Below are 144,179 nucleotides of genomic sequence, written 5' to 3' on the forward strand. Positions count from 1 at the left end.
TGCTATCATGAGTAGTTCAACCGAACGGATGCACGACTCAAAGGAAAGAATCAGGGAACGAAGGTGGTGGAATTCTTTTGTTATTACTTTCATTTCTTTGTTTGCCCAAGATCTAGCCTTTTTATATAAGAGGGTTCACACTTGGATGTAATAAATGATCGAGTTATGATCATTCAATGCTGGGTTTAATGTCTATCATTATTGCCAAGACGTTATAGAATTATCATTAATGAGTTTAATATTTACGTTACACTCTTGAGCAGGTAGCAAAAGGAGATTTAGATGATAAAATGTTGGTGCATTCACTTCGGCAAATTTTACCTCGGCCTGTCTGACATTCGACGTGGATAGATTGTGCATGCACACGAGTTAACTTGGATTAGTGCAAATCCGAGTCATAAATTTACACCCTTACGTATCCACACGTGAGAGAGACTCTCCTCATTCATATATTAACAACATCAATATATATGTCATAATCTAAACCATTAATAAAGTCAATAGACTCATAGTGTGAAACTAAAAATTCATGCACAAATTACTCTCCACCTCTTTATTCCATTCATATTTCCAATAATAGTTTTATGCTAGGTTTACTTGCTGGAAGTTTTTTCAGCAATGTTCATGGTTTTTTCTCTGTCGTCTTCGTTTTTTTGGCCTGCTGAACTTTAATTTGAACAAATTCCTCTAAATTGCAGGCACAAGCTTTATTTAAGATTGGCCGTGGCGAACCACCTACAATTCCGATCTCCTTGTCTACGAATGCCCGTGATTTCATTAGCCTGTGCGTGAAAGTGAATCCCGAGGATCGTCCCACTCCTTCTCAACCGTTGGACCACCCATTCATCATGAGTTCTAGAGTTTCTTCAGGATCTAACTCTTCTTCCTTCAATAATGAGCGATGAGGATTTGCATACGTGCCAGTATGAGACTTTTAAAGCATCTAGGTGAGGTTATATATCTTGGTTCATTCAAAAGTTTAGAAATCTTATCTGGTCATATTATCTGCATATTTCCTGTTTACATTTCGACTCCTTGCGTTGCTTTAGAAATATTATCTGGTCATGATTCCTCACTGCCAGAATCTTAAAACATTGCTCTAAGCTGGCGAGTCAACACACTCAGGTTGCGCAGTTGATCTCTCGTTTACTCAAAAGTTGATCATAAGCAACACATGGAAAAGGTCCATGGAATTTGGCTGCGCAGGAAGAGCAACTTGGATATGCATCCTGTCGTGAACGGTGAATGCATGAACTTTGTGTTAAGTATTATCAAGTTGTATTTGGATGAGACATGAGTGTTCTAATGTTGCCCTCTTCAAGTTTGTGTTTGGTGTAAACGTGGAGTTCAGACTTCAGTGTACATTTCTTTTTTAGATGAGACAAAATATATATATATATATATATATATATATATATAGTAAGAAACTTTGATGATTAGATAACTCACTTGGTATTATTATTCATAAATAAGTTTGACTATGAGAAAACAAGTGCTTTCTTTTATAAATACAGTATTTTCTAAAAGGCTTATTCAGTATTCAATATTTGAGATTGTTCTAAAGTATATCTAATTTTATGATTGTCCAAAAGCTATATATCTTTTTCATTTTACTCCTTGGATAAAATTGATTTTACTCCTAGGATAAAATTGATTTTTTTTTTCATCTCTTTCTTCTCTCATTTATATACAGCTCTCTTTCTTTCTCTCTCTTTTTTTTAATTTTAAATTATAATAATTATTTTTCTCCTGTGTATACATGTAACGATATTAATTTTTAAAAATCCTACACTAGCACCAACGTCTTAAACCTTACACTAGTACCATTATGATAGTGCTGTTTTTTTTAGAAATCAGCATCATGTTAGTGATGCTGGTATGTTAAATTATGTTTTTTAAAAAATAATAATAATAAATAAAAGTATATTTGGACTCTAGAGCACTGTAGAAATTTATATGAATTGGAATTGATTCAACTGGAGTTGTCTAGGTCCATCAATAAATTTTGACCAAAATTCATTGATAAATCTAGGAGATTAAGATTTTTGAAAAGTCGACATGTAATAAAAGATAGTATTGCAATGAAGGTATTTATGATATTTAGTTCTGACATTTCTACAAGAACTTATAGATATGTGTCAATTGTCTTAAAGTCATAAACTTTGAAAAAAATTTTATCATTGTTTTTAATTACTTCAAGTTGATATTTTTGGGCACATATAAATTTTGGGGCACTTTAAAAATCTATAGAAATTGGAATGAGTCCGATCTAAGTGGTTTAGGTCCATCAATAGATTTCGATTGAAACTCTTTGATCTCTCTAAAAAGATTTGAAATAATATTTTTTAGACTTGGAACTGGATTGTTATGGGTTCCATTCGGTAACAAATGTAGATCTCTAAATGAGCTTCGATTCAAACCAAAGAGCGTTTCGATTCAAACCAAAGAGTGTTTCATTCTAATACCTGAGTCGAAAGTCATGACCTTTGGAAGTAAGTATTTGACACATACATATATATAATTTATTGTAAAGATGTCAAAACCAGACATAGATGCTATAAATACCTTCACTACACTATACCCTTCCATTACATTTCAACTTTTCAAAAATTCAAATCTCCTAAATTCATCAATAGGTTTCGGTCAAAATCCATTGATAAAACTAGAAAACTTAAATTAGACTCATTCTAAGTCTCATGGGTTGATATGATGCATAGGGATTCAAAGGTGCCCTTGTTTCTCGACCTTCCTAGCAGTGCTTAAAATGATTTTAAAATTCCTTCATGATTTTGGATTTGTGTTTGACAAGTGTATGTAAGAGTTTAGATGATGAAGATGTGGCAACTACATCCACAAATGAGACAGGTGTTGGATCGAAAAAAATTTAGATATCTCCACAATGACATGATATTGTCCACTTTGGGCCTAAGCCCTCATGGCTTTGCTCTTGGACTCTCCCCAAAAGGCTTCATTCCAATGGAGATATTTTTTCTCTTATAAACACATGATCTTTCCCATGTGTTTTCAATATGGGACTATGTTTGCAACCTTGCAACTCCAACAATCCACCCCTCAAACAAAGGATCATAGGCTTCCCATGTCCGATCCTCGACCCACCAGGTCTTCCTGCCCCTCGGTCCACCCGACCTACTAGGACTTCATTGCCTAGTCGCAACTAGGACTTCCTACCTAGTGTCTGGTCCTCTTGATCCGAACATAGGAGCCCCAACTTTCTTTGTTCGAGGTCAATATTATACCCACATAGCTCAATCAGACCATATCTCTTGTGCACAGTCGACGGTTAAACCTTCTGGCAGTCCGGGCTCTGATACCACTTGTTGGATCGAAAAGAATTTTGATATCTCCACAATGACATGATATTGTCCACTTTGGGCCTAAGCCCTCATGGTTTTACTCTTAGGCTCTCCACAAAAGGCCTCATTCCAATGGAGATATCTTTTCTCTTATAAACTCATGATCTTTCCCATGTGTTTTCAATATGGGACTATATTTACAACCTTGTAACCCCAACAATCCCCCCCTCAACCTTTCCCATGTATTTGACAAGTGCATGTAAGAGTTTAGATGATGAAGATGTGGCAGCTACATCCACAAGTGAGACAGGGGCTTCTTGACCTTCAACAGGATGTTCAATATTTTCCTTTCCATTGCCCTGGGCCATCTCTATCTCATGCTCATCTTGGAAACTGATTTTTTTAATTCTTTTGGTCATGGGCACTCACTCAATTTCTTTTGTAGATGAGGGTGTGATTCTCTTTATAGCACTCCTCTTTGCCCTTGTTATTGGTTGATTAGCAGGTAATGCCTATATATCCTTGGCAAGCAATTGACTTTGAAGATCTTTGATTTTTCTCTCTTGTTCTGCTATAATTTTATCTTTTATAGCTATAATGTTGTCCTTTTCATTAATTGTTTTATCCCTACCAGCTATTGTAGTTTCTAAATCACCGGTCTCGTGGTAATTTTGATGTGATCAACCAAGTCAAGTTAGGTCATGTTATTGTTTAACCCCTATGTCTAAGTGTGCAGGAACTTAGGAGCACAGGAAGTTGAGCGAAAGACGTAGCTAGAGAGAAGGATGGCACGGGAGAGAGTTGATGGGCTCGGTGCGTCCGAGAAACGAGGTGCTGCGGAAGAGAACACTAGCAAATGAGAAAGAAGCGCACGACGTTTTTGAGGGACGAGAAACCGGAGTGGAAGCTTGCTTAAGGAGAAGGCCCAAAGATGGGTCCGGGTGATTCCAATTCCAGTTCGATGAAATCACCCAAGCGATCAAAGCAGTGGAAGAGCCAAAGAGGGAGTTGCTGGAGGCGCCCTCAATGTGGCTAGAGGCGCCTCTGTGCCTTTTTGTGGGAAAGCGCCTTCATCCCTTTAAAGGCGCCTTAGATTGGGCAAAAGATAAATGTTGACGAAGATAAAACCTTATCTTCGCTTGCCTCACTGGAGGTGCCTTCCACCTTATTGGAGGCGCCTTCCAATCTCGGATAAGATTTTTCAGGGACTATAAAAATAGCCCTGGACCTAGAAAATGCATAACAACTCTTATATTCATTTGCTAGTACATTTTTTAGCATTCAATGAGTGTAATAGGCTTCTCCACCTACACGAAGGAGATCTTTTTAGTGCTTTATTCTATCTTGGATTAACAATCACCTAGGTTGTAACCAAGTAACTCCTTAGTGCCCTTAATTTATCAGTTGTTTAATTTCCTTTTTATAAGTGTGCTACTAATCTGAGTTGAAACATCAAGAAGGGTTTTGTTTTATTTTTCAATAGGCAATTCACCCCTCTCTTGCTGGCCCAACTTGTTCCAACAAGTGGTATCAGAGTCCAACCGCTTTAGGAGGACTAACCGCTGATTGAAGCAAAGATAATGGCTGGACTCAGCATCTATCCACCAAAGTTCAAGGGGGAGTTCACAAGTTGGAAGAACAAGATGGAGGTATTCATTAAGATAGGTGTTCTTTTACTATTAATCATAAAATTTGATTTTGTTGCACCAGAGGACAAAGAAGAATACCAATGGACAAAAAAGGAGCAAACCGACTTCGTGGCAAACATTAAAGTAGAGTTCCATCTGTTGAGCGTCTTACCACCATAAGAAGTCAACCGGATCGAAGCCTACGAGTCAACCAAGGAGCTCTGGGAGAAATTCCTAGAACTACACGAAGGGACCTCGTAGGTAAAACTCGCGAGACAGGATCTGCTCAGGAACTAGATCAGTAATATCAAATTGGAAGAAGGGGAAACTGTTGCATATCTTCACTCAAGAATAAATGAACTTGTCACCGGACTCACGAATCTCGGAAAAAAGGTAACCAACTGAGATTCACTAAGGTACGCACTTAACACATTTGCTAGGACTACTAAATGTGCATCATTAGTAGATGCTTATTATATCTCTAAAGATCTAAAAGTAAGTACCCTAGAAGAATTATTTTCAACTTTTGAAGTTCATGAAACGAAATGTGCAAATCTGAAGAACGAGCCCAAGCACAATATCGCCTTAAAGGCAAAAATGGATGAACCGGACTCTGAATCTTCTCTCGATGATGATGAAACAACATTCATGGTAAGAAAATTTAAAAAGTTATTTAAAACTAATAAATTTAATCAAGTGCAAGGTAAAGAAAGAAAAAAAAAAGGTAAGATGCTAACACTACAATGAAGAAGGGTACGTGAAAGATAACTACCCAAAATTGAAAAGTAAGGACAAGGAAAAGAATAAGAAGCTAGCCCAGAATAAGTATAAAAAATCTAAAGGTGACATGGGATGAAAAGTCGTCCAAATCAGATATCAAAGCCCTCACCGGACTTGCGCTAGTGGCAAGTCACCAAGAAGATAAAGATGAAGCAAGCTCATCCGAAATGAGCATCAAAAGAATTGATGAAGCAGGAGCGACATCAGAAGAAAGCAGCACTTCAAGGGGAGCTTCAGATTACGGGATCGACAAGGTAAGTCAGGTATGGTCTCTACCTCCTGATAAATTATTTCAGTTTATAAAAATGTTATCAAAAAATTCCTGCTAATTAGAAAAAAAAAACATATGATGAATTAAAGGAATTTTAGCAACATCTTGTCGATTAGAAGACTTCAACAAGATAAAAATAGAAAATAAAAAATTAAAAGCAGAAATAGAAGAGTTAAAAAATCGTACATACTCACATATTCAACAAGTTAAAAGATATAATGGATTAAATTAGCACTTTAAATACCATAAGAGTCAAATTAGGAAAATATCATAGAAATATGTTCTTAAGAAATTTTTGATTAATCTTATAGGAAAGAATCTATTTTGGGTTCCAAAATCATATTTAGGTTAAATTTTTTTTCATGAACTATCTTTTTCTTAATTAAAATGTTTTGAAAGTTAGACCTAAGGCTTTTAGAAAGAAAAATAAATATTTAATTTCTTTAAAAGACTTTGTCTAGAAGTGGTTGTTGTTCTAATAACTAAGAAGGTCTGTTGGTGCAGCGGAGACCGGCAAGAGGGGGTGAATTGCTGAGAACAAAAAGTAACTATACCCTCCTCGTACTTTCAACTCAGTTAGTGCAATAGTTAACAAAATAATAAAACAGTAAAAGAAAGACACAGAAGAATTAACCTGGTTACAACCAAGAAGGTTGTTAATCCAGGGCAATAGAAGCGCACTAAAAGGAACTCTCCTTTGCTGAAGGCGGAGAAGCCTTTTACACTTTCAAAAGCTCAGAACTATTGCTAGGAAACACTACAGATTGAATGCTTGAGTTGTTCTTGAATTCCTAGCTCCAGGGGCCTTTATATAGGCTCTGGAAATCTTATCCCAAGAGTCCAAGGCGCCTCCAACAGGGTTTAAGGCGCCTCCAACTTAATCTGCGGATAAAACTTTATCCGCAGCGCAAACGGTCAAACTGGCCTACTCAAGGTGCCTTAAACAATCCATTCAAGGCACCTTCAATGTGTTTACGGCGCCTTCAATGTGTTTACGGCGCCTTCAATGTGTTTACGGCGCCTTCAATGTGTTTAAGGCGCCTTCAAGGTTCCTGCTACAGTAATTTCTGCTACAGTAACTTCCAGCCTCTTTTGACTCCTTTTCTTCTTCACTTTGTCTTCCGAAGCTCCGTTTGTTTGGGTGATTTCGGCCAACCGAAATAGGGCTCACCCGAACCCAATTTTCGGCCTTCTCCTCGAGCAGCCTTCCGTCCCGGCTTCACGTCCCTCGAACGCCGCGCACGCTCTTCACGCCCACCGGAGTACTCTTCCGCAGCTCTCTCGTCCTTCGGACGCACCGAGCCCGTCGGCTCCCTTTCCGTGCCGTCTTTCTCGCTAGCTGCGTCTTCCGCTCGACTTCCTGTGTTCCTAAGCTCCTGCACACTCAGACACAGGGATCAAATACAGCAGGACCTAACCAACTTGGTTTATCACATCAAAACTATCACGGGGTCCAACAATCTCCCCCTTTTTGATGTGCATCAACCCAAGTTCAAGTTAGGGTTAAAAATAGACATAAACAGTAATTTTAAAGAAAAATTACTAAACTAACAAGTTAAGAATAATTTTTGCAATTAGAAAAATTGCAACACAAAAAAAAAAATTTAAGTTTTTCTAACTCCCCCTAAACTTGTACTTTTCTCTCCCCCTTTGATCACAACAAAAATGGGGTCTTCAGAATATTCAAGTAAGATTGAAGTTTTTTTGAAAAATTTCTAAGTTAAAAATGAATTTTTGAAAAAAAATTGCTTTGTTAAAATAAATTTTCAAAAAAAAAATTCTAAGTATAAAAAATCCTAAGTAAATATTCAAATGTTCCCAAAAAAAAATTCTAAGTCAAGTGAATGAACTTTTAGAATTTTCCAGAAGAAAATTTCTAACCTAAAAAATTAAGTTAGAATTTTTAAAAAAAATCTAAGGAATTTTTTGTTTATTTTAACAAATATTTGATAAACTTTCAAAGCATTATTTAATTTTTGTTTAATGCTTTTTCAGAAAGTTAATTAAACATTTTCTTTCAATATTTTAGCTTCCAGGTCATTGCGAGGCACTAGGCCTTCTTGGTTATTGGAGCAACAACCACTTCCTTAGACAAAGCTTCCATAAAGAATTTCAATGTTTAATTTTCTCATTGTAAGCTTTTAATTTTTGAAAAATTAATTAAGCACAGATTTTGGAACCCAATAAAGGTTCCTTCCTACAGGATTATTCAAAAATCTAGGGGGTACATAGTTCCTTGGTATTTTTCTAAGTTGACCTTGATGCTTCCTTATATACCAATTTAATTTACCATAAATTCTAATTTTTGACTTTGGAAATTTCTTTAAGCATGCATCATTTTTCAATTTTTTAATTTCTAATTTTAGATTTTCATTTTCTGATTTTAGATGATCATACATTTCTAACGGGCATGCTCTTGCTAGGTTCAACTTTAGTTCAACATTCTCTTTTTCTAATTGATCTAACTCTTTAGAAAGAGACTTGATAAATTTGAAAGATTGAGTTGGGGTTAGATTGCGTACCTTACTTACCTGGTCTGGTGACGCTCCCCCTTCGCTGCTGCTTTCTTCTTCTGATGTTCCTCCCCCTTCATCGATGCTCATCTCTGAGCTTGAGTCTTCTTCCGGTTGATGGTTCGCCAATAGCGCTAACCCTGAGAATTCTTCGATGTCCGACTCAGAGGTTGACGAATCTGACCAAGTAGCCTTCAGATTCTTGTGCTTGGAGGGTTCTGGTTTCTTGTATTTTGGCTTTGCCCTTTCTTTCTCCTTTCTCTTTAGCTTTGGGCAGTCATCTTTGATGTGTCCCTCTTCGTTGCAGTTGTAGCAGCGAACCGTCCTCTTCTTTCGATGATGCCTCTGCGATTTAAATTTATTAGTACTAAAAAACTTATTGAAGCGTCTTACCAGTAGTGCCGCTTCGGATTCGTCGACTGAGGCTTCGGAGTCAGAACTGTTCATCTTTGCCTTTAAGGCAATGTTCTGACTTGTCTTCTCTGCTCCGTTGGGTTCTGAAACTCGAGATTCGTGAAGTTCAAAAGTTGAAAATAATTGTTCTAACGTACTTACCTCGAGGTCCTTAGAGATGTAGTACGCATCTACTAAGGAGGCCCACTCTGGAGTTCTCGGGAAGGCATTGAGCGCGTATCGGATAGAATCCCGGTTGGTTACCTCTTCTCCAAGGTTCATTAGTTGCGTTATCAGCTCCTTGATTCTCGCCTGGAGTTGCGCTACCTTCTCGCCTTGGTTCATCCGGAGGTTCGTTAACTGGTTCCGGAGGATGTCACGCTTCGCTAGCTTCGCTTCGGAAGTACCTTCGTGAAGCTCCAGGAAATTCTCCCAGAGATCTTTCGCTGATTCGTAGCTTCCGATCCGATTTACCTCCTGCGGCGACAGCACACTGAGCAGGTGGAACTCTGCATTTCCGTTGGCGACGAAATTGGCTTGCTCCTTCTTGCTCCATGTGTTTTCTTCTTTGTCTTTCGGTGCTGCAAAACCATATTTCATTGTAATAAGAATATCAAAATCCGTTTTAAAAAATACCTCCATTTTGCGCTTACAAGTGGCGAAGTCTCCGTCGAACTTCGGGGGATGGATGTTCGCTCCGGCCATCGTCTTGATCATAGTGCTTCAGTTGGCGGTTAGTCCTTCTGAGGGAATCAGGCTCTGATACCACTTGTTGGTGCAGCGGAGACCGGCAAGAGGGGGGTGAATTGCTGGGAACAAAAAGTAACTATACCCTCCTCGTACTTTCAACTCAGTTAGTGCAATAGTTAACAAAATAATAAAACAATAAAAGAAAGACACAGAAGAATTAACCTGGTTACAACCAAGGAGGTTGTTAATCCAGGGCAATAGAAGCGCACTAAAAGAAACTCTCCTTTGCTGAAGGCGGAGAAGCCTTTTACACTTTCAAAAGCTCAGAACTATTGCTAGGAAACACTACAGATTGAATGCTTGAGTTGTTCTTGAATTCCTAGCTCCAGGGGCCTTTATATAGGCCCTGAAAATCTTATCCCGAGAGTCTAAGGCACCTCCAACAGGGTTTAAGGCGCCTCTAACTCAATCTGCGGATAAAACTTTATCCGCAGCGCAAACGGTTAAACTGGCCTGCTCAAGGCGCCTTAAACAATCCATTCAAGGCGCCTTCAATGTGTTTAAGGTGCCTTCAAGGTTCCTGCTACAGTAATTTCTGCTACAGTAACTTCCAGCCTCTTTTGACTCCTTTTCTTCTTCACTTTGTCTTCCGAAGCTCCGTTTGTTTGGGTGATTTCGGCCAACCGAAATAGGGCTCACCCGAACCTAATTTCCGGCCTTCTCCTCGAGCAGCCTTCTGTCCCAGCTTCACGTCCCTCGAACGCCGCGCACGCTCTTCACGCCCACCGGAGTACTCTTCCGCAGCTCTCTCGTCCTTCGGACGCACCGAGCCCGTCGGCTCCCTTTCCGTGCCGTCCTTCTCGCTAGCTGCGTCTTCCGCTCGACTTCCTGTGTTCCTAAGCTCCTGCACACTCAGACACAGGAATCAAATACAGCAGGACCTAACCAACTTGGTTGATCACATCAAAACTATCACGGGGTCCAACAAGGTCTAGTGCATCACCACTGTCTGGAAGCTAATTACTGAAATAAATCTTTAATTGACTAACTGCTAAGCATTTAATTGTTATAAAAATACTTTCAAATAAATTGGTTCACATAAATAAATTCTATTAGAAATTAATTAGAAGTTAATGTTTTTTTAATGTGGAAAAGACTTTATTTCTACTTAAAATAATTTCAACTTAATATGACAATTTTTATCTGTCTTATATATATATTTCTTTAAAAAAATTAAAATAATTAAAATTATTTTTCAACTTGTTTTAATTCGTTTATAAATTAAGATTTTTCGAAGTTTAAACTTTTATAATTTTCTGGATAAAAGTATTTTTCCTTAAATTTTCAAAACATTCTAGACTACCCCATTTTAATGTAATCAAAGGGGGAGAATAGGGGGAGGGTAGTACAATTTTTCCTATATAATTTTTCCTGTTATTTGTTTTTGTTTATGGTTTATCCTAACTTAAAGGGCTACTCACATCAAAAAGAGAGAGATTGTAAGTACCCTGTGATAATTTTGATATGATCGACCAAGTCAAGTTAGGTCATATTATTGTTTAACCCCTGTATCTAAGTGTGTAGGAACTTAGGAACATAGGAAGTTAAGTAAAAGACGCATCTAGCGAGAAGGACGATACTGGAGAGAGTCGACAGGCTCGGTGAGTCTGAGAGATGAGGTGCTATGGAAGAGTACGTTGGCAGACGATAGGGAAGCGTGTGGCATTTCCCATGGATGAGAAGCCGGAGCTAGCGAGAAGGACGGTACGGGAGAGAGTCGACGGACTCGCTGAGTTCGAGGGACGAGGTGTTATGAAAGAGTATACTGGTAATTTTGATATGATCAAATAAGTCAAGTTAAATCATGTTATTGTTTAACCCCTGTTTCTAAGTGTGGAGGAACTTAGAAACACAGGAAGTTGAGCGAAAGACGCAACTAGCGAGAAGGACGGTACAGGAGAGAGTCGACGAGCTCGATGAGTCCAAGGGGCGAGGTGCTATGGAAGAGTACGCTGGCAGACGAGAGGGAAGCGTGTGGCATTTCCCAGGGATGAGAAGTCGGAATGGAAGCTTGCTCGAGGAGAAGGTCGGAAGATGGGTCCGGGTGAGCCCAATTCTGGTTGGACAAAATCACCTAGACAATCGGAGCAGCGGAAGAGCCCAAGAGGGAGCTACAAAGCTACTAGAGGCGTCTTCAATGTGGCTAGAGGTGCCTCCGCGCCTTTCTGTAAATCCCTTTGAAGGCGGCTTAGACTGGGCAAAAGCTAAACCTTGGCGAAGATAAAACCTTATTTTCATTTGCGTCGCTGGAGGCGCCTTCCACCTTGTTGGAGGCCACTTCCAGCCTTGGATAAAATTTTTCAATGGCTATAAAAAGATCCCTAGACCTAGGAAATACATAGCAACTCTTGTATTCATTTCCTAGAATATTTCTGAGCATTCAACGAGTGTAATAGGCTTCTCTGCCTACACGAAGGAGATCTTTTTAGTGCTTTATTCTATCTTGGATTAACAACCACATAGGTTGTAACCAAGTAACTCCTTAGTGCTCTTAATTTATCAATTGTTTAATTTCCTTTTTATAAATGTGCTACTAATCTAAGTTGAAAGATCGAGAAGAGTTTTGCTTTATTTTTCAACAAGAAATTCACCCCCCCCCCCTTTTGCCGACCTAGCCTGTTCCAACATATTTTAATCTCATCAATTAACTCGCTAATTCTGGTATCCATCTTTGCAATGAGTTAGATGTCAGCCTCAACCATAGACTCCAACTGAACAATTTCGCCCTCCCTTGCTTGGCAAATTGTACAAGACTCTTTCTCCTGAACACATTCTATAGTAAATTCCTGAGCTTCGGCTGCCTATTCAGGAATTTGCTCAGGAACTTGTACAGAAATTTCCTCATAAACTGATTGTATAATCCCTCCTCAATTTGTTGATCTATATTCTCTACAACATCTTCCAGAGAATCATTTGAGAGCAAGTGTGTCTCTAGATCTGATGGACTTAAATCAACAATTATTTTGGCAGTAGTAATTCTACAATCCTAAACTTTATAGTCTCCACAAGAGAGTCTGACCACTTCCATCTATATATTCTTAGATGGGCATATTGTTGGTTGCTACTCGGAAAGCCTAACGATTCCACTGTACAAAAATTTTGTACAAAGGTCTGAACCTTTTCCTAGCTACCATGTGTTCTTTTAAATTAAACTTGGATCGCCTGCGGAACTTTATATGTTTGATCCTAAGTTTAACTTATTTGTTCTTTTAGGTTTAGACTTGGATCTCCTGCGAAACTTAACACGTTTGATCCAAATCACCTAGGTTACGAAGACAATTAAATATCTATTTCTAAAATTGGCTTCCAGTACTGATGTGGTGAGGCACATGGCCTTCTTGGATATGGGAACAACCACCACCGACTAGACAAAGCCTTTTAAGGAAAGCTAATATTTAATTTCCTTAAATAACTCTAGGTTAACCAAAAAGAACAATCGAAGCACAAGTTCGAAAAGAAAACAAAAGAACACAACATCGAAAACTAATTCGAAACCTAGAATCACATGCCTCTTGTATTTGGTATTTTTACAAAGAAATAAAACTAGTATGATGCGGAAATTAAATACTAGTATACCTTTTCTTTTGCAAACAAAAACCTCTAGGTCTTCTACCGTATTCCTCTTCTAACCTCAGACGTTGTGTGGGCAACGACCTTCCGAGATGAGAACCACCAAGCACCTTCTTCTTCCTTGCAAGTTTCGGCCATCAAAACTTCTCCTAGGATGAAGAGGTTCGGCCACCACCACCATGCTCCAAGGGATGCTAGAAACAAAGCTTTCTTTCTCTCCTTCTTCTTCTTCTTCTCTAAACTTGATCCGGCCACCATATGAATCTCCACAAGAAGGATGAGGTTCGGCCATCAAAGAGAAGAGAGGAGGAGAGGATGGCCGGCCACACCAAGGAAGAAAAAGAGGGATAAAATAGAATAGAGTTCTTGTCATGAAGGCACCTCTACCCCCTCTTTTATAATCCTTGGTCTTGGCAAATAAGGAAATTTTAATAAAAACTTCCTTAATTCCTTTGCCATGAAAAATAAATTTAATTGATATAAAATCAATTTCTCTTTTATTAATCAACATGGTCGGCCACAATAATCTAAGCAAAGGAAATTTAATTCAATCAAGAATTAAAATCTTCCTAATTTGTTTCCAGAAATTTAAAAAAAAATAAAATTTCTCTAATAATTTTTATCCCTTCATGATTGGTTTATAAAAAGGAAATTTAATAAATTAAAATTTTTCTTTTAAACATGTGGATAAAAAGAAAGTTATCTCTAAAATTAAAATCTCTTTTAATCTACAAATAAAGAAAGATATAAAATCTTTTCTTAATCTCTTGTAGAAACTTATAAAAGAGAATATTTAATTTTAAACTCTCTTTTAAATCATGAACATGGTTAAAAAGGAAAGTTTTCTTAAAATTTAAAATCCACCTTTTAATCAACAAATAAGGAAAGATTTCAAATTTTAAGCTCTCTTTTAAACATGTAGATGATTTACAAATAAGGAAAGTTTTAACAAAAAATTAAAACCATCCTTTTAATCTACAAATAAGGAAAGAGATTAATCTCTTCTCTTAATCTTTTGTAGAAAGCTATAAAAGGAAATTTTTAATTTTTAAACTCTCTTTTAAAACCATGATATCCACATAAGAAATAATTTTAATAAAAATCCTTTTTAATATTCTAGTGGCCAACCACCTAAGCTTGGGACCCAAGCTTTGGCCGGCCACCAACTTGGCTCATCCATTTGGTCTTGGCCGGCCCTAGCTTGGGTTCCAAGCTATCTTGGCCGGCCCCATTGGATGGGTAAGAAGGTGGGTATGTAGTGGGTATAAATCTCTATATACAAGAGGCTACGATAAGGACCGAGAGGAGGAATTGGTTTTTGTCTCCCGATGGAATTAAGCATCCCGTGTTCGCCCCGAACACACAACTTAATTTCATCAATAATAATTCATTCCACTAAAGAACTATTATTGAACTACCGCACCAATTCCAAATTACATTTTGGGCTCCTTCTTATTATGAGTGTATTAGTCTCCCTGTGTTTAAGATAACAAATGTCCACTAATTAAGTAAGTTACTGACAACTCACTTAATTAATATCTTAGTCCAAAAGTAGTACCACTCAAATTCATCGTCATGTCGGACTAAGTCCACCTGCAGGGTTTAACATGACAATCCTTATGAGCTCCTCTTGGGGACATTCTCAACCTAGATTACTAGGACACAGTTTCCTTCTATAATCAACAACACACACTATAATTGATATCATTTCCCAACTTATCGGGCTTATTGATTTATCGAACTAAATCTCACCCATTGATAAATTAAAGAAATAAATATCAAATATATGTGCTTGTTATTATATTAGGATTAAGAGCACACACTTCCATAATAACTGAGGTCTTTGTTCCTTTATAAAGTCAGTATAAAAGAAACGACCTCAAATGGTCCTACTCAATACACTCTAAGTGTACTAGTGTAATTATATAGTTAAGATAAACTAATACCTAATTACACTACGACCTTCCAATGGTTTGTTCCTTTCCATCTTGGTCGTGAGCTACTATTTATAATTTATAAGGTACTGATAACATGATCCTCTGTGTGTGACACCACACACCATGTTATCTACAATATAAATTAATTGAACAACTACATTTATCATAAATGTAGACATTTGACCAATGTGATTCTTATTTCTAGATAAATGTTTATACCAAAAGCTAGGCTTTTAGTATACATCCTAACACATATTATCTGTAAGGATCCATTACTCTGACATGTTCACACATCCACACCTGTAATAGAATAAAAATGGTTAAATATGAAATATTATGTATAAAATATATGCATATACCATTAAATTTAAGATCTTACAGCAAGGAGATGTGCAAACCCTTTGAGTATGGGAGCATTATTTCCCTCAAGGTCCTCTGGTTTCAGCCTCTGTGAAAATATCATACCAATGGCCCCTAGTTATGGGCTCATATAGTCATTACAGCCTTATACCAATTATACCTACCTAAATTCTCAAAATCATCTACACAATCAATTAGTAATTGTATTGATAATCTAGATATACTATTAGTAGTAGTGAATAAAACACAAACAAAGAAATACAATATTAAAAATTGATAAAATCGAGTATCAGATTCAGTAGATGAAGGTTGTTTACTAACGTTAATCATCTTGTTCTCTAGTTCCTTCTGTGTACACTCGATATTACTGAAGTATTGAAGAAATAGTGGGGTGGCAGCTGCATGCTACTACAAATTTACTTCGTCACCTTGATTTGGGAGTCCTAGAATCAGTGAAACATCTTTCCTTGTGAAGCTAGTCTCCATATTATGAAAGATGGAACATTTGGCTTCAACGTCCCAATTGTCAAATATATTTTGTATAAGGTTTCGGATATTTGCAATTTCAGCCATGGCTACGGCTCAAGCAAATGGGCTTCCATTTATCAACTCAATCTGTCTGTTGTTTATGTGTAGTGATGATAAAAAAGCCTTGAAGTAAGGATAATTACTTTTCCAATGCACTTTCTTACGATATGCACGAGAAGTAGAGGTTCTCTGGCTCACCATTTAATTTTGTCAAACAAATACATCATATCTTAGTGATACTTATTATGCTTCATTACAATGTTGTTAGTTTTCAATCATAATATGATACATTACACTGTTATTTTTTTAACCAGAATATGATACACTACAATGCCTATAATTTCTCCTAGCTACTAAAATATGATTAGTAACTGCTACAACATGGCTACTTATCTTGCTGTAGCAGTTAGGGTCAAGTAGTTACTACAATAATAAGAAGCCAATAGGGACTGTAGGGTTTAACCACGTTGTATTAGTCATTAGAGTTTAACTAAGTTGTAGCATCTACTATCGAGTAGCTACTACAATGTTACCACCATTTTTTAAACCCTCTATTCCCTGAAAGTAAATATTTAATCCAAACAATTATAATCATTAAACATCATTGTCGCAGCTTGGAGAATAATCAAAACCCTAAACATTTAAACATGTATACAAGAGGAGAAGAATCAAAACACTAAAGCCTTACGAAATACTTACGATGGAGAAGAAGCTTTGAAGGAGAAACAAGTCATCGTAGTGAGGTTGATTGACAAAGAGACCGTGGGGCACCGATATACTTTCAATGAAAATATTTCAAAATATTTGTCACACGCCCAATTTTATGGTTAAAACTTTGGCAGATGAGGGCAAAACAGTAATTGCACAATATATTTTCGCTTTCTCCGGCGGTGTATGATAATATATATTAGGATTAGAGGAAATTACAACTTCAATGTAAAAGATTTACCATCAAATGGTTTGTAGGAAATAATATTTGGTAGTTTCTTGCAAATTAACAACCAAAAAAATGGTGACAAAAGGTTCTTTGGAGTGCCGAAGTAGCAGTTATAACATTGTAGTAGCTAAGCGTTGAAGTAGCTGCTACAATGATGTAGTAGCTAACCGTCTAATTTGCTACTATAGACTTGTAGCAGCTAGCTGTCAAAATAGTTGCTACAACGTTGTAGAAGCTGACATTTCAAGTAGCTACTACAATGTTATAGCAGCTAGCATTCGAAGTAGCTACTACACCATTGTAACAGTTACCTGTCAAAGTAGTTGCTACAATGTTGTAACTGCAAGCTATCGAAGTTTCTACTACACTATTGTAGCAATTAACATTCAAATTAGCTACTACAGCATTGTAGCAATTACCTATTAAAGTAGCTGCTATAATGTTGTAGCAGCTACTTCGACAGATAACTGCTACAACACTATAGTAGCTACTTCGAATGTTAGCTGCTACAACGTTATAGCAGCTACTTCGACAGATAACTGTTACAACGGTGTAGCAGCTACTTCGACAGATAATTGCTACAATTGTGCAACAGCTACTTCGTCGATGACTAGCTGCTACAACATTGTAGCAACTACTTCGATAGGTAACTAGTACAACGTTGTAGCAGCTACTTTAAAGGCTAGCTGCTAGTCATAGCTGCTACAACGTTATAGCAGCTAGCTATCAAAATAGCTGCTACACCGTTAAGTAGTTGTTACTGTTGGTGCAACCTTAGGTCAAGGTTGACCTGGGTGACCCGACTCGAGTTGACCTGACTCGAGGTATATTTTAATGTTTGACAAGAATAGAGAAGTTGTATTTTGATGTTTGACAAGAATAGGAACTTGGGGGATTGTGGGTGCAACCTTTGGTCAAGGTTGACCTGGTTGACCCGACTTGAGTTGACCTGATTGGGAAAAGTCCAAGCAGGGAGCTTGGTACGGGAAAAGTCCAAGCAGGGAGCTTGGCACGGGGAAAAGTCCAAGTATGGAGACTTGGCACGGAAAAGTCCAAGCAGGGAGCTTGGCACGGGAAAAGTCCAAGCAGGGAGCTTGGCACGGGGAAAAGTCCAAGCAGGGAGCTTGGCACGGGGAAAAGTCCAAGTATGGAAGCTTGGCATGGGAGGTCGGAGAGGGCTCGGTAGCTCGTTCTCCGGACTAGGTCAGAGAGGGCTCGGTAGCTCATTCTCTGGACTGGATAGAGTCGGAGAGGGCTCGGTAGCTCGTTCTCCGGACTAGGTCAGAGAGGGCTCGGTAGCTCGTTCTCTGGACCGGACGAAGTCGGAGAGGGCTCGGTAGCTCGTTCTCCGGACTAGGTCAGAGAGGGCTCGGTAGCTCGTTCTCTAGACCGGACGTGGAAGTCAGAGAGGGCTCGGTAGTGTTAGGACCAAAAGTAGCTAGAGGGGGGTGAATAGCTCGTCACGTGCTCGTTGCTCGACGTTGCTTGTTTCTTCAAGGATATGCGCAGCGGAAAATACAGAAACAAATCACACAACGCTAACACGGTTGGTTTACTTGGTATCCACCTCACAAGAGGTGACTAGTCCAAGGATCCACACCAACACACACACCCTCCACTAATGAAAACTCTCCTTTATGGTAACTACCAAGGGCGGAGAAGCCCTACAAGACTCAATACAAGAAGAAGAAAGGGTAGTAAAGAAATACAAGCTTACAAGCTTACAATGAGTGCACAAACCCTAACCCTAGTTTCTTCTTCTTTCTTTGATCCGCCTCTTGACTTGGAAGAGCCTCCAAAAACCTTCAAGAACTGGCGATCTCGAGCTTGAGAAGAGCTGTGGAGGAGCTGGTGAAGATCTGAAATGAATCGGTGAAGAGATGCCGAAGGAATCGTGCGCCTGCGGCCTTTATCAACGCCAACGGTCGGATCCCGATCGATTCGATTATTCCCAATAGATCGGGGAGGCTTTGGATCGATCCACGGATCGATCCAGAGCGCCTCTGTGCTCTGGAAAAAACGCCTGGATCGATCCACGGATCGATCCAGCGCTTATCGCGCGAAGCAGCAGCGTCCCAATCGATCCACTGATCGATTGGGACCTCTAGATCGATCCACTGATCGATCCAGAGGCTTTCTGTTCGCTGGGAAAAGTCTGGATCGATCCACTAATCGATCCAGAGCCTGGATCGATCCACTGATCGATCCAGCACTTGGTTTTTGCCCAAACCAAGTCCCAAACCTCCCAAACCAACATCCGGTCAACCTTAACCTGTTGGTACGTCATGCCTAGCATCTAGTCACTCCCTTGACCTGCTAGGACTCCCCACCAAGTGTCCGGTCAATCCCTTTGACCCACTTGGACTTTTATCTTCGTGCCAAGTATCCGGTCACTCCCTTGACCTACTTGGACTTCCACCAGATGTCTGGTCAATCCCTTTGACCCATCTGGATTTCCTCGTGCCAAGTATCCAGTCAATCCTTTGACCTACTTGGACTTCCCAACACCAGATGTCCGATCATCCTTGATCCATCTGGATTTTCCCTTGCCTGGCTTCACTCACCAGGACTTTCATCTGCCTAGCTTCACTCACTAAGACTTTCACCTGGCTTCACTCACCAGGGTTTTCCTTCTGCCTGGCTTCACTCACCAGGACTTTCACCTAGCTTCACTCACTAGGATTTTCCTTCTGCCTGGCTTCACTCACCAGGACTTTCATTCTGTCTGGCTTCACTCACCAGGACTTTCATTCTGCCTAACTTCCCAGTTAGGACTTCCCAGTCAAGTATCCGGTCAACCTTGACCTACTTGACTCTTCTTCAATCAATATCTTATTGTCAAACATCTAAACCCAAACCAAGACTCAGCTTGGTTAACCAGGTCAACCTTGACCTGAGGGATGTTGCACCAACAGGTAGCTCGTTTCTCCGGACTATGTCAGAGAGGGCTCGGTAGCTCGTTCTCTAGATCAGGAAGGCTTTAGGGTTTAAGGCTGGGAAATTGGATCAGTCTGCTGACCGATCCAGTGATACTATGGGTATCTGGATCGGTCTGCTGACCGATCCAGTGATACATTGATTCTCACTGTGGGTCATCTGATCGGTCTGGTGACCGATCAGTAACCAAATAGATTGGGAGAAGGAATAGGAGTGATCGGTCCACAGACCGATCAGGGCTCTGCAACCAACTCACAGAGAGTTGGGATCGGTCTGGGGACCGATCAGCCTAGGGCCTGATCGGTCCACAGACCGATCAGGCCTCTGCAACCAACTCTCTGTGAGAGTTGGGATCGGTCTGGGGACCGATCAGCCTAGGGCTTGATCGGTCCCCGGACCGATCAGATCCGTCCTGGATCGATCAGGGTGGAGCCTGATCGATCCAGGTCTAGTCGTTGAGTCACAACGGCTAGATTTCTATGTCTGTGTTTTCTTCTTCTTCGCAGGTTCATATAAATCAAGAGGTGGAGGGCCTCTACAGTGATAACAAGACTTCTTCTTGCTCCTGCGATCTGAGCTTTGCTGAGCTCTCCACTGCTGAAGCTTCGTGTGAGCTTCCCTCGGCTGGACTCCAACTGATCAGTTGCTGCTGTTGTTGGCATCCGTGAAGTGGTTGCTTCATCACCAGTCGACGAGAAGGCAAGCAAACTAGTGTTTTTACATTAATATTGTTCTTGGCTTCTTGCTTTATCTTTGTACTCCGATCTTGCTGTTGCAAGAGAGATTGTGGCGAGGTTTCTCCACCCAGAAGGAGTTTTTATTAGCCGGTTTTCCGGGGTCTCATCCACCGACGGATTGCTAGGATTCGTCCACCTTACGGACACGCCGAGGAGTAGGAGTATCATCTCCGAACCTCGTTATATCGTCGCGTTTGAGGTTTGATATTCTCCTGTTTCGTTTCTATCTTTTATTTCCGCTGCGCTAACTAAATTTGTAGGAAGAAACGTGAATTTAGGGTCGGCTATTCACACCCCCCCTCTCTAGCCGCGTCCGAAGGTCCTAACAAGTGGTATCAGAGTGAGATCGCTCTTCGTCGGATTAACACCCGGGGGAGCACGAGCTAGAGAATGGATCAACTTGGAGAAGACGTCACGATTCCACCCTTCTACGATCGCGACGACTTCGCGTTTTGGAAGGTAAGAATGAAGTATTTTCTTATGACTAACCTAGTAAATTGGAATTGTGTACAAGTAGGTTTTATTCCTCCGGTGGATAAAGAAGGAGAACCTCTCGAGAAGAAGAAGTGGACGAAGGAACAAATCCACCAATCCATAATCAACGACGAGGTAACGAAAATCTTTGAATTTTCATTACCTAATGATATCTTGTGTAAGATAGGTAGATACAACAATGCCAAGGAGTTGTGGAACAACTTGGCTAAGTTCCATGAGGAGAGCTCCAATTCAAGTCATGAAGAGGAGTCAAGTGAGCCAAGTAGCTCACATCATGGAGGTATGGAATTAGAAGTTGAGGGCTACTCAACATCTAAGGAAGAAGAGGAGGAGAGTTCTTCTTCAAGACTGGAGCAAGAAGAAGAAGCCTCTACCTCCGGAAGGGATGAAGGAGAGAGCTTATATCCATCCTCAACCCTAGGTAACTCAAGCAACTTAATTTCAAGTAAATTACATATAATGTGCTTTGAGTGTAGGGAATATGGGCATTACAAAAGTAAATGTCCAAAGAGGATTAGGAAGACTCCACCGGCATCAAAAGTCAAGGAAGTCGGAGTCCCGATACGCAAGGGCAAGGAGCACGTGGTGTGCTTCCAATGCAAGCAAAGGGGACATTATAGGAGTCAATGTCTAAGGGGGAGGCAACCTCACAAGGACAAGAGATCAAGCACATCTATGGGGGGAGCTAAGGCAAACCCTAAGGTATCCTTTAAGGCACATTCTTACAATTCTAATAAGACACATGCTAGTAGTTTTATTGCAATTGTCAATAATGATAAGCATGATAACCATAGAAACCGATACATGTGCTTAGGTGCCAAACATGTTAGCCTAGATAAGGACAATGCTAGAAATGCCAACCCTAGAGGTAACACCCACGAATTTCTTTATAAGTACATGAGTAATTATTTCCACTAGAACTTAGAAATAAAAGAAAAAAAAAGATATATAATAATATGATAAGAGGAGAAGGTTAAGGATTGAACCTTGAACCTCCCACAAACAATGGAGAAAGATTTATGGCATGATCACCACTAGGATAGAGAGTAACATATGGATAGGAAGAGATAAAAATGTTAGTTAAAGGAGAGAAAAAGAAAATAAAGCAAGAAGCAAGAGAAAACCAAATTTGCTTACCTCTCCTTCCTCTTGGTTAAGAGAAGGAACAAGAAGAAGGCAAGTTGCCTTCCTCACTTCTCCCTCTTCTCATTCTCGTGAGAACCAAGGGAAGAGACATGGGAGAGTTAAGGAAGGGAATAAATGAAGGCATAAATTTCCCTCATGGTGAATAAATAGAAAAATAAGAAAATAAATCTCTCATTTTCTTCTTCTTCCTCCTCCTTCCTCCTTTTCTCTTCTTCACCGAGACTAAGAGGTCTTCCCTCTCCTTGATCCGAGCACTAAGTCAAGCTTCTTCTCCAAGAAAACTAATTTTCAAGAAGGAATCTTCAAGTTCTAGCCCTTCCAAGCAAAGGAAACCAAAGGAGACACAAGAAGAAGAAGCTCCTTCATTTCTTAGCTCCTAGGATATTCTTCTCCTTAAGAAAAACCACAAGCGAAAGGATGTAAGTTCCCCTCACCTGTGGTACAATAGCTATATGATTGTCATGTAAATATATTGCTAGAAAAACCTATGTTTGTTTCATGAGGGTTTCGGCCAAAACAAAAACAAAACAAAAAAGAGAGAAAGGTTTTAAGAACTTGAAAACCAACTAGGTATGTTCATGAGGTTTCCTATGATATGTATCTGATGGTAAGGGGGTTAAACTAATATTTTCATGCTAGAATGTTTGGTTAGAACATAAGTTTATGGACTTAGACTTTCGGCCAAGAAAGAACAAAAGAACTAGAAGAACTCTAGACCTAAGCCAAAGCATGCTCTCTTGTCCTTATGATATGTACCTTATGGTAGATGGTGTTGTTAATGTGTTTTTCCCACTTGTATGTTAATTTAAACTTGATTCCATCTTCATGAACTTTCGGCCATGATAGAGTTGAGGGCCTAGAAGGGCTTTAAACCTAAAATTTAGCATGCTATGATTTTCATAAGACAAGATATATGAAGCTAATATGACATGTCATGATCTTAGGTTAAGTTGAACTATGTTTTTTTTTATGCATATGATGATTCGGCCATGTTGAGACTTGAACCCTAGGAAAGTTTAAATCAAGCCTAAGATACTTATGATCTTCTTGATGAAAAGATATGAAGTAAACTAATGTTCTTATGTTGCTTGAAACTTGAATTCTTGTTCTATAACTTTCGGCCACACTTGTTTCTTTGACCTAGGATGCTCAAATTCTAAACTAAGTGGTCCATGATATTCCTTGAAATGAATGCTAGGAAAATTCTTATGGTCTTCATGCTATTATGCCACTAGAAACCTAATTCCCATGCTTAACAAGATTCGGCCACATTAGGTTAAAAAGCTTAAGAAGCTTGAAACTTAGACTAAAAGTACTTATGGTGCTTCTCATGATATGTATTGGGATATTGGTATGAAGTTCAACATTTTTATGTTACTTGTAACCTAGAAACATGTTGCTAGGGTTTCGGCCATGTTGGGGTTAAAGGCTTAGAGAACTTAGAACCTAAATCAAACATGCTCAAGTTGTTTCTTATGAAATATGATGTGACAATTGTTATGGTTTTGTCATGCTTGTATGATGTTTATAACCCAAAATAAAGGCTTAATGGGTTTCGGCCATGTTATGAAAAGGAACCTAGAAAGTTTGGAACCTATACCTAACATGCTTAAGATGTTCCTTATGTTCTAAGAAATGATAAATGTTTAGGGTTCACATGTTCTTTTTGTTGCTTGATAACCCAAGCTATCTCTACATGTTTCGGCCACCCCTTGTTACTAGGGTTAGAGACCTAATTAGGTTCTCCCATGAACTTCACATGCAATGCTTTATGATATGTTAAGAGTATGACATGCTGTGATGTTTATTTATGTATGTTAAGTCCAATTTCATGATATGCTATGTACTTAAGTTCATGATATGCTGTGTACTAAATTTCATGATATGCTATGTGCTTACTTTCATGATATGTTGTGTGCTAAATTTCATGATATGCTATGTGCTTACTTTCATGATATGCTGTGTGCTAAATTCCATGATATGCTATGGGCTTATTTTCATGATATGTTGTGTGCTCAATTTCAGAATATGCTATGTGCTTAACTTCATGATATGCTGTGTGCTCAAATTCATGATATACTATGTGCCTAAACTCATGATATGCTATGTGCTCAAATTCATGATATGTTGTGTGCTTAAACTCATGATAGGTTGTATGCTTAATTATGCATGTGTTCATGATATGTTGTGTGCTCAAAATCATGATATGCTGTGTACTCAAATATACATGCTTCAAGCTATGCCTAAAAGAGTTGCTTCCCTATAAGTGGGATCAAGAGCACTCTTCATTACATGACTATGACATGAGTGATATGGACTATGTAGATATGACATGCTATTTTACTTTAAGGGCTTGTACCAAGGGTGGGCTCCATAAGCGCCCCGGGGTCGATGGACTAAGAAACGGGCCTCGTTAGGGATGGGCTCCTAAGTGCCCCTAGGTCGATGGACTAAGAAACGGGCCTAGTATATGTATGCCTTGTAGGGTTCAAGACTTGCTACCTTGGACCTACTAGGACGCGCGCATTTATGTACGTGGTACAAGCCGGGATCCCCTCTTATGATTGAGATTATGTTTAAGTATCTATGCTATACGTTTTAAAAAGACATGATGCATAACTTTCATGATGTATGTTTAAGAGTTCATCCTGCATATACCGTAGGAATATGCCATGATAATTATGATGATCATGTTATGATATGTCATGCTACCTTTGTGTTTATGCCATGATTATGCCATGATATCTATGATGATGCTTATGACATGTACGATGATCATGTATGTTATGCCATGATACTTTATGCTATGATGTATGCTTTGTGATTGTTGACATGCTATACGGTTTTTTTGTGAGTAGGAAAGGAACTTACTGAGCCATGAGTGCTCACAGCTTACATTTCTTGTACCACAGATAAGGGCAAGGGATGGATGAACTAGGAGAGCAGCAGGAGGGGCTAGCAGGATGTGTGTGGCAGTGACTGGCTAAAGAAGAAAAAAAGACCTACTTTTATTTAATAGGAATTATGCCTAGTTTATATTACTACGTTATAACTCCATGACATTTTATCATGTTTACTCTATATGTCTTGAAATAATGTTAAGTATGACATATGGACTCTATGTTTCAAAATAATTTACAAGTAAGACTTCCGCTGTAATAAGGTATTAAGTTGTTAAGCATGGTAAGTAACCCCTGTCGCCTTAGCAGGAGGGGCGGGGCGTTACAGTTAACTCATCTAAGGTTAAGGAAAACCTAGATGGGAATCCCAAAATAACTAGACATATGCCTAGGAATACCTCAAAGAAAAATGGAAAATTAAAGCTTGACGTATTAAAGAAGGAAAATCAAGTCTTGAGGTCAAGACTTGACACTTTAGAAAAGGCTCTTAAGAATTTGGAGAAGTCAACTCTAGGGTCTAAGGGTCAAAAATCAAAGCCCAAGGACATGAGAGGTTTGGGTCACAAACCTAAGTCTCAAGTGGTCAAGCCCGCTTATCATAATGTTCCATTCGATTATGGAACAAGACCTAGGGCTAAGAAGACCATCACCAAGGTCACAAGGGGAGTCACCCCTAGAGTTGATCTTGATGAATCCCAAATGACCAAGGCTTTAAAGCCTAGGAGGGTCATTAGGAGGGTTGCTAGGGAAGTCATCCCTAATGAATATTTAATGAACCCAATGAGCTCAAATAGGTATTGGGTTCCTAGGAGCGTGATTCCTTCACGCTAGATGGTTTAGGGTGTGCCAACCTTAATTGGATAGGTAGTTAACCTACTCATGACAAAAGGTGGCATTTTAGGAATTTTCAAGGTGTAATCAAGCCTTGAAAATGAAATTAAAAATTATTCCTAAGGTGATTAGGATGTGTCAACCACATTTGAGGAGTTTTCTAGGGTCAATCTAATTGGCACATAGTGATCTAAAAATCTTTAGTATATGATTTTAGGTCTATTACACTTAGGAATATAGAATTTATGGTAAAATTATCAAAAATGGCAACTAAGGCTAGAATTAGGTATTTTCTATACCTTTTTATGTTATTTGTCATACATTGTTTGTCATATGCAATGTCATGACATCATATTTAACTTATTATCATTTGAAATGTCATGATAATACTTAGGTTAGTTATATGTCATGCCTTATTTAAGTTTCATACTTTATGCCATGACATCATGACATTGGCACATATTTCCACTTATGATATTATTTTATGCCATGTCATCATCTCTTGCATCTATGATCAATTAAATTGATTTAAGGATAAAAACATAATTTGATATGGAGATCTAATTGTTGTTTAGAAAATGCATGAGAACTTAGCTTAAGATGACCTAAACCCATATCTCACATCAAAATTGACTTGGATGGGTTTTGATATACCTTAGATGTGTGTGAGATATTAGGATGATGAGTTAGGATCAAGGTGCATAGTTCTTGTACCTAGATGAGCCTAATTCGAAATTGAGGATCATAGGGAAAACTTGCGTACAAGTCATGTAGCCCTAAGGTTGTGGTCCTAAATTGAATGGTTTAAAATCATTTCAAAATTGATTTGAAAAACCTTGATGAAGCTTTTCTAGTGATAGCATTCATCATTGAGCAAGTTGATACAAAGATGGATTAACCTTGAGCTATTTCAAAGTCTTTCGAACTTTGTATCAAGATTTAAAAATGGGAGTTATTTTCATAGAAAATTATTTTTTCATGATAATATATGTTATGAGGAATGTATCCTCAAAATTTTACAATTTTTGGAATTTTCTATAATTTTTTAGGGGTTTCTGAATTTCGGGAGAAAAATCAGAAATTCTTATCAGGGAATTGTGGACCGATCAGAGAAGATCCTGATCGGTCCAGGGAAGTCTGGATCGGTCACTGGACCGATCCAGGGTAGAGTGGATCGGTCTGGTGACCGATCCAGTGGAGTCCTGATCGGTCTGGTGACCGATCAGAGCGTGCCAAAATGATGATTTTCGACTATTGTCTGAAATTTCAGCTATGGAAGTTGGTGCTTTAGATTTCTAAAGGGTTGAAACTCTCCAAGACATTGTTGGTGCAATAGTCAAGGAGGAGTTGACCTTTAGGGGGAGTTTTACCTAATGGTCAAGGGGGAGTTGACTTTTAGGAGGAATTTTTGCTCGTCAAGTTTTTTTATAAGTGATTATCACTAAGTTGATTGTTGATTTTAGTATCAAGGGGGAAATTAAGGGTTTCAATGAAAGGTATGGGACTTTCATTAGGAAGAAACTCTTGACCTTGACTCACTCTTTTTGATGTGTGTCAAAAAGGGGGAGAATGTTCAAAGAATGTTCAAGGAAGAACATTGGAGAACTATTGGAAAACCTAAGTTAGGTTATCGGGTTAACCTAACTTGATTATGGTTTTTGTCAAACATCAAAAAGGGGGAGATTGTTGGTGCAACCTTAGGTCAAGGTTGACCTGGGTGACCCGACTCGAGTTGACCTGACTCGAGGTATATTTTGATGTTTGACAATAATAGAGAAGTTGTATTTTGATGTTTGACAAGAATAGGAACTTGGGGGATTGTGGGTGCAACCTTTGGTCAAGGTTGACCTGGTTGACCCGACTTGAGTTGACCTAATTCGGGAAAAGTCCAAGCAGGGAGCTTGGCACGGAAAAAGTCCAAGCAGGGAGCTTGGCACGGGGAAAAGTCCAAGTATGGAGACTTGGCACGGGAAAAGTCCAAGCAGGGAGCTTGGCACGGGAAAAAGTCCAAGTATGGAGACTTGGCACGGAAAAGTCCAAGCAGGGAGCTTGGCACGAGGAAAAGTCCAAGCAGGGAGCTTGGAACGGGGAAAAGTCCAAGTATGGAAGCTTGGCATGGGAGGTCGGAGAGGGCTCGGTAGCTCGTTCTCCGGACTAGGTCAGAGAGGGCTCGGTAGCTCGTTCTCTGGACTGGATAGAGTCGGAGAGGTCTCGGTAGCTCGTTCTCTGGACCGGACGAAGTCGGAGAGGGCTCGGTAGCTCGTTCTCCGGACTAGGTCAGAGAGGGCTCGGTAGCTCGTTCTCTGGACCGGACGTGGAAGTCGGAGAGGGCTCGGTAGCTCGTTTCTCCGGACTAGGTCAGAGAGGGCTCGGTAGCTCGTTCTCTAGATCAGGAAGGCTTTAGGGTTTAAGGCTGGGAAATTGGATCGGTTTGCTGACCGATCCAGTGATACTATGGGTATCTGGATCGGTCTGCTGACCGATCCAGTGATACACTGATTCTCACTGTGGGTCATCTGATCGGTCTGGTGACCGATCAGTAACCAAATAGATTGGGAGAAGGAATAGGAGTGATCGGTCCACAGACCGATCAGGGCTCTGCAACTAACTCACAGAGAGTTGGGATCGGTCTGCGGATCGATCAGCCTAGCGCCTGATCGGTCCCCGGACCGATCAGATCCGTCCTGGATCGATCAGGGTGGAGCCTGATCGGTCCAGGTCTAGCCGTTGAGTCACAACGGCTAGATTTCTGTGTCTGTGTTTTCTTCTTCTTCGCAGGTTCATATAAATCAAGAGGTGGAGGGCCTCTACAATGATAACAAGAACAAGACTTCTTCTTGCTCCTGCGATCTGAGCTTTGCTGAGCTCTCCACTGCTGAAGCTTCGTGTGAGCTTCCCTCGGCTGGACTCCAACTGATCAGTTACTGTTGTTGTTGGCATCCGTGAAGTGGTTGCTTCATCACCAGTCGACGAGAAGGCAAGCAAACTAGTGTTTTTACATTCATATTGTTCTTGGCTTATTGCTTTATCTTTGTACTCCAATCTTGCTATTGCAAGAGAGATTGTCGCGAGGTTTCTCCACCCAGAAGGAGTTTTTATTAGCCGGTTTTCCGAGGTCTCATCCACCGACGGATTGATAGGATTCGTCCACCTTACGGACACGCCGAGGAGTAGGAGTATCATCTCCGAACCTCGTTATATCGTCGCGTTTGAGGTTTGATATTCTCCTGTTTCGTTTCTATCTTTTATTTCCGCTGCGCTAACTAAAATTGTAGGAAGAAACGTGAATTTGGGATCGGCTATTCACACACCCCCTCTCTAGCCGCGTCCGAAGGTCCTAACAGTTACAACGTTGTAGCAACTAACATTTCAAGTAGTTGCTACAACGTTGTAGCAGCTATATATACTTCCAATAAAGAGAACATATGTGGGAAGTGATTGCAGGCGTCGACCTTATACGTTGTAGCATAAATCCTTCTTATATATATTAGGATCACGGTCGGGAATTACAAATTAAAATGAAACTAATTACCATTAGTTATGAAATGGTGGAATTGATATTTGGCAGGTTCTTTGCAAATCATATAAGCAAAAGCTAGTAAGAAAACAACTAAGGTTTGTACATTGTAGGATATATCATTGTACAGAGCTAAAAATCGGACAGTGAAATGGAGAAAAGATTACAATCGAGAATGAAGATGGGTGGTAAGCAAACCAGCGTCGGCTATATATGTGTTCACAAGCAATTTCTTGAGCTTCCAGCCAGCTCGAGAACAAGCATGCGACTATAAGTTGTCCAAATAGCTTGCAGTGCTTTTGTTTGCCCGACAAGAGCGCACTGCGACGGAAGATGGTGGCGAAGGAAGAGGCGAGAGTGAGAGAAAGAGCGGCGAGAGAAATTTAGAATTTGAGAAATTTCTCTCATCGTCAATTAGAATTTCATTAATGCAGTAATTATCTAATAGCTACTATAATAACCCATAACAATATGTTAAAGTTTTTTTTAAAAAAAAACATCGTATATAATTATTTTAATAATTAGGGACACTTTTTAATTTTTATTATAAATAAATTAAATAATACAAAATTATTATTTTTATTACTATATCCTTTATTTATATATAATATTCTTGCAAACTAAACATGTTTATTTATTTATAATAAAATTGTGTAATAAATACATAGACATCCCATTTCATTAACTAAATTAATGAACATTTTTATTGCTTATTTATCACTTTAATTTTCAGAAAGTAGCCATTGTCATTGTTTTTAATTTCCGTTAACTCGGAAATTCCGTGTGAACATTTTGCAATCAAGTCCGTAGATTCCAACCTTGCGCCGATAGCAACCGCGTGACAGCAACGTTAACCGTCGTATCCGACCAGCTCCTTCCGGATCCAGCCACTAAGAGTTCGACCAATAGGCGTTTAACGCCTGCGATTCGACTCGGTCATCGGCCGTTGAGTATTTATACCGTCAAATTGGAAATAAAATCAAAGCACAAAACCGTCGGCAGGTCCCTTTGACTTCACGACCAATTCGTTCAGTTTGACAATGGGTTCAGTTTTGGATCTAAGGTCGTCGCTACAGATAGTTTTCTTCGGGAGTTTAATCATGGAGATCGGTATGAGCTGCCTTTCTTACCAGTTATTTTACCACTTTATAATTCTGTATTTCTCGGATCGTGTTTTCATTAGGGTCAGCGTTTTCATATGTTGGTTTTTAGGCGTTTATTGGTTGGATTTCTTCTCTGTTTCAGCGGTGGTTTACGGTGCAAGAAACTCGATTCTAATAGCACGTCGGAGTTTTTGGAGAGATTTCTTGTTGCCCTATAATGTCACATCAAAATCATATAATTTTTTTTTTTTTTACTATTTCTCTCTTATTAAAAAATTTTTCTTCAATTTCACTCTTTATTTATATTTTATATTTTATATGATTAATAAAATATAATTAAAATTTAAATTCGTATTGAATAACATTAATTAAAAAATTGAATTATCTAAATACTGTAGTATATCAAATAAAAGATATAAATTATAATATTAATAATATGTAAAGATCAATTAAAACATATCAGAGTATGTCCCTGTTTATTTATTTTAATTATTTTTTCATGTATAGTAATCTCACTAGCGTCTATCATAAAAATTTTATAATCCTACAGAATTTTAATTTTTGTAAAGTCATTTTTTCAATGTATATATTTTAATATCTTGTTAATCTATATCGATGCTTTCTTTTATTTTATTGTTCTCTTTAATTTTGAATGTACCCTTCTTCTTCGTCTCTATTCTATTTAATTAGACGAATGCAAACTTTACAATCGTTCACTTCAACACTCATATTCGGATTTGATATGAAAATATAGTTCCCTAATTTGGATATCTTTGCTTTCTTGCTAGAGTGATGATTAACCAATTGTAGAATATGTTTATCATACTTTTTGTTGAAATTGACCAAAAGACATACCAATTTTTTAATTGATCAAAAGGTGCACCCTACTTAAGTAATTATCAAAGGGCTCATAATTTGTATAGTCTTTCCGTTCTACACCCCCCTCAACCCGCCCTCAACCGCCCCCTCTTTCAACTATATGCAACCTCAACATCTCTCCCTCCCTCCCTCCCTCTCTCTCCGCTTAGGGAAAGAAAATCTTTCTCTTCCTCTCTCTCACTTATTGAACTCGAATTTATTTATTTAAAAACCTCTAAAGCACCATAAGAGAAATTGAAAATAATAATGGAGAACATATTTCGTTTCTTTACAATCTCATAAACTCATAGGACCTGAAATAGTTGTAATATAAATTATCTAGGTCAATCAATAGGTTTTGGTCAAAATTTATTGATCGACCTAGAGGATTTAGATTACAATTATTTTAAGTCCTGGATTTCTTACATTGCAAGGAGCTCAAATATACCCTCCATTACTGTTTTTGACTTCCCTTGTGGTGGTCTAGTGGTTTTAGAAAAAAAATTAATCTTCTTTTTTTCTTAGTCTTGATATGCTCTCATATCAGGACCACATTAGACTTGATATTCCCCATATCAGACCTAATGTATGAGAAAATAAGAAAAAAAAGATTTATTTTTTTTCAAAATCTCTAGACCATCATTAGTGAAGCCAAAAATAGTAATGAAGTGCATATTTGAACTTCTTGCAACTTCAAAAACTCACAAGACCTGAAACGAGTGTAATCTGAGTTCTCTATGTCGATCAGTGAGTTTAGGTCAAAATTCATTGATCAATATAGATTGTAAACATTTCAAGTTCTATGGATTTTTGAGATTATAAGGAGTCCAAATATATCTTTCATTATTATTTTTGGCTTCCTTAGTGGTGGTCTAGTAGTTTTAAAAAAAAATGAACCTTCTTGGTTCTTATATGAGAGGATATTAGGACCGTTGGTCTTGATATCCCCTATATCAAGCCTAACGAGAAAATAAGATAAAAAATTATTTTTTATCAAAACCTCTGAACCACTACTAGGGAAGCTGAAAATAATAATAGAGTGTATATTGGGACTCCTTATAACCTTAGAAACTCATAGTGTTAGAGCAGCGGGGCCGACAAAAAAAGGGTGAATTGCTTGTCAAATATAAAAAGAAACCTTTCCCGATCTCTCGACTCAGATTAATAGCAATCGGACAATTATAACAAGTTAATTGAACAACAACAAAATAAATTAACAACTTAAAAGAAAGAGATAAAAGAGTTACTTGGTTACAACCTAGGTAGTTGTTAATCCAAGACAAATAAAAGCACTAAAAAAGTATCCTTCGTTGAAAGCAAAGAAGCATCTTACACTCGTTGAATGCTCAGAAAGTTGCTAAGAAATTAATATAGAAGTTGATGATTATTTCCTAGGCCCAAAGGTCTTTTTATAACTTCTGGAAAACTCTATCTGTAGCTTGAAGGCGCCTCCAAAAAGGTCCAAGGCGCCTTCCATCGGATAAGTTTTATCCGCTATGGATAAAACTCTATCCGCGGCTAATGGCTATCAGGCGTCTTTATAGTATTCATCGAAGGTGCCTTCCAATCCATGGAAGTTGCCTTCCATAGGGCAACTCAGCTCAACGATGATCTCTTCGCAAGGTTCTTCGCGTAGGTGCTTCTCCGGCTAACCGGAGTTGAGTTCACCCAAACTTAACTCCAACCTTCTCCTCTAGCAGGCTTTCTTCCCGACTTCTCGTCCCTCGAATGTCGCGTATGTCATTCTCGTCCACCAGTGTACTCTTCCGCAGCATCTCGTCCCTCGAATGTACCGAGCTTATCGACTCCTTTCCTGTGTCATCCTACTCGATAGCTACATCCTCCGTTCGATTTCTTGTGTTCCTAAGCTTCTATACACTTAGACACAAGGATTAAATACAACAAGACTTAACTGAACTTGGTTAACCACATCAAAACAACCACAGGGTACTAACATATAAAACCTGAAATGGATGCAATCTGAGCTCTCTAGGTCGATCAATGAGTTTCGGTCACAACTCACTGATTAACCTAGAAACCTCATATTGCAACTATTTTGGGACCTATGGATTTTTGAGATTGCAAGGAATCTAAATATGCTCTTTATTACTATTTTTGGCCTCCCAAGTGTTGGTCTAGTGGTTTTTTAAAAAAATAAATCTTCTTTTCTTCTTAGTCCTAATATGAGAGCATATTAGGACCACGTTAAGCCTGATATCCTCATATCAAGCACAGAAAATAAGAAAAAAAAGATTTTTTTTAAAAGACTACCATTAGTGAAATCGAAAATAATAATGTAGAGTATATTTGGACACGTTATAACCTCAAAAATCTACAGGATCTGAAATAGTTGTAATTTGAGTTTTTTAGGTTGATCAGTGGATTTTGACTGAAATACACTGATTAACTTAAAGAACTCATATTGTGCTTATTTCAGATTTATAGATTTCTGAAGTTACAAGGAGTCTGAATATTATTTCCGATTTTTCTAATGACGGTTCAGATATTTTGAAAATGACACTTAGTCCAATGCTCTATTTCTTATCTAGTTTCTTTACCTCTTTCTAATGCTCTATTTCTTGAATCGTATTTTCATATATTGGTTTTTAGGCGTTATTGGTTCGATTTCTCCTCTAATTTTGGTGGTGGTTTCCGGTGCAAGAAACTCGATTCTAGTTTCTCTTCTAGGTTAAGGAGAATGGATTTTTTTTTTCCCATCAATTCTTTGCTTATTGCAAACATTTCCAAGAAGATAATGCATAAACGATTAATTAATAGTCATCCGCGGATGAAATCATGTTATCTATAAGTAGATAACGGTAGATTGAGGAGACAGCTGAACGCAAAGAGTAATCTTGTTCGCATGTTTGTGTACATTTGGATTGCAAAATGATGGTTTGTTTAGCAATCACAATATGAATGCGAGTAAAGGCATGTTAGGTATTATGGGCATGGACTGAATTACAAACATGTAGCTTGAAAGGTTCAAGCATTAACAATTAAAATGTTGACAAAGTTATAAACTAATAATTATTGCCTATAGATGGATTTGTGATTTTAAATTCCATATGATTTGTACACAAAATAATATGCTCCAATTTACCTTGACAAGTATTAGGGCATCTCTGGTGGTAGAGGTTGAAATCAATATTTTGAAAATCAATACCATAAAGAAAATCATGAAATAGTTTGTGAATTTGAATGTTAGTAAATTTTATATTTACACTATTGTTTAATAGTTTATGAAATATTTTGACAGAAATTTCTTTTATATATATATATATATATATATATATATATATATATATATATATATATATATATATATATATATATATGTTTGAACTGAAAAAATGTATAGTCAAAGCGCCTCACTTTGCGCCTAGCACCTTAGGCCCTACAATATCTATGCACTTTTTGGGTGCCACGCCTTAAATAACTATGAGAAGGGCACACCCACCTCACCCCAAAAAGAAAAAAAAACAATTAGAAGTACAAACATAACAATTAAAAATAAGGAAGGGGGTTCAGATTCTGTTTGATACTAAAGAAATTCACAATTACAAACTTGTACCTAAAGAAACTTGACAATTATAATCACTGATTTTAAATGTTTAGAACAAACACATGTGTAGATAATCAAGGGATAAACAGAATTCATCTGACTTTCGTAGTATTTTTTTTTTTTCCAATGTAGCATCCCATTAAATCGCTCAGGCACCGGAATAGAAGAGGATGAATATTGTATGGACAATGTTTTGGTTCTCATCAATAAATGTATTCTCCAAATCAACTTTTTCTGTTTGCTTAATGAGCCAAACATAAAATATTTGATTAAACATGTGATAAAAAAGAAGCATATCTGTGAGAAAAGCCATATGAAACATATCATACTAGTTTCATAGAGGTAATATTGTTTAGTAGCAAGTTCACTTCTATTTTGATTTTCATCAAGTTGAAATTTGAACCCACATTTTTTGTTGTTGATCACCATCAATGTGCTATTCATTAGATTGTTCTATGTATTTTAGGAGAATACATGAAACAACCATTTTTTAAAATCAAATTTGTTTCATATCTAAAAATCAACATATGGATGTTGTCTGTTTAATAAGTGTATTAATTCAACAAAAAAGAACAAGGATTTGTATATTATTTTTAATTGTTTTGGAAAAAAAAATGAGAGAATCCCTAGAGGGAAAATATCCTGCAGTGTACTGCAGCTAAGATTCGAATCTTAGATTCCTTGATTATCCACTGGAGGGTGTAACCATTGCACCATTATTCCGGGGGCAACTTACACACTCTCTTTCTCTCTATTTTGGGTGGACATGATTTGAGAAAATTTCCTCCATTCAGTGTAATGTCCATCCCTTTCTTTGCAACTTTGAAAGCATCAAACAAAAAATGACTTGTCTGGTAAAAATAAAAAAAAAATTATCGAACAAGAATTTTGTGTAGCTAAGAATAGTTGAAGATGAAGTAATAATGAGGATGATGCGATTCATGTGGCAGTTCTACGCTTGGTCATGAAGTTGCTCGAGGAGTACAGGTTCAATGATAAAGTGGTGAATTCCACAAAGACTTCTTTTTACTCAACAATCAATGATGACGACTCCAGCAGTACAATTACTGAGACAATGCCTTCCACATTGCCAAATGGGATATTAAGAAGACATATAATGTCCTGGACGCGCGGTGATCTTCTGGGAAAAGGTTCCTATGGTGAGGTTTATGAAGGGATAAGCGAGTAAGTATCGATGATCAATCATCACCTCTGCAACTGCTTGTCAGTTTATCTATAGCTTAGATCCTGGATGCTTTAATTCGTTTACCGCATGATCATGATGACTTCCAGTTTGTTATGTTCATGAAGTTAGTTGATTTTTGTGAAAAGGCCTTTTTATCTATTGCATTTTTTATTATGATTGTTTTAACAGAATTCTTTCCATTCTTGATTTTGCACACTTCTTCCTTTTTGTAAGTTGTGCTCTGTCTTATATATATATTGATCAACTTAGAATTTAACCCAATAGTTTACTCACCAATATGTCTGTGACTATTGTCATGTCTAAGTGGTTATGTCTATTTTTATGCCTCCTCAGCATGTCTTAGTTGTTTATTTTGAATTATCATGAGTACCATCTTGTTTGAATATGTGTATTTAACCCTTTGCTTATTTTCTATTAGCACTTTCACTCGTCACAAGAAATTACTAGTAGAATTGGAGGCTAATTTAAAAAATTGAAAAATTGCAAACCCAAATGGCAAGTTTAGTATTTTCTAAGTGCTATGCTGATGTGCTATTCTGAAGCAGTAAATGTGCTACTTATCCATAGACAAACAGTCAAACACGATGGAAACCGATTTACTTTCGAGGACTATTAACAACAACAACTACATTTTATCCCACTAGAAGTCGACTATATGAATCCTTTAATATTATTGTACTTTGATCCTATTCAGAATCTGAGTCAGACGAATCGTCGGATGAAATGGATAGAATGTTGACCGAATTACGATGACCCGAAGGGGTATATGTTAAGATGACTTCTATGTTGATCAAGTCATCAGAAGTCCTTTGGTCAATGCTACCTACTGCCAACGACCGGGTCGCCCTGGTCCCTGGTACCCCGATGCTCGAGGGAGATCCAACGAATATATAAGTAACAGATTAAGACGCATAATAATACAATGAATGTGGAGTGAGTACGGAGAACGTACCCTGGCCCAGGAGGGTGCCCTCAAATGGGACGCTGCTCGAGTTGTCATGACCTGGAAGAGTAGATGAACAGGAGTCGGATGTGGAGCTGGGTCCGGCGGCACGAAACCGAATGAGGCCTGGATCCGAAAGACGACATGCAGGCCGGGAGATAATAGCGGCACGCAGGCTAAGACACAACACACAAATGTGATCAGCGCATAAGTTAGAACACAGTGCACAAACCAGATCGGTGTGAAGATTGGAACACAATAATGGCACGAAGGACGGAACACAATAATGGCATGAAGGTCGGGGACAGCAATAGCGACTAAGAACTCCAAGAGACTTGAGTGTTAAGTGGTCGGATCTGACGGCGTGGGTGTCGGCGGCGATGCACAGGCTGTCGACGTGCCGAGAGAAGGGAGTGATGTGTGGACTGCCGGCACACAGAGGGGGAGGCAACGTCCTCATCCGGCCTTGAACAGAGGAGGCCGTCGGCGGGCAACTGTGGATGCCGGAAAGAAGAGAAGGGAAGATGTACATTCGGTCGATTAGAGATGGAGTAAAGGAGGTGGTATTCGCATGATGGATCAACGATGTGCATCAAGGGATGAGGGAGGCAGTGTCAACATCCGACGTCGGTGTCCGAAGATCTGTCCTGTCCGGCAGTGGAGGCGGCTATACTCGAGTGGGGAAGCAACGACGCAGCGTGCGGCGAGCAGCAAGGGAGACGATGAGCACTCGTTAGTGGCAACCTGGTCACAGAAGAAAGAGGTAGGGATGATGATGTCCTTGAGCAGTTCCGCGTGACGGCAGTGGTGCAAAGAGAAGAAGGGGAGCAGTCGTCGGCGTCGGCTGATGGGTTCCGACGGAGCTCGTGTTCCACCTGTGGCGATGATGTGTGTAGATATTATGATCATTTATACATGTTTTTACGCACATTCACTTACTTTATTTATGTATATTCTATGCATGTTCACCTCTTTTAGCACATATTCATCATAAATACTTTTTTATTCGGAGATCTGCTCTTTTGTGTGTTTTCTAATTGATAGGACGTAATTTGAGCAAAAACGAAGCCTACATGAAGTCTAGAGCTTCCAGAGTATCACGGGCAGGCGAAAACTAAGTTTTCTTCATGTTTTGGCCGTGTAGAACCCACACGGCCGTGTGGAGGCCAGTGTGGGGGGTGTGTTGAAGCTGTGTGAAGGCCGTGGAGATTTCCAGCACTGCAGATCAAAAGTAAAATGACCATATCTTTGTGCTTGGTTGAAGTTATGTGCCGTTCCAGATATCAAAATGTAGATGACTTCAAGATCTACAACTCGTATGAAGACTTCAACCAGAGATAACCAAGTTTTGAAAGTCTAGAGCTCGTTTCTATGAGACACGGCCTTGGCACACGGTCGTGTCAAATCCTGCACTGTACACCAAGAGTAAAACAGGCATAACTTTGTAGTCCGTTGGAGTTTTGGGCTGTTCTTTATACCGAATTGTAGCTAACTTCAAGATATACAACTTTGATGAAGACCTCAACTCAAGAATCCCACTTTAAGATGTGCTAAAATGGTCTACAAAGTCCACACGGTCGTGTCAACTCTGCATGGGTGTGCAGTGTTGCTAGAGCAGCGGAAGAGCATGGCCGTGCGGAATCGCACGGCCGTGCCACTTAACTAGAGCAGAGGAAGAGCATGGCCATGCGGAATCGCACGGGCGTGCCACTTGACCAGTGCAGAAGGAAGACACGGCCGTGCGGCTTCGCCAGAAGAGAGGATGGACGTGACCGTGCCAACCTTGCACGGTCGTGCCACGGGCCGTACGACGCCCATACCCTAGCTTATAAAAGGGTAAAGAAACCTACTTTTGAGGAATCTTTGGTTCGGGACTTCGTCCCTCCCTTCGGGGAAAATCGTAGAGCTTCATCCACCGCTGTCCCTTCACGATCTGTCCATCTCCGGAGCAAGGAAGCATCCCCAAGACATCGGAATCATCAAGAATCTTTTCTTCCTCTTCTTCTAGGGTTGTAAGTATGCTTTTCTTTATGTTCTTGGGTTGTTCTTCCCTCACAATGGAGTAGACATCCTCTTCTAGGATTAGGGAGTACTTGTAATGCGATAGAGATGTAGAACTATGTAGATTTATCTTATTTTTATTCGATAACTTGTTCATGCCTTGTTCATGCTTGTGTGACATGTTTATATTTCTATGCTTTGATCGATTGATGTGGAGGATGGTTAATCCCGCAAAGGGGGCACCCGCCAAAGCCAGCTTTCGACCGTCTAGATAACTTACATTGCGACATCTCTAGTGCTTAATCAACAGTCCCTCTGGATTCGATATTTTTATTACTGTTGACGAAACCGTATACTTGCGGTTGCGTAACAAGTTTTTCGCATCGTTATCGGGGACTGTTCGCATTAACATTAGTAGATTAGCAATCTACTTAATCTAGACTTGTGAATAGTTTTTGTTTTCCCATTTTCATAACAAAAAAAATCTGTATTTTTTTTTAGCAATTTAAATTCTGCATTTTGTTTCTTATTTTTCATATAGTATTTCATTTCTTATCTTTAATCATTTTTATTTTTACTCATTTTATTTCGATGATCACTAACATGTCAAGCAGGGCCTTAAGAGATTTCTTGGCATCTATTTCTGCAAGATTTATGTCTCCCATTGTGCAGCCTCATATTGGAGCAAAAAATTTTCAACTAGACCCAAAGTTAATTTCCATGATACAAGGTCACAAATTTGGAGAAGAAGTATCAGAAAGTCCTTATCTGCATCTTGAGACATTTCTAGAACTTTGTGATATGGTCCTTATCAGAAAGTCCTTATCTGCAGTCCGGTTGATGGCGTTTCCTTTTAGGGTGCGTTTGATTTAAGTTATCATGTATAACCTTGGTTATGTGATTACCAGGTAATCACATAACCAAGGTTATGGGGAATAAAACATTACCAAATGTTGTTTGGTTCAACCTAGGTAATGCAACAAAAACTTGTTTGTTTGAAGGTTTTAATGAATATCCTATTTTAATATTTTACCGTATTAGCCTCAGTTACAAAACAAACTATACATAATATTATTATTATTTATTTTTTTATGGTTTTTTCTTTTCTTTTTCCTGTATATTTTTTACTTTTTATGTGTTTTTTTATTTTTTAAATGTTTTTATATTTTTTATATTATTTATATTTATATTTTATATTTTTTACATTTTACATTTTAATTTTTATTTATTTATTTCATTTTTTAATTATTTATTTTTTAAATTTTTTATTATTTTTATTTTTTTAAAAAAATAAAAAATTTTATTTTTTATTTTTTAAATTTATTTTTTTTATTTTTTAAAATTATTTTTTTAAAAAAATTAAATTTTTTAAACATTTTTTTTATTTTTTTACATTTTTTCTCTTTTTTTCATGTTTTTTCTTATCGGAGGGTATTTTTGGTAAAAAAAATCGTTAACCCCGGAATCAAGAAAAACCTTAGTTTTCTGAGGTTTTCTGATTTCGGACTGCATGACCCTTTTGCTGACGTGTCGGGCATGGAACATTACTCGGGAATCATCGAATACTTAAACCAAACAAGGTTTTTGTTGATAACCTTGGATGGATAACCAAGGTTATCAAAAATAACCCCGAACCAAACGCACCCTTAGTATCAAGGACAAAGCAAGGACTTAGTTATATTCTCTTCATCCTCAAAGCATCACAAGTTGGGAATAATTGGAGCAACAATTTTTGAATTATTTCTTCCCTCCGAGTAGAACAATTTATATGAGGAATTGCATCACAAGTTTTGCTCAAGTATATGAAGAATCATTATTTGAAGTATGGGACAGATTCAAGAGTCTACAAAGACAGTGCCCTCATCATAGTTTGGATAAATGGCTGATTCTACACATATTCTATAGGGAAATTTCTTTTACATATAAGTATTTGTTAGATTCATCAGCTGGAGGTTCTTTTATAGACAAGAGCATAGAAGAAGCTTATACATTAATTGATCAAGTGGCATTGAACCTCCATGAATGGTCGAGCAAAAGTTGGATGGAATCTCCCCCAGAAGCGAGAGAGAGGAAGAAGCGAGAGAGAGCGACGTATGAGGTTTTCGGCAAGGTGGCGGTGAGAGCCTCTGACGAGGTGGTGTTGAACGGGGATGGCGGCATCTGTCCCTTGGCTGTGGTGGCGGTAGCGCGAACACGAAGAAAAGCCCCCCCCCCTTTTCCCCGTGCATTGCTCCTCCCCTTAATGCCCTAATAGTGAAATGCCCAGAATGCCCCTCCTCTACTTCCTTATTCCTTCTCTGCCCTTAAACCATACTCGTATCACAAGCCTCCCTATCAAGTCTAGTCGAAGGAAGCACAAGTCCGACTGACTAGACTAAGTCTCACATAAAGCGGAATCGCTACTGATTGCAGAATCATATCGCTGGGCTTGTCGTACCATGACGGTAAGCGCCTGGCAGAGCGACGAGAACAACCAGGGCCAACCGAGTGATAAAAGAAAATACCAAGCGAGCGATAAGTCAAACGATTGCCGACCGAGTGGCAAGCGAGATGCCGAGCTGTGCTGGGAATGGAAAACCGAGCAACGGATCGAGCGAATGCTTTAGGGGTGATCGATTGGATAAAGGCGCTCCAAGCTGAGCAATGTAAGGAATGTCGAGCTGAGCGATGTAAGAAATAGTACCAAGCGCCCACCCAGCAGGCGATCGATCGAATGACGAAGAAGACCGAGTGATACTGAGAAGAAGGTCGGATGGGACTGAGCAGGTGCTAAGCAAATGCAGACTAGGTGATTGTGAGAATGTTGAGCGGGTGGCTGAGCAATACGAGTGAGTAACCGAGCGGATGTCAATCGAGCGACAGTAAATCATGACCAGGCGACTGAACAATGCCAACCGAGCAATAGGGAGAACGTCGATCGGGTAGAGAGATGTTGGACAAGCGATATCGAGCATTCTACCGAGTGACAATAAACCACAATCGGGTGACCGAAAAAATGCCGACCGGGCAATAGGGAGAATGTTGATGTGGTGGAAAGACGACGAGCAAGCAATGTCGAGCGCATGATCGAGAAAATGCTGACCGAGTGATAGTAAATCACGATCGGGCAATCGAACAATGCCAACCTGACAATCTAAAAATCTCGACCAGGTAATGAAGAGAATGATGGTCATGCGGAGTTGTGAGTGTGACCGAGAAAAATGCTGACTGAGTGATAGTAAATCGTGACCAGGTAATCGAGAGAATAATGGACCAGCAGAGTTGTAACCACGACCAATAAAATTGCTGACCGATACACAGCGAACAATCGAGCAGATAGCCAAGCAATACTGATCGGCCGATTAAGAGAAGACCAACCGGGTGATCGAAAGAATACCAAGTGGGCGCGAAGCCTGTGCGCTGGATAGACATGGAACCTGAGACTAAATGAGAATGGGAGTAGAGCCCGTGGATCGAGCGCAAATGGGAACAAAGGCTCTGTGAGTCGAGTCGGGCGCAGATTCCGAGAGACTGAAAGCAACCAAGAGCAAAGCCTGTGGATGGAGTGCAAACAAGAGCAGAACAATCAAGTGGTTATGTGAATGCCAAGCAAAGAGGAAAGTGGGTATTGACCGAGCAGCAAATGTAGGGCAAAGCGATGAGTGAGATGTGAGGGACGAGTTCCAAGCAAAGCAACAAGTGAGGCAAGTGTGATGAGTGCTGGGCAGAGTGGCGAGTGAAGCAAGTGTGATGAGTGTCGGGCAGAGCCGCGAGTGAATCAAGTGTGATAAGTGCCGAACAGAGTGGTGAGTGAAGCAAGCGTGATGAGTCCCGGGTAGAGCGGCAAGTGAGGTGAGTGTGATGAGTGCGGGGCAGAGCGGCGAGTGAAGCAAGCATGATGAGTGCCAGGCAGAGCGGCGAGTGAGGCGAGCCCCTAACTAAGGAGTAACCCGACCGACAAGTAGTTGAGCATGAGAGCCTGACCGGGAGGCTGTTGGTCGTGAGAGCATTCTCACTTATAACTCACACTGGGACGAGAGTCTAGAGGTGTGAGAGTATGCTCACTTACTGAGGCGAAAGTCTAGATGTGTGAGAGCATGATCTGTCACACCCCAGAGGAGTCCCTGTCCGAGAAAATTTCGGCAGCATCTCCCATGTACGGTGGACAATCTGAAACTTTTCTACATCCTCATATACCTCAGCCACAGGCGGCTGGAATAATAAAAACAATAAAATACAACCACACATACATCCACGCAGTTTATATATAAGTAAACAAATCAGTAATATCATGACTCGAAAACAACCCTACTCCACTACACTCGTAAAGCTCAAATCCGACAATAAAACCAACTTACCTCTTCTGCCATCTAAGCAGGCATGTAGTAAAAGCAAATCCAAAACCAAATCCATCGATATCACAAAATCCATACAAGATCCATAAGTAAAACAATCCTAAACAAAACAAGTTCAAAACATAATCTATGTAAGAAAAACCAAAAGACCAATCATATCCTCGAGGTCTGCAGGGACCAGCAACTGGAACTCTCTCCTGACAGCATCAACCTGAAAATATCAACAATGGAGGCGGGGTGAGTCCAACACTCAGTAGGTACAACTGATATACAAATTAGGGAAATAACACCTAGCACTAATCATGCGTACAGTCTCCTGATATAAGAAAGATAAAAAATGCATCTGAAGTAAACAGGAGAGAAACTGTACTAACTAGGACCTGGGTATAAGGACAAACAGTCCGAGTGATATAGAAATCATGTATGCATGTCAAACATAGGTATCCAAACAATATGCAACACATAAATGCAGCAAACACAAACACAAGCAATAAATGCATCATGTATATGATGCCAATGATGCGTCCTGGTCACCCCTGACGCTAGTCGATCATCTCACACACAATAGTGAGGCCGAGTGGGTAGGGCTGTGACAACCGTGCACTCTGTCGTCACTGCTCCTGATGACTGACCGAGTAGACGGGATGCTGTCGGAGTACACCTATCCTCCTACCCCAAATCATAAATGGGGGAGCGCAATGCTCTCATCTCCCGGTACACAATGACGGGGAGGAATCCCTGCCGGATAACACGTTGTGTCACACTACCCATGAGCGGACCAACGGTGCCTAACAGAGTCCCTGCTGCAACACACTCTGCCTGAATCGGCCACTAACCCATGAGTGGTGGTGTGTGCAGATCCATGTAACTGGCGATGTGCTCAACAATAATGGAGCGGACTATCGCACAGCATGCAATAATGCAAATGGTGCATGGCACTAACCACACAATATCCTGACCTAATTCACATATATATAACAGTGCATCATAGGTCAACGAATCAAATCGATCCAAAGGTACACAGAAGGTATAAAACCTAGGTCCTGAACATGGTGAAGCATAGTATATCACTACCCCTATAAGCATGTATCAACAGGTAAGGAATACATGAGATGAAAAACAAGCAATCAATCAATCATGTAACAAGTATCGAGTAGTGATTAACCGGAACAAATAAGAACATAATTAATGCAACTTGTTAAATTCACTACTATGTATATCAAATGACATAAGTCAAAAGTACCCGCCTCCAATATAGATCGAGCTAGACAACCTCTGCGTCAAAGTGCTCGTCACAAATTAATATCCTGTGATATCAAACATATACGGATTTAGCTAATACCCTTATGCATTTAATTAGCTAAACCAACCATTAATCCAAATTCAACTAGGTTTAACTTAATCCATTTCACCATTACAATGGATTAGGTATCCCCAATTATCTACAATTAAATTGGATTAGATTAATACATGAACTAAACCAAAACTCACCTAACGCGATAATGTTCACTGATGGCTCACGACCGGAAGAATTTGTGATCAGAACTCAACGACCTGATCTGTATTTAGAAATGGCTGAAACTACAAAGATTGATCAACCAATTTAACATAATATACCCACACAAAAATATGCGATCAGATCCTTACAAGCCTGATACTAAACACATCGTACCCCAATCAGGTCCGAAGCTTCCTCTGATGAAATCCCAATGCCACTGTGGTGCCGAGCCGGGACAACAAAGGTGACAACGATGCTAGGGCACGAGCACAGAGAAGAAGAAGTTCGACGTTGATGCTGCTCCGTGCGGCACCGGCGGCTGTGAACCCTAAACTAGGGCACAAGAGAAGAAAAGGATCGAGAGGGCGGCTCGGTCGGCGCTGCTCCGTGTGTCGTCGGCGGCTAGGACGCAGGCTGCAATCGGTGGTGAGTCGAACCTGGTGGTCGGCAATCCAGTGGCGATAGCGGCTTCGGCAGACACACTGGTGGTGGCAGCCGACGCCGCTCGGAGGTAGGAGAAGAAAAGGAATCGGCTGGGGAGAAAAAGAGAAGGGGAAAGAAGAACTGCTGCGGCAGCGCCGATTAGGGCAGAGAGGAGAAATCGCCGAGCGAAGGAAAAGGCTAGTGCACGCGGGAGGAATAAGAGAAAAAGAAAAAGAATAAGAAAATAAAAAGGAAAAGAAAATAAAACTTTTCCTCATTAAAACAGGGCAGCCTAAACAGGCTTTTCCGGAACCCCGTTTTATCCCCGTAAACTCGTCCATACGAGCTCCGAAAAATTCCTGAAAAATTTTCAAAAATTTTGGAAAATTCCCTTATTAATATTCGCCTATTTTCAGTATTTTACATTCTCCCCCACTAATAAAAATTTGGTCCCCAAATTTCGTTATCTACCATCAGTAAACACTAACAACAGGTAAAGCGTATAAATGCTGAACGGTGAATAAATCACATACCTCAAGTGAAAAGATGGGGATATCAAACTCAGATAGTATCCTCGAGCTCCCAAGTAGCCTCGTCGTCCGAATGATGTTGCCATCCGACTTTAACCAGCCGGATAGTCTTGTTCCGCAACTGACGCTCTTTCCGGTTGAGAATCCGTACCGGAACCTCCTCATATGTAATATCAGGCTGAACTGGAACTGGGATATCTGTCAGCACATGTGTCGGATCAGATACGTATCTTCTCAGCATGGATACGTGGAATACATCGTGGATGCCTGACAGGGACGGTGGTAATGCCAGTCGGTAAGCTACCGCTCCGATCCTCTCCAAGATCTCTAAAGGGCCAATGTACCGCGGAGCCAGCTTACCTCTGAGGCCAAATCTCTTCACCCCTTTCGTGGGTGAAACTCGCAGAAATACATGGTCGCCAACAGAGAACTCTAGTGGTCTGCGTCTCCGATCAGCATAACTCTTCTGACGGTCCTGCGCCTCTGACATCCTCCATCTGATAATATGGACCAACTCTGTATCCTGCTGAACTCTATGAGGTCCCAACAACTGGGCCTCTCCAACCTCATCCCAGAGGAGGGTGTCCGACAAGGTCTACCATACAACACCTCAAACGGTGCCATCTGGATAGCCGAATGAAAGCTGTTGTTGTAAGCAAACTCTACTAACGGTAGATGGTCCTCCCAACTACCTCCGAAATCCATAACACACGACCTCAGCAAGTCCTCTAAAGTCTGAATGGTCCGCTCTGACTGTCCATCTGTCTGTGGATGGAAAGCTATACTGAAACGGAGCTGTGTGCCCAAGGCCTGTTGTAGACTCTGCCAGAAACGAGACGTAAACCGTGGATCTCTATCCGAAATGATACTCAACGGAACGCCATGTAGTTTGATGATCTCTCGGCAATACAGATCTGCCAATCGATCCAGGGGATCAGTCCTCCAGATCGCTAAGAAGTGCGCGGATTTGGTTAATCGATCAACGATTACCCAAATCGCGTCATGGCCTCGTCGTGTCCTCGGCAAACCCACCACAAAGTCCATGGTAATGTGATCCCACTTCCACTCAGGAATAGGAATCCGCTGAAGTAATCCTGCAGGTCTCTGGTGTTCAGCCTTCACCTGCTGACATACAAGACATCTAGCTACAAATTCCGCGATGTCTTTCTTCATACCGTTCCACCAGTAGGAACGTCTCAAATCTCGATACATGCGGGTTCCGCCTGGATGGATCGCAAATCGAGAGCGATGAGCCTCCTGAAGTAGCTCCTGTAAGACCGGATGAGACTGAGGTACGCATAATCTACCTCAGAACTATATAATACCCTCCTCGTCTCGTGTAAACTCGGTCTGCTGCCCGGAAGCTATCTGGCTGCCAACGAACTGACAATGCTGATCACTGGCCTGGGCCTCTCGGATCCTCGTCCTGATCGACGACTAAGCAACCATGGTAACCAGAATACCCTGCTCTGTCGGTCCCTGCTCCTCAAGATCTAACTCAGAGAAACCCTGAACCAAGTCTGTAACTGAAACTCGGTGGGAAGCCAAAGTCCCTCTGGACTTCCTGCTGAGTGCATCTGCAACCACATTAGCTTTTCCCGGGTGAAAGCTAATGGTACAATCGTAGTCCTTCAGGAACTCCATCCATTTCCTCTGTCGGAGATTAAGCTCCTTCTGAGTGAAAATATATTTGAGACTCTTATGATCAGTGAGAATCTCAAATGTGATACCGTATAAATGATGTCGCCAAAGCTTCAGAGCAAAAATGATGGCAGCTAACTCCAAGTCATAAACTGGGTAGTTCTTCTCATGCTCCTTCAGCTGACGAGAAGCATAAGAGACTACTCTGTCGTGCTGCATCAGAACAGCGCCCAAACCCTGAAGAGATGCGTCGGTGTAAAATACAAATCCATCATCTCCAGAAGGTAAAATCAAAACTGGAGCCGACACTAATCTCCACTTCAGCTCTTGAAAGCTGGTCTCGCAATCCTCAGACCACACGAACTTCACGCCTTTCCTGGTAAGGCGTGTCAGCGGCATAGCAATACGCGAGAAACCCTCGACAAAACGCCAGTAATATCCGGCCAATCCCAGAAAACTGCGGATCTCCTGAACTGACTTCGGCTGCTCCCAACCGGTGACGGCCTCGATCTTCTGAGGATCAACTGAAATACCTCTGCTAGAAACCACGTGTCCCAGAAAACCAACTGAGGATAACCAGAATGCACACTTGCTGAACTTCGCGTATAGCTGATGTCGTCTAAGAGTCTCCAAGACTGTGCGAAGATGCTGTGCATGCTCCTCTTCGGAATGCGAGTAGACCAATATGTCATCAATGAAAACGATAACAAATTGATCCAGATACTCCAGAAAGATGCGGTTCATCAAGTCCATAAATACTGCTGGAGCATTGGTAAGCCCAAATGGCATTACCAAAAACTCATAATGCCCGTATCTGGTACGGAATGCTGTCTTCTGGATATCAGAATCTCTAACTCTCAACTGATGATATCCGGATCGCAGATCAATCTTAGAATACACTGATGTACCTCTGAGCTGATCAAACAAATCCTCGATCCGTGGTAAAGGATATTTATTTCTGACGGTAACTGCATTCAGCTGTCTGTAGTCAATACATAACCTCATAGTACCGTCTTTTTTCTTGACAAACAGAACTGGAGAACCCCATGGTGAAACACTAGGGCGAATAAATCCCCTGTCTAAAAGCTCCTAGAGTTGAACCTTCAGCTCGTTCAACTCTTTTGGTGCTATACGATACGGAGCTTTCGATGTCGGCGCGGTTCCCGGAATCAGCTCAATAGCGAACTCCACTGGCCTTCTAGGAGGCAAACCAGAAAGCTCCTCTGGAAATACATCTGGGTACTCCCGGACTACAGGAACGTCGGAGAGCTGCGAATTACTGCTGCCTTCAGTACTAATCAGAGATAATAGAAAACCGTGACAGCCGTGAGACAGCAGCTTCTGAGCCTGAATCGCCAAAATGATCGATATTGTTGGTTGCTACTCGGAAAACCTAGAGGTTCCACTGTACAAAAATTTTGTACAAAGGTCTGAACCTTTTCCTAGCTACCATGTGTTCTTTTAAATTAAATTTTGGATCGCCTGCGGAACTTAACACGTTTGATCCAAAACTTAATCTATTTGTTCTTTTAGGTTTTGACTTGGATCTCCTGCGGAACTTAACACGTTCGACCCAAGTCACCTTAAGTTATTAATTCCATTAAATATTAATTTCCATAATCGGTTCCCAGTACTGACGTGGCGAGGCACATGGCCTTCTTGGATATGGGAGCAACCACCACCGACTAGACAAAACCTTTTATAGAAAGCTAATATTTAATTTCCTAAACTGACTTTAGGTTAACCGAAAAGAACAATCAAATCACAAGGAAAAGAAAAACAAAAGAACACTATATCGAAAACAAATTCGAAACTCTATAATCGTATGCCTCTTGTATTTAGTATTATTTCCAAAAATAACTAGTATGATGCGGAAAGAAAAATTACTAGTTATACCTTTTAGAAAAACCTCTTGATCTTCTACCGTATTCCTCTTCTAACCTCGGACGTTGTGTGGGCAACGATCTTCCGAGATGAGAACCACCAAGCACCTTCTTCTTCCTTGCAAGTTTCGGCCACCACAATTCTCCAAGAGAAGTAGAGGTCCGGCCACCACCACCAAGCTCCAAGGGATGCAAGAAACAAAACTACCTTTCTCTCCTTCTTCTCCTAGCTAGAACCAGCCACCATCAAGAGCTCCAAGAGAGGTTGCCGCCGGCATAAGAAGAAGAGAAGAGGAAGAAGCTGGCCACACCAAGAAGGAAAAGAGAGGAGAATAATAGAGTTGATCACCCTGAAGGCACCTCTACCCCTCTTTTATAATCCTTGGTCTTGACAAATAAGGAAATTTTAATAAAAAAATTCCTTAATTCTTTTGTCATAAAAAAGAAAAATTATTTTAATTAAAAAACAATTTTCTTCTTTTAATAATAATGGCCGGCCACTTCTAATTCCCCAAAACAAGGAAAATTTAATTCACACAAGAATTAAAACTTCCTAATTTGTTTCTAGAAATTTATAAAAATTTCTCCAATAATTTTTATCCCTTCATGATTGGTTAATAAAAAGGAAATTTTATAAATTAAAATTCTTCTTTAAACATGTGGATAATTTCCAAAAGGAAAGTTATCTCTAAAAATTAAAATCTCTTTTCAATCTACAAATAAGGAAAGATATCAAATCTTTTCTTAATCTTTTGTAGAAACTAATAAAAGAGAATATTTAATTTTTAAACTTCTCTTTTAAATTATTATCATGGTCAAAAAGGAAAGTTTTTCTTAAAAATAAAATCTCCTTTCAATCTACAAATAAGGAAAGATTTCAAATCTTTTCTTAATCTTTTGTAGAAAGCTTTAAAAGGAAAGATTTAATTTTTAAACTCTCTTTTAAAACTATGATATCCACATAAGAAATAATTTTAATAAAAAAATCCTTTTTAATATGATGTGGTCGGCCACCTAAACTTGGGCTCCAAGCTATTGGCCGGCCACCTTAAGGCCGACCCTAAGCTTGAGCTTCAAGCTTAGCTTGGCCGACCCTTATTGGATGGGTAAGAAGGTGGGTATGTGGTGGGTATAAATATCTATATACAAGCGGCTACGATAGGGACCGAGAGGAGGAATTGGTTTTGGTCTCCCGATAAAATTAAGCTTCCCGTGTTCGCCCCGAACACACAACTTAATTTTATCAATAATAATTCATTCCACTAAGAAACTATTATTGAACTACCGCACCAATCCCAAATTACATTTGGGCTCCTTCTTATTATGAGTGTGTTAGTCTTCCTGTGTTTATGATGTCGAATGTCCACTAATTAAGTGAGTTACTGACAAATCATTTAATTAATATCTTAGTCCAAGAGTAGTACCACTCAACCTTATCGTCATGTCGGACTAAGGCCACCTGCAGGGTTTAACATGACAATCCTTATGAGCTCCTCTTGGGGACATTCTCAACCTAGATTACTGGGACACAATTTCCTTCTATAATCAACAACACACACTATAAGTGATATCATTTCCCAACTTATCAGGCTTATTGATTTATCGAACTAAATCTCACCCATTGATAAATTAAAGAAATAAATATCAAATATATGTGCTTGTTATTATATTAGGATTAAGAGTACACACTTCCATAATAACTGAGGTCTTTGTTCCTTTATAAAGTCAGTATAAAAGAAACGACCTCTAATGGTCCTACTCAATACACTCTAAGTGTACTAGTGTAATTATATAGTTAAGATAAACTGATACTTAATTACACTACGACCTTCCAATGGTTTGTTCCTTTCCATTATGGTCGTGAGCTACTGTTTATAATTTATAAGATACTGATAACATGATCCTCTGTGTGTGACACCACACACCATATTATCTACAATATAAATTAATTGAATAACTACATTTATCATAAATGTAGACATTTGACCAATGTGATTCTTATTTCTAGATAAATGTTTATACCAAAAGCTAGGCTTTTAGTATATACTCTAACAATCTCCCACTTATACTAAAAGACTAAGCTGCTATATCTGCTGCCATACATCTGATTCCCATGCCTTTCAAAAAACTCTTGCCTTAAGGACCTTAGGTTATCATCTGATATAATCTAGGCGGCAACAACTTCTCCTCGTTTATACGATTTCTCGTATTGGGTGGTACTTGCGCTCTATTGTGTTTTCTTACTTTATAGACTTATGGTTTCTTCAAGTTTGTTACTGCACCAATGTTATTACAATAAATTGTAATAATCTTTGGACAAACCAGAAATCATATCTAAGTCTATCTTGAGGTTATTGAGTCATTCAGCTTTTATGACTATCTCAGAGGCTTGCCATATACTCAGCTTCTATGGTGGAGTCCAGAAAAACACCTATGCTTATCACTCTTCCATAGTTATGACTTTACCTCCTAAAGTAAACACAAAACCCCGAGGTTGACTTATTATTGTCCCTATCCGATTGGAAGTCAAAATTTATGCAACCCACAGGGACTAAATTAACTGCCTTGTAAGCTAGCATATAATCTCTAGTTCCTCTAGGGTACTTTAATATATGCTTTACTGCAGTCCAATGTCATTGTCTAGGGTTACTTTGATATCTGCTAACTATGCCCTTGACAAAATAGATTTCTGATCTCGTGCATAGCATACATTAGGTTGTCTAACTGCCGAAGCATAAAGAACTGCCTACATGTCCTCAATCTCCTTTGATGTCATCGGAGACATCTCTTTAGATAAAGACACTCCATGCTTAAAAGGTAAGAAACCTTTCTAGGAGTTTTGCATGCTTAAAACGAGCAAGGATTTTTCTGATGTATCAAGCTTAGGATAAGTATATTTTTCTTGCGATCCATTGATCTCAAAAATATATACATTCTCCCAAGTCCTTTATATCGAATTATTTGGACTATCATACCCTTACTTCTGACAACATTTTGATATTGTTTCCAACTACCAAAAATGTTATCTACGTATAGTACAAGAAATACCACCACATTTCCATCACACCTTTTGTATACACAAGACTTATCCGTTTACTCAATAAATCCATAGGTCTGGATTACTTTGATAAACTGGATGTACCTTAAAGCTTTGCATCAGTCCATAGACTGATTGAGCTTGCACACAAGATACTCTTAGCCCTTTGCAATGAACCCTTCTGGTTGCTTTATATGGATGCTTTCTTCAAGACTTCCATTAAGGAATGTTGTCTTGACATCCACTTACCAAATAGATAAAAGTATCCGGATAGACTTAAGCATGATTACCAGTGAAAAAGTTTCCTTTTTCATCTAGCCTTGCTTTGAAAGTTTCTACCTTCCTGTCTATCCCTCTTTTCCTATTATAGACCTTTTTATACCCCAAAGGCTTTTACACCATTTGGTGGTTCTACAAGCTTCCAGATTTTATTAGAATACATATATTCTAATTCTGTTATTCATTACTCTTTGCCAAGATATTGCATCTTTATCTTGGAGTGCTTCGTCATATGTCCGGAGATCAGGTTCATGTCCTCCAGGGATCGAGTCCAAAAACTCTCCCAAAACATGAATCTTTTTAGGTTGCCTAACAACCCTCCCACTACGACAAGGCACTTTCTGCAATTGTGTATCATTTGTGATACGTGTTGCAGTTTTCTTGTGGTATCTCATCTTGTACAATTGGTACTAGATTAGACATGTCTTTTATTATTTCCTTAAGAACAAATTTTCTTATGGGCACGTGGTTTATTACATAGTCCTTTTCTAAAAATCGGTCATTGATGCTAACAATGACCTTCTGATTTTTAAGACTATAAACCTACTTTCATTTCTCTAGGATAACCCACAAACAAGTGAATTCCTGTCCAACTTATCATTGTCTCTCTTCAGCATACGTGCTGGACTACCCGAATCCGAATATGCTTCGAGATAGGCTTACGCCTATTCAGCAATTCTATATGAGTAGAGAGTTCTGACTTTGGAAAGTACTATATTCACTTCCGTTTCCAGAGTATATCCTAAAAATGATTTTGGTAAATAACTCATCAATCTACTTATTTCCATAAGAGTCCTATACCTTCCTTTTTCTACACCATTCTGTTGGGGTGTACCAGGTGCAGTTAGTTGGAATTGAATCCCTACTTCTGATAAGTGACTCCTAAATTCTCCCAAGAGGTACTTGCCACTATGTTCTAACCATAGTGACTTTTACTTTAACATTTCTCCGCATCAGCCTTGTACTATTTGAACTAATCAAAGTACTTAGTCTTGCGGTACATTAAGTAAATTTATTTGTATCTTGAATAGTTGTCTATAAAATAGACGAAATATTCAATACTGCCTCTTGTCTGGATAGTCATAGGATCACACAAATCAGAATGAACCAATTTCAATATATCTTTGACTCCATACCCCTTAAACTTAAAAACTTCTTGGTTATTTTTTCTTCCAAGTAAGACTCACAGGTTGGAAATATTTCCACTACCAATGAACCCAAAAGTTCATCAGCTACCAATGAATCCTACTCAAGTTAATATAACCTAGCCTTAGATGCCAAAGATATTAATGGTTCATTTCTGAAGGTTGCTTTCTCTTAAAATTAGAAGATGTGTTACTAATTTCCATTTGTTGTATCGTGGGAGTTATTGGATTTATAAATTGCCAACCAACGTACCAGAACAGATAACTTCCCTCTTTTTCTTAATAACAACTTTGTTATTAAAAGAGGCAGAATATCAAGTTCTTTGAATAGTTTAGAAACTGAAAACTAGTTCTTTCTAAACTTGGTGCGTAAAGACAATTACTCAAAAATTCATGTTTTATTCTTATCAAAAGATAAACATCTCCCACTGCAACAGCTACCATTTTTACAGTAGTGCTCATGTGGACGGTGTTTTAATTTTCATTTAGTTGCTTGCACTGAACCTACGGACATGATTGATGACATCTGTATCTACACTCCAGGTTCTGGTAGATAACACCACTAAACATGTTTCAACTAATGAATTAAATACACCTATATTGTTCTTAGTTCTAAGAAGACAGTCTACCTTAATGTCCAAGTCCTATTTCCAATCATTACAATTGGGACTACTAAGTCTTTTCTATAGTATAACAACTAGGGATTGACAAACATTTTAAATCCTAAGAATCACAAAAATATTTGGTCAAGATCAATTCTTTAAAATCCCCATGAATTTTGTATGCCACGATAGTGTGGACGTATACAAAATCAAAGAGGAGATTTTATCCATTAATTTTATTATCTCGTCAACTTTACTTTATGACGAATAAAATTAATAGTTGATCTGTCTTTGATCAAATATTTGGTCAAAACTTTTGAATTTAAAATAAAATATTGATTCCTCAAACAATATTATTTAAATTCACCAACACCTCAAACACCGTGAATTTTGCATGCCACGTTAGTGTGGACGTATACAAATTCAACATTTGTAAAAGGAGGGTTTTACCCATTAACTATCTTGTCAACGTATCTTTATGACAAATAAAATTATCTCAAACACCGTTAATTTTGTATGCCACGTTAGTGTGGACGTATACAAAATCAATCATTTGTAAGAGGGGTTTTCACCCTTTAATTTTATTATCTTGTCAACCTAGTTTTATGACAAATTAATAGTTGGTTTCATTTGGTCACACAAATAATAGCAGTGACTCCGATGGGGAGGATACTATTAGATGTGTCTAAGTGTATACCATTACTTGACACTAAGTCCATTAATAAGATTATGCCCCTTCCGGTGGGGAAGATCACACGCTCTTAATTAACTTCCTATAGTCATCCAAAATGGAAGTTCTGCTCTAGTGATCCACAAACAAGCTCATCCGTTATGGAGGAAGGCACTCGAGCCAACGCAAGCTTGTTTGCATCACTTACAAACCAAGAATGGAGACCATGGGATTTATTTAAAATCCTCTCCCACTTAGTTATTTATAAATGAGGAATTTTAACTATGCTAGCCTACTAGTCATGTATACTAACATGCACACACAGCACAATATAAAAGCAATAAATAGAAAATCTAATTTTCAACTATTATGGCTTTTATCTATAGTTATCCTCCGTGTGTTGTCATCCCAAGCTGCTGCCATATTTGGCCACCGCCACCGGGTCTAGCTGTCGCATCCATCTTGCTCCTAGTTCTGCTGCGCCTCTGGTCCTTAGAAGGTTCCACGCTTTGCAAGATTCGATCCGCGACATAAATAGAATTTTACATTTTGATCCTATATTCCATAAAAGGAATGTACATGTATCTAGATCAAAATAAAATCCTAATAAAACTAAATACAGACTCCTGTATTTTAATACAATCATGCACACACAGATAAATGCCCTTGACATGTCCAAGGGTCCAATCACACACATAATAACTAAAAGCCATAATAGTTGGATCCTGCATCCACAAAGTTGGCACATCCTACTATTAACCTGCCTAAATTATGTATGACATGTGCATAATTAAACTAATACCAAATACACAGAGGCAAAACCCTAGCTCTGATACCAATTGTTGGTTGCTACTCGGAAAACCTAGAGGTTCCACTGTACAAAAATTTTGTACAAAGGTCTGAACCTTTTCCTAGCTACCATGTGTTCTTTTAAATTAAATTTTGGATCGCCTGCGGAACTTAACACATTTGATCCAAAACTTAATCTATTTGTTCTTTTAGGTTTTGACTTGGATCTCCTGCGGAACTTAACACGTTCGACCCAAGTCACCTTAAGTTATTAATTTCATTAAATATTAATTTCCATAATCGGTTCCCAGTACTGACGTGGCGAGGCACATGGCCTTCTTGGATATGGGAGCAACCACCACCGACTAGACAAAACTTTTTATAGAAAGCTAATATTTAATTTCCTAAAATAACTTTAGGTTAACCGAAAAGAACAATCAAATCACAAGAAAAAGAAAAACAAAAGAACACTATATCGAAAATAAATTCGAAACTCTATAATCGTATGCCTCTTGTATTTAGTATTATTTCCAAAAATAACTAGTATGATGCGGAAAGAAAAATTACTAGTTATACCTTTTAGAAAAACCTCTTGATCTTCTACCGTATTCCTCTTCTAACCTCGGACGTTGTGTGGGCAACGATCTTCCGAGATGAGAACCACCAAACACCTTCTTCTTCCTTGCAAGTTTCGGCCACCACAATTCTCCAAGAGAAGTAGAGGTCCGGCCACCACCACCAAGCTCCAAGGGATGCAAGAAACAAAACCACCTTTCTCTCCTTCTTCTCCTAGCTAGAACCGGCCACCATCAAGAGCTCCAAGAGAGGTTGCCGCCGGCCATAAGAAGAAGAGAAGAGGAAGAAGCTAGGGCCGGCCACCAAGAAGGAAAAGAGAGGAAGAATAATAGAGTTGATCACCCTGAAGGCACCTCTACCCCTCTTTTATAATCCTTGGTCTTGACAAATAAGGAAATTTTAATAAAAACTCCTTAATTCTTTTGTCATAAAAAGAAAAATTATTTTAATTAAAAACAATTTTCTTCTTTTAATAATAATGGCCGGCCACTTCTAATTCCCAAAACAAGGAAAATTTAATTCACACAAGAATTAAAACTTCCTAATTTGTTTCTAGAAATTTATAAAATTTCTCCAATAATTTTATCCCTTCATGATTGGTTAATAAAAGGAAATTTTATAAATTAAAATTCTTCTTCTAAACATGTGGATAATTTCCAAAAGGAAAGTTATCTCTAAAATTAAAATCTCTTTTCAATCTACAAATAAGGAAAGATATCAAATCTTTTCTTAATCTTTTGTAGAAACTAATAAAAGAGAATATTTAATTTTTAAACTTCTCTTTTAAATTATTATCATGGTTAAAAAGGAAAGTTTTTCTTAAAAATAAAATCTCCTTTCAATCTACAAATAAGGAAAGATTTCAAATCTTTTCTTAATCTTTTGTAGAAAGCTTTAAAAGGAAAGATTTAATTTTTAAACTCTCTTTTAAAACTATGATATCCACATAAGAAATAATTTTAAAAAAAAATCCTTTTTAATATGATGTGGCCGGCCACCTAAGCTTGGGCTCCAAGCTATTGGTCGGCCACCTTAAGGCCAACCTTTAGGCTTGGCCGACCCTAAGCTTGAGCTTCAAGCTTAGCTTGGCCGGCCCCTATTGGTTGGGTAAGAAGGTGGGTATGTGGTGGGTATAAATCTCTATATACAAGAGGCTACGATAGGGACCGAGAGGAGGAATTGGTTTTGGTCTCCCGATGAAATTAAGCTTCCCGTGTTCGCCCCGAACACACAACTTAATTCCATCAATAATAATTCATTCCACTAAAGAACTATTATTGAACTACCGCACCAATCCCAAATTACATTTTGGGCTCCTTCTTATTATGAGTGTGTTAGTCTCCCTGTGTTTAAGATGTCAAATGTCCACTAATTAAGCGAGTTACTGACAACTCATTTAATTAATATCTTAGTCCAAGAGTAGTACCACTCAACTTCATCGTCATGTCGGACTAAGTCCACCTGCAGGGTTTAACATGACAATCCTTATGAGCTCATCTTGGGGACATTCTCAACCTAGATCACTAGGACACAGTTTCCTTCTATAATCAACAACACACACTATAAGTGATATCATTTCCCAACTTATCGGGCTTATTGATTCATCGAACTAAATCTCACCCATTGATAAATTAAAGAAATAAATATCAAATATATGTGCTTGTTATTATATTAGGATTAAGAGCACACACTTCCATAATAACTGAGGTCTTTGTTTCTTTATAAAGTCAGTATAAAAGAAACGACCTCTAATGGTCCTACTCAATACACTCTAAGTGTACTAGTGTAATTATATAGTTAAGATAAACTAATACCTAATTACACTACGACCTTCCAATGGTTTGTTCTTTTCCATTATGGTCGTGAGCTACTGTTTATAATTTATAAGGTACTGATAACATGATCCTCTGTGTGTGACACCACACACCATGTTATCTACAATATAAATTAATTGAACAACTACATTTATCATAAATGTAAACATTTGACCAATGTGATTCTTATTTCTAGATAAATGTTTATACCAAAAGCTAGACTTTTAGTATACACTCTAACATGTCGTCGTCTCTAATGCTAGTGAAACTCCACGAGGGTTGGTTCGGAGGCCGAAATGTGACCACCCTCGTCTGGCAATCAACGGTAGCATGATATACTGACAGTCAATCCATGCTAAGTATGATATCAAACTCGACCATCTCCAATACTAGAAGATCTACCGTAAGTATCATGTTGCCAAAATATAACGGGCAACCTCTAACCTCCTGGGTGACGTCTAAAGTATCACCGGACGGCAGGGAGACGGTCAGTCGCTGCAGTCTAAAAGTAGGTAATCTACCAATCTCCCGCATAAAGGTACGGGATATAAAAGAATGCGAGCTACTAGTATCAATCAATATATCAGCGGAAAATGCATAAATGGAAATCATACCGCGGAAAACGGATCCGTCGGCTCACTGCACATCCTCTCTGGTAATCGCATGAATACGTCCAGTCTCTGGCGGAGGAGGAGGTGGTAACGCTGCCACGCTTGGTAAGCTCGCCACCGTCTTGGATAATGTGCCGAGAAGGCGAGAGGACGGTGGCGATCTTGTCTGTTGGGCCGGAGTCTGCATCGGCCTAAAGGCCGAGGCATCTCGACATCGCCTCGCGTCGGATAGTAAGGTCCCCGAACTAACTCGGTGCATGGAAGCACTGAGTACTCTTGTCCAAGCATGCCAAATGCTGCTGCGGAGTTGTCCCCTGCGACGATGTGAAGATTGAGCTTCGCCTCCTCGATATGCCTCGATCGACTAGACTGCCCCTCGACTGACCTCCTGCAGGCGTGTCTGAGCCTTGGTGACAATCTCGGCTCTGGTGCCCAGGCAGTTTGCAATAAAAGCAAACTGGTTGTCCCAGAGAGCAAGCTGAGGTGAGGTGATCTCTGGATCCACATCTGAAACAATGAGTATCACTGGAAGGTGGTTGTCGGTTCTGCTGAGAAAACCGGGAACGTCCTGAAGAAGACCGCCCTGACTTCTGAGGCCTACGAGATGCCCCAGAAGTACCCTAACCTGACCGACCGCGACTACTCTGCTGTTGTCCGGTCGTCTGTGTCTGCTGGATCTGCCCGGATGCCTGACCTGTATGCTTCCTCTTCCTGTACGGAAATGCTCTCTGTTGAGCTAACTCTATCATCAAAGCTCGATCCAGCGCATCTGAGTATGATGCGATCCCTAAACCGGCAAGCCTTACTTGCAGATAACCATCCAGTCCCTGTATAAACTGCATCATGCGAGATCTGTCCTCCGCAACTAACTTTGGACAAAACTTAGCCAACCGGTTGAATTCAGTATGATACTCTGTCACCGTGCGATTGTTCTGACGCAGACTCATGAAATCCTACCGGCAAGCCATCTGATATGCTAGTGGAAAGAAACGGCTCTCAAAAGCCTCTCTGAACCTGGCCCAAGTAACGTTTTGCTCGCCGATGATGGAACGCTGGGTAATCCACCAGGCGTTAGCCTCATCCCGTAAATGGAAAGCAGCCAGCTCTGCTTTCTCCCACTCGAAGCAAGCCATATAGAAGAAGCTCTGCTCCATAGTCTCTATCCATGATAAAGTCATACTCGGGTCAAGGTCTCCTCGGAAGAGTGTGAATCGAGTCTTCATCGACTCTGCTAATACTGGAATCCTAGCTCATGCTACGACAATATCAGTGAGCTGTGTCGGGACAGCCGCAGGAACTGGCGGAACTACTGGAGCTGGTGCTACAGGTGGTACCGCAGAATAAACCGGAGGAGGAACTCCTGGTGCTGCCGTATAAACTGGAGCATAAGCCGTCGGTGGTACGACCGGGTGAACAAAAGTGGCCGCAGCTGGAGGTACGGTAGGTAATGGTACCGGATGTGGAGCAACTGCTGCTGTCGTAGGCACTAGGGGCACATGTGCCACTGGTGTCGGGTACACTGTAGGTCCAGGTGGCGGTGGTGCCGGGTACGCCATAGGCTGGACCGGAGCAGGTGCGGGGTATGCCGGTAGTACCCCTGGTGGTACCGGAAATACAGTATGGATAGGTACACTCGGCACAGCCGAGGTAGGTACCTCTATAGGAGCCATCGGGGTCTGAGAGCCCGACGCGCCCGCGATATGCTGAGTCTTTCCCTGACTGACAGGCTCAGCAACAGTAGGCATCTCTGGCATATCCAGAGATCCCGTGGTCCTCGTACGTGGTCGTCCAGCACCACGTCTCGCAGCAATACATGTAGATCTCCTCATATCTATTAAGTTATATCACAGATATCAATACCAGTATAACAATCATAAAATAACAACATACCTATTTGTCATCTGGAGATGTTCCGTCGCTGTCCAGTCCACAATTTGACCTCAAAATTCCGAACGAGAAAATCACCGGAAATCCATATAAATCCGAAACGGAAGTCCGAAACATAACCATAACGGAAATTCGTACAAACCGAAATAGACATCCAAAAATCCAGAACACCAAAAGCAGGTATCCATAACCTGCTCTGATACCAATAAATTGGTATCAGATAAATCTCGAAAATCCAAAATACAAAAATCCAACAAGTATCGCCAAACTTGGCGCTCTAATACCAAGTAAATAAATTGGTATCAGGTTATCCCAAACATCCAAAATACAAAAACAAAAGATCGTATACCCTGTGCTCTGATACCACTAAATTGTCACGCCCCAGAGGAGTCCTTGTCCGAGAAAATTTCGGCAGCATCTCCCCTACACGGTGGACAATCTGAAACTTTTCTACATCCTCATATACCTCAGCCACAAGCGGCTGGAATAATAAAAATAATAAAATACAACCACACATACATCCACGCAATTTATATATAAGTAAACAAATCAGTAATATCATGACTCGAAAACAACCCTACTCCACTACACTCGTAAAGCTCAAATCCGACAATAAAACCAACTTACCTCTTCTGCCATCTAAGCAGGCATATAGTAAAAGCAAATCCAAAACCAAATCCATCGACATCACAAAATCCATACAAGATCCCTAAGTAAAACAATCCTAAACAAAACAAGTTCAAAACATAGTCTATGTAAGAAAAACCAAAAGACCAATCATATCCTCGAGATCTGCAGGGACCAACAACTGGAACTCTCTCCTGACAGCATCAACCTGAAAATATCAACAATGGAGGCGGGGTAAGTCCAACACTCAGCAGGTATAACTGATATACAAAGTAGGGAAATAACACCTAGCACTAATCATACGTACAGTCTCCTGCTATAAGAAAGATAAAAATGCATCTGAAGTAAACAGGAGATAAACCGTACTAACCAGGACCTGGATATAAGGACAAACAGTCCGAGTGATATAGAAATCCTGTATGCATGTCAAACTTAGGTATCCAAACAATATGCAGCACATAAATGCAGCAAACACAAGCAATAAATGCATCATGCATATGATGCCAATGATGCGTCCTGGTCACCCTTGACGCCAGTTGATCATCTCACACACAATAGTGAGGTCGAGTGGGTAGGGCTGTGACAACCGTGCATTCTGTCGTCACTGCTCCTGATGAGTGACCGAGTGGACGGGATGCTGTCGGAGTACACTTATCCTCCTACCCCAAATCATAAATGGGGGAGCGCAATGCTCTCATCTCCCGGCACACAATGACAGGGAGGAATCCCTGCCGGATAACACGTTGTGTCACACTACCCATGAGCGGACCAACGGTGCCTAACAGAGTCCCTGCTGCAACACACTCTGCCTGAATCAACCACTAACCCATGAGTGGTTGTGTGTGCAGATCCATGTAACTGGCGATGTGCTCAACAATAATAGAGCGGACTATCGCACAGCATGCAATCATGCAAATGGTGCATGACACTAACCACACAATATCCTGACCTAATCCACATATATATAACAGTGCATCATAGGTCAACGAATCAAATCAATCCAAAGGTACACAGAAGGTATAAAACTTAGGTCCTGAACATGGTGAAGCATGGTATATCACTACCCCTATAAGCATGTATCAACAGGTAAGGAATACATAAGATGCAAAACAAGCAATCAATCAATCATGTAACAAGTATCGGGTAGTGATTAACCGGAACAAATAAGAACATAATTAATGTAACTTGTTAAATTCACTACTATGTATATCAAATGACATAAGTCAAAAGTACCCGCCTCCAATATAGATCGAGCTAGACAACCTCTGCGTCAAAGTGCTCGTCACAAATTAATGTCCTGTGATATCAAACATAAACAGATTTAGCTAATACCCTTATGCATTTAATTAGCTAAACCAACCATTAATCCAAATTCAACTAGGTTCAACTTAACCCATTTCACCATTACAATGGATTAGGTATCCCCAATTATCTACAATCAAATTGGATTAGATTAATACATGAACTAAACCAAAACTCACCTAACGCGATAATGTTCACTGATGGCTCACGACCGGAAGAATTTATGATCAGAACTCAACGACCTGATCTGTATTTAGAAATGGCTGAAACTACAAAGATTGATCAACCAATTAAACATAATATACCCACACAAAAATATGCGATCAGATCCTTACAAGCCTGATACTAAACACATCGTACCCCAATCGGGTCCAAAGCTTCCTCTGTTGAAATCCCAATGCCACTGTGGTGCCGAGTCGGGACAACAAAGGTGACAATGATGCTAGGGCACGAGCACAGAGAAGAAGAAGTTCGACGTCGATGCTGCTCCGTGCGGCACTGGCGACTGTGAACCCTAAACTAGGGCACAAGAGAAGAAAAGGATCGAGAGGGCGGCTCGGTCGGCGCTGCTCTGTGTGTCGTCGGCGGCTAAGACGCAGGCTGCAATCGGTGGTGAGTCGAACCTGGTGGCCGGCAATCTAGTGGTGACAGCGGCTTCGGCAGACACACTGGTGGTGGCAGCCGACACCGCTCGGAGGTAGGAGAAGAAAAGGAATCGGCTGGGGAGAAAAAGAGAAGGGGGAAAGAAGAACTGCTGCGGCAGCACCGGTTAGGGCAGAGAGGAGAAATCGTCGAGCGAAGGAAAAGGCTAGTGCACGCGGGAGGAATAAGAGAAAAATAAAAAGAATAAGAAAATAAAAAGGAAAAGAAAATAAAACTTTTCCTCATTAAAACAGGGTAGCCTAAACAGGCTTTTCCGGAACCCCGTTTTATCCCCGTAAACTCGTCCATACGAGCTCCGAAAAATTCTCAAAAAATTTCCAAAATTTTTGAAAAATTCCCTTATTAATATTCACATATTTTCAGTATTTTACATGCTCACTTATAACTTGTGTTGAGGTGAGAGTTTGGAGGCGTGAGAGTATGCTCACTTATAACTCGCGCTGGGGCGAGAGTCTGGAGGCATGAGAGAATGCTCACTTATAATTCACACTGGGGCGAGAGTCGGGAGGCGTGAGAGCATGCTCACTTATAACTCGCGTTGGGGCGAGACTCTGGAGGCTGACCGGGAGGTCGTTGGTTATATTTTGGTCTGAGACCGGTGGCGATACTCCAGTTCGAGACCGGTGGTGATACTCCGGTCCGAGACCAGTGGCGATACTCCGGTCCGAAATTGATGGTGATAGCTCAACCCTGAATGGAGGAGATAAGAGATCTGATAAGCTGGTCTGAAACCAGTGAAGATCGCTCAACCCCGAACGGGAAAGATTAAACCCTAAAGTCCATAGAAGCGGAGCCTATAGCAATATGAGGGAGCATAGCCTTTGTCATACCTAATTGTAAAGTGGTGTCGACCGTCAACTCCCGAATGCCCATGGAGCGAGGGGAGAAGATAATAATCTGAGCCCTGATTGTCAAAGGGAGCGAAGCCTATGGCAATATAAGGGACCAGAGTCTGTATCAATAGAAGGAAGCATAGCACCATGGGTAAAGGGAGCAAGGCCTATAGAAGTAAGAGGATGCAAAACAGGTGTAGGATGCAGAACATATAGTAGTAATAGAATGCAACGCCTATAGCAGTAAGAGGATGCAGAGCCCTATGGTAAAGGGTGCAGAGCCTGTAACACACCTGATCGGGAAGCTGGGCCCCTAGTCCCTGATCGGAGAGTAAGGCCCTAGCCTGTAATCAAAAAGCGAGATCCCTAGATCCTGATCGGGAAGTTGTACTGTGAGTCACTGATCGGGAGGTTGTGTCCCTAGTGTCTGATCGGGGAGTTGTGCCCCTTGTATCCGATCAAAGATATAGGGCCCTAGTTTTTTATCAAGGAACTAGGATATTACTCTTTTATCAAGGAACTATAGCAGATCCTGTAAAAAGGGAGCAGAGCTCGTAACGTACTTGATTGAGAAGCTGTGCCAACCGACTGAGGGTTTATCTCGGTCCCTTGATTCCCGAATACCAGTGGAGTTAGGGAAAAAATATAATGGAAAAACTAACCTATCATCCAGTTGAAGCTTCAACTTAGTCCCTCGTCTTCCGAATACCTGTGGAGCGAGGAAAGAAGATAATAAGTTCATAGAAATCCTCCGAGACTGTGATACGTCATCCATCTTCACGTTCCAGAACAGGTGGAGAAGATTCCCACAGACAGAGCCAAATTGATTCTGTCAGGAATCTGAGTCAGACGGACCGCCGGGTGAGGTAGATGGAATGTTGAACAAATTGCGATGGCCCAAAGGGAGGTATGCTGAGATGACTTCTATGTTGACCAAGTCGTCAGAAGTCCTCTAGTCAACCCTATCTACAGCCAGCGACCGGGTCGCCCTGGTTCCTAGTACCCCGATGTTCGAGACAGATCCAACGAATATATAAGTAACAAATTAAGATGAATAATAATAAAATGAATGTGGAGTGAGTACGAAGAACGTACCCTACCCCAAGGGGGAGCCCTCGGATGGGGCGCTGCTCGAGTTGACATGACTTGGAAGAGTAGATGAACGGGAGTCGGATGTCGAGCTGGGTTCGGCGGCACGAAGCCAAATGCGACCTGGATCCGGAAGATGATATGTATATTGGGAGATAATAGCGGCACGCAGACCGAGAGATAATAGCGACATGTAGGCCGGGAGATAATAGCGGCACGCAAATCAGGTGATAATAGTGGCACGCAGGTTGAGAGATAATAGTAGCACGTAGGCCAAGACACGACACACGGATGAGATCGGCGCGTAGGTTAGAACATAGTGCACAAACGAGATTGGCGCGAAGGCCGAAACACAATAATGGCATGGAGGTCGGGGATAGCAATAGCAACTAAGAAGTTCGAGAGACGTGAGTGTTGAGTGGTCGGATCTGATGGCGTGGGTGCCAGCAGCAATGCACAGGCTCCCAGCGTGCCAAGAGAAGGGAGGTGATGCGTGGATTGTCGGCGCATAGAGGGGGTGGCAGCGTCGTCATTCGGCCGTGAACAGCGGAGAGGAGGTCGCCGACTGGCAGCTGTGGATGCCAAAAAGAAGAGAAGGGAAGATGTACAGTCAGCCAATTAGAGGTAGAGTAAAGGAGGTGGTATTCACGTGAGGGATTAGCAACGTGCGCCGAGGGACGAGGGAGGCAGCGTCAGCGTTCGGCGTCGGTGTCCGAAGGTCTGTCTTGCTCAGCAGTGGAGGCGGCTATACTTGAGCGAGGAAGTGATGGCACAACGTGCGGCGAGCAGCAAGGGAGATGACAAGCACTCGTTAGCGGCGACTTGGTCGCAGAAGAAAGAGGAAGGGACGACGATGTCCTTGCGCAATTCCGCGCGGTGATAGTGGCGCAAAGAGAAGAAGGGGAGCAGTCGCTAGCGTCAGCTGATGGGTTCCGACGACGCCCAAAACATAGTCGAGAGAGAGGAAGAAGCGAGAGAGAGCGGCGTATGAGGTTTCTGGCAAGGCGACGATGAGAGCCTCTGACGAGGTGGCGCTGAACAGGGATGGCAGCGTCTATCCCTTGGTCGTGGTGCCGGCAGCGCGAACACGAAGAAAAGCCCCTCTTTTCCTCGTACATTGCTCCTCCCCTTAATGCCCTAATAGTGAAATGCCCAGAATGCCCCTCCTCCACTTCCTTGTTCCTTCTCTGCCCTTAAACCATATCTGTATCATGCTCTATCCCCTATTATATCATCATCGATATTTAAATAAATTTTATCTTCTTTTATTGTTACTAACTAAGTCTTTTTTGGCCTTTCTCTCTTTCGTTTGATGTGCATTTTTGTCATAGTTGTTAGGACCTTGATGACCAGCTAAAGGGGGTGAATAGCCAATCACCCATGGCGTTCACTTCCTACGTTTGTTAGCACAGTGGAATACCAAAATAAATAAAGGAAAACTAAAACCTAGAGGCTATAAACAATACAATCAAACCTCTAACATGTTGATTTACGTGGCTCGGAGATTAGGGCTCTTACTCCACGGCTGTCTGTAAGATGGATGATCCCTCAATCCGTCGGTGGATTAATCTCCGGAACTCCGGCTAGCTTGATCCTCCTTCTTGGTGGAGAAACCTTGCCACAATCTCTTGATCACACACAAGGATCACACTGAGAGGTTTGTGTTGGATCGAGAATTCGCTAGAGGGGGGTGAATAGTGATTAAAAATTTACCCTACGTTAACACAAGTAATTTTTACTTGGTTCGGAGCCTTCGACGACTCCTACTCCAAGGCCCGCACTCGTTGAGTGTTTTCGTTGGGCAATCCACTAGCAATTCGAAAGGAGTATTACAAGTGAAAGTACAATTGCTTTTAAGAAAATAATACCGACAATAAGAAAGAAGAAAAAAATAGCACTTGTAGGAGAGCCTTCGTAGCGTCGCAAAAGCACAGCAAAGTAATCGATGGGAGATCTTGTCGTTCATTGTTCTTTGCTCCTGGCAACTATTTTCAACTTTGATACCATCTTATCTCATGTCATATTAGAGTTACCGTATATTTCACCTAATACTTATACTCCTACCTTCTCCTTAAATATGTTTTATTTTCCATCCTTTAATTTTAACCACTTAATTCTAGGAGTCATGTATATTATCCTTCTATTGATACTATGATTATGGTGTATATCCAACACTACTTGGGTAGTTAAGCTTTCTTCATAGATAACCTTACAATCTTTACAAATATTTCTATCATTCTTCTTAACCATAAAAAAGTCAATTTTCCATTCATTATTCCCACAAAAAAATGTATTAGCTAGTATAAGGTCATATGCTATCGCAAAATCTAATATAGTTTTTCTTTCTTCATTTCTTGTTCCAAAACCATAACCCCCATTACCCCTCTCAAATTCCTCATTTTTCACTATGACATATTCATTTAGATCGTCTCCAATTAAAATTATTTCATTTGGCAAAATGTTTTGTAATACCTCATCTAAGTCGTCCCAAAATTTTGATTTAGTTTCTTCATCTAATCCTACTTAAGGTGCATATATGCTAATTAAGTTCATAGCTTCTTTCGCCACTACTATTTTGAGAGTTATAATTCTATATTCCTTTATAACTACACCAACAACTTTATCTTTTAATGAACTATCTAAAAAAATACCCACTCCATTTTTTATTTTACTCTTTCCTATGTACCATAATTTAAAGCTTGAGTTCTTTATCATTTTTGCCTTCTCGCCAACACATTTAGTTTCTTATACATACAAAATACTAATTCTTCTCTTAATCATCGTATTTACTACCTTCATTGTTTTGACAGTGAAGGTTCCTATATTTCATATTTCAAGCCTTAGACTATTAGTCTTCCTATAATGTTTGTTCTTATCTCATCTATGGTATGAGAATTCTTGCCTATTTAACACTACATCTAAGTTCTCATAGAGATGTAGCAGTCCTTGCCGATATGTTACAGTCAGACCTTACAATACAAACTCTTGCATATTTAGCACTACGCCCGAGTTCTGGAGATGCAATGGTCCTTGCTGAGCCGTTACAGTAGACCCTACAACGCGTTCCTTCCGAGGAACAATCTAGCATTAGTACAATAGTTTAATGAATCCATTCATTGAGCATTTGCCATAGTTTAACGTTGGCTGACAACCTAACACAACCCTCCTCCTTTATCCGGGTTTGGAACCAGTCATGACTGGTTGTCATGGGCAGAGTTTTAGGGAACTATTACTTAGTATATCATCGGTCGAATGAAGGCCGAGCGAGCACCAGTGTGTGTATAGGCGCTCGGTCGGGTAAAACCTGATCGAGCGTAAAGGCGCTCAACCTTATAAAGCTCATAGATATTCTCGGTCGAAACATGCTTAACAAAATTTAGTGAAAGTACGCAGCGGAATAAACACGAAAAGGATAATGCTAACATAAGTAATTTTTACTTGGTTCGAAGCCTTCGACGACTCCTACTCCAAGGCCCGCACTCGTTGAGTGCTTTCGTTGGGCAATCCACTAGCAATTCAAAAGGAGTATTACAAGTGAAAGTACAATTACTTTTAAGAAAATAATACCGACAATAAGAAGGAAGAAAAAAAATAGCACTTGTCGGAGAGCCTTCGTAGCGTCGCAAAAGCACAACAGAGCAATCGATGGGAGATCTTATCGTTCGTTGTTCTTTGCTCCTGGTAACTATTTTCAACTTTGATACCATCTTATCCCATGTCATATTAGAGTCACCGTCTATTTCACCTAATACTTGTACTCCTACCTTCTCCTTAAATATGTTTTGTTTTCCATTCTTTAACTTCCACCACTTAATTCTAGGAGTCATGTATATTTTCCTTCTATTGATACTATGATTATGGCGTATATCTAACACTACTTGGGTAGTTAAGCTTTCTTCATGGATAACCTTACAATCTTTACAAATATTTCTATCATTCTTCCTAATCATAAAAAAGTCAATTTTCCATTTATTATTCCCAAAAAAATATATTAGCTAGTATAAGGTCATATGTTATCGCAAAATCCAATATAATTTTTCTTTCTTCATTTCTTATTCCAAAACCATAACCCCCATTACCCCTCTCATATTCCTCATTTTTCATTATGACATGTTCATTTAGATTGTTTCCAATTAAAATCATTTCATTTGGCAAAACATTTTGTAATACCTCATCTAAGTCGTCCCAAAATTTTGATTTAGTTTCTCCATCTAATCCTACTTAAGGTGCATATATGTTAATTAAGTTCATAGCTTCTTTCGCCACTACTATTTTAGAGTTATAATTCTATATTCCTTTCTAACTACTCTAATAACTTTATCCTTTTAATGAACTATCTATAAAAATACTCATTCCATTTCTTGTTTTACTCTTTCCTGTGTACCATAATTTAAAGCCCGAGTACTTTATCATTTTTTCCTTCTCGCCGACACATTTAGTTTCTTATACATACAAAATATTAATTCTTCTCATAATCATCGTATTTACTACCTCCGTTGTTTTGCCAGTGAGGGTTCCTATATTCCATATTTCAAGCCTTAGACTATTAGTCTTCCTATAATGTTTGTTCTTATCTCACCTATGGTGTGAGAACTCTTGCCTATTTAACACTACATCTAAGTTCTCATAGAGATGTAACAGTCCTTGTCGATACATTACAGCCAGACCTTACAACGCGAACTCTTGCATATTTAGCACTACACTCAAGTTCTGAAGCTGTAACGGTCCTTGCTGAGTCGTTACAGTAGACCCTGCAACGTGTTCCTTTCGAGAAACAACCTAGCATTAGCACAATAGTTTAATGAATTCATTCATTGAGTATTTGCCCTAGTTTAATGCTGACTGGCAACCTAACGCAACCCTCCTCTTTTATTTGGGCTTGGAATCGACCATGACTGGTTGTCATGGGCAGAATTTTAGGGAACTATTACTTAGATAAAAAAAATACTTGTTAGTTAATTTCCATTTTTGTTTCTTTTTGGAATGGTTGTGAAATTTCTGTAGCTGAGACATACTAATATTAGCTGAGACTTACTAATATTTTTGTTTTCAGATGCCAATTTTTATGAGTAAGAGGAGGTTGTAGGCATAACCTTTATCTCAACTTGCACCTGAAAAGTATTTTCATTTCAACTATAGTTTGATGGTCTTATTTTCAACACCGAAGATCATTTTGTTTTTCATCGGTTTGGTCTCCTCTCTCCATCCAAATCAAGGATTCTGTGTGGTTAATCCGTCTTAGTCTCTTTCGGGCTTGCAATTTAGCTTTTAATCATCCAAATCTCGTACCATGTTTATAAATTTGATATTTCATTTTGTATTTGAAATCCAAATGAAGTTTATTTTAGTGGGTATTGTTAGTTTGCTACTATTTTTGGTAAATGCCATAATGATGCTATTTGGTGGATCTTGCTGCATACAGAATTTTTCTTTTTTGTCCTTCCTTTGCTAAAATTGATAGTTGCGCATCACTGACTCTATTTTTCTTCAACTAAGGCTTGCATTTTTTTTTCCTTTTTCCACATACAGACAGGGTTTTTTTTTTGCTGTTAAAGAAGTGTCTTTGCTTGATCAAGGAACCAATGCCGAGCAAAGTATTCTTCAACTTGAACAGGTGAGTGGATGTTAGTTGGAATTGAGCTTTGTTTTCTCTTCTACTTTTATCTGTTTTTAGCGGTGTTGATTGTAAGTGAAAGTTTAGCTAACAGTTCTGTTCTGTGTTTTCATTTTGATTTATCTTCCAGGAGATTGCACTTTTGAGCCAGTTGGAACATGAAAATATAGTTGGGTATTATGGCACAACGAAGGTATCCTTGTTCTCGAATTCTCATGGTTTTCTTTTCTGATTGATACATTGCATTAATAGACTAGTCAAATGAACAGATTCGTCAACAAAAAAGTTTCTTTGTTATTTAATACATTTTATAATTATTTAATATGTGTTTTTTTATAGGATGACGCAAAATTATTTATCTTCCTGGAACTCATGACAAAAGGCTCTCTTGCATCCTTATATCAAAAGTATCCCCTGCAAGATTCCCAAGTTTCAATATACACCAGACAGATTCTAAATGGCTTAAAGTATCTTCATGATCGGAAGGTCGTCCACAGGTGATGCAACTTGTTTTTGTTTTCTTTTGGTTCCCCTAACATTTATTGCTGAAGTTATGAAATCTCCATTCCTGGGCAGTGTTTCTGGTGAAATGTCCCATGATTTAGATATAAATAAGTTATATTCTGGAATAATGTATGAGGTTAAAACATATACAGTATAGAATTGATATTAGATGTATGCATATCCATGGAAATCTTACCTTCCCCAAACCCTTTTTGGTGGAATGCCACAGCTCCACACCCATGATTTGAACTTCTTATCTGCCCTTGGGCCAATCCTCCAGAAATGGGGTGAAATTAAGGACCAGCATAAAACTGTTTTTGTGACTGATGAATAAAAGTGAATGGAGAAATGGTGGGAGAGGAAAGAGGTTTCATTGTGAATGAGACTTTAGTCTCATATTATGAGTTTCATGACACGATGGTTGATTTATATTGATTCACATGCATTGAGGATGTGAACAAATGCATGAGGTGAGACTCTCTCTCACGCGTGGATGCGCAGGGGTTGTAAATCTAGGGTCCATATTACACTGAATCATATTGACTCGTGTGCAGGCATGACCTGCGCGCGCCGAATGTTGGATCGGTCAAGGCAAAATTTGATAATGAGTGAAACGGGTGTTTCACTGTTTGACAAAGTAATGGTCATTTAATCAACCATTAACGCTGTCGTTGATCTGAGCTCCTATATAAGGAGGTTGTGATCACAGACAAGAGACACACAGCAATACAAGCTTCTCTCCACCTTCATTCCCTCATTCTTTGTCGTGTAACTCTTGCTCGGCAAAGTGCTCGTGATAGCATTCAGGTGCCTCTCAGTTCGCCGTGACCACTAGTGTTTGATGGAATCACGGTCAACCGTTGTATCCTGGGAAACAGACGACCCGAGTAAACCTAGCTCGAAGCACTGCTGGAGGGGCGAATCTATTTCAAGGAAATTGTGTTAGTCATAGGCCTCGGTCAATTTTCTCGGTTGATCTCTTCATCCACCTGGTCGATCAGTCTGTTCGCCAGACCTGTCTACTCGCTCGGTCCGCCTTTCACCAAACCTGTTTGTCAGCCCAGTCTGCCTCTCGCTCGGCCGGTCTGCTTCGCCCGACCTGCCTGTCTGTCCGCCCGACACGACATCGCCCGGTCGGCCTTTTTGATCTGCTGCGCCCGCTTGTGCTTGGCGATCAGCCCGTTCTGTCAACACTGTGCAGACTGCCTTCATCACTTGACAGAAATCAGCACCTGCATCACTTGGCAGAAACTAACTCCCGCTGATAATATGAGATTATCCGTTCAGATTATCTTTATTATAAATTAAATTTAAATTCTATGTAATTTTAAATTCAGCGAAGTCCTTCAAATTTCTTACAACAAATTATTTTATCCAACACGGACTTTGTTACAATTATTTGAGTTGGCTATATAATTGAGATACTGCGATAGAGAGATTTTAGTAGTGTGCCATTACTTGGATCATGACGTATTGACGTAAATGTTAATATCGTCCAAATATGATTTAGTGACATTTTCTTTACTTCTTCCAAATGTTATTATGTTTATCGGTTGGTAAAAGGTCATATTAAGACTGACTCTTTTTCAGGGACATTAAATGTGCGAACATATTGGTTGACGCAAATGGCTCTGTGAAACTCGCTGATTTTGGAGTGGCAAAAGAGGTTCGTCTAATTCCTATAGCAATATGCCCCCGTTATTTTGTCATTAAGTGTTCCATTTGGGTAATGCCATTATTTTTATGCATAATATTGCTTTGTGAACATTAACAGATGTCCGAATCCAATCAGCTGAATTCATTCAAAGGCAGTATATATTGGATGGCTCCTGAGGTTAGTTGCATGTACTTTTTTACTAGTGTATAGTATACAGTGAGTTTTCATGAGAAACAAGTCGAGAAGATTGTATTTTTATTTTAATTTCTTTTGATGCTACTACTCATATTAGGCAGAGGAAATCTTCTTCTTTTGTTTTTCTATGGCAAAAAGCACTTGTAGCATGCATAACAAACACTTTAGTAGAGTATGTACTCGTATGGCTGTTTGCCAGGATCGAAGTTCATAACACTAATTAAATCCAAATAAAGAATGAATGACTGGAATAGAAAGAATATTTTAGTTTTGTTTAATAGTCGAGGCTATTGTAATGTTAGAAAGTAACCAATAAAAAAAGTTATGTTATAACTGATTGATATGAGTTATGGTGAAGCAGTCTGGTAAATGAAGTATGGGTCATGATTAAAAAAGATAGGAGAGGTATATAGTTGGATGAATGTACGGATAGAATAATGAACGATTAAATAAAAAGTTTTTTACATGTACGGTAAAATCTGACCGAGCGTAAAAGAATTTAGTCTTATATAAGCCGAGTGAAAGCTGAGCAAGCATTAATGTGCCTACACGTGCTCCGTCAGGCAAAGCCCGACCGAGCGTAAAGGTACTTAGCTTTGCAGAAGTTTTCAGTATATTACCGATCAAGTGAAGGCTGAGCGAGCACTAATATACTTACACGCGCTTAGTCAAGCAAAGTCTGACCGAGTGTAAAGGCATTAAGCCTTATATAGCTTGTAGTATATTACTGGCCGAGTGAAAGCCAAGCATACAACCGTAGCGTATATACGCTCGGCTGGGCAAAATCTGACCGAGCATAAAGGCACTTAGCCTTATATATAGTTTTTAGTATATTACCGGCCAAGTGAAGGCCGAGCGAGTACTATTGTACGTATATGCGCTCGACCGAGCATAACCCGATCGAGCGTAAAGACACTTAACCTTATATATAGTTTTTAGTATATTACCGGTCGAGTGAATGTCGAGCGAACGTATGCGTATGTGCTCTCGGTCGAGCAAAACCTAACCAAGCGTAAAGGCACTTAGCCTTATATATAGTTTTTAGTATATTACCGGTCGAGTGAAGGTCGAGTGAATACCCGTATGCATATATGCGCTCGACCAGGCAAAACTGACCGAGCGTAAAGGCACTTAGCCTTATATATAGTTTTTAATATATTACCGGCCGACTAAAGGTCAAGCAAGTACTATTGTACGTATATGCGCTCGGTTGGGCACAACCTGATCAAGTATAAAGACACTTAACCTTATATATAGTTTTTAGTATATTACCGGTCGAGTGAAGGCCAAGCGAACACCCGTATGCGTATATGCGCTCGATTGGGCAAAATCTGACCGACCATAAAGACACTTAGCCTTATATATAGTTTTAGTATATTACTGGCCTAGCGAAGGTCGAGCGAGTACCCACGTGCTTATACACGCTTGGTCAGACAAAGCCCGACCGAGCATAAAAGTATTTAGCTTTATAAAAGCTTTTAGTATATCATCGGTCGAATGAAGGCCGAGCGAGCACCAGTGTGTATATAGGCGCTTGGCCGGGTAAAACCTGACTGAGCGTAAAGGCGCTCAGCCTTATAAATCTCATAGATATTCTCGGTCGAAACATGCTTAATAGAAGTATATAAATATGACGGTCTGATAAATTAGACGGGAAATATCTTCTAGAAGCTTCTTCAGTTATAGTAACGTGTTCATATGCATATTTCATCATAAATATGAGTCACAAACGACAAAAGAGGTACATCTGGAGTACAAAAAAAATTCCTTAAAGAATTATTATACGAAGCTTAGAAGATGACTTCATCTCCTAACAAACTTTAACAAACCGGGGACTACTTCATGACTACGGAGGTTACATGAGGTAGTATAAAAAGGGGAATCCTTTCCGTTAGCAATGTAAGCAAGTTCTAGCATCTAAACTCTATTTTAAAGTACTTCAGTGACTGTACTTCTTCTTCTTCTTCTTCTTCTTCTTCTTCTTCTTCTTCTTCTTCTTCTTCTTCTTCCATTTTAAGGAGAGAAATTGACTTGAGCATGGAAGGGTCTAGCCAGGGATCCCCATCCAGTCTTAAGTCATTAACGCTTTGTTGATTCGTCTCACTATGCGCGGGATCGTGGAGAGGTTCTTCCGGATCTTCAAGAGGTCATCTTCATCAGGGATCATTGTTCGTCGGAGGTAATATGCCACTTCATAGATTTCAGATAGGATCATTGATAAACTAAGAAACTACTACATCAAAGCAATTAGATACAGCTCTATGATAAAATGATGGGAAAAAGAAAAGCTTTACATGGTACGGATTCGATTATGAAAATAGATTATATAGCTAGTGATTACAGTGTGAAGTGTACTGAGTAGTGGAAGGTTTAAAAAAAAATACTAGTTGGAGGATAAATTATTAAAAAATAATAATTTAATTGATTTTAACATTACTTCCGATGATATTCTCAATGGAGGGAGTATAGCCGAGCTCAAACAGTCAGGATCAAAAGTGTTTGAAAATAATGATAGATTTAGGGTTGGATCTTAGAGGAAAGAGTAGCTTTCATCTGAGATGCTAACTAAAAGATTGTTCGTTCTCTTTTGATATTCGTGCGATTTTTGTTTTCTCTCCCTTTGACTTCTTTCCATTTTATAGAGTTAAATTGGATTTAAATTGCCTTAAAATGTTGAAAGTTAGTCATTCTTATGTGTGTTGGATAGTTGGGCCGTTTAGAAGGAGGGTTGATTAACCTATAAAAATAAAAACACAACCCTTCTCAACTTTTCAACAGAATAATACTTGCATAAATGATAAAAGACAGAAAATAAAAAGAAGAGGCATACCGGAATTTACGTGGTTACAACCAGAGAGGTTGTTAATCCAAGGAAAGTGTCGCACTAACTATCTCTTTCAGGCGGAGAAGCCTCTTATAACAATAAAGCGCAAAACAGAGAAGTTAATCTACAAATAAAGTGTACAAGTGTTGAAAATGAATTGCTTGTGTTGAATAAAAGCTTCTAGACCAAGGCTGTATTTATAACCTTGGGCGGGGCGCGCCGAAGTGTTCCGGATGCCCTGGGGGATAAAATTTTATCCCCAATGCACAGATCTCGATTTGACTGGGATCTGGATATATTTTCGGTCCGGACGCCCTGGACTGTTCCGAGCGCCCCGGACTGTTCTGGGCGCCCCGGACTATTCCAGGCGCCCCGGATGGGGAAAGTCAACATTGTTGACTTTTTCAATCCGGGTCTTCTGCTCCGGCTCTATTCGCCTCAGTCCGAGTTTTTCGCTCGCTTAAGTGATCTTGGTCATCCGGAATAGGGTTCACCCGAACTCAACTTCCGGTCTTCTTGAGCAGGCTTCCGCTCTGGCTTCTCGCCCCTCGGAATCATCACGTGTTTCCTTCTCATCTGCCAGCGTACTCATCCGCAGTGTTCGTCCCTCGGTCGCACCCCGTACCGACCTTCTCGCTAGCTGCGTCTCTTGCTCCCCGAGCAGTCTTTCACTCCGGCTTCTCGTCATTCGGAACCACCGCACGTTTCCTTCTCGTCCGCCGATGTACTCTTCTACATCGTTTCGTCCCTCGGACGCACCGCGTGCCGTATTTCTCGTTAGCTGCGTCTTCCGCTCGACTACCTGTGCTCCTAAGCTCCTGCACACTTAGACACAAGATTAAAAATATACACAACCTAACTTAACTTGTTGATTACATCAAAATAACATTGAAATTCCAATACTATACTCCTTGTAAGCAAGTTTTCCAGCAGTTCGAAAGTTAGTTCAAGGCAGAATATTGCACAGAACTAGACAGGATCATCGTGCAGGATCTATCTCAACCACACTGCATGTTGGTCCTGGTCGGCCTTGTGCAGGAGGGTTGAAGTACTGAGCCATGGTAATTGACAAAAGTCCTTTGATTTGATATTTTTGTAGTGTCAGTACTTGTACGAAAATGCCGCGATCTGACATATTTTAGTTCACTTCAAATCTAGCTTTCCTTGCTAAAACATCCAAAAATCTGAAATATTTATTATGAAATTCGGGCTATAAAATGCCAAAATTTTAACTTGCCTGCAAGCTAAAATTCCATTTTAAAACCTTTTGCAAACCAATTATTAGTGAAGTCACTGACGCTGCAGATATGATATTGGGCTTGAAGTCTTCTTATTTTCAACTTTCCAGGTTGTTAATCCCAGAAGGTCATATGGACCTGCTGCAGATATTTGGAGCCTCGGATGCACCGTTCTGGAGATGCTCACTCGTGATTTACCGTATCCTAACATGGAATATGTAAATACTATTCTCCTTTTAAAATGCTTTAGATCAAACCACTTTGCTGGTAGTTTGGCGACATGTTTGTTCACGTTCTTCTAGTTATCCAATAGCCTATTTTCTCTAACGGGGAATGTGATTCATAGGAATAGCTAATCTATTCTATATAAATTCTCACGCAGTAAACATTTCTGTGTTTGGTTTTGAAAAAGAACTTGAAAGACCAATATTCTTATGTTTGGTTCATAGATTATGTATTCTTGGACTTAATCAAATTCCCCGACGGGTTCATGTGAACCTGATTACGAACTTAGTCTTCAAACTCAACTAAAAATCTGGTTATCTTTGTCTTCAGGTTGCAGTTTATGTTTTCTGCTATGCTAATTACTCGTCTGAAGCTTTTTGAGCAATGTTCATTGATTTTTCTCTTTCAGCTTTCTATGGCCTGCTGAAATTTAATACGAAGCAATAATTCCTCTAAATTGCAGGCACAAGCTTGTTATAAGATTGGCCAACGCGAACCACCTACAATTCCATTCTCCTTGTCTGAAAATGCCCGTGATTTCATTAGCTTGTGCGTGAAAGTAGAGCCTGCACATCGTCCCACTGCTTCTCAACTGTTGGATCACCCGTTTGTCATGAAACCTAGGTAGACGAGGTTCCTAAGTAATAAGGGTTTGATTTCCACGCAATGCAAATAAACATCAACGGCGCCGATCATTCCCGTGGCCCATCTGTGCTCCCTGGATTTATTCAATGCCCGGTTGGAAGCTTCTATAGGACCAGATTGACCACCACAAGGTGAATAAAAATACTTAGACACCTAAGCTATTCGCCAGTATGAGACTTATAAAACATCTAGGCGAGGTTCTCTTGGTTTATTTCAACGTTTAGAAATCTTATCTGTCCATATTAGCTGCTTATTTCCTATTTATTAGCTGCTTATTTCCTATTTTTACATTTCAATTCCATACTTCTTGCACATCCTTTATAGATCTTATTGATCCTTCACTAGCAGAATCTGTTAAATATCAACTCCAACCCAAATAAAGGATAAAACTTATCTAATAAAAGATAAGAGTTATAGATAAGATTTACTATTTAATTATTTATTTTTCTAATAGATAAAAATGACGACCTGGTAAAAGATAAAATTAAATGTGTGGTCAAGAGTATTTTTCTCATTTCATGAATAAGAATTAGAATTTCAATGGCTAGGATTTAATTTAATTGAACGGTCCAGATTGTATGAAGAGTACTATAAATATTCTACCTTGTATTTAGTTTCATTGATCAATCAAGTATCAATTTGTGAGTCAAAATTTTTTTTTCTTCTTTGTCTTAGAATTGTGAGTGATCCACAAAAAGGTGTTGTAGTGTTACTATTGTTAGTGTAACACAAGTAATTTATTTACTTGTTTGTTGGTCCAATTTTCAACAATTGGTATCAGAGCCAGGTTAATCAGGGATTATTCTTGGTGGAGCTATCTTAGATTGTGAGGAGTTTTATGCTTTACAAGTTTTTTTTTCAAACTTGTTTGGTATAATCAAAGCTTTTCGACGTGATGGGGGACCTTCAAGTAGTAGGAGGTATCAAGAAGCTCAACAACAAAAACTACAACACGTGGGCAACATGCATGGAGTCTTACCTACAAGGTCAAGATCTTTGGGAGGTTGTTGGTGGTAGTGAAGCTACGCAGCCGGCAGAAGACGCCAATGACATTTTGCGAAAATGGAAGATTAAGGCAGGTAAAGCAATGTTTGCCTTAAAGATCACAATAAAAGAAGAAATGTTGGAGCACATCCGAGATGCCAAAACACCAAAGGAAGTGTGGGATATCTTTGCTACACTTTTTTCAAAGAAGAATGATACAATATTACAACTTCTGGAGAACGAGCTATTGTCAATAGCGCAATGTGATAAGACGATTGCCCAATACTTCCGCAAGGTGAAGTTGATATGTCGCGAAATTTCAGAGCTAGATCCATCAGCTCCTATTGGGGAAGCAAGGATAAAAAGAATAATTATTCATGGTTTGAGGCCAGAATATCGAGGATTTATTGCTGCTATACAAGGATGGCCAACACAGCCATCGCTTCTTGAATTTGAAAATTTACTTGCAGGTCAAGAAGCTATGGCTAAGGAAATGGGAGGACTCTCACTAAAAGATGAAGAAGAAGCGCTCTACACCAACAAAAATAAAGGCAACTTCAAACGGCACACTGGTAGATCTAAAAAGGATGGCGACAATGGAAAAATCTATCATGGGAATGGAGGCTCTCGTCCAGGGGGAGCCTCGAAGAATTATGGTGATCGTAAAAAATTTTCTGGCGAGTGCTACAATTGTGGGAAGGTGGGCCACATGGCAAAAGATTGTTGGTCCAAGAAAAGGTTCGTTCAAAGCAACACGGCTACTTCCAATTCTAAAGAGAATAGCGAAGATGATTGGGATGCTGAAGCTTTGATGGCTACGGAGGAAAAAGACTTGGCTCTCACAACAACGCCAGAACAGATTGACTACAAAAATGATTGGATAGTGGATTCAGGCTGCTCAAATCATATGACGGGTGATAAAGAAAAATTGCAAAACTTATCTCAATACAAAGGAGCTCGTATGGTGGTTACAGCCGACAACTCAAGGTTACCAATAGCACATGTTGGTAAGACGGTAATTACGCCTCGATATAATTCTAACCAAGTGCCTTTTCAAGATGTCTATCATGTCCCAGGAATGAAGAAGAATTTACTGTTTGTGGCCCAATTAACATCTTCAGGTCATTATGTTCTATTTGGTCCTGAAAATGTAAAGGTATATCGAAACCTCAAAATTTCAGAAACACCAACAATGGAGGGTCAACGATTAGAGTCGCTCTACGTGATGTCAGCAGAGTCTGCATATATAGACAAGACAAGAAAAAGTGAGACAGCAGTTATATGGCACATGCGGCTAGGTCATGTTAACTATTCCAAATTAAACATGATGATGCAGAAGTCAATGCTCAAGGGACTTCCTCAACTAGACATACGAACAGACACAATATGTGCAGGATGTCAGTATGGTAAAGCACACCAATTACCATATCAGGAGTCAAAGTTAAAAGCAAAGGAACCATTGGAGTTAGTTCACTCTGATGTATTCGGGCCTGTTAAGCAGTCGTCAATTGGTGGTATGCGGTATATGGTGACATTCATTGATGATTTCTCAAGGTATGTGTGGATTTTATTTATGAAAGAAAAATCTGATACCTTCTCAATGTTCAAAGAGTTCAAGCAGTCAGTCGAAGGAGAATTGGGAAAAAAGATATGTTGCTTGCGCATAGACAATGGAGGAGAATATAGCTCAAAAGAGTTCTCTCAATACTTGAGAGAAAGTCGAGTATATCATCAATACACTTGTGCCAACACACCACAGCAGAATGGTGTAGCAGAAAGAAAGAACCGACATCTTGTAGAAATTTGTCGGAGTATGCTGCATGAGAAGAATGTACCTGGACGTTTTTGGGATGAAGCAACGAGGACTGCAGCTTTTATCATCAATAAACTTCCTCAACCAAGGTTAGAATTTATTTCACCCTTTGAGAAGTTATGGAACAAAAAACCTACAGTTAGTTACTTTCGAGTATTTGGATGTGTATGTTATGTATTTGTTCCTGATCACTTACGAAGCAAGTTTGACAAGAAAGCTATTAGATGCATCTTTGTGGGATACGATAGCCAGAGAAAGGGGTGGAAATGTTGCGATCCAACAAGCGAAAGATGTTACACTTCACGAAATGTAGTGTTCGATGAAGCATCTTCTTGGTGGACCACAGAGAAGGAGGTCTTGCCAGAATCTAAAAACCTTAAAGATAAAGTACAACAAAAGATGAGGGAGCATATAGTTCAACTTCAATCAGGTTCAGATGAATCAGGAGGTCCAAATGATAATGATGCAGAGCAAAGAGTGGCTCAGAGTCCTTGGCAAACCGGCATATATCAATATCCAAATGAAGAAGAAAGGCCTAATGAAGTGGAAGAATTAACTCCACAATCTCAACTCCGAAGGTCAACAAGAACACGAAGGCCAAATCCAAAATATGCAAATTCAGCCATAGTTGAAGAAGCAGTAGAGCCTGAGACGTTTGAAAAAGCATCACAATGTTCTGAGTGGATGACAGCCATGAAACAAGAGATTGATACACTGCAACAAAATCAGACTTGGGATCTCATACCAAAACCAAGAGATGTGAAACTCATTTCGTGCAAATGAGTTTACAAAATAAAGCGTCGTCCAGATGGATCAATTGAAAGGTATAAGCACGATTGGTAGCTCGTGGCTTCTCTCAACAGTACGGACTAGACTATGATGAAACGTTTAGTCCGGTGGCGAAACTTACAACTGTACGAGTTCTACTTGCACTTGCAACCAACAAAGATTGGAATCTGTGGCAAATGGATGTGAAAAATGCTTTTCTTCATGGAGAATTGGATCGAGAAATTCATATGATTCAACCAATAGGCTTTCAGAACCAACATCATCCTGAATATGTGTGTAAACTGCGGAAAGCGCTCTATGGATTGAAACAAGCACCTAGGGCATGGTATGGTAAGATTGCTGAATTTCTAACTCAGAGTGGTTATTTAGTAACATCTGCAGATTCTAGCCTATTTGTCAAATCAAATGAAGGAAAACTAGCTATCGTGCTTGTATATGTTGATGACTTAGTCATCACCGGTGATGATGGATCAGAAATTCTTCAGACAAAAGAGAATTTATCAGTCTGTTTTCAAATGAAAGAACTTGGACAACTCAAGCATTTTCTTGGTTTAGAGATTGACCGCACACAAAAAGGAATATTCCTTTGTCAACAAAATTAAAGTACTCCAAAGACTTGTTGAAAAGGTTCGGAATGCTCGACTGCAAACCAATCTCAACACCTGTTGAATCAAATTTCAGAATGTGTGCACATGAAGGAAAGAGCTTAGAAGATACAACTATGTATCAAAAATTGGTAGGCAGTCTCATCTACTTAACCTTAACTCAACCTGATATTTCTTATGCAGTTAGTGTAATAAGTCGGTACATGCAAAATCCAATGAAGCCTCATTTGGAAGCAGTTCGACGAATACTAAGATATGTGAAGAGCACAATTGATTATGGTCTTGTGTATAAAAGAATTGGAGACTGTAAGTTAGTTGATTACTGTGATGCTGACTATGCAGGAGATCATGACACCAGAAGGTCAACAACTGGTTACTTATTTAAGCTTGGTTCTGGAGCAGTTTCTTGGTGCAGCAAGAGACAACCAACTGTATCATTATCAAGCACTGAAGCTGAGTATCGAGCAGCAGCAATGGCAGCTCAAGAAACCACATGGTTGATTCAACTATTAAATAACCTACATCAACTAGTTGATTATGCAGTTCCAATAAATTGTGACAATCAATCGGCAATTCGTTTGGCGGAAAATCCAATCTTTCATGCAAGAACTAAACATGTTGAAGTGCACTATCATTTTATCAGAGAAAAAGTTCTCCAAGAAGAAATTGAGATGAGACAAATCAGTACAGATGATCAAATTACAGATTTGTTCACAAAATGCTTGAGCGCCAGCAAATTCAAAATGTTTCGTGATCAACTCGGCATAGTACAAAGGGTTGGTATTGAGGGGGAGTGTTAAATATCAACTCCAACCCAAATAAAGGATAAAACTTATCCAATAAAAGATAAGAGTTATAGATAAGATTTGCTATTTAATTATTTATTTTTCTAATAGATAAAGATGATGACCTGGTAAAAGATAAAATTAAATGTGTGGTCAAGAGTGTTTTCTCATTTCATGGATAAGAATTAGAATTTCAATGGTTAGGATTTAATTTAATTGAACGGTCCAGATTGTATGAAGAGTACTATAAATACTCTACCTTGTATTTAATTTCATTGATCAATCAAGTATCAATTTGTGAGTCAAAGTTTTTTTTTTCTTTGTCTTAGAATTGTGAGTGATCCACAAAAAGGTGTTGTAGTGTTGCTATTGTTAGTGTAAGACAAGTAATTTATTTACTTGTTTGTTGGTCCAATTTTCAACAGAATCTTAAACGACAGTGTTTCAATCCGATGAGTCAACATGATATGGTTGTGCATTTGATCTCTCGTTTACTCAAAAGTTGATCATAAACAACACATGTAACAGGTCCATGGAATTTGGTCGTGCAGGAAGATCGATTGTTGTAATATGATTACGCTAACACAGTAATCTATAATGACACCAATAAATGACAAGCATGCAATAAACGGTAATAAGAGAAGGTTAAGAATTTGTGTATCTCCGGTTGAAGCGTCGGACTTGCCGATTGTCTTCCTCCCAAGATCCGACAACCGCTCGCGCCGTTCATAGGTGCACTCCAGACGAATGGTGCACTCGGACTCAACCTCAGATCGCAGAACCAAGCTATTTATACACTTGAAGCAGTGCAGAGGAAGCGACGCACGCTTTGCTTCCTCATCTCACGCGCGGGTGCACTGCTTCGCATCCTCACGCGACGCGGGCAGAATCAAACAGATGTCGTCGCGCTGCTTCGCTTCCTCGCGCGAACAGAAAACAGACCAGGTCGCCCGCAAGCGTGAGGCCCACGAGCTGGGGATTTGCACCCCCCTGCGCGCGATGATTGCGTGCGTCGCACCCGGTTTATGAATTTCCTACTCGAACTCCCCGAAACCACCTGATTTAGGCTCAGCCCGCGCATGCGTATAAGTCCCCTTAACATTGCTAAGCATGGATGGAAGGACTCCCATATATAAGGCATTCCAATCTTCTTGGCTTAACAATGTGAGACTAAAAGCATAAAAAATAATGTGAATTAAAACTCAACACTTGTGTTCTTCACTTGACTATGTATTATGAAGTCTTTGTTTAGTTGAGACAGGAGTGTTCTAATGTGGCGAACTTCAAGGTGGTGTTTGGTGTGAAAGTGTTCATTGTGCATTTCTTTTTTAAGTGCAACTTGTCGCTAAATTTGGTTTTTTTTTCGTTCTTTTTTAAAACAATTTGGTTGGATCTCGTCTTATTTGAGGCATTTGGAACTCGTACAAATGATCTTTTAATTATTTTAAAAAATAAGCTTATCCCTTGGGTGTGTACTTGGATGGAAAGTTAAGGTGAGGAATCTGCAAGAAAGAAAAAAAAAGGAATACATATGATAATTTAGTAGGTCATATATGATCATTTTGCATCAATTAATTATTTAACTTAATAACATAAATCTAAATTTTTGTGTTTATTTTTTAAAAACAGTAGAATTTGAATACTTTTGAAGTATACAGTCCGATCTTTTATTACGCCCACTAAATAAATTAAAGACCGAATAAAATATTTGATTATTATGTGATATGGATATATGGCAGAGGGGTAATTAAGTAGAGATGGAGGGCATTTTGGTTTTATCGTTGGTTAGGACTTTAAGGGAGGAAATGGGTACTGTATATAGGGGTGTCGCCGCCAACAGGAACCCAAAAACGGACCTTCCTCTTTCTTCTCCTCATGACGCCGACGCCGACGCTCGCCACCACCTCTTCTCCTCTCCTTCTCCTCACTGTGCCGCCACCTCTCCTCTTGACGTCGGCCACAGCACCGCACCTTCCTCCTCCTTCCCCTCGAGACGCCGGCCACAGCACCGCACCCTCTTCTTCCTTCTCCTCGCGACGCCGTCACCAGCGCTCATCGTCGCCGAGCAGACCTCGCGATGCCATCACTAGTGCTCACCACCTCCCCCTACTTCTCCTCTCCTCGTCGGAGCTGCCTCCGAACCACCCCTCTCCTCCCCCCATGGTCCCCTACAACGCTTCACAGCACGAGTCACCCTCTCCTGCCGAGGTGGAGGGTGTCTCCTCCATTCAGCACCGTCTCCGATGTTGTCGCCTACTGTTGCTCGTGGTCGACCCTCATCGTGGCGGTCGGGTCCCAATCCACCCCGTGGTGTGCATCCGAAGTTGAGTGGGCATTCGATATAAACTATTATACACGCCCAATCTCGGTCTAATGTCTGATCTGCTACTGTTGTATGATTCTGATGTGGATCAGGCCTTCGAGCCCGCGTTGTCGTTATATTATGCCCTTACTTGTATGATATTTTGTATATCTTGGTCTATGTGCCGGTGTCTTATCTCGCCCTACTTGTCGCTATCATATCCCAGCCTGTGTGCCAACGTTTTATCCCGGGCTGCGTGTCGATGTCTTATCTCGGTTTGCATGTCGCTATTATCTCCCGACTTGTAGCTCATATTTCGGCTCCATGTTGTGTCTGGCTCCACGTCGTCAGATCCAGCTCTTCATCAAGCTCGATATCATCTGCTCTTCCGAATCACGACAACTCGACAGCGTCCTATCCGAGGGCGCTCCTTGGGCTAGGGTACGTTCTCCATATTCACTCCTTATTTGTTTCATTATTTTAGTATTAGCCTGTTACTTATACATTCGTTGGATCCGCCTCGAGCCTTGAGGTATCAGGGACCGGGGGGACCCGGTCGCTGGCTGCAGGTAGCGTTGACCAGAGGACTTTTGAAGACTTGGTCAACACAGAAGCCATCTCAGCACACCACCACCCCCCCCCCCCCCCCGGGACATCGCGACTCGATCAACATTCCATCCACCTCACCCGATAGTCCATCCGACTCAGCTTCCGGACAAGATCAATTGAGCGTCGTCTGTGGAAATCTCCTTCACCTATTCTGAAACGTGAAGATGGACGACGTTGGGAGGTTCTCTGCCATTATCAAAGTCTCGGAGGATTCTGACGAACGTATTATCTTCTACCCTCACTCCACGGGTATTCGGGAGTTGAGGAATTGAGTTAGAGCATCAACTGGCTGACAGGTTAGTTTTTCCATCACATGTTATCCCTGACACCACGGGTATTCGGGAGTCAAGGGATCAAGACCAACCCTTAACCGGTTGGCACAGCTTCTCGATCAGGTATGTTATGCGCTCTGCTCTCTTTTTACGGTTATAGGATTTGCTATACCTCCCTGATAAGAGTAAGAACCTAGTTCCTTGATCAAAGACTAGGACTTTCGATTTTTGATCGGACACTAGGGGCCCAGCTCCCCAACCATACACTAGGGACATAGCTCCCCGCTCATACACTAGGGACACAGCTCCCTGATCATTGACTCGCAGTACGACTTCCTGATCAGGATCTAGGAGCTTCACTCTTTGATTATAGGCTAGGAGCCTTACTCTCCAATTAGGGACCAGGGACCCAGCCACCCGATCAGGTGTGTTATAAGCTCTGCACCCTTCACCATGAGGCTCTGCATCCTCTTACTACTACAGGCTCTGCACCCTTCACCATGAGGTTCTGCATCCTTTTACTGCTATAAGCGCTTCACTCTAATTACTATATGCTCTATATTCTCTACCTGCTTTGCATTCTTTCACATCTACAGACTCTGCTCCCTTCATCCACGGTGCTCTGCTTCTTTTTATTGCTACGGACCCTGCTCCCTCATATTGTTATGGGCTCCGCTTCTACGAACTTCGTGTCTTATCTCCCCTGTTCGGGGTCGAGCTATCGTCATCGGTCTCAGACCGGAGTATATCATCTCTAACCTCCCCCGTTCGGGGTCGAGATAATCGCCACCGGTCTCAGACCGGAGTATATCATCTCTTACCTCCCCCGTTCGAGGTCGAGCTATCGCCACCGATCTCAAACCGGAGTATATCATCTCTTACCTCCCCAGTTCGGGGTCGAGATAATCGCCACCAGTCTCGGACCAGAATATATCATTTCTTACCTCCCCCGTTTGGGGTCGAGCTATCACCACCGGTCTCGAACCGGAGTATATCATCTCTTACCTCCCCCGTTCGGGGTCGAGATAATCGCCACCGGTCTCGAACCGGAGTAAATCATCTCTTACCTCCCCCGTTCGGGGTCGTGCTATCGCCACCGGTCTCGAACCGGAGTATATCATCTCTTACCTCCCCCGTTCGAGGTCAAGATAATCGCCATCGGTCTCAGATCGGAGTATATCATCTCTTACCTCCCCCGTTCGAGGTCAAGATAATCGCCATTGGTTTCAGACCAAAGTATCACTACCGGTCTCAGACCGGAGTATCGCCACTGGTCTCGGACCAGAGTATCGCCACCGGTCTCGGACCAGAGTATCGCCACCGGTCTCGGACCGGAGTATCGCCACCGGTCTTGGACTAGAGTAACACCACCGATCTCGGACAGGAGTATCGCCAATGACCTCTCGGTCGGGCATTCTAGACTCTCCCTCCAGTGTGAGTTATAAGTGAGCATGCTCTCACGCCCAACGACCTTCCCGGTCAGTGTCCCAAACTCTCGCCCCAGTACGAGTTATAAGTGAGCATGCTCTCATGCCTCCAGACTCTCGCCTCAATGCGAGTTATAAGCGAGCATGCTCTCACGCCCAACAACCGACAAGTCGGGTCCCAGACTCCCACCCCAGTGTGAGTTATAAGTGAGCATGCTCTCACGCCTCCAGACTCTCGCCTCAGTGCAAGTTATAAGTGAGCATACTCCCACGCCCAACGACCGGCAAGTCGGGTCCCAGACTCTCTCCCCAATGCGAGTTATAAGTGAGCATGCTCTCATGCTTCCAGACTCTCGTCTCAGTGCGAGTTATAAGTGAGCATGCTCTCACGCCCAATGACCGGCAGATCGAGTCCCAGACTCTCGTCCCAGTGCGAGTTATAAGTGAGCATACTCTCATACTTCTAGACTCTCGCCTCAGTGTGAGTTATAAGTGAGCATGCTCTCACGCCCAGCGACCGGCAGGTCGGGTCCCAGACTCTCGCCCCAATGCGAGTTATAAGTGAGCATGATCTGGCGCCTCCAGACTCTAGCCTCAGTGCGAGTTATAAGTGAGCATGCTCTCACGCCCAACGATCGGCAGGCCGAGTCTCAGACGCTCGCCTCAGTGCGAGTTATAAGTGAGCATGCTCTCACGCCCAACGATCGGCAAGTCGGGTCCCAGACTCTCGCCCCAGTGCGAGTTATTAGTGAGTATGCTCTCACACTTAACGACCTCTCGGTCAGCACTTACCCCTCACTCGCCGCTCTGCCCGACACTCATCACACTTGCTTCACTTGTTGTTCTGCCCGACACTCAGTTCATGTTTTCGCTCACCGTTGTTGCTCAGTCAACACTCACTCCTCACTCTCCACTCCGCCCGACACTCATCACACTTGTTTCACTTTCCGCTCTCCCGACACTCTCAGTTCGCGTTTTCACTCACTGCTGTTGCTCGGTCGACACTCATCTCACTCGTTGCTCGATTCAGAGCCCTGCGCCTGCTCAGCTCAAGGGCTTTGTTCCCGTTTGCCTTCAATCTCGTTGGCTCCATGCTCGCATCGTTCACGGGATCCGCTTTCGCTATGCTCATGAGTTTTGCGACCATTCGTCATCGACATCTTAGTTCATCTCGACGATTGTCTCTTTATCTGGTCGACATTTTTTAGTCGCCCGGTCGCGATTTTATTGTCGCTGGGTTGGTATTTTCTTGGTCGTGCTCAGAGTTTTACTTGTCCATCAGTCTCTCTATTGCCCAGTCGCAATTTATTAACGCTCGGTTAGTATTTTTCTCGATCGCGATCACGACTCTGCCCGTCCATCAGTCTCTCTATTGCCCGGTAGTGATTTATTAACGCTTGGTCAGTATTTTTCTTGGTCGCGACAACGGCTCTATTCATCCATCGGTCTCTCTATTGCCTAGTCACGATTTATTAACGCTCGATCAGTATTTTTCTCGGTCGTGATCACGACTCTGCTCGTCCATCGGTCTCTCTATTGCTCGATCGCGATTTATTAACTCTCGGTCCGTATTTTTCTCGGTCGCGATCATGGCTCTGCTCGCCCATCAGTTTCTCTATTGTCCGGTCGTGATCTATTGATGCTCGGTCAGTATTTTTCTTGGTCGCACTCACGGCTCTTCTCGTCCATCATTCTCTCTATTACCCGGTCACGATTTATTGATGCTCGGTCAGTATTTTTCTCAGTCATGCTCACGGCTCTGCTTGTCCATCATTTTCTCTATTGCCCGGTCATAATTTACTATCACTCGGTTGACACTTTTTCGATCGTCCGATAATGATTTATTGTCGCTCGATCGTTTTACTCAGCATCTCTCGATCGTTTGCTCGATATCGCTCGACATTCGCCAGATCACTCTTTCAACACTCACTCGATATGTCTTTTATCACTCGGTCAGTGCTTATTTTTTTTCGTCGCTTTACCTGGTACTCATCATCCACAGCTACTCGTTCGGCGTTATATGATAGATCCGCGATATGACTCTACATTCAGTAGTGATTCTGTGTTTCATTTGGATATGTCTAGTCAGTCGGACTTGGGCCTCCTTCGACTAGACTTGAGGGGGAGGCTTGTGATATGGATATATGGCAGAGGGGTAATTAAGTGGAGATGGGAGGGTATTTTGGTCTTGTCGCTGGTTAGGGCTTTAAGAGAGGAAATGGGTACTATAACAGGGGGGGTGGTTCGTTCGTAGGGGTGCCGCCACCAACAGGAACCCAAAAATGGATCTTCCTCTTTCTTCTCCTCATGACGCCGTCGCCGGAGCCGACGCCGGCCACCACCTCTTCTCCTCTCCCTCTCCTCACGGTGTCGCCACCTCTTCTATCGACGCCGGCCACAACACCGCACCTTCCTCCTCCTCCTTCTCGAGACGTCGGGCACAGCACCGCACCCTCTTCTTCCTTCTCCTCACGACGCCGTCACCAGCGCTCATCGTCGCCGGGCAGACCTCGCGATGCCATCACTAGTGCTCACCACCGCCCCTTTACTTCTCCTCTCCTCGCCGGAGTTGCCTCAGAACCACCCCTCTCCTCCCCCATGGTCCCCTACAGCGCTTCACAGCACGAGTCACCCTCTCATGTCGAGGTGGAGGGTGTCTCCTCCATTCAGCGCCGTCTCCGACATCGTCTGCCTACTGTTGCTCACGGTCGACCCTCATCGTGGCGGTCGGGTCCCAATCCACCCCGCGGTGTGCATCCGAAGTTGAGTGGACATTCGATATAAACTATCATACACGCCCAATCTCGGTCTGATGTCTGATCTGCTACTGTCGTATGATTCTTATGTGGATCGGGGCTTCGAGCCCGCGTTGTCGTTATATTCTGCCCTTACTTGTATGATATTTTGTATGTCGCGATCTGCGTGTCAGTGTTTTGTCTTGTTCTGCGTGCCGGTATTTTATCTCGGCCTGCGTGCCGACGTTTTATCCCGACTTGCTTGCTGAAATTTTATCCCGGCCTGCGTGTCGATGTCTTATCTCGGTCTGCATGTCGCTATTATCTCCCGACCTGCAGCTCGTATTTCGGCTTCGTGCTGCGTCCGACTCCACGTCGTCAGATCCAGCTCTTCATCCAGCTCGATATCATCTACTCTTCCGGATCACGACAACTCAACAGCGTCCCATCCGAGGGCGCCCCCCTGGGCCATGGTACGTTCTCCGTACTCACTCCTAGGGTTGTTAACGAGCCGAGCCGAGCTTTGGAGTGTTCAAGCTTGTTTAATAAGATAACCGAGTCGAGTCGAGTCGAGCTTAAAATGAACCAAGTTTTTGAAATGAGTGTTCAAACTTGGCTTGGTTTATTTTTTTTATAAGCTTGAGCTTGTTTGAAGTTTGGCTTGAGCTTGGTTCGTTTAGATGTTATCAAGCTCTCAATTCAAGCTTGGCTTGAGCTTGGTTCGTTTAGATGTTATCAAACTCTCAATTCAAGCTTGTTTGATTGTTTGAAACTTTTAATTGTTTGATTGGTTATTAAGATTGATAATTTAAATTTATTTATTTATTTTATTTTATTATTTATTTAGCATATTGAAAAGAGTTTTATTAATAAATATGGTTCATGAACATTGTTCACGAACATTAACTAGCTGAACACATATGTGTTCAAGCTTGTTTGTTTAGCTTAACGAGTTGTTCAAGATTGTTTGTTTAATTAATCTTATGTATATTGAACGAATATAAACAAGCTCTTACCAAGCCGAATACCAAGCTTGTTCACGAACGCTTGGTTCATTTATAGCCCTACTCACTCCTTATTTGTTTCATTATTTTAGTATTAGCCTGTTACTTATACATTCGTTAGATCCGCCTCGAGCCTCAAAGTATCAGGGACCGGGGGGACTCGATCGCTGGCTGCAGGTAGCGTTGACCAGAGGACTTTTGAAGACTTGGTCAATACAGAAGCCATCTTAGCACACCCCCTCCCCTCCGGAACATCGTGACTTGATCAACATTCCATCCACCTCACCCGACGGTCCATCCGACTCAGCTTCCGGACAGGATCAATTATGCAATGCAAGCAAGGATTCCATATATACACATATCTTGCCTATAGTCTTCGAGCTAAATAAAATTTAAACCGAAAAAATTTTAAGTGCTCATTGGGTGTCAAATATTTGGGTATAATATTTATCATTTAAAATTTAGAATAAAATAAATTCTCATGATTTATTCTCTTCCAGAGTAGAGTACGCGAGGCTATATATAGAGAGAGAATTAATATCCTGCGTGACTATCACTGTAATATTATTATGTCATCATTTTTTAAAATTTTTCTATTGTAGCAGCGCCCTGTTAGAATCAACTCTATCTGTCTTCGTCTCCCCTTTCTCTCTAAGAAACCTAAATATTCCGAACCCTTCGTCTCCTCTTTCCCTCTTAACAACTCAAAGATTTATGAACCCTCCTCCTTTGAGCTCCCTCGCGCTGCCCTTCACCATCTTCGCTGATCAACTCCCTCGGTGTTGACTTGTCTCACCTACCTATGGCTATTCATCTACATATACATGCCTATATTCTGCTATCTATCTTTTAATTCTATGTTTTTGCCTCGTCTTAGAGTTTAGGGTTTAGCACATTGTAGTAGCTACAGTTTCGTAGCTACTACAATGTTCTGGTTCCAAGAACCGTTGTAGCAGCTACGATTTGGTGACTTCTACAATGTGGAAATCCTAAAATAAGAAAATCGTAGCTGCTACAACGTAATGTAATCAATACATTCTGATTAAAACTAACTGAATTATCATTTAATTTTATTGTTCAAAACTAACATTGTAATGCATCATTTTATCGAATTAAATGGTGCTTAGTGCATCAACATCCCACATAGCCTCTACTTCTCGTGCATACTGTAAGAAAATACAATGGAAAAGTAATATCCCCCAATTTAAGTTGTTCATAAAAGTACTAGAACCAAATAATTAACGGTTGAAGTTGCTAAGTAGAAGCCCATTTGCCATCAGCATCCCATATAACCTCTACTACTTGTGCATACTATAAGAAAATACAATGGAAAAGTAATATCCCGCAATTTAAGTTGTTCATAAAAGCACTAGAACCAAATAATTGACGGTTGAAGTTGCTAAGTAGAAGCCCATTTGCCTGGGCAATAAACATACCGCATATTGCAAACATCAGAGGCCTTGTACAAAATATGTTTGACAATTGGAATTATGATGCTAAGTGTTTCATCTTTCAAAATCAGAAGATTAGGTTCACAAAAAAAGATGTTACACTGATTCTAGGACTTTTGGATCATGATGATGAAGTTCCTTTGCATTTGGATGTCGGCTCCATCCCACTCTACCTTCAACATTTCATGGATTAGGAGTATTCAAAGAAGAAAATAGAGAACAAACTGATCAACATCAATAAACAACTAGAACCATCTCCTAAATCTGATACTTTATTTTGTCAATTTATTATTTTATATTTTTTTATATGTGTTTTATTTACTACTACTAGCAGTATATCTAGACTACCAGTAAAATCATTACTTGATTCTATAGATGACTTTGAAAATATAGGTAAATATAATTGGTGTAAGATTGTATATGACTACATAAACCCATAAATGGAGGTCATAGGTGTGATGCTTTCCAAAGGCCAAAGCTATAGGGGCCCGAGGGAAATCAAACTTCAATGCTAAAAGGATTTGCACACCTACTTGCTGTAATTTGTTAAATTTTACTGTAACTTCATTGATTCAAAATTTATAACCATACTTATTGTATTACATGTTTGGATGTGCGAACATGTTAAAATCATATAGCCACACAAGAACTTTGCCCTTCTAAGAATATGCCGATGGAACTAGAAAATATCACATGTATTTGCAATAAAGATAATGATTGCCCAACTACCTTCATAAAAAAAATAATAGAAACTTTAGTTCCATCAGATATAGAGGAACATCTGTAATCAATTAATTTCCTAGCAGATGTGGAAATGTAAATTGATGATCAAATTGCACAATACTTTGGCATTATTGAAGCTTTTCCTAAGCAAGCAGAAGATGTTCAAGAGCTTATAGCAAAGTATGTTCAGGAGCAAGTAGAATGTCAATGTTGCAAAGTAAAAGATGATCAACTTACTGATATGCAAACTTTAGTTGTTGAATTGAACAAGGGTATTGAACAGAATGATACAAAAATAATGGAACTATTTGAATTACTAGATAGGAATTCCAGTAATACTGAAATTAGCATTGGTAAAAAGGATAGAATCATAGTTGATAAGAAAATACAATTGTACAGCTCCAAAGCAAGCTACAGAGTAAGGTATCAGAAGAGGTTGGAGTAGCCCCTACTCCGGATAAAGAGGCCATAGAGCCTAATCCACCAACACAAAAAAAGAAGGAAGATGTGTGCCAGAAAGAGTATTGGGCCACTACCAACTCTTAAATTTCCTTCAGCTACCAAGAGAAAGAAAACTGATAGAAAAAAATAACCAAAGGGAAGAGAAAGGTAAGGGAATTATTCAGCATAACATTGTAAAAGCCCTTGTCCCAACATAGTTGCTACAGTTTCATCAAATCAACAAATTAGGCTTGCTGAGATTCAGAAGGTCAAAACTAAAATATTGAAGGTAGGGTTGATTGTAGTTAATTTTTGTTGTTGTTCCTCGATGACATATTCATGTATGTATTTATTCAGCAAGTGAAGACATGTTTTAAGAAAAAAATAAAGATGATGTGGTAGCAGATGCATTATTGAAGTTCAGTCAATTAAAGTGAGTTGATTGATAGCATAGTTACATAAGTATGCAAAACAATGCTGATTAATTTTGTTGAAGTCTTATATAATGTATAAAATAAGAATAATACTTTTAAAATCTTTTTTTTATGTTGTTTTGACAATAATACATTTGAATGTTAAATTTCACTATCAACCCAGAAAAATATTTGAATGTAATTTTTCGTAGCTGTTACAAATGTAAAATTTGTAAATATTATTCAATAATATTAACAACTTATAAATTGTTCATATATTTTTGTTGGTTTATGTAGGGCTACAACGCTTCTAGTATGGTTCAACTCTATTTTCTCAATAGATATGTAAGATTTAATGACAATCTTTGATTGAACTCATAACACTCATGACGATTGCATAAATACATATTTTACAATTATAGCAAATAAAGTCAAAACGTTTGACACACCATACTGTTAATCTATATTTTATGGGGTTGAGTTTACTGTAAATATTTGACTATCTGAACTAATTTTATTTAAATTTTCTTGTATGTAGTCCACTAAAAATGGATCTTATTTACATAGGCAATGTTTGAGATGGTGGATATCGACGCATTGCAACAAACTATTTAAATTGATGAATATAAGGTTAGTAGATATAATCTTCTATCATCTTAATAACAAAGATGATTATTGACATCTAATGATCATAGAGATGGAAGAAGGTTTATTTATACATCATAACTCTCTTGGCGATAAAGGAAAATACACTTCTATGTTTGAGACTACTGTAAGTATTAAGTTATATATTCTTTTGTATTGATTACTAAGATCATTTATATATAGGTGGAGTTTCTTAAGAGTCTAAATACCTCATACTTTGAGATGTGACATCAATGTTTACCATCTATTTCTTCAAGAGAATTTCAAACGATTCAAGTAAATGGCCTCACACAAAGTAAATCATAAGTATTGTTTATTTATTATATTATTCATTACAAATATTTTTTATTAATACGCTTATTTTATCTTGCAGGTTAGATTATGTTTTTTTTTGTAATGCACTATACCGAAAGTTTGATATATCAGAGCTTATAGATTTATGGTTGGATGTAAAATTATGATAGACAAAAATTGATTGGAGTAAGTGTGATGTTATGACCTATGTAAAATTTAAATTGTATATTTGTATTAAAAAGAATTGTAATATCATGTTGTTATGATATAGTATTCGTATTATGTTGATTTTGATATACCATTTTTTTTTCTAGTCATTTATTGGCTATGCCGATTGATAGATCTTTAGTCAATGACAACTAAGAAATATATCGACTAAATGCCATTTTGGCTGTACATAATTATAATGTCTAAAACATGCAGAGAAAGAGAAATTACATTAAGGTGGTTAGAGTTCAATGCAACAAAATGACTGTTTATCTTCGAAACATGTTGTTCCTACATAGAAGTTGTTGTTTCAAGTTCATTTATAAATCAATTTGCATTATTAAGTGACAAAATTATATTTTTGGACATCTGAAAGGGTGAACTGGCCAACTATATCGTTCCAAGTTTTCAAATGTTATTGTGGTTTATGATTAACCGAATCTGGTTAGATAGTAAGATAAATCCAGAATCCTTTGGATTTAAATCTGTATAATAATATCATCAAAAAGAATTTTATTTAATATTATTCCTTCCGACACAAAAAGAAATTAATATGATTTAATGTGAAAAATACTTTATTAATGTGAATGATTCATTTCAACGTGAATAATCTTATTTTAAGTAGGTGAGTTTACTTTTATTTATTACAATAATAAAATTATTAATATTGTAAAATTAAGAGTATTTTATGTATGGTTTAATATTACCACGAACCAAAGCAAAAAGTATATATTTTTTCCTACTTAATATTTCATCTATTTCATAAAAAAACAAAGAAGGATTTTTTTTTTATTTCCATTTTAAAAGTTTTATAAGGGTGAGACAATGACTTGTTTTTTTTCCTCTGAAAATTGGAACTCACTGGAATGCTGGTAGTTGACCCAATTACCGCCCCCGCCAATTTCTCCGCCTTCGCAGCTCTCTCGCGCTCCTCCACTCCCTTCAACGACGTTGCTATTCGCCAACCTCTGCGGCCCCTTAGCGCCCTCCCATCGTTCGACGAAACGCCGCAAAGGACCGTCCCCCACCGCGCCGCCGCCCCCACCTGGCGACGCGCTCGGGATGGGCTTCCTGACGAGGCCCTCCTCCTCTTTGGCGATGCTGCCGTCTCCGGCAGCAGCCTCCGTAAACCCCAGGACCTAACCTTTTCTACCCTCCTCAACTGCTGCGCTTCACTCGGCGCCGTCCGGGAATTGCACGGCTACATGATAAGACGCACCGGAGGGAATGCTCGCACCTGCTGCTCGGAGAGCTCCCTCGTGAGTTTCTACGCTAAGTGTGGGTTTCTGTCGCAAGCACGGAAGGTGTTCGACCAAATGCCTGAAATGGATATTGTTGCCTGGGCTGTGATGCTGAAGGCCTATGCTGACGGAGGGCACTACCGGAGCGAAATGATGCACCTATTTGTAGAGATGCTGTGCGAAGCCATCGCACCGAATTCCCACACCCTCAGTTTGATGCTGAGCAATGCTACGCCTGATCTGGGTGAGCAGCTCCATGCATCTGCAGTGAAGTGGGCATTGGATTCTGATGCTTTTGTTGGGAGCTCCTTGGTCCATTTCTATTCTAGAAATGGGAGCCTGGGTCTCGCCCAGCTGCTGTTCGACAGAATTCCTCAAACAGATGTAGTCTGCTATAACTGTTTGATATCAAAGTATGGAAGAGCTGGGATAACAGAGGGCATCGTATCTTTGTACTCCGAAATGTGCTCGAAGGAATTGCTGCCGAATCAATCTACATTTGTTGGGCTGCTCGGCGGATGCGCACATTCTGGTTTGATCGGCCTGTCAAAGCAGTTTCATGCTCAAGCAATCGTGCAGGGATTCGGTTTCGATGAGGTTGTCCAAGTGATCCTCGTTGATATGTACGCAAAGTGTGGCGACATTGAATCTGGTCGCACTGCCTTCGATATGTCTACCGTTAAACAGAATGTTGCTATTTGGAACTCACTAATTTGCGGCTACGGAAAGCACGGGCGCAGTCTGGAGGCCCTGCAAGTTTTTGATTTCATGGAATCTGCCTCTGTTCATCCTGATCACATTACTTTCACCTGTCTCCTATCAGCTTGCAGCCACTCGGGCTTTGCAGACGATGGACGGAGATTGTTTTGCTCGATGCAGGAGCGATATGGAGTACCAACCAGAGAGGAGCACTATAGTTGCATGGTGGATCTCTTCGGGCGAGCCGGAATGGTGAGGGAAGCCTATGAACTTATAAGTACATCGGCATGCAAGGTAGGACCTTCTGTATGGGGTGCGCTACTCAGCGCCTGTAAACTCCATGGAGATTCAACTATCGGGGAAATTGCCGCGCAGAAGCTCTTTGAGCTAGAGCCAGAGTGCTCCGGATCATATATCGCACTGTCGAACATCTACTCTGCAGGGAAGCAGTGGCGGGAGGCGAATGCCGTCAGAGAGTTAATGGATGAAAGGAATATATCGAAAGATGCCGGTCACAGTTGGATCGAAGTTGGTGGAATGGTACACAGGTTTAGAGCAGGCAATGGAAGCTTGGATCACAAACTGTTTGAATGAATTATATTTAGTTTGCGGAGACTCGACATGCACGGTGCTTGTCCATTTGTCTTAGTGTGTCAAAAAGGTGATTCGCTCGTCCCAATGTCTTCCCCGGTCAATACGGAGGAGGTAAATCACGGATGACTACTAGCTATTAGTGCAAATGACCAAGACATGGGGGAGATTATGTTCGGTCACGCCGAGTTTCGATCCCAAGACCTCATGTGGCAACATCTCATGTCTTAACCATCGCACCGCCCCGAAGGGACTTGTCAATTTACCTCAGGTTAATATAGATCAAGATAAATTATGGATGATTATTAATTTTTGAAATAGTAACTTACGCATAGAGATATTTATCGAGATTCAAGTTTCAGATCTTATAATAACACCTCATTAGCCATTAAACCATCTCAAAATAACAAAACTCAACATGTATGCTTGCGCTTTGGGGCAGCAATGGTAGAATCTGCCATCTTAACAGCCCACACGGTTCACTCCTCATCTTAATTATCGAAAAATGCTAAAAGTGGAAAAAAAAAATATTAGCAGAATTAAATGAATGGGACAATATGTGTTGCTTCTTTAAAAGAATTTATTTTCATTATAATAGTTATATTTGTTTTTAATTAAATAAATTGCATTGACGTTGTTATTCTATTGTATTAGAAACTATAATTTTCTTTACTAGAACAAATAAAAACGTAAATATCAATATTGTTGTTTGATATGTTCGATGTAGGTAAGCTAAAAAACAAAAGTTAATCCTAAGTTAGTGGTCATAAAAATTGTTATATATTTTAAAATATAATTTTACAATTCTAGAAAATTATATATATATACAATTGGTAAAATAATTCGAAAATACCTTGCAATTAAGTCCGTAGATTCGAAACCTTGCGCCTCCAGCGACCGCGTCGCAGCAGTATCAGCCGTCGGATGCAGCCAGCTCCTTCCCGATCCAGCACCAAAGAGTTCCACCAATAGGATTCCATCGTTTAACCCCCGCGATCCGAGTCGGTCATAGGAAACGATCTCGACCGTTGAAAGAGCCGAAAGGAAACACACAAATCGACCATCTCCACCGTCCAATTGGAAGTAAAATCAAAGTATCGATCCCTCGGCTCGTCGCTCCCTTTAAATACTGCTGCGCCCCCAATTCGTACCACTTTTGGATCGTGGTCGTTCGGGGAGTTGCCTTCGGGGGAGAGAGAGGTATGAGCTTCCTTTCGTATCCAGTTTCTTCACTTCTTTCTAATTATGTATTTCTTAAATCGTGTTTTAAGTTAGGGACTTAGGGCTAGCGTTTTGATAGGTTGGATTTTAGGCGTTTATCGGTTGGATTTCTCTTCTAACTTTGGTGGTGGTTTCCGATGCAAGAAACGAAATTCTAGTTTCTCTTCTAGGCCGATGCGAATGCATTGTTTTCGGCAATTCTTTGCTTATTTCAAATATTTCCTGCAACATAATGCATAAACGATTGGTGAATAGTCATCGGTGGATGGAATTATGTTATCTATGCGTTGATAACGGTAGGTTGACAAGACGGATGATTGGAAAGTGTAATCCTGTTCGTATATTTTTGTCCAATTGGACTGCAAAATGATGGTAAGTATATCATCATAATATGAATGCGAGTTGAGGTGCTTATGGTATTATGGACATTGGCTGAATTACAAACATGTAGCTTGATAGCTCGGATTGGAACAACAGTTCTCGTTCAGTTTGTATTTTGTTTGTAATTTCTTTTAAACGTTAAATATTTAATCGAATTACAGAGCAAGGTTTTGTTTTGTTAATACTAAACTGAGTTAGTACTGAATTTATATGTGCTATATAATACATTGTTAATGTTTATTGTTCAATAGTTTGAAACTTGTAATTTTAATTTAATGTTTGTCATCAATTATAATTAGTTATTAAGTCAAGCTTTAACTGATATTTTCTTTACCATCGATTAGAATTAGTAATTAAGCTAATCACAACACTGTTTTGTAACAAAATAGGGGCTTTTATAATGTGTTTTGTAATTTGTGAGAAATTTAAAATGGTGTCCAATTTTGTTTTCCTTGATTATATTAGTCACTAATGAAATAGTAGTTGTGGTGGTATTTTACCCTTTTTTTTTTTTTTCATATCTTAAGTTTGTATTGAAGAGAATATCTATGATGTGTGCTGTTTTGTTCTTCTTTGTCAATGAGCGGTTTCATTCTTGATGCTGGCTGCTGATCTCTTGGGGGGTGAGTTTTATAGGAAACATTGACGCCATGTGTTTCTTGGTTGCTTTAGTGGTTTTTGTTGATGTCGTGATTCTAGCTGTGATCTTTATGTGATCTGGGCAAGATATGCATTTAATCAGCTGAACTGTGGTTGATGTTGTGATATGATCCATACCACTATCTTCTTTGAGGTGTCTGGTGATCTTGATTTGTGTTTACATATTAGTTTGTGCAGACAATGATATTTACATGGTGTATTGGAATTGTGATTATTGCATTTAATAGTGTTCGCGTGCGTGTGCGCCTGTTTTGGTGATGGATTTAATGCGCGTGATTTTTCTTTGTTAGTAACAAAATGATATTGTGTGTCAGATGGCTCGTACAAAGCAAACTGCGCGGAAATCAACTGGTGGGAAGGCTCCCAGAAAGCAACTTGCGACAAAGGTTAGTGGTTAGATTTAAATTCACTTGCCTTTCTGAATTTTATATTTGCGTTTTTCAATAATATTTATCTTGTGGCTTCAGGCTGCACGCAAGTCTGCCCCTACCACTGGTGGTGTGAAGAAGCCACATCGTTATCGTCCTGGAACTGTTGCTCTTCGGTAAAATTTTGTTGCATGGCTTAATATTATTTCTGTAGGTCTGTTGTATTGTTAGTTGCATCTAAATCGTGAATGGCTGTGTAGTGAGATCCGTAAGTACCAGAAGAGCACTGAGCTCCTAATCAGGAAGCTGCCTTTTCAAAGGCTCGTGAGGGAAATTGCACAGGATTTCAAGGTGAAATATTTTTTTTTTCTCTTCTTTTCTAGTGTTACACTTTCATCAGTGATGTATTTCTCATGCTGTGTTGGGCTTTTTTGATTGTGTGTGCAGACTGATCTTCGTTTCCAGAGTCATGCTGTTCTTGCACTGCAGGAGGCCGCTGAGGCTTACCTCGTGGGGCTTTTTGAGGACACCAATCTCTGTGCAATTCATGCAAAGAGGGTCACTATAATGCCTAAAGATATTCAACTGGCTAGGAGGATCCGTGGGGAGAGGGCTTGATCTTTGACATTGCTGAACATGAAGTCAGTCTCCGCTGTTATCATTTTGAATGCTGTAGGAATATAATCCCGCTATGACTGCTATGTAATTGGTCTATTCAGTGGCACTATATGGTCCAGCATGTTTGTGATTGTTGCGAATATACTGATGCAGACTTACTACTCGATGTGAATTAGTTGCTTGACATTTTGTCTTTGCTTGCTTGTGTTTTTTTTTTATGATTAACATATTGGTGTGCCCAGTTGGCATATGTTTTTTTTGTCTTTATGATCCTTCTTTCAAAATGATTCAATCAAGTGTTCTTTTATATGACAATGCTAGGCATGAAGTAGTGCATATGAAATCCAGTAATGTATCTTTTGTTCGTGTCATAGATTTGGAAATGGGTATCGTGTTTCTGATTGGTGACGATATAAGCTTGTGAAAATTTAAAGATAGGGAACATGCAACTCTGTTAATTGACAGGTCTGTTTTGTCTATTGTTTTTATGTGACGATTGTATTTTTATAAAATTTTATGTCGAGCATCTTACAGAATTCTATTGAGAGCGAAAATTGTTTGGACACGTTACAACACTAATGAACATGGCTAGACGACTGGCATGTTATGAGTTAGAGCTAAGCGAGTCATGTGTATGTGATCAAGTTCCTAACATATTGCAAATGTTATACATATGTACACAAACGAATAAGACATTTACATTTAGAAAAACAAATTTGATAGAGAAGAGAAGCGATTGAACACCAGCATCCCGTTCTGTGCATTCAACAAACAATAATTACATGTCAGACGGTGGATTTAGATGCCAGCCGTGGCAGAGCAATAATAGCCGTATTAAAGTCTGCAGAGTCTTCTTCGTACGGACCATTTTGGCGATGACAAACGATGTCACCACGTCAAATTCCATTTTATGGACGTGCCAGATTCGCCTTAAAGTAACTTTGAGATAACACGGCAAGAAGACCAGAAGGCAACAGTGGCTGCCTTCAGTATTGCTGGATTCTGGTAAATCCTGAAGGCAAGATGTTATCGTCAACTACATAATGGCAAGCGATATTTGATTTCTTATATTAAGTGAAAGAAATATATAATTGATGCAACCCAGTTTATGTTAGTTGGGCTCCAAATTTGTTTACTTAAAAACAAAGGTACTGGATTCACTGAATCAGCCTTAAAGACATCAACCTATGTAAATGCTACTATATACTAGATGATAACATTTGGAGGTACCCAACAAAAACGTTAAATAATAAAACCTCCGAACACAACAAATATATTACGCCAATGAACTAATTTTTTAGGACAACCTTTCTGTAAAGTGGCAGATGATGCCGCATGATACCCTGGTTCAAGGAAAAACCAGTAAATTGAAAAAACTCCAGTGTTTAGATTAGGAGATATTTACCCTATGGCAGTGGCACCCCAAGAGGCAACATTGTAAATAACTTGGCTTCCCTCCCATGCCTTCCAGAGTCTGCTCTTCCTCTTCTTTACTGAAAATGCTTTGCAAAGAGCTATACAACAAGAAAAAAAGGGTATTCGTTAGCAATTTTCTACACTCCAATAGTTCTTATGATGCCACGAGTACTTTTATATAACTCACCTTCTTGAAGTTGATTGGGGCTTAATTCCTACCGAATGAACAACATCATCGAATGGATTAAATGACATACCGCAGATAAAATAGATGGAAAAAGAAGCAAATACTGACTATACTTCAGTTTGAAGAGTTTTGGCATACTTTAGTTTGCTTCAGTGATAACAGGTAAGCTGCCATGAAAGATGCTATGCTGTCAACAATATCCTCTTGACTCACGAGAACATAATCTTCATCTGAGCCATTGTCCCCATCAATGTGGTTATCTTCCCATGAGTCCGTGGCAGTAATAATGTTCCAAGATGCATTATCATCTGCTAACCAGAAAGCATATTAGTCTTTCATGGGCAATAATACAAAATAATGCAATACACATTTTCTATAATTTGAAATTTCTAAATAGAACATTGAAGAATCTGCAAACTTGGAAACAAAGAGATACTCTCTATGAGAAAGAATAGTAGGATGATTGTTACTAGATGACGAGTTATATAACCATTAATAATAAGAAAATAGAATGAAATTTTTTAATTAAGTTGTTATTTGTGTGTGACAATCAACGACCCACACCGTCCATGTAATCCATAGTAGTTGAGAGTCTTCACGTTGTATCAGTGCCTCTCAACTACTTGCCACCATAGTAGTTGAGAGGTACTGATACAACGTGAGACTCTAAAGCCACTTTGTAGCACTAGGGACAAATCACAGATTAAAAACTCGCTAAGAGGAAATTTTAGTGAAATTGCAGAATAAATTACATGAGGGGCCGAAAGGCCCTTTTATAAAACAAAAAAAAAGGGCTAATTTCCCTAAAATATGGTCCAACTTTACCTCGTTTATTACACCTAATAAATACATACTAATGACTTTGTAATAAAGAACCTCAAAACATTTTTATTTTACCATTCGTTTAGCATTATAACAGACTTTTAAAACTTCAATATTTTCAAAAATGACGTTATCCATTAGGCATTTCACCTTTGATTGGCATTCATATAGGTTGGCGTACCTTGAATATTTTGAGAAACTGAAGACTGGATATTTCCAAGCTTTTCTAAGAAGTTTGGTGATTCTACCTTTGATTTGAGGAGGGAACATAGCTGACACAACAAATGGACAATAAAGACTATTGAAATGAAACTATGATAAAAACAACCTATGAAAAAATGTCATTCAAGAAAGAATGTCATTTCAATAACAATGAGACAGAACTAATTCTTGCTTTGAAAACGAAGAAAAAAAATCATCCCTTGATTAAAAACTTGTATAAGTGGATTCATCTTGCAAGTATCTATAAACATTTACCCATTTGTATATACAAAAATTGATCATTAAACAAATGGGCAAGGAATTATACAGAAGAATAGAAATAATTGAAACAAGTGTTGTTTCTATATCAGGAACTGATTCACATTGATTTGGCAGAATGCTAGTACAGAAGTACAAATGCAATGGATAGGCAGTCTGAAACATACTTTTCTTGTCTCCTTGCTTAACATAAAGTTGGTTGGACTTTATTACCATATATTTTTGTTGCCGAGTTGGCTTTATAAATTCCAAGATAATGGTAATAATCATCACAGATATTTCAAAACAACTCAATCCTTAGTTTCAAAATGGAAAAATCAATAGGAGTTCAATAACAACTTGCATAGGATGTAATAACAACCTGCATAGGATGTCAAACATTCTACTTCTTGACTGTAGTGCTAGCAAATGAAAACAATAAAAAGGAAACTCTAATCTTTTATAGTTTTTTTAGCTTCATATTGTAGCAACCTTCCATTCCTGGAAAGATAATAAAAAAGGACCTTTTATTTTATATTATGAAACAATCTCATGTCTTTTAATTTCCAGGTAGGAGGACATGGCTGAGATATTTTTTGAAAAAAAAAAATATTTTTACAATATCAAATGACTTCTCATTCTCATACAAGTTGGGGTAGGAAGATTAGTTAGTCAGGTCTGCTGGACATTAGAAAGATGATGGAACCGTAAAGGTACATTCTGATATTACATCAACACCACTAACCATAAAAACTTCTCATAAATAAATAAATTACTACTAAACAAGGTGATGCCAATCAGGAAGGATTCAAGGATTTAATTTGGCTGAATTTTAAATCTGAATTGTTTGGTGAATTGCCATGTCTTCTATATTTTCTTTAAGTTAGTCAATTAATTGAGATTATTGTATTTTCAGATTTACTCGCTCCATTTGGGACAATTAATTAGAATTATTGTGATTCCTAATTTGTTTATTTCCAGTTTTATCCTATAAAAGTAGCATGTCAATATAATAATTATCTTGCAATTAAGGAAATTTCTACTTGCCTTTGAGAAATTTTTTTCCTATATGAGGTTGTTCATCTTGTTAGTCTGTTGTGCTATGTCACAAGAATATCTACCTTTTCATTCTTAGCAAATTCAAATATTAGCTATGTGTATCAACAAGTTCACAATGTACAAACACTTACTATTGCAGTGGAAGACATTAGGGAAGGTAAGCAGGAAATTTCTGAATGCATCAGCGGAAAATTATTTCAAGAACTAGTTTAAAAAATTTGACTGTTTTAAATAATGTGGTATTTCTCAGCTAAGTTTTACTATCTTAGAAGCAAAAATTCTAGCAATTTAATTAAACAAATCTGCCATGTGAAGTTCTGACACCTTCAAGTATAAGCTAAGATAGTATAAGAATTTTCAAGGGAACAAGGTAGAAGAGAAAAGTAGTGAGGAGAGAAGAAAATCAAGGAATTATAGTAATTTTCCTTTATCCACTTCCATCTATCTTGTTTACTTGGATGAATGTAAAGGAGTAAACCTTGTTTTCTGTAGCAACAAGTCTAAACTTTGTTTTCCCTCCATTTACACCCAATTTTTGTAAAATTGAAACAAAGAAATTGGATAGAATTAATTTGTTTTCCTTTTCCATCCAAGTAAAGGAGATCAAATAATAATAATTTTTTCTTTTCCTTTCCTCTTATTTCAGTCCAACTAAACACACCATTAAGAGATAGTATACATATTATGTGATGAGTTAATCAGTTTATGCGCCTTAATTTAGATTGTACATCAAATCCAGTAAAATATTCACAATTCAATCGTACATCACCGGAAATCAGAATTAGATTTGAGATTATTGAAATTTCCTTAATGAATCCCTCACATACCTCATCGGTTTCTAAATCCATGGCAGATCGCGATCGCCGCGGCGAACTATCCCCCTGATCCGCCGGAGCGGAAGGGTTCTGAGCTTCGGGTATGGAGATACCAGGATCCAGGTCGGGGTTCTCGAGCAATTCGAGGGCCCTCCTGCAATTTTCTAGCACGGCCTCGAGGGCCCGTCGCCTGACGCGTAAGTAGTCGTCGTTGGCTGGCGCTGGGCTAGCGGTTCGTGGATTCAAAGGAGGGGTCGCCGGGGAGGAACATTTGGCGGCATCCATGGCGATGGAGCTTGAGGGCGATTGATGGGGAGACCGAAAAGGGCTTCCAAACTGCCGTGCCGTGCCGTGCCGTGTTGCCTCCGTGGTTCTATCTCCGACTCCTGCATTTTTATGAGAAATATTTACTTTCTGCCCCAAATTTACTTAAGTTTTTAAAATATACTCCTTCTTTTTTATATATATCTAAAAGATGTACTTTAAATTTAAAAATAATATTATTTTAATACATTTAATCAAAGTTGCTCAAATATATTCAAAATTATTACAACAATAACAAAACTTTATGGATATTTTTAATAATTGAGTTATATTTTCTATTATATGATCAGTTATATTTAAATAAATTTTAAACTAAATAACTTTAAGTCTCTTGTTGTCTATTCGGTTATAATTTACCCCCTTATTTAAAAATTAACACTTAACTTGTTTGACTTTAAGTCAAAATGGAAAAAAAATGATAATGACAAAAATAACCCAATAAAGAGAAAAAATCTTAATTCTAAACTTTAAAAATTTGCATGTTGACCTAAACCCTAATTATAAATGTTGAAACAAAACGGCAATGACAAAAAAAAATCTATTACTTTTGATCCTGTCCGAAAGTTGAGAAGACGGTTAGTTGAGAAAGTAGCTCTGGTGTTGACTGGAAGAAGACTCCGCATTGTCCTGCAAAACTATGAGCGTTAGTGTCGGGTCAAGGAAGGGGTCACCGGCATTACTCTCTGACGCTCAAATCAGTCTTCGACTCGGGCAGAAAAAATAGTAGCAATGAACAGTAGCAAAGAGCATGTAGAATAATGAAGCATCGCATATCTCCGCTTATAAATGGAGAGCTCCTTTTATTTTTATAGTGCCACTATAGTGTTTGTGCACACATCCCAAATCATATGCACATTTTCCAAAGCGTCCTAAGAAAAGAAAGTCAAAAAGTGTCTCTAACACATTTCCTTAAGCGAGCACGTAAATCTCTAATATGATAGACTAGAAGTTTTTAAAGGACGATTTGCCTACTGGACATTCTCTATTGTCGGTGACACAACCTTTCAAAAGAGTACAATAAGACATGTACGTGGGTCCCGTACGTTGTAGGTGGACTGAGGGCCACTCAGCCGGGATGCCATCAGCTCGGCCATGCTGAATAGAGCTATCAACCTGTTCTTCACTCGGCCTTACTGTTGTCGGAGAGGCGTATTGCGTCCGATTGGACCTAAAGTCCGATTGGCTAGGGCGGTGGACCTAATAATTTAGTATTTGGCTCTTAACCTCGACTGTAAGTGTGAAGGATGACCTCTCAGACGATCTAGTTGGCCCTTTACCGCTTTACGTCTGATCGGCTCTCAGGGTTTGTTCGACCAACTTTGCCTGATCCGCACTCCACAATCTCAAAGTCCAACTAACCCTGCGATTTTGACCATTTGGCTCTGACCTTTATGTGAGCTGGTCTTCACTGGTTTGACATCCATTAGATGTTAGTGGTTTTCGATTTATGTGTTGGATTGAGATCGCGCTAGAGGGGGGGGGGGTGAATAGCGCTTGTGGCTAATTTGTTTACGATTTAAAACTTTATCAAAGAAACGCAGCGGAATAAAATAAGAGACAACCACAGAGAGACACAGGGTATTTACTTGGTTCGGAGCCTGTGATGACTCCTACTCTAAGGCCCACGCTCATTGAGCGTTTACGTTGGGCAACAACTAATATCGTAAAAGATATACAAAGGAAGTACAATTAATAGCAAATAAATATACCGACGACAAAAGAAATGGCAGAAATAAAACTCCAGGTCGTCGGCGTTAAGTTGTAGCTTCGTCGGAACTTCTTGTTAGCAGCCGGTTGCAGAAAGGTCACTTGGAATCTGATGCTTCTAGCTGCTGGTCGAAGAAGCCTTAAATAGATTGTTGGAGGCGCCTCCAATGTCCCATGGAGGCGCCTCAAACACAAAAGTCTATCCCTCTTCCTGCGTTTCGATAAGCCTTTGCTGCTTGCTGCTTATCCAGCCTGGAGGCACCTCAATCAACCATCTGAGGCACCTCAAAGGCAGTGTCCAAGGCGCCTCAGACTCCCTTGAGGCGCCTCCAGCTCCATTTCAAAGTCTGCTTACCCCTTTGCACCCGAGGCACCTCCAAGCTCTATGAAGGCGCCTCAGATACTGTTCATCTGAGGGAAAACCTTGTTCTTTTGTACCTGCAAGACATGTTAGCCCCAAAACACAAACATATTCTGCAAAACAAAGTTAGCACATATAAATTTATTAAATGAATTGTTCGACAGTCTCCAGACTGTTTGGTTCTGACTTCGGATTTTCAACCAGAAACCTTAGGTCGAACCGACGCCTACTGTTCCCTCTTTCGGAGAACGCGTCCTCACCTACTCCACTCAAGAGAGTTTACCTTTTGCCAGTTCGGTCCTCTAGACCAACTGGACTTTTGCTCGGCGCTCGAGTTTTCCGGTCTTCATGTTGGACGTCCGGTCCACGACCCGTCCAGTCTTCCACCCAGTTCGCGACATCAGGATTTCAACCTAGGGTTACCGCCCCCTAGGATTTTTGCCGGAAGACCTCGATCCGCCAAGGCTTTCTACATAGGGTTACCACCCCCTATGACCTAGAGTTACCGTCCCCTAGGGTTTTCTACTTGTCTAACCGCAGCTAGGACTTTTGCCTAAGTACACTTAGGACTTTTCCTGCAATTCTCATTCAACATATTAGTAATCAAAACACCTTAACTTTGAACCCTTTGACATAATCAAAATATAGGTTCGATCGTCAGATGCTTCCCGCACCAACAATCTCTCCCTTTTTGATTATGACAACATAGTTCAAAGTTAAGTAAAACATAATAGTAATTATGAAAATTTCTAACAAGAAATAGGAGCATAAGTAAGCTAAAAATATTTTAAATTACAAACACTTACTCCAAAGCTCCCCCAAGATCAAAGGTTATATATTTAAATATGTTTAAATTAAGTTTGACTTTTCTCTCCCCCTTTGACATAAATAAAAAAGAACCCAAGTAGAGAGAGGTTTGTTAAAAAAAAAGAACCCTAGATCAAAGGTTTCTTTAAAACTCTTTAAAATAATTTTTCAACTAATTTTTAAAGGATTTTAAAATAATTTTTCAAATAATTGTAAAAGAATTTTTAAAATAATTTTTCAACTAATTTTTAAAGGATTTTAAAATAATTGTAAAAGAATTTTTAAAATAATTTTTCAACAAATTTTTAAAGGATTTAAAAATAAATTTTCAAATAATTTTTAAATCTTTTTAATATAATTTTTCAACTAATTTTTAAAGGATTTTAAAATAATTTTTCAAATAATTTTTAAAAGATTTTCAAATGACTTTTCAAATAATTTTTAAAAGATTTTTTAAAATAAATTTTCAAATAATTTTTTAAAGGATTTTAAAATAAATTTTCAAATAATTTTCAAAGAACTTTCAAAATAATTTTACAATAATTTTTAAAGGATTTTAAAATAATTTTTCAAATAAATTTTAAAGAATTTTAAAAATCATTTTACAACTAATTTTTAAAGGATTTTAAAATAATTTTTCACATAATTTTTAAAGAATTTTTAAAATAATTTTTCAACTAATTTTTAAAGGATTTTAAAATAATTTTTAAAAGATTTTGAACTGATTTTTCAAATAATTTTAAAAATATTTTTAAAAATAATTTTTCAAATAATTTTTAAAGGATTTTTTCAAATAATTTTTAAAGGATTTTCAAAATAATTTTTCAAGGATTTTTAAAATAAATTTACAAATAATTTTTAAAGAATTTTCAAAATAATTTTTCAAAAAATTTTAAAATAATTTTTAAAGAATTATTAAAATAAATTTTCAAATAATTTTTAATTCGAATGACTTTTGAAATAGTTTTTAAAAGATTTTTTAAATAATTTTTCAAGTAATTTTTTAAAGGATTTTTTAAAATAATTTTTAAAGTATTTTCAAAATAATTTTTCAAATAATTTTTAAAGAATTTTTAAAATAATTTTTCAAATAATTTTTAAAATATTTTCAAATGACTTTTAAAATAATTCTTAAAATAATTTTTCAAATAATTTTTAAAGGTTTTCTAAATAATTTTTCAAGGATTTTTTTAAAAAAATTTAAAAATAATTTTTCAAATAATTTTTAAAAGATTTTCAAATGACTTTTAAAATAATTTTTAAAAGATTTTCAAATGACTTTTCAAATAATTTTTAAAATATTTTTTACAATAAATTTTCAAATAATTTTTTAAAGGATTTTTTAAAATAATTTTTCAAATAAGTTGTAAAGGATTTTCAAAATAATTTTTCTAGGATTTTTAAAATAATTTTGAGAGAATTTTTAAAATAATTTTTCAAATAATTTTTAAAGAATTTTTAAAATAATTTTTCAAATAATATTTAAAAGATTTTCAAATGTGTTTTCAAATAAATTTTAAAAGATTTTCAAATAATTTTTCAAAAAAATTTTAAAGTAATTTTTCAAATAATTTTTAAAAGATTTTCAAATGACTTTTCAAATAATTTTTAAAAGATTTTTATTTTATTTGATTAAATTGAATTTATTTGATTAAGTTCAACCTAGATCCATCTCACCTGATTCGAAGTTATCAATCAAGTAACCTTAAGTAATTTTGTGAGATGATTATCTAAAATTTAGGATATTTTTAAGGATTAATTTACATTTGAGTTGAACTTAGGTTTTTCAATTAGTCAATTAAATATGTATTTCAAGGACTTGTTCCCAGGTTATGGCGAGACACTTGGCCTTCTTGGGTATGAGATCATCCACCACTTCCTAGATAGAACCGCTCAAATAAAATATATTTAATTTTCTTTGTGAAACTCCAAGGTTTAACTAACAAGTATAAATTACGCATAAGTCTTTAATCTATCCTGTTCTAAGCATGCATATTACAAGTAAAATAAATAAACAATCATCAAGCAATTTATCTATTGACAAGGATGATTTTTCTATTAGCTCCCCCTGGATCATAGCATTGATAAGGTCTATCAAGATAATGGATCTGATCCTTGGGGACCCAATAGTGTCCAGGTCCAACTTGATTAACTAACTTTGTCTTAGAGACCCATGCTTGGACTATTTTTCTACTTGATCTATTTATAATTGACAAATACGATTTGAATTTGTGTTTGACCTTAAATCCAAGTCCGAATTTGTTGTAAATGACTCGCTGCTTTCCAAGAATTAGATCCAGATTCTTGGAACCCAACGTGAATCGTTCCAATGTGCCTTTGAGTTCTTTAATTTGAGTTTTCAAATTGGAATTTTCTTCCTCAAGTTGTTGGACTTGAGTTGAACTTCTAATTTGAACTGACTCTGTTAAATAACTCGAGTCAGTCGCTTCCTTAAGGGTTGTTACCTCCTTTTGGAGTGACTTGACTCGAACGTTGATTTGGCCAACTTCTTTAGCAAGTAAGGTACTAATTTTTGCAAATCCTCTAACTTAGTTTCGACGAGTAGAGAACTTACAGTGGGGTTCGGTCCTTCGGAAACGGATGTGGATCCGTGGCTTTGCTCGGACTCGGTTTCTGACTCGCTTTCGGTTTCAGACTCGACTTCAGACTCGGTTTCTACGATGTTTGCTTGCACTGGTAATGCGAGGAAGCTTGCTGGTTCTTCTTCATAAGTCTCGAATTCATCTGATGACTCAGACCAAGTCGCCTTTAATGCCTTCTTTCTTCATTGCTTTTTATTTGGACAATCCGGCTTGTAGTGCCCCTTCTGGTTACAGTCGTAGCAGGTGACTCCACTTTTGTCCTTTGTGTTCGTTTGAGTTGTCTTTTTGTTTCTGCAAATCTTTCGAACAAGACTTAATAACTCGGACACGATCTCGTCGTCGTCCTCTGAGTCCAATTCATCTTTGGACTCGTTTTTGGTTTTGCGCTTTTCTTTAGCTTCCCGGGTTCTGCTTGTACCTGCAACCAAAGCGACTCCTTTCTCGGCCGGACGTGCATTAGTCTGTTCATGTAATTCGAATTCGGAAAACAATTCATCTAGTTTAATTAATGATAAGTCCTTGGAAACTTGTAAGCATCAACCATGGATGCCCACAAAGAGTTCCTCGGGAAAGCGCCAAGCACGTACCTTATTACGTCCCGATTTTCTATTCTTTGGTCGATTGCGTGAAGACCGTTCAACAGGTCTTGGATGCGCGTGTGAAGTTCGCTTGTTGTCTCCCCTTCCTACATTCTTAAGTTATACAATTTATTACACAATAAATCACGTTTACTTACCTTAGCGTCGGGAGTGCCCTCGTGCAGCTCAATTAGCCTTTCCCATAGCTCTTTGGCGCTCGGGAAGGGTCCTACTCTGTTGAGTTTTTCTTTTGTCAGTCCGCATTGTAGCATGCAGGTTGCTTTGGCATTGGCTTCAACCTTCTTCTTTATACTAGCATCCCAGTTGATGCATGAGACTAGTTCTCCCGCGCCGTCACGGGAAGTTCGAGACCAGTCTGGATAATAATCCACATCTCAACTTGCGTCTTGAGGTGGTATTCCATCCGGTTCTTCCAATAGCCAAAGTCCTCGCCGAAAAAGAGTGGCGGGCGGAATGTGCTAAAACCTTCTTGGAGAACCATTAAAGAATCTAGCACACAATAAGAAGAAAAACAAATTCTAGGACTTTATCCTAGATTAGCAATGCGGGATGTATAATAAAAGGAACACAAACTCGAGTGGTGTTGCACCAACTTCGAGCAAAATTCGATTCGAACGTGAAAACAGATCGGAATATAGCAATTATACTAATTCCGATTGACTCCGAAAAATTGAAATGACCACGAGAAAATTTGCTTGACAGGTGGTTGCACCAAATCGAAGCGACCTCGCTCTGATACCAATTGTTGGATCGAGATCGCATTAGAGGAGGGGGGGTGAATAGCGCTCGTGGCTAATTCGTTTACGATTTAAAACTTTATCAAAGAAATGCAGCGGAATAAAATAAGAGGCAACCACAGAGAGACACAAGGTATTTACTTGGTTCGGAGCCTGTGACGACTCCTACTCCAAGGTCCATGCTCGTTGAGCGTTTACGTTGGGCAACAACTAATATCGTAAAGGATTTACAAATGAAGTACAATTAATAGCAAATAAATATACCGACGACAAAAGAAATGGCAGAAATAAAACTCCAGGTCGTCGGCGTCAAGTTGTAGCTTCATCGGAACTTCTTGTTAGCAGCCGGTTGCAAAAAGGTCGCTTGGAATTTGATGCTTCTAGCTGCTGGTCGAAGAAGCCTTAAATATGTTGTTGGAGGCGCCTCCAATGCCCCATGGAGGCACCTCAGACACAAAAGTCTATCCCTCTTCCTGCGCTTCGATAAGCCTTTGTTGCCTGCTGTTTATCCAGCTTGGAGGCGCCTCAATCAACGATCTGAGGAACCTCAAAGGCAGTGCCCAAGGCGCCTCATACTCCCTTGAGGCGCTTCCAGCTCCACTTCGCAGTCTGCTTACCCCTTTGCACCCGAGGCGCCTCCAAGCTCTATGAAGGCGCCTCGGATACTGTTCATCCGAGGGAAAACCTTATTCTTTTGTACCTGCAAGACATGTTAGCCCCAAAACATAAACATATCATGCAAAACAAAGTTAGCACATATAAATTTATTAAATGAATTGTTCGACAGTCTCCAGACTGTCCAGTTCTAACTTCGAATTTCCAACCGAAAACCCTAGGTCGAACCGACGCCTACTATTTCCTCTTCCGGGGAACGCGTCCTCACCTACTCAATTCAAGAGAGTTTACCTTTTGTCAGTTCGGTCCTCCAACCTACTAGACTTTTGCTCGGCGCTCGAGTCTTCCGATTTTCATGCTGGACGTCCGGTCCACGACCCGTCCAGTCTTCCACCCGGTTCGCGACACCAGGATTTCAACCTAGGGTTACCGCCCCCTAGGATTTTTGCCCGAAGACCTCGACCCGCCAAGGCTTTTCGCATAGGGTTACCACCCTCTATGACTTAGGGTTACCGCCCCCCTCGGGTTTTCCACTTGCCTAACCGCAGCTAGGACTTTTGCTTAAGTACATTTAGGACTTTTCTTGCAATGCTCATTCAACATATTAGTAAACAAAACACCTTAACTTTAAACCCTTTGACATAATCAAAATATAGGTTCGATCGTCGGATGCTTCCTGCACCAACATTATGTGGTATATTAAGGTGTTTGAGCACTAAAATTGTAGTCACTAACCTATAAACTTCCTTCCTAGATTTTATAATGTCTTTGATGTGCGTATTAGTGCAATTTTACCACACCAACACTTCACTCCTATTTCATTGTTTGCCATATTTGATGATGAGGAGGAGATTTTTAATGATAAACTTTGTTCCATTTTCATTTGATTTTGGTTCATCAATTTAAAATTTTAACTCTTTTTTGGTTTAGTGAGGATGGTAGAATGAATGTTTGGATGGTTATTCCTTTCAAAGTTGTTGTTTTTATGTTGTTTAGGTAAGTGTATTTATGAATTTTGTGAGGGTTTAAGGTCAAATGACCCTTTAGATTTTGTTAGGGCTCTCTTTTTTAATCTCTTCATTTTCTTTTAAGGTTATTTTAGTCATTACCATTTTTTTTTTTCATTTTGACTTGAGGTCAAAGGGGTTAAATGTTGTTTTAAAAATACAGAGGGGCAAATTGTAACTTGATAGAAAACACAGGGGGACTTAAAGTTATTTAGCCTAAATTTTATCTTATTTTATTGTTGCTAACTAAGTCATTTTTTATCTTACTTTTCCTCGTTTGATATGTATATTTGTTATAGTTTCACATCATCTAACTGAAGCATTTATTGATTGTCTAAGTACAAGCTCGTACTGTCTTAAACGTGTCTCTCGAAGTTTTCCCTCAAAATATTCAACTCTGACTTTTTCTTTAATGCGCTCATTTCTTATTCTATCCATTCTCATATGTTTACACATCCATCTTAATAACTTCATCTCTACAACTCTCATCTTTTACTCATGTGCTGGAGTCATAGCCCAATATTCAACTTCATATAACATAGTATGTCTAACTGGGGTTTTGTAGAGCTTTCCTTTAAGTTTTTGATATATTTTACGGTGACATAAAATATCCAATGCTCTCCTTTATTTCAACCATCTTGCACGTATTTTATGTAAAGCATCTTTCTCAATCCCTCCATCATTTTACAAAAATGATCTTAAATATTTAAAACTCTCGGTTCCGGGCAACTCGTCATCTTTTATCTTGATAATTGTCTCATTACGTTTAATATTGCTAAACTTAAATTTCATATATTATGTCTTTATTCTACTAAGCTTAAAACCTTTCCTTTCTAGTATTTTCTGCCAATATTCTAGTTTAGCATTTAGTCCTTCACGTGTTTTATCCACTAAAATAATATCATTCGTGTTTTGAATGTGTGTAGTGAGTTCCTTCATAATTAGTGTAAAAAGATAGGAACTTAGAGTTGATCCTTAATGTAACTCTATCTTTATTGGAAATGTTTCGGTTACTCAGTCTGAAAGATTTACTCTAGTTGTTACGTCCTCGTATATATCCTTAATTAGTTCAATATATGTTACGCTAACACATCTCTTTTCTAGAATTCCCCATAATTTCTCTTGACACTTTATTATAAACTTTTTCTAAGTCAATGAATACCATGTATAGATCTTGCTTTTGCTCCAGATATTTTTCAATTAGTTGTCTAAGAAGATGTATAACTTCTATTGTTGACTTTTTAGGCTTGAACTCAAATTGATTTTCGATCATCGTGATCTCCTTCCTTAATATTTTTTCTATTACTTTTTCTCTAACTTTCATGGTATGTCTCATTAGTTTAATACCTCTATAGTTTGTATAATTTTATACATCTCTCTTATTCTTATATAAGAGAACTAGATTACTTATTTCATTGATCAGATATTTTTTTATTTTCAATATCATGTTAAATAATTTTGTAAGTCATTCAATACCTTATTTTCTTAGGCACTTCCATACTTATATCAGAATATTATCTGGTCCAACGACTTTCTATTATGTATCTCATTTAAATTTTGTTCTACTTCTGAAGTTTGAATTATATGATAAAAATTTTAATTTTTATACTCATTTGACTTACTTAAATTACCTAAGTTAAATTGGTCACCTAAACCTTCATTAAAAAGTTGATGAAAATACCTCTTCCACTACTCTTTTAATTTTTCATCGTTTACTAATATCGTATTATATTCATCTTTAATACATTTCATTTGGATAAAATTTCTTGTCTTCCTTCGTCTTACTTTAGCTATTCTATAAATGTCTCTTTCCCTTCTTTTGTATCAAATTTTTAATATAATCATTCAAAAGTTCATTCTTTGCTTCATTCACTACTTTCTTTGCCTCTTTCTTGACTATTGTATATTTTGTTTAAGTTTTCTTCGCTCTTATAAATATATAATTATTTATAAGTTATTCATTTTTCATTCACTTTTTTTTTATACTTTTTCATTCCACCACCAAGACTCCTTACTTAGTGGTGCATATCCCTTTGACTCACCAAATAAACTCTTAGCTACTATTTTCAATTTTGATATCATTTTATCTCATGTCATATTAGAGTCACCATATATTTTACATAATATTTGTACTCCTATCTTCTCCTTAAATATATTTTACTTTCCATGCTTTAACTTTCACCACTTAATTTTAGGAGTCGTATATATTTTCTTTCTATTGATATGATACTTGAGGTGTATATCCAACACTACTAGCATATGTTGGATAATTAAGCTTTCTCCAAAGATGACCTTATAATCTTTACAAATTTTTCTATCATTTTTCGTAATCATAAGAAAACCAATTTGATGTTTATTATTCTTACTTTTGAACATGATTAATGTCGGTGTAATTTTCCTAGGTCAAGGTTGACTAGGTTGGCCAAGTTTGAATTGGCTCAAGATTGAGTCTTGGTATTTGAGTTTTGATGTTTGACAATATATAGAGATTGTAGATGCAATCGTCCATTTGGGGAGATTAGTAGAGCAATTCTCCTCTAGTCAATTATTGACCAGTTTGGTGCGAAGAAGAGTCAAGTATGTCAAAATTGACCAGATACTTGATTGGGAAGTCCTAACTGAAAGTTAGGCAAGGGTAAGTCCAACGGTGAGGTTGGCAGATGATGAAAAATCAAGCGAGTTAGTGTTGATCAGACACTTGGTGTGGAAAGTCTTGGTGAGTGAAGCTAGAAAGATGAAAAGTTCTAGTGAGTGAAGCTAGACAGTTGGAAAGTCCTAGTGAGTGAAGTCAGGTAAAAGATCTAGTGAGCGAAGTTAGACATGTTAGAGTGTATACTAAAATTCTAGCTTTTGTATAAACATATAAGAATCACATTGATCAAATGCTTATATTTATGCTAAATGTAATTGTCCATTTAATTTATATTGTAGATAACATGGTGTGAGCAGACACACAGAAGATCATGTTATCAGATCCTTATAAATTATAAACAGTTGCTCACAACCAAGATGGAATGAGACAAACCATTGAAGTGGTTGTAGTGTAATTAGGTATTAGTTTATCTTGACTAATAAATTACACTAGTACACTGTGAGTATATTGAGCAGGACCAATTGAGGTAGTATTTTTTTATACTGAATATATAAAAGAACAATACCTCTGTTATTATGGAAGTGTGTACTCTTAATCATGATATAATAACAAGTACATATACTTAGTATTTATTTCTTTGATTTATCAAAGGGTGCGATTTAGCTCGTTAAATCAATAGGCCCGATAAGTTGGGAAATGATATTATTTATATGGTGTGTTGTTGATTATAGAATGAAACTGTGTCCTAATAATCTAGGTTGATGATATCCCCTTGAGGAGCTCATAAGGATTGTCATGTAAACCCTGCAGGTGGACTTAGTCCAACATGACGATAAGGTTGAGTGGTACTACTCTTGGAGCTAGATATTAATTAAGTGAGTTGTCAGTAACTCATTTAATTAGTGGGCATTCAATATCTTAAACATAGGGAGACTAAAACACTCATGATAAGAAGGAGCTCATATAGTAATATGAGATTGGTGCGGTAGTGTAATAATAACTTTTGAGTGGAATGAGATATTATTGATAAACTTGAGTTGGGTGTTCGGGGTGAACACGGGAAGCTCAAGCTCATCGAGAGACCAAAACCAAATCCTCCTCTCGGTCCCTATTGTAGCCTCATATTTATAAAGTCTTATATCCACCTAAACCCAACTTTTTACCCACCTTAAGGTGGCCGACCAAGCCAAGCTTGGAGCCCAAGCTAGGGTCGGCCAAACTAAGGTTAGATGAGTTCAAGTTGTTGTCAGCCCTAGCTTGGAACCCAAACAAGGGTGGCCGACCACATTGAATTCAAAAAGAAGTTTTATTTTGTAAAATCTTTCCTTTTATAGAGATCCATTAAAAGGATTTAAAAGGATGATTTTAATATAAAACTTTCCTTTTTAGATCGGTCATAAAAGAAAATAAAAGGAAGTTTTTATTTTGGTTGAAAACTTTCCTTTTATGTTAGTTTTAAAATAGAGTTTTAAATTTTTAAAATCTTTCCTTTTATAGCTTTCTACAAATGAATAAAAGAGAGATTTGAAATCTTTCCTTATTTGTAGTTATCTATAATGTGAAAGAAAGATTTTAATTTTTGATAAATTTTTCCTTTCTTGAAACCATATTTTATTTTAAATCTTATCTTTCATAGATATCCATAAAAGGATTTAAAAGAAATCGAGATTTTAATTTATAAAACATTCCTTTTAGAACTATCCACAAAAGGGATTTTTAAAACAGAGATTTTAATTTTTGTTTAAAATCTTTCCTTGCTTGGAGAACAAGCATGTGGTCGGTCATGACAAGAAGAAAATGAAGTTTTAGTTTTTTGTTTAAAACTTTCCTTTTTAGTCATTGGGAAGGAATATAAGGAAATTTTAATTATGTTTAAAACTTTCCTTATTTGCCAAGACCAAGGAATATAAAAGAGAGCGTAGAGGTGCCTCACCTCATAACAATACATCTTCTATTCCTCTCCTCTCTTCCTTGGTGGTGGCCGACCCTTACTCTTTCTCTCTTCTCCTTTGTTTTCCCTCTTGGTGATCGGTGGCATAATTGGTGTGGAGATCCATTGATGGTCGGTTGCTTGAAGGAGAAGAAGAAGAGAAGGAGGTTTTCTTGTCTAGCATCTCTTGAAGGAAAGTTGGTGGCCGAATTTCATCATCTCTTGGAGAAAGTTGGTGGCCGAAACTTAAAAGGAAGAAAAGGCTTGGGTGGATTCTCGTCTTGGTAGATCGTCGCCCACACGACATCCGAGATAAGAAGAGGAATACAATAGAAGATCAAGAGATCTATAAGTTACAAGAGATATAGATAGTTATAAGTTTCCGCATCATAACTAGTGCATCCTTTTGTATAGATCTTGTAAAACCAAACACAAGAGGTTATCGATTTTAATTATCATTTTTGTTATCAATTTTTGTTTTGATTTCATGTTTCGATAATGTGTTTCTATTAAGGTCTCTATTGTTAAACCTTATTTACTGTGAGAAGTTTAAATATCCGATTTCTTTGAAAGACTTTGTCTAGGCAGTGGTGGATGATTTCATACCCAAGAAGGACTAGTGTCTCGTCACGTTTGACCTGGAAGCTGATTCTTGAAATAGATATTTGATCAACTTCTGTAATATGGTTTAACTTAGCAAGATCACATCGGTTGAACTTGAAGTAAGAATGTTAAGTTTCGTTCCCAATTCAAGTTTAACTCCTAAAGGAAAAATTTGGATTAATAATGTTAAACATCGTTTGCAATCCAAATTTAACTTTAGTAGAACACATGGGTAGCTAGGATAGTTCTATACTTGTACAAATTTTTGTACAAGGGAACTAGGATGGTATTCTGAGTAGCAACCAACAAGACAGTGAGAAAATCCTGGTGAGTGAAGCCAGGTGAAAGACCTAGTGAGTGAAACTAGGCAAATGGGAAATCCTGGTGAGTGAAGCCAGGTAAAAGACCTAGTAAGTGAAGCTAGACAATGAGAAAATTATGAAGAGTGAAGCTAGGTGAAAGCCCTAGTGAATCAAGCTAGGCAATAAGAAAGCCATAGTGAGTAAAGATAGACAGCAAGAAAGTCTTGGTGAGTGAAGTCAGGCAGGTGGAAATCCAAGTGGGTCTGGGGTGACCAGACACCTGGTGTTTGGAAGTTCAAGTGGGTCATGGAGGACCATACACTTGACATGAGACGGTAAGTCTAAGTGGATCAAGGTTGATGGGGGCACTTGGCACATCTAGAAAAGTTCAAGTGGGTAAAAGAATTGACCGGACACTTGGTAACAAAGTCCCAGCAGGTCAAGGGTGACCAAATGTTAGGCACGAGCGAGTCCCAACAGGTAACGGTTGACCGAATGTTGGGTTTGGGATCCTAGACTTGAGTTAGTCAAGTTAAGGTTAGTCAATCATGTTGGAGTGTATACTAAAAGCCTAGCTTTTGTAAACATTTATTTTTGAAATAAAAGAATCACATTGGTCAATATCTACATTTATTTGTTAAATGTAATTGTTCAATTAATCTATATAGTAGACAACATGGTGTGTGGTGTCACACACAGAAGATCATGTTGACGGTTCTTTATAAATTATAAACAGTTGCTCACGACTAAGATGGAAAGGAACAAACCATCGGAATAGTCGTAGAGTAATTAAGTATTAGTTTATCTTGATTAATAAATTACACTGGTACACTCTAAGTATATTGAGTAGGACCATTTAAGTAAGTTCTTTTTGTACTGACTTAATAAAAGAACTAAACCTTAGTTATTATGGAAGTGTGTGCTCTTAATCCTAATATAATAAACAAGCATATATATTTAATATTTATTTCTTTGACTTATCAAAGGGTGAGGTTTAGCTCGATAAATCAATATGCTCGATAAGTTGGGAAATGATATTACTTATAGTGTGTGTTGTTGATTATAGAAGGAATCTATGCCCTAGTTATCTAGGTTGAAAATGTCCCCAAGAGGAGCTCATAAGGATTGCCATGTTAAACCCTGCAGGTAGACTTAGTCCGACATGACAATGAAGTTGAGTGGTACTACTCTTAGAGCTAGATAGCTAGATATTAATTAAATGAGTTGTCAGTAACTTACTTAATTAGTGGACATTTGTTATCTTAAACACAGGGAGACTAACACACTCATGATAAGAAGGAGCCCATAATGTAATTTGGGATTGGTGCGGTAGTGCGATAATAACTCTCTAGTGGAATGAGTTATTATCGATGAACTTGAGTTGTGTGTTCGGGGCGAACACGGGATACTCAAGCTCATCGGAAGGTCAAAACCAATTTCTCCTCTGTTGGTTGCTACTCGGAAAACCTAGAGGTTCCACTGTACAAAATTTTGTACAAAGGTCTGAACCTTTTCCTAGCTACCATGTGTTCTTTTAAATTAAATTTTGGATCGCCTGCGGAACTTAACACGTTTGATCCAAAACTTAATCTATTCGTTCTTTTAGGTTTTGACTTGGGTCTCCTGCGGAACTTAACACGTTCGACCCAAATCACCTTAAGTTATTAATTCCATTAAATATTAATTTTCATAATTGGTTCCCAGTACTGACGTGGCGAGGCACACGGCCTTCTTGGATATGGGAGCAACCACCACCGACTAGACAAAACCTTTTATGGAAAGCTAATATTTAATTTCCTAAAATAACTTTAGGTTAACCGAAAAGAACAATCAAATCACAAGGGAAAGAAAAACAAAAGAACACTATATCGAAAACAAATTCGAAACTCTAGAATCGTATGCCTCTTGTATTTAGTATTATTTCCAAAAATAACTAGTATGATGCGGAAAGAAAAATTACTAGTTATACCTTTTAGAAAGACCTCTTGATCTTCTACCGTATTCCTCTTCTAACCTCGGACATTGTGTGGGCAACGATCTTCCGAGATGAGAACCACCAAGCACCTTCTTCTTCCTTGCAAGTTTCGGCCATCAAAACTTCTTCTAGGATGAAGAGGTTCGGCCACCACCACCATGCTCCAAGGGATGCTAGAAAAGAGGCTTCTTTTCTCTCCTTCTTCTCCTTCTTAGATCCGGCCACCAAAGCTAACTCCACCATGAGAAAGTTTCGGCCACACAAAGGAGAGGAAAGAAAAGAAAGGGTCGGCCACACCCAAAGAAGAAAAGAGGGAGAAAAATAAATAGAGACATTCACCTTGAAGCCTCCTCTACCCCCTCTTTTATAATCCTTGGTCTTGGCAAATAAGGAAAATTTAATAAAAACTTCCTTAATTCTTTTGCCATTAAAAAGGAAAATTTATTTAATTAAAAATAAATTTTCTTTTCTATTTGTAATGGCTGGCCACCTTAATCCCTTTAATCAAGGAAATTTTAATTCACACAAGAATTAAAACTTCCTAATTTGCTTTTGGAAATTTATAAAAATTTCTCAAATAATTTTTCCCTTCATGGTGGTTAATAAAAAGGAAATTTAATAAATTAAAATCTTTCTTTTAAACATGTGGATAAAAAGAAAGTTATCTCTAAAAAATTAAAATCTCTCTTAATCTACAAATAAGGAAAGATATCAAATCTTTTCTTAATCTTTTGTAGAAACTAATAAAAGAGAATTATTAATTTTAAACTTTCTTTAAATCATGAACATGATTAAAAAGGAAAGTTTTCTTAAAATTTAAAATCCTCCTTTAATCAACAAATAAGGAAAGATTTCAAATTTTAAACTCTCTTTTAAACATGTAGATGATTTACAAATAAGGAAAGTTTTTACCAAAAATTAAAATCATCCTTTTAAACTACAAATAAGGAAAGAGATTAATCTCTTCTCTTAATCTTTTGTAGAAAGCTATAAAAGGAAATTTTAAATTTTAAACTCTCTTTAAAAACATGATATCCACATAAGAAATAATTTTAATAAAATCCTTTTAATATTCTAGTGGCCGCCCACCTAAGCTTGGGACCCATGCTTTGGCCGGCCACCTACATGGCTCATCCACTTGGTCTTGGCCGGCCCTAGCTTGGGTTCCAAGCTAGCTTGGCCGGCCACCATTTGGGTAAGAAGGTGGGTATGCGGTGGGTATAAATCTCTATATACTAGAGGCTACGATATGGACCGAGAGGAGGAATTGGTTTTGGTCTCCCGATGAAATTAAGCATCCCGTGTTCGCCCCGAACACACAACTTAATTTCATCAATAATAATTCATTCCACTAAAGAACTATTATTGAACTACCGCACCAATCCCAAATTACATTTTGGGCTCCTTCTTATTATGAGTGTGTTAGTCTCCCTGTGTTTAAGATAACAAATGTCCACTAATTAAGTAAGTTACTGACAACTCACTTAATTAATATCTAGCTCCAAGAGTAGTACCACTCAACTTCATTGTCATGTCGGACTAAGTCCACTTGCAGGGTTTAACATGACAATCCTTATGAGCTCCTCTTGGGGACATTCTCAACCTAGATTACTAGGACACAGTTTCCTTCTATAATCAACAACACACACTATAAGTGATATCATTTCCCAACTTATCGGGCTTATTGATTCATCGAACTAAATCTCACACATTGATAAATTAAAGAAATAAATATCAAATATATGTGCTTGTTATTATATTAGGATTAAGAGCACACACTTCCATAATAACTGAGGTCTTTGTTTCTTTATAAAGTCAGTATAAAAGAAACGACCTCTAATGGTCCTACTCAATACACTCTAAGTGTACTAGTGTAATTATATAGTTAAGATAAACTAATACCTAATTACACTACAACCTTCCAATGGTTTGTTCCTTTCCATTATGGTCGTGAGCTACTGTTTATAATTTATAAGGTACTGATAACATGATCCTCTGTGTGTGACACCACACATCATGTTATCTACAATATAAATTAATTGAACAACTACATTTATCATAAATGTAGACATTTGACCAATGTGATTCTTATTTCTAGATAAATATTTATACCAAAAGCTAGGCTTTTAGTATACACTCTAACATCCTCTAGGTCCCTGTCGTAGCCTCATTATAACCTCAAGTCCATCCAAATGTAAGGCTCTTCTTGGTGTCCAAGAAGGGGGCCGGTCCAATGCTTGGTGACCTAGCAAGGGTCGGCCACATCCTCTTCCAAGGGGCCGGCCCTATTGCTTGGTGATCAAGCTAGTAGGGGCCGACCACAATAATTTAAACAGGGAGGGTTGTTTTGAATTTTTAAAATCTTCTCTTTGTAGAAAACTATAAGTTTTAAAAGAGAGATTTTAATTTTTAAAAACTTTCCTTATTTGAATTAGGCCACATGTTTTAATAGAGAGTTTTAAAAATTTTAAAACTTTCCTTTTTAATCATCCTCATGGTTCAAGAAAAAAAGGAAGATAAGTTTTAAAATTTAAATTTTCTATCATCATGTTAAAAAAGGAAATTTTATAAGAGAAGTTTTAAATTTTAAAACATGGTTTTAATTTTTAGAACTTTCCTTTTTTAACTCCTACTTTAGGAAAGAGAGATTGTAAAATTTTATAAGAGTTTTTCTTCTTATAAAATTTTATAAAAAAATTAAATTAAAATTCCTTTTCCTCTTATGAGGGCCGACCACCCTTGCTTGGTGCCCAAGCAAGGTGGTCGGCCATGTTTAAAATTATAAAATCATCAAATTTATTTTTGGTGATTGATTCAATCAAGAGGAAAGAAAAGGAAAATTAAAAGGGAAAAGGAAAAGCTAGAAGAAGATTTTAATTTTTGTAAAAAATCTTCCCTTATTTGCCTTGGGCAAGTATTATAAAAGAAGGGGTGAGGAGGCTTCATGAGACACAATTCTTATTCTCTTGCTTGGAGAACCTCAAGTGGCCGACCCTCCCTCTCCCCTCTCTTTTTCCTTTTGCTCTCTTCTCCTTGGTGGTGGTGGTGGCCGATTTTTAGAGGAAGAGGAAGGAAGCTTTTGGGCGGTGATCATCTTGGAGGTTCGTCACCCACACGATGCCCAAGGCGAGGCGAGGAATACGGCAGAAGATCTCAAGATCATTAGTTTACAAAGAGAAGGTATAATTAGCAATTGTTTTCCGCATCATGCTAGTTATTTTTCTTTGTAAGAATTCCAAGCACAAGAGACATTAGATCTAGTTTTTCGAATTAGTTTTTCGAGTTTGTGTTTTCTTCTTTTTCGAATTAGTGATTCGATTGATTCGATTGTTCTTTTTGGTTAACCTAGAGTTATTTAAGGAAATTAAATATTAGCTTTCCTTAAAAGACTTTGTCTAGGCGGTGGTGGTTGCTCCCATATCCAAGAAGGTCATGTGTCTCGCCATGCAGTCCTGGAAGCCAATTATGGAAATTAATATTTAATGGAATTAATAACATAGGTGGATTTGAATCAATAGTGTTAAGTTCCGCTTGCGATTCAAATCTAAACCATTAAGAATAGATAACTTAAATTTGGAATCAATGATGTTATGTTCCGTCTGCGATTCCTAATTTAACTTCTAAAGAACACAATAGGTTATTTAAGGAAAGGTTCGACACTTGTACAAAAATTTTTGTACAGTGGAACCGGTACATTTTTCCTAGGACTAACCAACAATTGGTATCAGAGCTAGGGTTTACCTCTGTGTGTTTTGGTTTTCAAATTAATTATACACATGTCATACATAATTTAGGTAGGATAATAGTAGGATGTGCTAACTTTGTGTTTGCAGGGTCCAACTATTATGACATTTAGATATTGTGTGTGATTGGACCCTTGGACATGTCAAGAGCATTATTCTGTGTGCATGATTGTATGTATCAAATACAACAGGAGCTGTATTATTTTTAGAATTTTATTTTTGTTCGATCTAGAATACATGTACATTTTTTTATGGAATATAGGATCGATATTTGTAAAATTCTATATTTGTCGCAGATCGTATCTTTGCGAGGCATGGTGCTATTGGAGGACCAGAGGCGCAGCGGAATAAGAAGCAAGATAGATGCGATAACTCGACCTGATGGCGGTGGCTAAAGATGGCAACAGCTAGTGTTGGAGCATACTGAAGACAGTGAAGGAAAAGGCCATAATAATTAGAAAATTAATTTCCAAATTTATTGCTTTTATTTACTGTGATGTTTATGCGCATGTGAAGTATGCTAGCATAGGTTAAAATCCTCATTTTTAAATAACTAAGTGGGAGAGGGATTTTAATAAATCTCATGGTCTCCATTATTGGTTTGTAAGTGATGCAACAAGCTTGCGTGTTGGCTCTGAGTGCCTCCCTCCACAACGGATGAGTTTGTTGCGGATCACTAGATCAAACTTCCTTTATGGATGGTTATAGGAAAGTATTTAGGAGCGTGTGATCTTCTCCAACTGAAGGGGCACAATCCTATTTAATGGACTTAGTATCAAGTAATGGTATACACTTATACACATTCAATAGTATCCTTCCCAACGTAGTCACAAATATTGTTTTGTGTGACCAAAGTGAAACAAACTATTAATTTTATTTGTCATAAAGTTATGATGACAAGATAATAAAATTAATGGGTTACACCCTCCTCTTACAAATGTTGAATTTGTATACGTCCACACTAACGTGGCATGCAATATTCACGGTGATTTGAGGTGTTGGTTAATTTAAAATAGTATTGTTTGATGAATCAATATTATTCTAAATTTAGAGTCTTGACCAAAGTTTATTTTTTGTGATTTTTAGGATGACCTTCAACCCACTAGCCATTATACTGAAAGAGAACAAACTTACTGGTCCTAACTATATTGATTGGAAAAGAAACTTAGACATTGTTCCTACTGCTGAAAGATATAAGTTTGTACTGACTGAGGCTTGCCGTGATGCACCTGACAGTGACTCTACCCCAGAGGAGATTGAGTATCATAAAAAATGGGTAAAAGCTGATGAGATGGCGCGGTGTTACATTTTGGCTTCAATGTCAAATGTAGTACAACATCAACATCAAGATTTACCAATAGCTTATGATATAATGAACAATCTCAAAGAACTCTTTGGGCACCAGAGTCGGACTGCTAGGCAAGAGGCAATGAGAAAGTTAATGACAGCCACCATGTCTGAGGGGACACCCGTAAGGGATCATATCCTCAAAATGATGGCCTATCTGAAAGAAATACAAGTTCTTGGAGGAGAAATCGATGGGGAAACCCAGGTCGATATAATTCTCCAAACGCTACCCAGAAGTTTTGAGCAGTTCCGCCTGAACTATAACATGAATGAGGAACTTCTAACAGAACTACAGGCAGCAGAAGGAATATTTCGTCACAGTTCTCAGATTCACTATGCTAAAAATGATTCTACTTCTAAGTCGAAAGGCAAGAAGAAGAAGAAACAGGTCTTTTCAGCAAAGAATGTGAATAAACCTCAGGTACTGGACAAAAAGCTGGAATGAAGAAGTCGAAGGGCAAGTGCTTCATCTGCAAGCAATCAGGACATTAGAAGGCAGACTGTCCTCGTAGGAATCAGAACAATAAAGGTATATCTCATGCTTTAGTAGTTGAAACATGTTTAGCGGTGTTATCTACCAGCACCTGGTATGTAGATACGGGAGCCACTGATCATGTCTGTAATTCTTTGCAGGGGTTCAAGGAAACCCGACGACTATTTGAAGGAGAGATAACCGTCTACATGGGCAATGCTACTAAGGTGGTGGCTGTTGCAGTGAGTGTAACGACCCACCTTCTACTGCTAGGCTGCAAGGCGGACCGCTACAGTTTCTTTGCTAACTGCAGCTAAATTTCTAATGCGGAAAAACTGGGCTGAATAAAAAAATTTACTAAACTATCGTAGTTGCCTCTGTTAACTCTGTGAGAGTGAGATTTCATGTCCCACTACCTTCTAGATATTCATAGCTAGGCTGAGGAGGCAAAATTGGAGCTTTGGATCGGTCCGTGGAACGATCCATTGACCCCCACGCGAACACTGGCTGGATCGGTCTGGGGACCGATCCAGTATAGGCTGGATCGGTCGGCAGACCGATCCAGGAACCTGCAAAATCCTGGGTTCGCTACTGTCCCGTGATGGATCGGTCGGCAGACTGATCCAGGTATGTCTGGATCGGTCGGCTGACCGATCCAGGCACCTGGAATACCTGGGATCGCTACTGTATCGCACTGGATCGGTCGGCTGACCGATCCAGGAGGATACAGTAGCATACTGTATCTCGCTGGATCGGTCGGCTGACCGATCCAGTGGCACAGCTCAGACCCTGATCGGTCTGGAGACCGATCAGAGTCTGATTTCACCCGGAAGTTCTGATTTCAGCACTTTGGCGTGCCAAAACCTCACTCAGCAGTTCTAAATCAATTGAAGCTACTTCTAACATGCATTAACAACCATTCCCATAATGACTACTAACAATCTAACTCATTCTTTCATAGTTTAGTACGTTCCAAAACTAAAGGTGCATAAAAATGAAAGTATTAAACCATAAACTGTAAAGTGCTAAGGTAAACATGCTAAGGAGTCTAATGTTCATCCTGCTAAGTCCCCTAAGGACCTTTGATTCCAGTTCTACACACACACACCATCTTCGCATTGTCCTCCAGCCTCCTCTGCTAGTCCATTTTCCTTTTACCTGTATAAGGAAAATAGTATCTGTAAGCTAAAAGCTTAGTAAGAAACCATCTACCTCACTAAATCATGCATACGATGCAAATATGCTTTTAAAACATGCTTTTGGAAAACATACTGAATATGCAAGCATGGCATGGCATAGTATCATACAAACATGGCATAGCATAAGCTGAAACATAGAGTTAACATGGAAAATTACACTGAAGCATAATGCTGAGCTAAGCTAAACTCTACTGAAGCTGCAATCAAACTCAACTGGTATAACTGATTTTTGAGTCTTGAAAACTAATACATAGTAAGTGAAAATACTAAACATGCTGCTGTAGGGCCCTGGCAACTATACTTGCTGTGCGCGCATCCCTACTAGACCCGGGGTTGCAAGTTCCGAATTTAGCAGGGTTTACTAGGTTATCTGAACCTAGGGACGACTGTGGGAGTCCAACTCAATGGATATCTAATCCAGTACAGTGCCGCTGCTGAAAGTAAAATACTGATATGCTAGTTAGCTGAATCTAGGTTATCTGGACCTAGAACTAGGTTGTCTGAACCTAGAGGCGACTGTGGGAGCCCACCCATTTGGACATCTAGTCCCGTATAAGCTAGAATAAACTGATTTACTGATCTAAATGCTTCTAATGCATTTATCTACGCTGTTTAAAATGCCTAAGTTGCATTTTATCTGGTCTAGTCATTTTATCGAACACTTGGTGTGCCTAAACCTGTTGGTGCGGGAAGCATCCGACGATCGAACCTAAGTTTTGATAATGGCAAATGATTCAAAGTTAAATGTGTTCGGCCCATCTAAAGGTGCTAACTAAATCCCTAAATCTGAGAGGAGGGTTAAAACACCCTACATGTCAACAAAATCTGCATATTACTAATCTAATGCATAGAAAGTCCAAACGGAGCTATTATACTGCAGGTGAGGGGTTTCTTACCTCCTATTCGTAATTTCTTACGATTCTATTCGCTAGAACTCCGGTGGAGATGACCTTCTTGACGAACCGCTCACGTCTTTGCGTTCCTCTCGCGGAGAAGAACCTTCTCCGTGTTGGAGTCGTCGCCGGAAGGTGCTCCCTTGAGCCCTTGGGGCTTGGTGTGCCGAGAGAGAAAGGTGAAGAAGAAGGTGTCGGCGTATGAGGGTTTGGAGAGGGAAAAGTTGCGTGAGGTGAGGAGGTGCCGAACCGATTACTCAACCCAAACCCTACTCAAGTTTATATTTATATTAAGTGGTTTAATGAACCCAACTCTAATATAAATATATTTGGTTCTCCTTTCTTTCAGCACAGCCCTGCTGGGTCAACTGGTTATTGGCCTTGTCCACTAAACCATAGGTCTCGGTTCGATTCCCGCCTAGGCCGTTTTACGCTTATATTTATTTTTGCTGCTTCCGCTACTCGGAAAATTCCGGAAAAATATCTAAAAATTCCAGAAAAATCGTAGAATAATTCTAATGCAAGTTTGAGAATTTTCGGGCGTTACAGTGAGAGACGTTTACTTATCTTTTGATAGGAATAGAAATTTGATTTTAAGAAATTGTCTTTATGTACCCAGTTTTAGAAAGAATTTAATTTCAGTTTCTAAACTGTATTTGGATGGATATTCAGTTTCCTTTAGTAACAATGTGGTTATAAAGAGAAATAAGGTGATTATCTGTTCTGGTGCATTGGTTGACAATTTATATACTTTAAATCTAATTTCTCCCACAAAGTAAAATATGAAAATTAATAACACATCTTCTAACTCTAATAAGAGAAAAGAACCTTCAGAAATGAACCAAACGTATCTTTGGCATCTAAGGCTTGGTCATATTAACTTAAGTAGGATTCAAAGGCTTGTAGCCGATGGACTCTTGGGTTCATTAGAGTTGGAAAATTTTCCAACATGTGAATCCTTCTTGGAAGGTGAAATGACCAAGAGACCTTTTAAGGCCAAGGGGTATAGAGCCAAAGATGCGTTAGAACTGGTTCATTCTGATTTGTGTGGTCCTATGTCTATCCAGGCAAGAGGTGGTTATGAATACTTCATCTCTTTTATAGATGATTATTCAAGATACGGATACATTTACCTGATGCACCGCAAGTCTGAATGCTTTGACAAGTTCAAAGAATATAGGGATGATGTGGAGAAACGTCTTGGTAAAAGTATCAAGACACTACGGTCTGACTGTGGTGGCGAATACCTCTTTAGAGAGTTTATGGATATCAGAAGTCGGGATTCAATCCCAATTGTTTGCACCTGGTACACCCTAGCAGAATGGTGTGGCAGAATGAAGGAATATGACTCTTATGGAAATGGTTAATTCGATGATGAGTTATTCAGAATTACCAAATTCATTTTGGGGATATGCTCTGGAAATAACAGTGTACATTCTGAATATGATACCTTCTAAAATAGTTCCTTCTACTCCCATGGAATTATGGAATGAGCGTAAGCCTAGTTTGAATCATATCCGGATATGGGGTAGTCCAACACATGTGCTGAAGGGAGATACTGACAAGTTGGAATCACGTACAGAAGTTTGTCTGTTTGTGGGATATCCTAAAGGAACGAAAGGTGATTTATTTTATAATTCTAAAAATCAGAAGATCTTTGTTAGCACCAATGCTCGATTTTTAGAAGAAGATTATGTAATGAACCATAAGCCCATGAGTGAAATAGTTCTAGAAGAAATAAGAGAGGACACGTCTACTTTAATACCAACAGTACAAGATGAAGTACCACAAGAAACTGCAACACGTGTCACACATGATACACAACCAGAGATAGTGTCTCGTCGTAGTGGGAGGGTTGTGAGGCAATCTGAGAGATTCATATTTTTGGGAGAGTCTTCGGACTTGATCCCAGGAAAACATGAACCTGATCCCCGAACATATGACGAAGCACTCCAAGATATAGATGCAGTATCTTGGCAAAAGGCAATGAATTCCGAAATAGAATCTATGTATTCTAATAAGATCTGGAAGCTTGTAGAACCACCTGATGGTGTAAAAGCCATTGGATGCAAGTGGATCTACAAAAGGAAAAGAGAGACAGATGGGAAGGTAGAAACCTTCAAATCAAGGCTTGTTGCAAAAGGGTATACTCAGAAAGAGGGAATCGACTATGAGGAGACTTTTTCACCGGTAGTCATGCTTAAGTCTATCCGGATACTCTTATCCATTGCCGCTCATATGGATTATGAGATTTGACAAATGGATGTCAAGACAGCATTCCTAAACGGAAGTCTTGAAGAAAACATCCATATGAAGCAACTAGAGGGATTTATTGAAAAAAGCAAAGAGCATCTAGTGTGCAAGCTCAATCGGTCTATTTATGGACTGAAGCAAGCTTCAAGATCTTGGAACATCTGGTTTAATGAAGTAATCCAATCATATGGATTTATTCAGTGTCCGGATGAGTCTTGTATATACAAGAAGTGTAACGGAAACGTGGTGGTATTTCTTGTACTATACGTAGATGATATTTTATTAATTGGCAACAATGTCAAGGTATTATTAGACGTAAGAGTATGGTTGTCCAAACAATTTGATATGAAGAACTTAGTAGAATGTGCACACATTCGTGGGATCAAAGTTATAAGGGATCGCAAGAAAAAAATGTTGTGCATATCCCAAGCTTTATATATAGATACAATCATTGCTTGTTTTAGCATGCAAAACTCTAAGAAAGGTTTCTTACCTTATAGGCATAGAGTAGCCTTATCTAAAGAGATGTTTCTGAAAACATCAAAGGAGATAGAGGACATGAAGGTAATTCCTTATGCTTTGGCTGTAGGAAGCCTTATGTATGCAATACTGTGTACGAGACTTGATATCTGTTTTGCCGTGGGCATGGTTAGCAGATATCAGAGTAACCCTGGACAAGGACATTGGACTGCTGTGAAGCATATATTAAAGTACCTGAGAAGGACTAGCGATTATATGCTAGTCTACCAAGCAGACGATTTGCTCTATATGGGTTACACGGATTCAGACTTCCAATCAGATAGGGACAATAGTAAGTCTACGTCAGGCTATGTTTTTACTCTAGGAGGTGGAGTCATTGCATGGAAGAGTGTTAAGTAGAAATGCGTCTCGGACTCAACCATGGAAGCTGAGTATGTGGCAGCCTCTGAGGCAGCCAAAGAAGCTGTATGACTCAGGAACTTTCTAATGGACTTAGATGTGATTCCTGGTTTACCCAAAATCATCACAATTTATTGTGATAATAGCGGTGCAGTTAAAAACTCGAAGGAACCACGAGCCCATAAGGCAAGCAAACATATAGAACGCAAGTACCACCTGATGCGAGACATCGTCAAGCGAGGAGAAGTTGTCGTCGCCAAGATTGCATCAGCAGATAACCTGGCAGATCCTTTCACTAAGGCCCTTCTGGCGAAAGCTTTTGATCGGCATGTGGAGGGGATGAGAATCAGATGTATGGTAATAGATATGACAGCTTAGTCTTTTAGTATAAGTGGGAGATTGTTGGAGTGTATACTAAAAACCTAGCTTTTGTAAACATTTATTTTTGAAATAAAAGAATCACATTGGTCAATATCTATATTTATTTGTTAAATGTAATTGTTCAATTAATCTATATAGTATACAACATGGTGTGTGGTGTCACACACAGAAGATCATGTTGACGGTTCTTTATAAATTATAAACAGTTGCTCACGACTAAGATGGAAAGGAACAAACCATCGGAATAGTCGTAGAGTAATTAAGTATTAGTTTATCTTGATTAATAAATTACACTGGTACACTCTAAGTATATTGAGTAGGACCATTTAAGTAAGTTCTTTTTGTACTGACTTAATAAAAGAACTAAACCTTAGTTATTATGGAAGTGTGTGCTCTTAATCCTAATATAATAAACAAGCATATATATTTAATATTTATTTCTTTGACTTATCAAAGGGTGAGGTTTAGCTCGATAAATCAATATGCCCGATAAGTTGGGAAATGATATTACTTATTGATCCTGTCCGAACCAGAAGTCAACAGACGCTGGGCACGTGACGCTCCAAGGCTCGCTGATGTAGGTCTCCAACTAGTGTCGAGATGCTCCGGCTATCCTGCACAGAAGTCGAGCCGGGAAGGGGATTCCCAGCGACGACCCTCCGACGCTCAAGTCAGGTAAATCACGATGAACAAGGTGGCTCCAGAAGTCTCAGAGTACATACCATCCTCCCTTGTCGATGAAACCTGAGGTTCTTTATATAGAGCTGTGAAAGGTTTGGGCACGCGTACCAAGGTGCATAAGTGTCCCCTGTCCTATCCTAGGTATGCGGCTGTCAGAAAGCTTACCTGTCCTTTCCTAGGTACGCGGCTGTCAGAAAGTTTACCTGACCCATATCGCTACAGTCAAAGCATGCCCTCGATGGGACAGCAGAATCCCCTGTCACAAGATTTGGAGCATGACACACACGTGAAACCTACAGGTTGTCAGAGAAAGAAATCCTCTGGCCCTTTCCTTTGCTCCAAACTTGTAGTCCGAGCGGAAAGATACCTAAACATCCGACCGGACATCCGCAGTGGTTTACTTGTGCTTTGTGGAGACTAACAAACAGGGGTGCTTTATGACTGTGATCGGTCAAAAGGTCAGCTCGGTCCATGACCTTTTTAACTGAGCGTCGGAACCCCGATTTGACAGGGTGCCTACCAACTATAAGTGCAAACCGGCCGGACCCTTCCGGGTACTCGATTCCATCGGCCGGCCGGCAGTCCAGTCGGACCGGCCATCTATGGCCGTCCGTCCGGTCGGACCACACTCTCCTCTGGGTGGGCGGCTGTTCCGGTGACTTCCACTTGGCGTTGACTTTGCAAGAAAACCGGATCACTTGCCTTCCCTTCAAGTCTAGTCGAAGGAGGCGCATAGTCCGACTGACTGGACTGTGAGTCTAGCCGAACGGCTCTTCCATGCTAATCTTCTCCGCCCGGTCAGCGGCAGAGGTATCCTTGAATGAATCAATGATGGCTTTCGCCGGATCTCCTTGCGTTCTGCGCCAATCTTCGACATCAATGTCGATCATACCTTCATTAATTGCTCCGAATGATTGACTGCCACGTGGAGCAATGCCATCAGAGTACGGAGGCGGTTGCATGATATTTTGATGTGACCGAAGCAATTCGAAATAAACGGCTAGATGTATGCATTGATTCCCGTGACCTGAATCCGACGGTGGAGGCCGACCGGCCCTCACCCTATAAATTCTTCGTTTCCTTCTCGCCTTCTAATTTGCTCCTGTCCGAACCTGGAGTCAGCTGCCTTCTGACGCTCTCCGGCGCCTTTCCTCGATTCATCTCCCCTCAGCAAGGTTTTAGATCTCTCCTCCTTCCTTTCCAGTATCTAATCCGTATTTCTTCCCCTAGCTCGAGTCTTTGAAATTCCATTCCTTCGTCTTTGGAACTTCCTTTTGATTTCTTCTGCCCTGATCATGGCCAGTTCTTCTCATCCCGAAGAACAATCCTTAGGCCCATGGTATACTACCATGCGATCTCGTTTCAACAACGGATTTTGATATTTTGGTGACAATTTCAAATCCCGAGGATATCGAGTTCGCTTAGTCGGTCTCGCTCGGCCACACATCGCCGCTGTGGTTTCGTGTCTTCGCGACCAATTTATCACGGTCTGCGGTTCCCGTCCATCCTTTTATAGCGACGCAATTATTTTGGCGTGCCGGAAGTTTAGTACCAAACACCTTCCGTCTCCTCTGCGCGTTGTCGTTTTGTTCAAGATTCACAACATTCCCTCCGACCGGAGGTCTTCTTTATTTCTATTATCCTAAGCAAGCCGAGGCACCTTTATGTTCCAAGCTCGCCCGGTTTGGTCTTCTTCAATAAACTACCCACTTCCAATAAACATTGGAAGGACTATTATTTCTACCTCCGCATGCCCAGTCAGCCAAACTTTCCGACCCAGTGGCAAGTCAGTCTACCTCCCCCTCCCGAACTGAAGAAATTCAAGACCCGACCGGACTATCTTCACGCCGCAAATGTACTAGCCGGTCTACGGCTTGACATCAACAAGCTTCTTCACGAGGGAGTGATGTACATTTTTGGGCTGAGTCCTATACGGACCCCACTTCCGACCGGCTTCGGTAAGAACTTTGCTTTGGCACTTGCTTTAATTGCTAACTGATTTCTTTTTCTCTTCCTGCAGCTGACATCGTCATGGACTCGGTGATGGCCGGCGTTCTAAAGAGAAAGGCAGCGGCGCTGGAGGCCGTGGCAGCCAAAGAAATGAAGGCGCTGGGTATTCAGCCGGTCGGTTCTCACGAAGGAGAAAGCGGCACCCAGGCCGAATCGGCCGCTCAGGCCTCTCAACAGCAGGTGGACAGCGGAGCTACCCCCTCCAGGGAACCAACGGCCCCCGAGGAAGGGTCCGTTCGGGAGGAGGATCAGCCACTGCAAAAGAGACGCCGAGTGGAGACCCCGCTACGCTCAGTGTCCAAATTTGAAAAAGGTTAAGTAAATTCCTACTTCGGCAATTCGTCGGACGGTTTTGGCTTTTGGGGGCGACTGGCGCTTGCTGCAATCTTCCCCGAGAAGGAACTCAGGAGCCACCGAGCAAGGATGCGACGTTCCCGTCGACCTGCCGCTGCCGTCGTCTCGATCTCTTCTTCATCTTCCGATCAAGAGTGGCGGGGATCCGATTCGGACGATTTCGAAGAGGAAGCGGAAGATGTGGAGGAGGAGTAGCACTGATCCCTCTCCGAACTTAGCCAATAGCCACATGCAAGCGGCTACGGGGGTAAGTTCTTCGTTGTTTTTTGTTTTTTGTTTTACCTAAAATATTTCCGCTCGGCTTCTAACAACTGCGCCTTCTCGTTTCAGAGGTGGGTGGAAGAGATAGCAGTTTCCAACCGTCTGGCTATGGCGGACGAGGAGATAAGGCAACTGCGGGCGGCAGGTGGTCCGAGCGGCTCCCAAGGACCTTCCTACTCCGAGTTGCAAAAAGAGCTGAAGAAAACTCAAACTCTGCTAGCTGCTGAGCAGAAGAAAACAGCTGATCAGGCCCACGCCCTAGCCGAGTCCGAGCGACAGGTCAAGTCGCTTGACACAAAGATAACTCTGGCCACCACTCGGAAGAACACAGCCATCTCCGATCTGGAGAAGAAGGCCCGAGGCCTGGAGTTGAAGATAAAGGAGCTGACGGAGCAGCTTGATCGGGAGAAGGCAGGCCGCTCGGCCGATGCGGAGAAGATTGAACGTCTGAATGAGGCCCTCACAAGCTCCCGGGCAACCTTCAAAGAATACCAGGATGTCGAGCCGAGCCGAGTCGCCGCTCTCCGACAAAGCCACATCCGATCGCCCGAGTTCTCGGAGAAAATTTGCGAGCGGATGTACTCGGCTTTCGACTTAGCCATTACGGCCACCATGACCTACCTGAAGTCGAAGGGCCTTCTTCCGGAGTCCACCAATATTCCGGCCGGCGATCAAGTGGAGCTCCTGAGCAACATTCCGAGGGACCTCTACGACTACATCGAGTAATTTTGTAATTTCGCCACTCGACTGAACATGCACCTTTTTGTACTTAGGCCACTCGACCTAAGGTTCTAATTTTAATGAAATGCTTTCCTTTCGTGTACCCTATCTTTTTGCCCTGTTCGGTCCGCTCGTCTTCTATCACATCATACCTTGGGCATTCGAGGTGCATTCTTCCAGAATGAAGTGTTTTCCCCAGCTCTTCCGTCCGGCCGAATATCAATCTGGGCTGCTAGCCAGAATCGCTCGCTATAAGCCGATCCGAACCTTTTATACCTCGAGTCCGATCGGAAAATAGCTTCGGTCTGAATCGGCGGGGAATACGAATAATCGCAGTGTCGACGATATTCCGCTCGGATTATTTATAGACGCCGGCTCGTCTCTTGATTTTTAACGACGGAGCTCGTCGGCGCGGATATTTATAGCCGGTCGGCGCGGCTCTCGATCTTTAACGACGGAGCTCGTCGGTATTCCGCTCGGAGGGTTTATAGACGCCGGCTCGTCTCTTGATTTTTAACGACGGTGCTCGTCGGCGCGGATATTTATAGCCGGTCGGTTCTCGATCTTTAACGACGGAGCTCGTCGGTATTCCGCCGGAGGGTTTATAGACGCCGGCGTCTCTTGATTTTAACGACGGTGCTCGTCGGTATTCCGCCCGGAGGGTTTATAGACACCGGCTCGCCTCTTGATTTTTAACGACGGTGCTCGCCGGTATTCCGCCGGAGGGTTTATAGACGCCGGCGCCTCTTGATTTTTAACGACGGTGCTCGTCGGTATTCCGCCTCGGAGGGTTTATAGACGCCGCTCGTCTCTTGATTTTTAACGACGGTGCTCGCCGGTATTCCGCCGGAGGGTTTATAGACGCCGCTCGCCTCTTGATTTTTAACGACGGTGCTCGCCGGTATTCCGCCGGAGGGTTTATAGACGCCTCTCTTGATTTTTAACGACGGTGCTCGTCGGCGCGGATATTTATAGCCGGTCGGCGCGGCTCTACGGTTTAACGTCTGGGCTAGACGGCCGTCAAGGCTAATTTTGACACTTCCGTTCGGAGTTGCTCTTCGCCTTTCCCCCAGCTTGGATAATGCCCTCCTGGCCGCACGGCTCAGGATCTACTTCATCGAGTATTTTGGCTCGGATAATATACCTCCGTTCGAAGGGTACGGGGCCTTCGATCTTCGAGCGTTTGGCTTGACCAATTTAATTCCGGCCGAACGGCACGGGTTATTTGCTTACAAGTCTAACCACATAAACCTCCCGGCCGATCGGCCTGGGGGCCTTCGCGCTACGATGATAATGCCTTATATTCGCTCCTTGGACTTTTCATCTCTGCATTTCAAGTATTTAGTCGAAAAATGAAATACACAGGGTGATTTACAGTGATACACCTTTCACCCTGCCCGGTAAGGCTGGAGGTGGTTCGCGCTCCACGGCCTATCTAGCTGCCGTCCGTCCTCATCCTCCAGATAATACGCGCCCGAGCGGAGCTTCTCGATGATTTTGAAAGGGCCTGCCCATGGCGCTTCAAGCTTGCCGACGTCGCCGACCGGCTTGACTTTCTTCCAGACGAGATCGCCGACTTGGAACGATCTGGGAATTACGCGCCGGTTGTAGTTTTGCTTCATCCGCTGACGGTACGCCATCAGCCGAACGGAAGTCTTTGCCCTCTCCTCTTCTACCAAGTCCAGCTCCATGTTTCTTCGTTCGGTGTTGTCATCATCATAGTTCTGGATCCTGGCTGACTCAACGCCGACTTCGACCGGTATGACAGCCTCACCGCCATATACCAAATGGAACGGTGTGACTCCCGTCCCTTCTTTTGGCGTCGTTCGGATAGCCCACAAGACGCTCGGCACCTCGTCCGGCCAACTCCCTCCTAAATGGTCGAGCCGAGCGCGCAGAATACGAAGATCAGCTTGACCGTTGCTCTGAGGATAGGCCACGGATGTGAAATGTTGCTCAATGCCGTAGCTTTGGCACCAATCCTCCAACATCTTCCCTGTGAACTGCCGCCCGTTGTCGGACACCAATCGGCGAGGGATGCCGAACCGACAAATGATGTTCTGCCAGATGAATTTTTTAACCATTTGCTCAGTGATCTTTGCCAGCGGCTCGGCCTTGGAGAAATAGTCTACCGCCACTAGTAAAAATTTCCTCTGCCCGATCGCCATCGGAAATGGACCTACAATATCCATTCCCCACTGATCGAACGGACATGAGATGGTTGATGCCTTCATCTCCTCTGCCGGTCGGTGGGAGAAGTTGTGATACTTCTGGCATGAAAGGCATGTAGATACTGTCCGAGCGGCATCTGCTTGCAAAGTTGGCCAAAAGTATCCGGCCAAGAGGATCTTCTTGGCTAACGAGCGTCCGCCCGGATGACCTCCACATGATCCTTGATGTACTTCCTGGAGGATGTAAGCTGAGTCCTCCGAGCTTACACATTTTAGCAGAGGACGCGAGAAAGCTTTCTTGTAAAGCTGATCTCCGATGAGTGTAAACCGACCGGCTCTTCTTCTGAGGAGCCGGGCTGCATATTCATCGGATGGTGTGGTGCCCGAACGGAGGAATTCTATAATAGGTGTCCTCCAGTCACTTGGAAACGAGAGGCCTTGCATCCGGTCGACATGCGCCACCATCAGCGTTTTTTCAATTGGCTGCTGAATGGCGATCGGCGTTATTGAGCTCGCGAGTTTGGCCAACTCATCGGCCGCCTGGTTCTCCGTTCGGGGAATCTTCTGAATAAGCACCTCTCGGAAAGTAGCTCTGAGTTTCTCAAAGGCCTCAGCGTAGAGTTTAAGCGAACAGCTTGATTTCAAAGGTGCTTGGAAAGTTCTGAGCTGCCAACCGTGAACCGAATAGAGAGTTACCCGACCGGCCCCACATGTCGTGCCGCCTGTAATCCGGCTATAAGGGCCTCATACTGCCTCATTGTTGGTGGCCTTGTAGTCCAAGACGGATAGGTGCATCTTTTCTTCTTGCGGTGAGATAAGTAATATCCCAATCCCGCTTGAGTCGAGTGGAAGACCCATCCACATATCTTTCCACATAGCTTGGCCTCTGCACTTTGGTCACAAAATCAGCCAAGGATTGGGCTTTAATCGCCGAGCGGGGCTGGTATTGGATGTCAAACTCGCTTAATTCCGTCCACTTGATAAGCCGTCCGGACGCTGGATTCAACAGACTCTTCCGAGTGGACTGCTCGTCCGGACAATGATTGTGTGGGCCAAGAAATACGGTCGCCGAGCGGCTAGAACCAATGCAAAGGCCAACTTCGAGCCCGGTGTAGCGAGATTCAACATCTTTCAAAATATGGCTCGGAAAATACACCGGCAAGTGCTGAGCCTACAGCATGCTCAGTTGACGACAAATACATATACAGTGACTCGCCTCCGATCGGCTTGGCCAGTACAGGCAGGGAATTCAGATATGTTTTCAACTCTTCAAATGCTCGGTCACACTCTTCGTTCCACTGGAACTTAGTAGCTTTGCGTAGGATCTTGAAGAATGGCAGGCTCCGGTCGGCAGTTTTGGAGATGAATCTGGACAAAGCAGTTATCCGACCGGTCAACCGTTGCACTTCCCTTGTGTTTCTGGGAGGAAGCATGTCTTGCAGAGCTTTCACCTTGTTGGGATTTGCTTCGATCCCCCGCTCGGTCACTATATACCCCAAGAAACGCCCTCCTTTAGCTCCGAACAGGCATTTCTGGGGATTTAGCTTGACTCCATATTTGCGCAGTGTTCGGAAGGTTTCTTCCATATCCTTGAAAAGATCTGCCGCTCGGACGGATTTGATAAGAATGTCGTCCACGTAAACTTCCAGGTTCCGCCCGATCTGCTCCTTGAATACCTTGTTCATCAAGCGCTGATAGGTGGCCCCAGCATTCTTCAATCCGAACGGCATCACATTGTAGCAATATGTGCCGTCGCCGTTACGAAGCTCACCTTTTCTTGATCTTCGCGCGGTACACCGTGATAGCCCAGTAGGCGTCGAGCATGCAATTAATTCTGACCGTAGAGTCCACCGGTGATCTATCCGGCAGAGGATAAAAATCTTTGGGACATGCTTTGTTTAAGTCCCGAAAGTCAATGCAAACTCGCCACTTGCCGCCCGGCTTGAGACCAATACCACGTTGGCGCTCGGGAACTGCACCTCGCGTATGTGGCCGGCCTCCAGAAGTTTCTCTACTTCCGCCCGGATTATGGCATTCTGCTCGGCGCTAAAATCTCTTTTTTTCTGCTTTACTGGCCGAGCGTCAGGTCGGACATGCAACTCATGTTGCGCTAGGCTAGGCGAAATTCCGGGCAACTCGTGTGTCGACCAAACAAAGACATCATGATTTTGCTGGAGGCATTGGATCAGCTTCTTCTTCTGTTTTTCCTCTAGATCTGAGGCGATGAAAGTGGTGGCCTCCGATCGGGTCGGATGGATCTGAACTTTCTCCTTTTCATCATAAATTAAAGCAGGAGGTTTCTCGGTTATGGCGTGTACCTCGATTCGGGGGACCTTCCGAGCGGAAGAAGCTTCTGCTCGGATCATCTCTATATAGCAACGCCGAGCCGCTAGTTGATCTCCCCGCACTTCTCCAACTTTGTCCTCCACGGGAAATTTTATCTTCTGGTGGAAGGTTGAGACAACCGCTCGGAATTCGCCGAGCGCCGGTCGTCCCAAAGGATGAGGGAGAGTCAACCACCACGAAGTTTGTTGTCCTGGTCCTCCTGAGCGGCTCTTCTCCCAGCGAGGTGGCCAACCGGATTTGTCCGACCGGCTGAACTTCATTGCCCGTAAACCCGTAGAGCGGGTCGTCATTGGAAGCAGCTCGGCTCGATCAATTTGCAGCCGATCGAACGCCTTCTTGAATAGTATGTTGACCGAGCTCCTGTGTCAACAAATATGCGTGAATGGTGTAATTTGCTATTACCGCTTTAATGAGCAGTGCCGTCATGGGGTACTTCTACTCCTTCCAAGTCTCCGGCCCGAAGTGATTTCGGTCCACTTGCCCGCCTTGGCTACAAACCGTATGGATCTGCGCCGAACGCCGCCTTTCTTGCTCGGTTGAGTCTCCTCCGTCGCCCACCAATAACGCTGATTTCGCCCGGAAGTATTGCTCTGTTTTCTTCCTCCCGAGTGGATGGTCGGGACCGTTCCCTGGACGTCCGGCGACTTTCCTGTCTTGGGGATCTATGCCGATCGGACGTATGGTGATGTCGCCTCTCTATGCGGGTCCGGTCGGCTTCCTGGGTCCTTTGCCTCGTGTTGAGGGGAGGAGACCGTCGTTCGGTTCTCCGGGGAACAGGATTGGACACAAAGGGAAGGCTTCGGCAATCCCTCGTGTTGTGCGTATCCGTTTGGTGGAATTTGCAGAACATTGGGGTCCACCTCTTCTTTGGCTTGGGCCGAGCGGCAGCCACTTCTTGCACGTGCGATCTGGTGTGGGGAGATCGAATTGCTTCAGCCCTTGGTCCTCTAGGTGGTTGCTGAGCGGAGTGCTGCTTCCGCTCGGCATGAACAAGTGCACGCTCGGTTGGAGCTTCTTTTTTCCGAGCGGCTTGCGCTTCTTCCACGTTTATGTATTCGTTGGTCCGGTGTGGCAGGTGATGATAGTCTCGGGCGGCTTTGGATGAGCGACCGAAGAAGTCCCCATCAACAAGGCCTTGTGTGAAGGCGTTCATCATCGTTTCCGATGTGGTCGTTGGGATGTCCATCGCCACTTGGTTGAATCGCTGGATGTAAGCTCGGAGCGATTCTTTGGTTCTTGTTGATGGCGAACAAGCTAACGCTTGTTTTTCGATAACGCCGACTGCTGGCGAAGTGGTGGAGGAAGGCCGTTCGGAAGTCCTTGAAGCTTGTGATGGATCCGTCCGGCAGTCTACGGAACCACCGCTGAGCCGATCCCGAGAGCGTGGTAAGGAAGACTCGGCACTTCACTCCATCAGTGTATTGGTGGAGCGTGGCGGTATTATCAAACTTACCCAAATGATCATCCGGGTCCGTTGTTCCATTATACTCGCCGATCGTAGGGGGCACGTAGTGCTTGGGCAGAGGATCTCGCAGAATGGCTTCCGAAAATTGGCGGTTGGTCCGCTCGGGAGATGAGTCCGTCCGGGGAGCTTTCCCCTTCCTGTCATCCCGCCTTGGCATTTCATCTGAGGAAGATCCTATATCTCTTCGGGCTGGCGTGGCTCCAGGGGTGCGAAATAAGGCCCGGTGGAATGCGACGGTGGCTGGAGGTGCTTCCGCTCGGCCCCCCGACGCGGACGTTGCTTGTTGCTCCGCCCGCTCGGCGGATGCTTTTTGCTTTTGCTCCACGAGTTTGGCGGCCCTTATCTCGACCAGAGCGTCGAGTTCCTCCCTTGAAAGCGTCACCGTGTGCTGTCGTCCAGCCTCGTCCATTGTCTCTGCTCGGATGCAGGAGCGTTCCCACAGACGGCGC

At 40.1% G+C, this 144,179-nt stretch overlaps 4 protein-coding genes and 1 non-coding gene across 5 annotated transcripts; 3 read left to right on the plus strand and 2 right to left on the minus strand.

Moving 5' to 3' along the window:
- The first annotated feature begins 30,531 nt into the window (after positions 1-30,531).
- LOC122051387 (mitogen-activated protein kinase kinase kinase 1-like) lies at positions 30,532-78,670 on the plus strand. The gene is made up of 9 exons (XM_042612512.1): positions 30,532-30,654; positions 36,021-36,255; positions 70,984-71,068; positions 71,199-71,261; positions 71,408-71,565; positions 73,163-73,238; positions 73,347-73,406; positions 77,597-77,704; positions 78,175-78,670. The coding sequence occupies exons 1-9, from the start codon at positions 30,585-30,587 to the stop codon at positions 78,337-78,339; spliced, it is 1,020 nt and encodes a 339-aa protein (XP_042468446.1). The 5' UTR covers positions 30,532-30,584; the 3' UTR covers positions 78,340-78,670.
- Positions 40,988-41,093, minus strand: LOC122054350. Its single transcript, XR_006132674.1, has one exon. It is a non-coding gene; the product is annotated as a small nucleolar RNA R71 (small nucleolar RNA).
- Positions 78,671-96,721: 18,051 nt separating the features above from the next.
- On the plus strand, positions 96,722-98,389 carry LOC122050258 (pentatricopeptide repeat-containing protein At3g12770-like). The gene has a single exon (XM_042611180.1). The coding sequence runs from the start codon at positions 96,722-96,724 to the stop codon at positions 98,387-98,389; it is 1,668 nt and encodes a 555-aa protein (XP_042467114.1).
- Positions 98,390-99,453: 1,064 nt separating this feature from the next.
- Positions 99,454-101,829, plus strand: LOC122051388 (histone H3.3). Its single transcript, XM_042612513.1, has 5 exons — positions 99,454-99,586; positions 100,963-101,034; positions 101,116-101,192; positions 101,277-101,367; positions 101,464-101,829. The coding sequence occupies exons 2-5, from the start codon at positions 100,963-100,965 to the stop codon at positions 101,632-101,634; spliced, it is 411 nt and encodes a 136-aa protein (XP_042468447.1). The 5' UTR covers positions 99,454-99,586; the 3' UTR covers positions 101,635-101,829.
- A 440-nt stretch (positions 101,830-102,269) lies between these two features.
- Positions 102,270-106,783, minus strand: LOC122051389. Its single transcript, XM_042612514.1, has 6 exons — positions 106,405-106,783; positions 104,241-104,331; positions 103,376-103,545; positions 103,238-103,265; positions 103,040-103,148; positions 102,270-102,646 (listed from the first exon to the last, which is right to left on the minus strand). Exons 1-6 carry the CDS (start codon positions 106,675-106,677, stop codon positions 102,565-102,567), a joined length of 753 nt encoding a protein of 250 aa, XP_042468448.1. The 5' UTR covers positions 106,678-106,783; the 3' UTR covers positions 102,270-102,564.
- Positions 106,784-144,179: the final 37,396 nt, after the last annotated feature.

The sequence above is a fragment of the Zingiber officinale genome, chromosome 3A (genome assembly GCF_018446385.1).
Source record: "Zingiber officinale cultivar Zhangliang chromosome 3A, Zo_v1.1, whole genome shotgun sequence".
NCBI classification, from domain to species: domain Eukaryota; kingdom Viridiplantae; phylum Streptophyta; class Magnoliopsida; order Zingiberales; family Zingiberaceae; genus Zingiber; species Zingiber officinale.

Bases quoted from the DNA above. Each gene is read 5' to 3' on its own strand.
- LOC122051387 (XM_042612512.1), top strand. From the start codon at position 30,585: ATGGGTTCAGTTTTGGATCTAAGGTCGTCGCTACAGATAGTTTTCTTC. The intron at 71,069-71,198 runs GTGAGTGGATGT...TTTATCTTCCAG, and splicing joins GTATTCTTCAACTTGAACAG to GAGATTGCACTTTTGAGCCA. The intron at 73,407-77,596 runs GTTAGTTGCATG...TCAACTTTCCAG, and splicing joins TATATTGGATGGCTCCTGAG to GTTGTTAATCCCAGAAGGTC.
- LOC122050258 (XM_042611180.1), top strand. From the start codon at position 96,722: ATGCTGGTAGTTGACCCAATTACCGCCCCCGCCAATTTCTCCGCCTTC.
- LOC122051388 (XM_042612513.1), top strand. From the start codon at position 100,963: ATGGCTCGTACAAAGCAAACTGCGCGGAAATCAACTGGTGGGAAGGCT. The intron at 101,193-101,276 runs GTAAAATTTTGT...ATGGCTGTGTAG, and splicing joins CCTGGAACTGTTGCTCTTCG to TGAGATCCGTAAGTACCAGA. The intron at 101,368-101,463 runs GTGAAATATTTT...TTGTGTGTGCAG, and splicing joins AAATTGCACAGGATTTCAAG to ACTGATCTTCGTTTCCAGAG.
- LOC122051389 (XM_042612514.1), bottom strand. From the start codon at position 106,677: ATGGATGCCGCCAAATGTTCCTCCCCGGCGACCCCTCCTTTGAATCCA. The intron at 104,332-106,404 runs GTATGTGAGGGA...TTGTTGTGTCAG, and splicing joins TGGATTTAGAAACCGATGAG to CTATGTTCCCTCCTCAAATC. The intron at 103,546-104,240 runs GTACGCCAACCT...TCTGGTTAGCAG, and splicing joins AGTTTCTCAAAATATTCAAG to ATGATAATGCATCTTGGAAC.